The 140,329-nt window shown below is 50.3% G+C and overlaps 3 protein-coding genes across 17 annotated transcripts; 1 reads left to right on the forward strand and 2 right to left on the reverse strand.

Moving 5' to 3' along the window:
* Positions 1-5,907: 5,907 nt before the first annotated feature.
* On the reverse strand, positions 5,908-20,517 carry TBATA (thymus, brain and testes associated). Of its 9 annotated transcripts, none has more exons than XM_032313735.1 (14): positions 20,407-20,496; positions 19,829-19,872; positions 17,782-17,935; positions 17,271-17,450; positions 16,254-16,480; positions 14,207-14,362; positions 13,235-13,314; positions 11,529-11,702; positions 10,367-10,427; positions 9,721-10,134; positions 9,291-9,372; positions 8,360-8,504; positions 7,204-7,256; positions 5,908-6,242 (listed from the first exon to the last, which is right to left on the reverse strand). In XM_032313735.1, exons 3-14 carry the CDS (start codon positions 17,829-17,831, stop codon positions 6,026-6,028), a joined length of 1,839 nt encoding a protein of 612 aa, XP_032169626.1. In that variant the 5' UTR covers positions 17,832-17,935; positions 19,829-19,872; positions 20,407-20,496; the 3' UTR covers positions 5,908-6,025. The 9 variants fall into 9 exon arrangements, with proteins under 9 accessions (XP_032169626.1, XP_032169625.1, XP_032169627.1 ...); XM_032313734.1 differs by having other exon boundaries at positions 19,829-19,876; positions 20,407-20,495; XM_032313736.1 differs by lacking the exon at positions 19,829-19,872 and having other exon boundaries at positions 20,407-20,497.
* A 67-nt stretch (positions 20,518-20,584) lies between these two features.
* SGPL1 (sphingosine-1-phosphate lyase 1) lies at positions 20,585-88,523 on the forward strand. Of its 6 annotated transcripts, XM_032312047.1 has the most exons (16): positions 35,723-35,818; positions 36,142-36,280; positions 36,594-36,655; positions 56,990-57,155; positions 63,128-63,195; positions 66,286-66,433; positions 68,942-69,018; positions 70,445-70,573; positions 77,995-78,083; positions 79,457-79,562; positions 80,970-81,068; positions 81,614-81,763; positions 82,985-83,223; positions 84,327-84,473; positions 85,414-85,534; positions 86,039-88,523. In XM_032312047.1, exons 3-16 carry the CDS (start codon positions 36,629-36,631, stop codon positions 86,177-86,179), a joined length of 1,707 nt encoding a protein of 568 aa, XP_032167938.1. In that variant the 5' UTR covers positions 35,723-35,818; positions 36,142-36,280; positions 36,594-36,628; the 3' UTR covers positions 86,180-88,523. The 6 variants fall into 6 exon arrangements, with proteins under 6 accessions (XP_032167933.1, XP_032167934.1, XP_032167936.1 ...); XM_032312042.1 differs by lacking the exons at positions 35,723-35,818; positions 36,142-36,280; positions 36,594-36,655 and adding exons at positions 20,585-20,760; positions 26,690-26,797; XM_032312043.1 differs by lacking the exons at positions 35,723-35,818; positions 36,142-36,280 and adding an exon at positions 34,133-34,154.
* Positions 88,524-90,674: 2,151 nt separating this feature from the next.
* PCBD1 (pterin-4 alpha-carbinolamine dehydratase 1) lies at positions 90,675-95,036 on the reverse strand. Of its 2 annotated transcripts, none has more exons than XM_032312048.1 (4): positions 94,751-95,036; positions 92,059-92,190; positions 91,763-91,843; positions 90,675-91,215 (listed from the first exon to the last, which is right to left on the reverse strand). In XM_032312048.1, the coding sequence occupies exons 1-4, from the start codon at positions 94,751-94,753 to the stop codon at positions 91,117-91,119; spliced, it is 315 nt and encodes a 104-aa protein (XP_032167939.1). In that variant the 5' UTR covers positions 94,754-95,036; the 3' UTR covers positions 90,675-91,116. The 2 variants fall into 2 exon arrangements, with proteins under 2 accessions (XP_032167939.1, XP_032167940.1); XM_032312049.1 differs by lacking the exon at positions 94,751-95,036 and adding an exon at positions 94,332-94,412.
* Positions 95,037-140,329: the final 45,293 nt, after the last annotated feature.

Below are 140,329 nucleotides of genomic sequence, written 5' to 3' on the forward strand. Positions count from 1 at the left end.
GGGTGATGCAAGAGGAGGGGCTTAGCTCCGGAGAGGTGGCCCTTCAACAGGTTCAGCCTCTGTCACTTTGCTGTGCCCGCCTGCAGCAGGGACACGGCCTGGCTCACCAGAGCCCACTTCTCTGCAGTCCCTCCCGAGGGCCCAGGACAGCTGCAGACAGGAATGACTCTAGCAGGGTGCCCTGATCCGGGGCTGTGGATGTCCAGGGGCTCTGGGGGTGGCCCAGGGAGGCCTCTGACTGAGCAGAGGTGGCTGTGCCCACCCAGAAGGGGCAGGGGAGGGGGAGCAGGGGAGGCCTGGGACGAGGTCACACTGTGGGGCGAGAGAACGTGGAAGGGGGTACAGGTCAGTAACAGAGGCTCTCAGCTCTGTAAGGATTCTGATGGGCCACACTTTGGGGGTATCGAGATCCCGGCCCAGCAGCAAATCCTAGGGAAAAGGAACCGGGGGGATTGCTCTGTCTGTCTCTGAGAATAAGACAGAGGGAGGGGCCTCTTAGGGACAGGTCTTGGTAATGCCACTTAGGGAATCATGGATGCAAGGCCAGTGTCCCCCAGTACTAAAATTGCCAAAGGCTGGGAGCTTCTGTTCCGGAGCAAGGATAGTCTCTAAGGTCTCCTACAGAGCTGATGGAGAGATGGCCATGGGGAGACCATGGTAGGAATGCCACCATAAGAATGTAAAACGCAGAGATCCCCTGTGCACATCACGATTGGACTCCTCATTGCAATTTATGTAGGAGCCAAATTCTGCATCTGGGTTAACACGAGGGATAGCGCAGGGGGTCCAAGATTCAGTCTGCAGGAGCTCCAGAAATCTGTAGACTATGGGAGTTGGGACAGTTCAAGGATGTCTGCCCTGGAATGCCATGCCAGCAGGACAGAGGGCCACAGAGCCACATGGAACTGAATGCAGGGTAGGGCCCTGGATCAGGGGTCTGGGATGCTGCTTTCTACCTCATGTATTAATACTGTCCATGGGTCTGACGCTGGCAGTTTGCCAGTTTGCAAAGTGCTTTCATGAAATAATTTCATTGTATGTTTGCCCACTTTCTGTGTGTGGACACTGGTGGACTGAGAAGTAAAGGGACCTGCCCCCAGGAAGGCATTCAGAGCTGGGACAGGAACCCAGGCATGGGTCTGGTCCCAGAGTGTCTGGATCTTGTCCCTTGCAGGCCAGGGGGTGAAAGGACTTGGCTAAGCCCCTGGACCGGAGACACGCAGGTGGTGGGCATTCTGCAGTATCTGATCGAGACTCCCAAGGGATGTTCTGAGAAGTATCTGCTCCCTCCCTCACTTCAGGTGCCAGAGGGCTTGGGGAAAGGCAGAGGTGTGCCCGGGTTTGAGGGTATGGGGAAGAGAAGGGGGAGGCAGGGACCCAGCTCCTACTGTCTACTGGAAATCCCAGGGCCTACACCTCAAGTCTTTTTCTTTAAAAAAATTTACACAAGAAATTACAAGCTTGTTATTGAAAACGAATCTAAAAACCCCATGAGAAAAGAAAATCTATTTTTCTACTTAGCAGTAGCCTCTGTTAACCATTTAGTTATCCTTCTAGACATATGCAGATCTGTGCTCGGATGTACACACTTGCACACACACACACCTGTGCGTTACCATGCATGCCACCGGAAACTTGTTTCCTTCCCCCTCTGGCCCTGCAACAAAAGAATAAGGTCATCTTGGGGCCCCTGGTGGCTCAGGTGGTTAAGTGTCTGCCTTCAACTTAGGTCGTGATCTCAGGGTCTTCGGATCGAGTCCCGCATCGGGCTCCCCGCTCAGCGGAGAGTCTGCTTCTCCCTGGCTTGTCTCTCTGTCTCTCAAATAAATAAATAGAATCTTTAAAAAGAAGAAAGAAGGAGAAGGAGAAGAAGGAGGAGGAGGAGGAGGAGGAGGAGGAGGAGATCTTTCCAACCTGAAATATGTCGAGGTGTGTCTTCATTCTCAATGATACCTCCTACCCCATCATATGGCTAGATAATCACTTATTTAACCATATCCTCTAGTACTGTAAATTGACATTGTTTCTAAATTTTGGTATCATAAAAAATGATGGAAGGTAAATCTCTTTTGGCTTACCTGGTTTTTCTTAGGAAACTCCTGGTTTCCAGAAGTGCATCTGAATGAAAAAAGTACCGAAACCACATTCTGAGGGCCCTTGACGTACATTTCCCAATTAAGCCAACTGGGATAAGTTGCTCCAGAAAGGTTGTTCAGGTTTTAGTCTTTTCCATGGTGTAATAGGATGATAGCCCAAATATTCTAAATTTTGGTTTATACCATTTACTCTCAAAACGTTTCAAAAAGTCTTAAGCATCCAAATGGACAACCCTACCAGAAATTTTTGACTTTGCTGTCTACTTGGCAAGAATCTGGCATTCCTAATGATGCTCCCAAGGGGCCTAGCACATTCGAGGGATCTTCTGGCATCATCTCAGCTGATTGTCTTGCTAAATGGCCAGGAAGATGTAGGGGACAGAACATTGGTTTGGGAGGTAGAAGACACAGATTCTAGCCCAACTCTGCCATCTTCGTGTCTGACGTGAGCGTTCTGTGGGTGGATGTGGTGAAGTTTGCACAGTGTGCATGTATGAGCAGGGAACTGGACTCTTGACAATGGGTAAGATGCTAAGTGTTATGTTAAAAATGCATACAAATCAACTGTAAGAAGTAATTTTAGGGACACATATAATAGGGAGGCATGGGGGACAGTCAGGGGCTGCAGGTGTGACTGATGCTTTGTCCCCTTGGAATGATGATGACCAATGATGGCATCTTGTAAAGGCCAATATTCCTCTCCCTCCACCTCAAGACCAAGGATTGGCCAAGTCCAAGGATCGGCCAGGTCCGAGTCTGTGATTGGCTCAGCTTGGGTCACATGTTTATCCTACCCCAGAACCAGTCACTGTGCCCAGGGATGGGGTGCTGTGATTCGGATGGAGCTAGGTTCAGGCCCACCCTGGACGGAGGATGGGGGACATCTGGACAACCCCAAACAATGGCTACCACAGTGCCTAAGAAGACTGGATCCCAAGAAGGACCCAGAGCCATCTGGGAGAAGATTGGAAAGGAATAATCTGTCCTCATGCTTCAGGCAAACAGGCAGAAGGTAGGGAGAAATTTCAAGGTCTGGAGCCAGGAGAAACTTAAGAGTGACCTAGAGGTGGCCATGATGGCCAAATGGGTGTTCAGCCACTGCCACCAGGGGGCGCTGCCAAGCAAAGCATAGAGACTGCACGGCCTTTAGGGGCCACAGCCCGGGAACCAGTCTGGTCTCCAACCCACGTAGGATCTGAGGGCACAGGTGGCCTGGGGCAGGTGACGAGGAAGGCAGGCTGGACGCCACTCACATTTCGCCACTCACATTTCCGAGAAGGCCAATGACAACTTTGACCCGTGTACAGGTCTGGAACCTTCAAGTGCCCCCAGCTGGCTATCTCCCTGGGATTTAGCAATAATTCCCTTAAAACCTAGGAAGAGGATGGGGGCCTGATGAGGGGTTTTTAAGAGAGTCAGAGAGTGAGTGAGAGGAAACCCTGACAAGCTCTCTGATCTGAGAGATAGGGGAAGAGGAAGCAGGAGGCGGGGAGGGGGGTGAGTGGCTGGAAATGAGAGACAAGCAGACTAGGGGTGGGGAGAGTGGCTGGTAAGGTGGCAAGGGAGCACTGACTGAGAAGCCCAACAGCCCTGGATTCGATCCACTGTTTACTGGCCATGTGAACTTCAACATGTTACTTTTCCTCTAAGCCTCGGATTTCCCACCTGTAAGATGTGGGTGAGGACACCTGCCTTACAGGTTATCGCGAGTGCTGAACGAGGTCAGGTCATCTGTGCAGGCCCAGCTCGACCGTCCACATGTCTGCACAATGGCACTGTCCCATGGGTGTGTATCACAGGGCTCTTTGCCATACTGTCCTTATGTGTGCAAGCTTCAGCTGAGTCCCTTTGCCTTTCTTCCTCCCGATAGACCACAGGGCTGTGAAGAAAGATCTGTGTGCCATCTCCCCTCAAAATATATGAGTAAGAAGCCAGGCCCAGAATACCCTGTCTTTAAGTGCACTGACAATGGGTACAAAGGCCGGGAAGTGACACAAGGAGTTTGCAGGGAGTTGCAAAAGTGAAATCAATCAATCTGCAGGACTGGCTCCGCAGCCTTTGGAATAAGAAACTGACAAGAACCCGTTGCTGTAAATGTTAATGGGTCAGCCATACTTCCTGAGCAATTAAAGGGGACTTGGAAAGATGACCAGAAGAGCCAAGTTTTTTTGTTTGTGCCAACAAGTATGGTTTATTCTAGAAGCAGATATCTTCCAGGACTTTTTAGTGTGTGGATTCTTAAAAATCATTCCTTATGGAGGAGGGAGAGACTGTTCTAGCCACCACTGCAGCGGGTAGGGGTGGGGTGGGGGGCAGAGCTCAAGGACCATTCCATGAACAGACTTCTAGGTCAGCCCCTTGATGGGGCTGGATAGGCCAACGTGGAGCTGGAGACTCTAGGAATGGGCCTTGAGGGGCTGGTGGGTCTGAAAAAAAATATTAAATGTGAGAGGAAATTCCTACAACATGGATGAGACTTGAGGACATCCTACTCCATGAACAGAGCCAGTCTCAAAAGGACAAATATTTTGTGGCTCCACTGATATGGGGTGCCTGGAGCAGTCCTGTTCATAGGGACAGGGAGTAGAAAGGTGTTGATGGGGGCTGTGCGGTGGAGGAGGGGGAATGCTGTTCGCATTTAATGGGCACGAAGTTGAAGTTTTGCAAGATGCAGAGAGTTCTGTGGACAGATGGTGGCGATGTTTGCACAACAATGTATGAACTGTATGCTTGAAGCATGGTCAAAATAGTAAATTTTATGTTACGTGGATTTTACCACAATAAAAAAAATGAGAAAGAAGAACACAATGTACGTGGGCTTTCGTGGGGCAAACTGGGGGCTAACTGGGGGCAGTACAGGGGAGTGCGTACAGGGGAGGACAGCCAGCAAGATGACAAGGCATGTGGCTGTTAGATGCTGCATCCTCAGTGGGAGGGGGAACTTGAAAAATACACGGCGGTTTAATATTGACAAGATCCTGTTGGCTGGATTCATAGTGAATCCCCATCCAGCCCCTGATCTGGGCTGAAGCTGGTTGTGCACACAGATTTTGTGCAAATGGGGTCTTTGAGAAAACCCGGAGGGACCAAATCCATCTGAGCTGCTATGAGCTGGACCTGTGTTGCCAGCACAGGAGGGAGCCACAGTCCACGGACCTGATTCAGTGGAAGTAGGAACTCAGAGCCACAGGTGACCAGGACACTGTGGAACCCCAATGCTTCTTCCCATGTCTCCCCATCCCGGCTTTCCACAGAATCTGCAGCCATCTCTGGACTTCCCAGAGCATCAAAGGCCACCTTCTCTAGATGGTAAAGGATAGCAAAACCCCAGCTGGGTCCCATTTATGGAAGGTCTCTTTCCTCCTTGATCTTGCCAACCACCATTATGCAGCCACCTTTGGCACGGTAGCTGTTTGGAAGGCAGGAGAGCACGGTGGGGGAGAGAGGGGGTTCCCCAGCCAGACATGCTGGATTTCGGGCCTGGCTCTGCCAGTTACTGTGTGGCTTTGGACAAGTTATTCACTGTTTGAGCCTCAATGTATTCATCTGTAAAATGGGAGTGATGCTACTCATAGTCTGCTGCACAGAACTTTTGGGAGAATCGAATATGGTACTGCAAGGAACTAAAGTGTTGGTATGGATGGTTACTTTCCAGAGGACCGTGGGTTCCTGACCTCTGCTCTAGCCTCCCTGGAACCCTGTGTGTCTTGGCGTGGAAGGGACAGAACTTCTTCCTTAGGCTGCCCTTCAACTCTTAGGAACATAGAACGCGTTAGGAACACAGAACACCACTTACACACTAAGTGCTGTATTCTACCGCTTAGACTTTCTCCAAAGGAATGGGACCGTTCCACAGCTCATCCCAGCTCCTGGAATCACCCAGCCCCCAAGCACAGACCCACTACAGAGAGGAGAGTGGAATTGTCCTCCTAAAGGGAAGGCAGCCTTTTAATGGGCTCCGTGTGATAGGCAAGTCGGTATTGCTGTTGAGACGGTGGGGCTGAGAACAGCCTCAAACCAGGGGGCAGCTCCTGAGCAAGGCGGGCAAAGGGACCCGGACTCAGCATTCTGCCTTTGGCTGTGAGGCTTTCTCTTCTGCGATCTGGCTTGAATGCATCCGAAGAACTTGTGCTCTTCCGATATACTCTGGGAGAAGGGAAGACATCCGTCAGGAGAGGACAGGGAGGGGCCTGGCCCCTAGCTGGGAGCTGCTCGGGAGACCTGGGTGGACCTGCTCTCCCCACAAGACCCCAGGAAGATGTGGGTCAAGGCTAGCTTCTGCTCTGGACTCTGCTGGTGACCTGGAAGGAGCCAACCTCCTTCTCAGAGCTTTACCTCCCCCTCCCTTTCTCCATCCAGACAAAAAATACCTAGAGGGCCAGAGAGCCAGCCCCCTTAGGATCCCTTACAGTTTAGTGGGGGAGAATACTATACATGGTGGGTAGCTGTCCTCTTCTCTGCCCTTGCCAAAGGCACCAGGATGATGCTGCAGCCTCTTCCCTGGTCTCTCCCCCCGCCCCCGACAGTCCATTCTTTACTGGACCGCCACGGGTCCCCCCAGGCCCTGCTCATAAGGCTCCAGGGCACCCCCACGCCCTCTGCATGGGACCACCGGTTCCACCCACCTACCCTATCTCATTTCTTACTTCTGTCCTGACCCACAAGGCCCCAGGCACCCTGGCCTGTGTGTAATTTCACCCATACACCAGGCACGTGAGAGCCCTACTTCTGGGCTCTCCCTAGACCCACATCGGGCTGGATCCTACCTTTTGTTTGGCTTAAGGAGCCCTCTCCCCACCCTGCCAGTCCTCCCTACTGTCCCTCACTTTATCTTTTTTTTCCCTTTTGGCACCTGGCCCCCTCAGATGTTTATGTTGGCTGCCCTCCTCCTCATAAGCCCCATGGCCACAGAAGCCCATCTGGACTCTTCCCCAGAGCCTAGCTCATAGCTGCTAAGAAGTCTCTTGAATGAGTAGAGAGATGAATGGACAGAACGGGCAGCTTCCTGGGACAGGGCCTTATCTCCAGGGTCCTTGAATCCCCCTGGGCATACAGCCAGGGTGGGCTTCGGGGAGTCCCCAGGATGACCTGCTGCCTGGGATCTTACCTGGTTTGTCGCCTTTGGGTAGGGGCGGTGTCTTTGTCTTCTTCGGGGATTGGCTATAAAGGACACAAAGCCAAGGCTGGAAAGGTGAGGCCAGAGCCCACTGGGGCACAGTGGCAGGGCGGGTGGGGCGGGGAGGGAAGTGCTCCAGGGAGACACCTGAGAGCCCAGTGCAGGGTCAGAGCGAGAACCCAGGCCCTCAAACCTAAATGAGCACAAGCCCCAGCCCCCAAGCTGCAACCACCCTCAATCTCAGCATTCCCTAGAGTGAGCCCATTCCTGCCTTCCCTTTCTGACAGTTCCCACCCTCTCTCATCGGCTCCTCCCAGTTCTACCAATCCCAGCAGCGTTCCCCGAGCTCTACTGGAAAAACTCCGGGAGACTGTCAAAATGACACAGCCCCTGGTTCATCCCCAACGTGCTGTGTTAGAATGTTCCAGAATCTGCATTTTCCACAAGGTCTCCTGCAAATCTGTGTGCTGCTGGGCTGGGAAGTGAGACTAGTCCCAGGCTGAATCCCAGCTCCAGGGTGGACCCCTCGGGTGACTTTGGGCCTCCATGTAGCGGTGGCTTAGCCCGAGTTTTCCAATTTGTAAAATGGGGGTGTACCGCTGCCTCCACAGATGGTTGTGTGGGCTGCAGATACGTGAGACATCTGCCAGGGTCAGGCAGCGTAGTGGGCATGTATTACTGCCAGATCTGTCACTGGCACCTGGCCCTACACACCTGCTTTCTGAGGACTTCCCTACTCACCCCTTTCCCTGTGTCCTCCGGCCATGGGAAGCATGTAACATCCCTGGTAAAGGACTTCTACTTGCCTGTTAGCTTTCCATCTCTACTTGTCTTCCCAAAGACTGAGAGCAGGAGGGCTCCATGTGGCTCCTCTGGCCCTTGTCTTGCTACAGCTGACACAGGGCGCCCCTAGGGCATCCCCCAGAGCCAGCCACGGAAGCCTGGGCTATAGCAGGGGCTGACCTGGGGATCTCCAGGGAAGGGGCTGGGCCTTCTCCTCCTCCAGCACAGGCTCAGTGAGCCCAGGCTGTGGCCAGCGCCCGGATTCCTTTTTCAGACCACCCCAGCCTCCCCTGGGAGGACAGGTGGATGAATGTGAGGGAGCAGCTCTGGGAGCAGAGGGGCAGGTGAGGGGAGTGGAGCCCACCTGTAGGGTGGTTGTTGCCTCTCTTGAGAAGGTTCTTGGACTTCGTGGAGCTGATGGAGAAGTTTTTCCACCGGGAGAGAGTCTAGGGGCTGTGGAAGGAGCTGAGCTACCGCTGTCTGCAGGAGCCCCAGGGCCAGGTCTTTCTCTGCAAGCATAGCCGGGGGGCACGGTCTTCAGTGGCAAGACCCACGCTGTCCTGTCCCCATAAGGGACAGGCTGGAAGCAGGGCCTCCAGCTCTTCTGCCCAACCCTGATCCAGGACAGCTCTCTCTAACCATCTGACATTCTGCGTCCAGGTCCCCTTTTGGCGGGGTGGGGGTGGGGGGGGCCTTCTCTGTCTTGGCCCATGTGTGTGCAGAACACCCAACCGTTCCCCACCTTTTTCTCACCACAAGATCACATGCCTGTACCTTGTCCTTGGCTCTCTCTGGCCCAGCCGCCATGCCTCCGGGCTCTCTCTGGAAAGCCCCCTGGGGACCTGACTCCTTCCCTCCCCCGCCCCCCTCCCCCACTCCCTCCAGCTCCCATCAGCACTCCTCAACCCCCCACTTGATTACACCTTCCATCCACCATCCCAGTGTGTGCATGTGCGTCCGCTCTTGTGTCCCTGTGCATATGCTGTGCCTGTGTGTGCATGTTTCCCACAGCAGTGGGTGTCTGCTGAAGACAGCTCTGGACTTCTCCCTGCAAGTTGTCCAAGGTGGTGGTCAGCCTGAAGCCCCCTCTGAGAAGCAGGGGTGTGGAAATCCTGCTGAGGGAGCAGGAGCAGGGAGCAGGGGCACCATCCTGTTGGAAAAGGCTAGTTTGGGGCTCCAAAACGGAGCAGCAGCCCAGGGGGATGGCTCTGGGTGGGAGCCGAGTGATATCCAGAGAACAAGGCCCTCAACAACCTCCAGTCCGAGAAAGCCCCAGGCACCGGCCCTGTCCTCACCCTTCGGAGGAGCGTACAGAAGCCAGAACTGGATAGCGCTCAAGGAGTCTGTCTGCAGGATCTGACAAAGGAGCTCCAGGATCTGCGGGCAGGAGGATAGGCCCCAGGTCAGCGGGTCTGGTAGGCACGTCCCAGCCAGCAGCACAGGCCCCGCCCCTACAACGTGGGCTCCCAGAACCACATGCTTGGCTCCACTGGTCCCCACCAAGGTCCCTGCCCCGTGACTTCGCACTTTACAGAGCACTTTCTGTCCCACCAGTCCCGGAGGAAGAGTCTTGAGGACCCAGCCGGGAGAGTGCGGCAGAACCACGCTTCTGAACCCCATGTGTGGACGCCTCCTCCCTGAACCCCATGTGGGCTGATGGTACCCCAGAGTCCCTCACTGGGAAGGCAGAGTGTGAGCGGGCCACGCGGCTGCTCAGAGACGCACCGAGTCTCGGATCCCTGGGTCCTGGGCTTGGGGATTTAAGGAACCCCACAGGCCTCCCCTCCCTGGAGCTCCCAGGGTCTGGAGACGCTAGCATAGAGGTGGGGTGATCGGAGTGGGCGGGCTGCGGCTCAGGGCTGGCTGGTTCCGCAGACTGCCGGGCCTGGGATTCCGTCTCCCCCAGTGGCGTGCGCACTTCACACCCAGCTGCTTCCTCAGCTGCTTCCTCAGCCTCGGGCGTCACTGCCACTTTCCGACCCTCTTCCCCCTGTGATCTCCAGGCAAGTGTCATCCGGGGGAGAGTCAGCTCTGTGTCGAACGGGCTACGGGGGCTCCCTAGGCCGAGCTGCTGATGGCGGCTGTGGCTACGGCCGGCTGGAGTTGGGGCTCGCGGTAGCAGGTGGAACCCTTGGAGTCCTAGGAAAGTGGGGTCCCCTCAGTGCTTGGCAGTTGGTCTTCCCAGGACCTGGAAGGGCCTGTCGGTCCCCAGCAAGTCTGCCTCATCCTCAGCAGAGTGGGAACCGGGCTGAGAATCTTCCCAGGCCTCTGCCACCTAGGGCACCCCCTCGTCCCAGATACCCACCTGTTGCAGTGACTCCCACCCTGGGTCTGCCCCTGGGCCCTTCTCCGTTCTCCGCGTCCAACTTACCTGCCCTGGGCCCCCTCCCCACAGGACCCGAGAACCTAATTCCAGGCAAGGTGAGGCCGCCCTATGGTGGAGAAAGTGCTGTTCTAGTCTGGGTTACGCCACTCCCTCTCTGGGGGCCTGGGTCACAGAATGTCACCAGGCAGGGTCTTAGACTCGCCGTCTGTGGAATGGGGATTCTGGGCCCTGCCTGCGCTATCCATTTCAGCAGACCCGTGCAGTTCTCCAAAGGACTGCAGGCTTGGAAGCACTGGTCACGGGGAGGGTGTTGAGAGACTGGCTCTGTGTGTAACCTTTTCTGGAGAACATGGATGCTTTTGGAAAGGGACTGAGAGATAGCTTTAAGCCACCGGCAAGGGGCAAGGACTCATCGCAGGCCTTGACTGGGAAACTTGTGCAGGCGGCGGGCAGCGGTGGGGGGTGAGTCTGTGCATCACTGTATCAGAGACCAAACCCCTCCAAGTGTGGGAAGACCGTGCTGGGACTGGCCTGGCTGGCTGCAGCCCGAGGCATAGCAGGGCATGCTTTGGGAACAACACTAGGCAGGACCTTTCTCTCCAGCCGTTCAGCCACAGCAGATCCCTTCCTGAACTCCTCCAGCGCCACAGCCGGAACAGCCCTTCTTGACAAGCCGTTCATGCTCCTGGCTTGGGTGGATCATGGAACTAAATCCCTGAGCCGGGAAGGCCTTCAAAGAGAGGGAGAGCCTCCCACAGAAACCTGGATTCAACAGGGGGTTGGATCCGGGGGCTGGACTCCCAGGTCCGGAGTTCCTGAGGCTGACGGTCTCAGGTACATGTGTCCCCAGGAGAGGCCACGCTGCCTTTTTTCTTTTTTCTTTTTTAAGGAGGGAGAGGTGGGGGAAGGGGCAGAGGGAGAGGAAAAGAGAGAATTCCAAGCAGGCTCCACCCCATTATGGAGCCCAAAGTGGGGGTCCATGCCACGACCCTGGGATCATGACCTGAGCCAAAATCAAGAGCTGGACGCTTAACTGACGGAGCCACCCAGGCGCCCCGAGAGGCCACACTTTAAAGCACACTTTGAAGTTTTTAAGCTCCTAGTTGGGATTGCTGGGAGCCTGGGAACAGCAACCCCCCGTGTTCTCAGCCCTCAGACCAGACCTCCATCGGGCCGTAGCTCCCAGCGTTCGTTCCCAGGGCCTCACCAGCAGCTCCTGATCCCGCAGGACAATGGTCTGAACTCCTCCATCTTTGCCAGAAGGATAAATCCGGGGGCTCTGGCGGGAGTGGCGGCGACCAACGGCTCGGGTGGAAGTGGGGATGAGCCTCCCAGTTTCGGCCGAGTACTTTGCCCCCTGCTCCCGCTGAGGTTCCTCCTTCTGCTGGGGGCAAAGTGGCCAGAGACTCCAGGCAGTGAGAGAGAGATCGAGAGAGATCAAGAGAGATAGAGATAGAGAGAGAGAGAGAGAGAGAGCGAGCAGGGCGGGGGTGGGGGGCGTGGCTCAAGGAAGAAGGCAGAAGGGGCCCAGTCATACCTCTAGGGCATTCCCTCCCCTCCTGAAATCCCAGCATCACCACATTGCAGGAAACTAGGAGGATGACCAGGCCAGCCCACCCTGTTCTAGACTCCTCTCCCCAGCCAGGGGCCCCTCTACAGCCCAAGTTCTTCCTCCTGGAACTTGAATGCTGGAGCCCCTGGCGATCCTCTGAAGTCCTCGTACTTCCTCCTAGGGAGACCCTCCTCCCCTCCCCTCCCCCAAGCCCATCACAGATTTGACAGCAGTATCCTGGGCCATGGTCCCCATCGCCTACCTTAACTCCCAGGTCAACTGCTCCCAAGTTTGTCCCCCAGAGCTTGGCATCTTTTCTTTGCCCTGGGAAACCCTCCTGAGCCAGGCCTGTGGGTACGAGGCCTGAGACCTCCTACCCTTGCAACCCAGTAGACTGGGGCATACATCCTATTTTATTTGTTTATTTACTTGTTTATTTATTTTAGAGAGATCAAGAGAGCTCCTGTGTGTGAGCAGGGGAGGGGCAGAGGAAGAGGGAGAGAAGCAGACTCCGTGCTGAGCACAGAACTCCAGTGTGGTGCTCGATCCCAGGACTCTGAGATCAAGAGTTGGATGTTCAGCTGACTGAGCCACCCGGGCACCCCTATACTTTTCCCCATTCTCAAGATAAGAACAGTGAGACCCGGATTGCTTAACTGAGTTGCTGTGAGTATTGCACTGAGTTAGCCGCAAAGCAATTGTGAGAGCTCTGTTGCCCCAGACAAGGGCGGAGCCAGAGTCCGTCTCAAGGGCCACACCTGCCCTCAGTCCCTTTCCAGCTACCTCCAAGCTGCCTCCAATTGTCTTTACTGAATTACCAGCAAATGGCACCCATGAGGTCACCCCATCCTATTTGAAATCCTTCAGTGAATCTCCCCTCCTTAATGAGATCTGACACTACAGTAAGTTCAGAAATTAAGAACAAGCTCCTCTTTTTGTCCACATTCAAAGTCGGCCCCTTCTCACACTTCCCCCCTTCCCCCTGCCATGGCTGCCCACGTATCCCTGCATGTCAGCCCGGTCTCTAAGGATGTCCTGCCTTTCCCAGCTTCTGTGGTCTTGTGCTGCAGGCCTCCCCTAGGGACGCCTCCCCTGTCCACTTCTTCACATCCCCCTTCTGTTACGAACCCTTCCTGGATTTCTCCACGCAGCCACCTTCTCTTCTCCTCCGAGCCCTTGCCATGACCCTCCCTGTTCAGGCCGGTGTTCTGTAGCCCCCTCCTCCCTGGGCCAACAGCCCCCCACCTCTTGTGGACACGGGCTTTACTGTCCATGAGGTGGGAACCCCCTTGGGAGGGATTTTGTTACAAAGAGATGGACCCTTGGATCTCTTCCCGGCAGCGCCTTTGATCCACACCCACCTCTTTGCTCTTCAGCTCATTCTCCTTAGTGAAGACGGCCACCCGGGAAGCCAGGTCCTTCAACTCCTTCTTCCAGGTCTCTGGGAAGACACTGCCAGCTGATATGTGGGGTCCTCCTCCCCGCCCTCCCTGTGGTACCCAGCACTCGGGGGGAAGCGCCTGGCCACCTCCCCAGCCTTCCCAGCCTCATGTCTTACAGGGAAAGGGGGAGGCAGTGACCTGGGGGGAGGCAGTGACCTTGAGGGAGGGAGGAGGAATCCCCCCCCCCCCGCAACCTTGGTGCAGTCACTACTTGGCGGGCGGCTGATGTTGATACCCTAGCCTGTGGCTTCACTGGGGGATGCTGGAGATGCTTGGCTCCCTGTGCTAGGAAGTGTGCGGGTTAATCCAGCTTTGCCTCCTTTGGACACTGAGGCCAGGCTGGAGACCCAGTGGCTGTGCTGTACCAGTCACTCAGACATCCACCTGTTCCTGGCGAAGCTGGTCTGGGAGCAGGCTGGCGACAGAGAGCCTCGGAACCCTCTCTGCTCTGCACCGCTGTCCTGGTTCCTCCCTGGGGCCTCTCCCCACACCCACCAGTGAGCTTCCCCTTGGCCCCGCAGGGAAGGGCAAGGGCCTGGGCAGGGCCATGGCCGCCTGAGAGCTGCCCCTCCATCTCTGGCTGTCTGCTCCGACGGCCCGGTGACGGAGCATACAAGCCACTCAACATTTCCAGTATCATCCCTGTCTCTGGCTGTCAGTCACGTGACTGTGGCCCACCTCTGCCTCTCCTCTGATGGTTATTACTCCTCAAATACCTCAAATCTGAGTAGGGGCCACATTTCTGAGGACCTGGGGAGGGGGTGGGGAAGAATGCAGATGCTGCTGCCTGAGGAAATGTGGAAAAATCTAGGGTACCCCACGGGACCCCAGCAACCTAAGAGCTCTTTCCTTCCCAGGCACCTGGAGAGGGGTTGCTGCCCACGTACACACCCGAGGAAAGCTGAGGCTCCCGATTGGACTGTGGGTCTCCAACGGGGACAGAGATGCCGGGCATCCCCATCAGGCAGCGGGATAAAAGTGTGACTTGAGGCACGGGGGCTAGAGAGAACTCGTCTCTGACGACACAGACAGGCTTCCCGGTGAGATCTGTGAAGGGTGAGAGGCCGTGAGAAGGAGAGCCTGGGTGGACCCTAGGAAGCCCTGGAGACTGGGAGGCGGTGGGCAGGGAGAGCACTGAACCCGCTTCTTCCAGTAACCACAAAAGCCCATAGATCGCTGGAACCGGGAGATCCCGCAGCCATGGAGGCCCTACCCACAGGGACATTAGAATAGACAGTGACAGGCTGTGCTCAGGCTCACCTAGCGAGTCAGGTGGAGGTGAGCTAGGAACCCAGGCTTTCTGGAACCCTAGTACTGGGGTCCTTCTGATGTTCTAGGACAGAGCAAGGCACTGCAGGTGTGAACACACAGAGGCAGACAGCTTAAAGAGGAAGGCACGGGGAGGGTGGCGCGCTAAGCCACAGTCTGTGACCAGAGGGGCCTGGGCTCAAATCACAGGGAGTGGTAAGAGTTAGCCAGACCCCTCTGGAGAAAACTCCTTGCCATCTGTCAGCCTGTGCTGGGCAGCCTGGGGGATATGGCGAGCCGCTTACGAGGACCCTGCTGTCTTACAGTCTGGCCATGTATTATCGCCCACCGCAAAGCTTCAAGGACCAGCCTGGTAGGACCGAGCATGGTGGCTCACTCTGTCCTTCCAGAAACACTCTACTTTTTGTCCAGGGGTCCCCTCATTCTGCTGGTCCCTCCTAACTCGCAGGCCACTCCTCACCTCCTCTGCTCCTTCCTTCTCACCAATGGCGTCCCTCCTAGAATGGCCACATCGGGGTCTCTCGCCTGAACTCTGGGCCCAGCCGCCTACTCTGCCCTTCCACCCCCAAGCCTGAAAGTCCTGTGCAGTCTTGCACCTCCCAGGTCCTCACCAAATTCCCAACCCCCCTTCCACCCAGCTTGGGCCCTCGCTTCGGACTCTTTTTGCCTCAGTCCACGTGACTCTGGTTTTCTAGCCATCAGGCCCAGCACCAGGGAGTCATCCTGGACTGCTCTTTGCCTTTCCCACTCATTTCAAACCAGTCCGCAAATCCTGTTCGCTTCACCTCTGTAGGTCTCTAGAGCAGGGCCGCTCAGTCTTCCACTGCTACCTCCTTGGTCCATGCCACCTTCCAGATAGTGGCCAACATGTCACTCCTGTCACTTCTTTGCCTTCGCCCCTTCCCATGGCTCCCATTGCCTCAGCGAGATGGCTCAATGGTAAGTGGGTGACCTCCAAGGCCCACGTGCTCTGGACCCCCATCACCTCTCTGGCCCATCTCCTTTTTACCCTTCCTTATTCTGCTTCAGCCACACCAGATTCCTTACTGACCCTCCAACTGAGCCAGGATGTGTGCCTCAGGGCCTTTGCACTCGGTGTTCCCACTGCCTGGGACATTTTTTCCCCCAATATCCACAATATCCCTTTAGTTCTTTGCCCAAAGGCCATGCTATTGATGAGGTTTCCTCCCCTCATGAGCCTTGGCGCTTTCTATATGCTGACACCTTATCTGTTTCCTATCCTTTCTCACCAGAGTCAGCTCTGTGGGGTCAGGGACTGTCTTATTCACTGTCATATCCCCAGCACCTAAAATGTACCTGACCTGTAGTTCACACTCAATAGATGGCTAAGTGGATTAATTGGCTTGAATTCCAGAACAGAGTACGGTTCTGGGGCAGAACATTTATCCCTTTCCCTGAATCCTAAAATGGGAGGAGGATTGGTAATGAGGGACATGTTCTAGGGCTAGACACTTGGCCTTGGAGCCTGTCCCCAGGGTCAAGTCTTTGCTTGACCAAGTGCTTGCAAGTGGCCAAGGACCTCTCTGACCCTGACCAAATCCCCACCCTTTCCGGGTCTCAGCTTGGAAATGGGGGCTGACACCTCCCTTTCCCATTTTTAAGACGACCCCACCACCTCCAGCCGGGCCCCTACCCACCCCAGGTCTACCTTGGATGTGGGTCACACGTTGTGGGTGCGGATGGTGTCGGGAGAAGAAGGAGTGGTGGCTGAGGCGGCCAAAGCGGTAGGTCCCAGGGGTTTGGGGCCTGGGGGTCCTCAGTGCCGTTTGGATCAGCTGGAAATCCACAATCCCTGGGATCATCAGTTCTTTCTGCGGCCCGCCGTCCCCATGGCTCCTCGGCCTGTGTCCTGACTTTTTAGGCTCAGCCCTTGGACTGAAGGAGAACATCAAGGAGAAGCTAATGGAGCCTCCGGGCAGCAGTGCCCACCCAGCTTGGAGCTCGGGTCTTATCTGGAGTCTATTACTGAGACACGCTGAAGCGGGTTTCCAGGATCTCTCTCCCACCCCCCTGGCACCCAAAGCTGGGCCTCTCCCGGGGTCCACTCCCAACTGGTACAATCCAGTCCCAGGGAGCTTCCTGTCTTCCTAAGATGCCTTCACAGGGAGCTTGAATCTATTTGAGAGAATTCAGATGGAATCTCTCAAGACCTCAGTTTTCTCCCACAAACCCTCTCTCAAGCCACAGGGAAGAAGCCTCAGACCCACCTACTCAACCAAATACCTGGGTAGAAGCAAAGGGACCTTATATACACAGACACAGCAAGGGCCTGTCCCCACGCTGACTGTTGGCAGTCCAGGAGAAGCCAGCTACAGGCAGCCCACCCCCACCCCGTGCCCCCCAGACAATCTTGGCCCAGGCATCCAGAGGCCAAAGCTGGAGCGCCGAGGTCAGATGGCGCCAGCATCTCCTTTTCCCGGGGGGCCCCTCCCAGGAGACGCAGAGCTGATGCGGTAGCCTTCAGAGTCGCAACGCTGCAGGGAAGCGTCAAGCTCTTGCTCTGCTTTGCTGGAGACAAGCTTCTCAGGTTGTCTGACCTCCGCCCTGCGCCCCTGCCCTCCGCTGAGGATGCCAGGCCCTGCCTCTGGAGGAGGAGCTCGAGGTCAGTCCAACAAGGATCCAAAGGTGGGGTGCTCTCCGCCTGGGGCCTGGGGGGGCCACCTGCCTGCGCGCTGTCTGCACTCCCTTCTCCCGCTGGCCCCGGCTGAAGGGAGGCCCTCTGGAGAAGAGACGGACTCTGGATATGCTAAGCAAGGTGCTCTGCCCCGGGGCCCTCTGAGAATTTCGCTGACCAGGCCCCTGAGTTTTCTGTGCCGTCCTCGATTGGCCTCTAAGGGATCTGGGACTTAAAGAAATAAAGCAAACCTTCTCTGAAATTTGCAGTTACCTGGTGGTCCCCTACCCCAAGTGATGGAGGAAGTCATCCCTCAGAAACCCCAGGAATTCTAGTACTAGGTGCTTCGGCCCCCAGTCACCATGTCCTCTCCCTCCAGGGAGGGACCCGGTGTGTGACCTGCGCTAAACTCAGGCTCAGGAACCCACGGGGACCTGGCTGAGGGCAGCGGAAGGTGAGGCCCCTCAGTCTGCTGGGTTCCCCCTGGCCACCTTTGTCTCCCACCCCACCCTGCCTCCACCACCCCCTTGGTCAGCAGCAGGGGGCACATGCGGGGTCTTACGCCATCAGTGGATGTTCAGCCAACTGGGTCTTCACTTCGGTAGCCATCATAGCCTTTCTGACAGAATAAAGGCCAGTGCACCTAATACTAGTGCTGGAGATGGATGGCAGGAACTCTCATACACTGGTGGTGGGAGTGTAAACCGGAACAGACACTTGGGGGAGAAAAATTGGCAATATCTTGTAAAATTGAACATTGGCATGTTGAACTGGCATAGAGCACTCAACCGTTCCTCTCCCTGACATATACCCAGGGAGGCCCTTGCGGTGGTACCACGGGGGCTGTATGTAAAAATATTCAGACTAACATCGTGCAAGTTAGCCAACACCTGGCGACATCCCAAATGTCCGATGGTGGCAGGAACGAGAAAATGAGCTGTGCTGCATGTGGGCAATTGAGCATCATATTGCAATGACAATGAACCACAGCTACGCAGAACAACATGGGTGAATCTTACAAATACAATGTGAGGTCAAGGAAAGCGAGTCCCAGAAGCCCCAGAGCCTGAGATTCCTTCTTAGAGGTAGAGTTCAAAGGCAAGCAAAAGTATCATAAATGTGATAAGATAAGGTGGGGGGGGCAAGAAAACAGTACACACAAAATTCAGCTAGTGGCTATTTCTGAGGAAAGTAAGGGGGGGGATGGGGTGGGGGGGCGGGTTAGATTGTTCGTGATGGTGTTCTAGTTCTTGGTTTGAGAGGCGCCTTTGCCGGTGCTCATTATAAAATGAAATAAACTAATTTGGTGACATGGATGTAAGATGATAGGTGTTGAAGTCAAGAATTATGACTGGGGGCACCTGGGTGGCTCAGTGGGTGAAGCATCTGCCTTTGGCTCAGGTCATGATCTCAGGGTCCTGGGATGGAGGCCTGCATCGGGCTCTCTGCTCAGCGGGGAGCCTGCTCTCCCTCTCCCACTCCCCCTGCTTGTGTTTCCTCTTTCGCTGTGCCTCTCTCTGCTAAATAAATAGATAAAATGTTAAAAAAAAAAGAATTGTGATTGGTCTAAATCTATGGACCTGAATATAGCTATATATATGCATATATGCATAATATATACACACACATACATATACACAGACACGTACATATACACATATAGTACACACACAGATATACATGTACACATATAAATACACATGAACACTCACACATATACATGTACAAAAGCGCACACACGTACACGTTTATATAGTATGTGCACATGTACATACATGTATACATACACATGCACACGTGATTACATATACACACAAACATACACACATACATCTACACATACAATATACCACACACATACACGTACATATACATGTGCATACACATACATATACATATGCACACATACAGGTACATGTACACACAACACATATATACAGGTCACATACAAATACACATGAACACACATGCACATGCATATATGTGTGCACATGCACACACAATACAGTATATGCATATATACATGCATGTACACATACACGCATATACACATACAAACATACATAGACACATGCACATATACATATACACACAGCACACACACATGTTCACACATATATACTTGTATATATGTATACTTATATACACATACCTATACACATGTACACACACATGTACATATACACATATATATACACAATATACAGGCACATATATAGCACACATATACAGGTACACATAAAAATACACGTGAGTACACATGCACATACACATGTGCATTTACACATACAGGTACACACACATACAGTATGTAGATCTCTAGATCTATCTGTCTATATCTCTCCAAAGTGCAGGGTAGTGATGGGGTTGGGACAGGAAGCCAGTGCATTCTGAAAATGAACTCTCAGTCACAAAATCTGCAAAGGACCCCAGAGATCCTCAGGGCCAGCCTCTCAAGCACTTCTTGAGTTCGGGGAAGGGGAGACTTTCAGGCGTCCTGCCTTTAAGTCTCTTGGTCTCTTCTCTAAAGAGCAAAACAGTCGGCAGAACTTCCTTGGAAGGAAGCTTTGGACATCCTTGGTGACGGGGGCTGGGTCTAGAGCACTCACATGCTGCAGGCTTGAGGACAGGCCATTTGGAAGCCCAAACCCATCTGCCTACAGGAAAAAGTACTCGTTAGAACAAAGACTTTCAAATGCTTTTGACTGTGATCATACTAAGAAACTCCTTCCTAGATCCTGATTCACACACACACGTGCACACACATCTGTGTATGTGAAACTGAAGCAAGAACATTCTAGAGCAATCCTTACCCTTGCCACATAGCATGCACAGCACTATTTTCATCCTACTTCTTGTTTTCATTTTGCAAATGTTAGCTGTGACCAATTACATTGATTTTATAAGCCACAAATGGGTCATGACCCACAGCTGCGGTAGCGGTCAACAGGGACTCAGGCAGGCCTGTCTTTTCCAGAGTGAGACAGGCCGGGCCCTGCTGTGTCTGCTCCCGTCCTCACTCCCCTCTCTGCCTGGCCCCCAACCAGCTGGACACAAGGAGTCCAAACACTCACACCCATCCTAGACCTTCCCTTTCTGCATCTCGGCCTCTGGAGGCCCTCCCCTGGCCCCTCTGTCTGGCTCTAGTGTCCATTTCCTCCCCGGGAGACATCCGTGGTGGACTCACCGAGGCGAGTGCCTGCTACGGTCTGTGTATGAGAAGTCCCCGCTGCCTGAGCAGAAAGGAGCGAGAAGACACATCAATAGGCAGGCAGGCTCGCTGGTTCTGTGGGCAAGCCTGTCGGCTTTGTGACCACGTAAGGCACTGGTTGCTAGGCTACCCCTGCCCCACAACTCCAGAACCACTCCCCAGCACCCCTCTCCTTGCCACCACCCCCCCAGCTCCTCTGAACCCTCCAGGTTCCCTCCAAGTTCCCTCTCCACCTGGGACTCGGCATTTTCAGTGGGGGCCGAGGAAGACAATGAGAGTCAGGGGCTGGTTTCAGCCAGCAAGCGGCAGACAGAAAAACTGGCAAAGAAGGTTGGTGGAGGTTGGTCCCAGCTTTGTCAGCCCAGCCAGGCCTGATGTCACTCTAGATAGCTCTGCTTCCCACACATCCTGTTTCTGGGGGTTCATTGGCAAGACAGCTGCCTCTTAGCTGGAGAGAAGGAGGCTGCCCGAGTGACCTAGAGCCTCCCTCTAGCCCTCCTCTGGGCAGGATAATGGGGTGGGAAGACTCTGGTTTTTAGCTGGGCAGGGGTTTCAATCTGATTCGAACACTTCCTAGATGTGGCACCTTGGGTTTCGAAATCACCCGTGTTGCCAGAAACATGGAACAGTGGTAAGAAGGCTTGGTTGAACACCAGTTCTGCTACTTGTGAGCTGTGTGACCTCGGACAGATTACCTGATGTCTCTGAACTTCAGTTATCACATCTCAGAAATGAACATGCTCATGGGATTTTTGGGAAGACAGAATGACTTCATGCACATTGAAGTGTTCAGAACAATGCCAAACACTCAGTATGATCTCCTACCGTTATTGCCTTCTCTGAGCCTGTCTGACGGGGCAGTCTCCTCTACCCCTGGTGTCCTTCTGAAGGACGAATGAGCTCAGGGAATTCAGCTACCTAGTCTTTTACCTGGTGCACAGGAGATGCTCAAAAATGGTAATAACAATGCTTATTAGTATTGGTGTCAGGATGGAGGTAGGATTTTTTACTATACATACGTATGTAGGTGGGATGAGTCCTTAGTCCGAGAACTCCCTTGGGTAATTCACTTGATTGCTTGGAGGCTCAACTTGGGACACCTTTTGTCCGCAGGGTACGATAAGATCAGGCACTGTGAGGGGTGCATGCTGGTTCTATGAACTAAGGGAACGTGCTTGATGCTGTATCCTCGGCTAGGAAGGAAGGAAAGGAAGAAGGAAAGCTAGAGACAAACCCAACTCCTTCAGGAGTTCTGCTAGTCCCAGCAGAGGGTGGGGATTCCAACAATGGTTATGACCCACTGTGGGCGGTGCCTGATCTTGGCCTGGCCCCCAGTGCTCCTCCATCCATACAGGTCAGCATGGTCTTCAAGTAAGTGTAGCTTTTCCCGGGCCTGTCTCTGGGGGAATAAGGAGACCCCTTTGAACCCATTCTGCAAGATCCTTCTTCCACGTTTCTGGGGTTGTAGCTACTATTACAATAAACAGTACTGTGTTTGAAAGAAGAGAAAGCTTCTTTCCTGCCCAGTCCCTCCCTGTTGCTTCCAACCCACTTTGGGGGGTTTCCCACCAGATGACCTGAGGCAGCTGAAACTAAAGCCCACCTTCCCTTTCTGATTGTACCTCTTACACTTTCATTGTATTCTTCAGAACCCTACAGCAGGGTCTGCATGTAGATTGAGCTGTGGGGGTGAAGGGAGTACCTTAGGGAATGCCTTCAACACTGGTTTGTAAGGTTGATAACATAATTGCTAAGCAAACCCTCCTGTCATGATCTTTATGGAGCATCCAAGGCAGGAGGGTCTGTCTGCCTGGAAATGCTCTGAAGCTTGGTCCTCCTGCTCGGACATCTCAGTTATGAGAGGAGAAACATTACATTTTATGGAGCACTTTCTATGTGCCCAGGCACTGTGCTAATCCTTTTAGACCTGTTATCTCATAATCCTAGAGTTGAGGAGATTAATGATCAGAGAAATCCTGAGTTACAGGTATTACAATTATTTCTAAAATTTCCATTTGGTTCATTATAGCTTCTATTACTTTGCCAAAACTTTCTTTTTTTTTTTTTTAAGATTTTATTTATTTATTTGACAGAGAGAGATCACAAGTAGGCAGAGAGAGAGAGGAGGAAGCAGGCTCCCCGCTGAGCAGAGAGCCGGACGCGGGGCTCGATGCGGGGCTCGATCCCAGGACCCTGAGATCATGACCTGAGCCGAAGGCAGCGGCTTAACCCACTGAGCCACCCAGGCGCCCCTTGCCAAAACTTTCTATTTTCTTTTCCATTACTTACCTCCAGTGTGTTTCTCATTGCTCATTAGAACTTTTTTTTTTTTTTTTATCATGGCTTCTGTAAAATCTTCCTCAGAAAATTTTAACATCACTGCCTTTTGGTATTGGCATCATTGGGTATTTTGAGGAATTTCTCCAGAACATCAACATTTTCAATTGTATCGCAGAGGTCATATCTTTGTATTGTTTCCAGGAACTATAGTGATACCCGTTGTTTCATTCCAGACACTGGACTGGATTTGATCTCTCTCTCTCTCTCTCTCAACTCCTTGATAAATCCTGCCAAAGATTCTTCTTCTTCTTCTTCTTTTTTTTTTAAATCAGTTTTTTCCCCTCAAAGAACCAATGTTTAGGTTTTCGGTCCTCTTTATTTAATTTCTTCTACTTTCTTGGGGGTCTACTTTGTGTTCTTTTTATAATTTCTTGATAGGGATACTTAGCTCATTGACTTTCTGCTTCCTTCTTTTCAAATATAGTCTACGTTTGAGGCCATCATAGCTGCATCCCACGTGGCTTTCCAGTTTTTAGGGGATCAATGCCAGTTTAATTTGCATTTCTTCAGTCAGATTGAGCATCTTTTTTCCTATGCTTAAGAGCTACCTGTGTATATTTCTTGCTATTTCCGTTCATATCTCTTACCCACTTTTTCTATTTGTTTGTTGTCCTTCTTACATGAATATATGTATATTAGAGTCGTTATCCCTTTGTAACACGAGTCAGAAGACATTTTTTCTTGTTCATTATTTTTCTTTGACTTTGCATATGCTATGAACTCAGTTTGAGATCCCCTCTCCTGCTCAATGGCCAGTCTGCTGAGGGCTTACTCACCTACTTTTGGAGTTCACACAGGAGAGCCCATTTTGACCCATTCTGCTTTGGTGGGCTTTCATTGATCCCCACAAAAGGTCAACAGAATGAAGGCCAAAAGCACAGGCTCTGGAGACCCTTGGGCCTGCCATTCCCTACGTACTTGATCTCAGATAAGTTTTGACAATTTCTGGGCCTCTGTTTCCTCTTCTGTAAAGCAAGGATAATAATTCTGCCCCTATGGGGCTGTTTGATGCTTAAGGAAGATAATGCGTATATAATCACCCCAGAACAGTGCCTGGCCCATAGCAAAGGCTTTGAGGCATGGCATTTTTCTTTTATTATTACTATTGTTTACCCAAATCATGCAAACATTTCATGAATAGCTGCGTGTTATCCTAGTGCTGTCCCCCATCAGGGCAGGAGAAAGTCCTGTGATCACATGCCTCTTGGCTCACCTGCTATTTCTTTTCTGCTTTGGACACGGAGTTCTGGATTGTGGCCAGTACCACTGGTGCTTTGATGGCTGTTCTGAAAGTGGAGAGTGTGCCAGGCTCTGGGGGTTCACCCACCATGGGATTGCTGGTGCCTCTATTGTCCCAAACTCGGTGTGACTAGCCTTCTGGTGGTCTTTTAGAGACAAGGGAAGGAAAGAAAAGGCATGACTAAAGACCACACGTGGCTCCCCTGGAATGATCAGAGTTACTGGGTTACCTGTCAGCTGAGCAGAACTCACAGCTCTGGAACTGACATGACAGGCAGAGACTGGTCTAAGCCAGCCTTCAGAAAGGTCACCCAACTGGAAGAGCAGGCATCACAGAAGAGAGAAGAATCCTGAGTTCTCTAGAAAGATCTAAGGTCATGGAACCCCACAAGCTTCCTACATTCATCCTTGTTCAAGTTTAATATCTCTCTGGCTCCCACCCCTAGTCGTCGCCTCATACAATTGTTTGTATCTCTTCTGCAAACCTAGAAGCTCCAACAGGTCAGAGGCCAAATCTGCCTCATGCATCAGCCAGCATACGCACTTGCTTTGCATGGTGGTTACATGGGTGTGTCCGTGCTGTGCTAATTCATTGAGCTCCTGGTGCAATGCTGGGTGCTCAGTAAATATTCACTGAATGAATGAATGGATGAATCACGAAATATAAGGTAGTGTATCCAGGCCATTCACCCACTACATGCCCTAATCCTTCCCTCAAAATTCCTACTATAGACTAGTATTTGTCAACAAAACAGCCCTAGTGGCAGGGAGCTCTCTATTGTTCAAAGTTGCCTACTGATTTTGTATAGTCCTGTTGGCTAGAAAGTTCTTCTTAATACTGAGCTGAAATATATCTCCTTGAGGCTTCCCGTTAGTATTCTTGTTCTTCCCTGGTGGTCTCATAAGTCAAGTCTAGGTCCTCTTTGTGATCACAACCCTTTAGACGATGGAAGCTAGTGGACACAGCTACCTGTTCTACTCTTCAGGCTTCTTCAAACTACCTTCAAACTACCTTCCTCAAACTCACAGGCTAATTACAAAATCATTGATTAGAGATGTGTTGAGTACCTACAACATGGAATAGACTAGAGAACACAATGATGAAAAGATACAATACTTGTCCTCAAGAAGTTACAGGTCTTGTGGGGAGCCAGGGAAATGGAGACAGAATGTGGTATATGCTGGGGACAGTGAAGACACAGGGGAAGGAGAGCCCAAGCCCACCTATGAGTCTTGAGGAAGGCTCCACAGAAGAGTGGATTATAGAATGTGCTCCAAGTAAAACAGAAAAGGAGAGCAAAATTCTGGGGATTCAAGAGCCCATGACATATTATGGGAGCTCTAAGTAGCTCCACATGGCTATGGAGACCAGAAGTCCCAGATTGGGTAAAACAGTCCTGGTTATACCTTTTGTCCTGGGAAACTGAATAGGTCTGTATCAAAAGCATCTCATATTGGATGATAAACTATATGGTCGCTCTATGCCTGGGAAATAAAGCCTCGGTGTGAGATAGACATGTGGGAGGTAAAGGCAGAAAAAGGCAGAGGCTAATCAGAAGGGGCCTGTGGGCCAAGTTCAAGAAGAGCCTTCTGTTAACTGAACTTTGTATGGCGTCTTCCCTTGGAGGTCATCTTCTCCAGAAGTAATCTAATTCACAGATAGGTCAGCATATCTACTGTAAGATGATTATTGCTGTGGGTTGCCATTTATGGATGAGTTAACCAGGTAAGTGCTTTCTGCATAGTCTGAGGTATGGCCGAGGCTACCTCTGCTGACCCTTGTTCATGCATATTCTATAACTGATTCTCTGCCAGTAGACCTCAGTGTTGACTTGTTTTTATGGTTGTGAGGTTGTGTCCTGAGACAACATTGGGCAATCCCCTCAGGGCCTTCTGTTCCCAACTAGAAACTTTATAAGGCTTCCCTGGAGGGGGCTAGCTCCGGTGGGGAGTAGGCCTATTAGCTATAAACAACTTGCTCTAAAGGAGGGGAGTGATTTGTGTATTGGAGAGGCTTATAAGAATCTTCAAACGAAATGAGTTTAATTGGGTCTACGATGATGCAATAACCAGGGAGCCTTGAGTTAGATGTTTGAATGGGAAGCCAATGTAAAGAGTTTACGTATTTGCAATTCTTGAAATACATGAAAAATGAATGGTAAGGGAGGGCATTTGAACTATGTCTGGGTGAGTGGTTTCTTTGGCAGTGGTTCCTGCAGCATTCCAAGGTGCCAGGTCCAAAACTAAATGTAGTGGTCACCTCAAGGATTAGCTTCAGGATTAGCCCTGGTCCCCAGGGTACTGGGGGCTCTTGCACTTCAGTCATTGCTCAGACACCTGGCTCAAGGGGACACAAGGCTCCTCAAAATGGACAGTTCACCCTGTCTCTCCCATTCTTCCTGCGTCAACTTAATGAAGGTTGGAATGAGTTTGAGAATCTCAACATATGGATTTACCAGAGCTATTGTCAAAAAGGGCCATAAACTGGGTGGCTTCAACAACAGTAATGTATTATCTCACAGTTCTGGAGACTAGAAACCTGAGATCAAGCTGTCAGTGGGACTGATTCCTTCTGAGTGCCGTGAGGGAGAACCTGTCCCACGCCTGTCCCCTAGAGGCCATCTTTGGTGTTCTTTGGCTTGGAAAAGCAACGTCTCAGCTTCTGTCTTTATCTTCTCAGGGCACTCTCCCTGTGTGCACGTCCATGTGCAAATCTCCCCTTTCTGAAGGACCTCGGTTATACTGGATGAGGGGCCCACACTACTCCAGAATGACCTCATCTGTCCAGGTATGAGTCTTCCCCGCTGATGCCACTGTTCTTTCCTAGAACCAGCACCCTCCACTCTTCACCTGGAGGAGTGTGAATGCCTTGTAGCTAGTCTGCATCTAGCCATTCTCCTTAGTAGCAGGGGGAGTGTATGAAGACCCAAATATGGTACAATTAAAATGACTTCAATGGCTGCTGGCTGATATTTGGATTAAGATAAAAATATTATATCCGGGGCACCTGGGTGGCTCAGTGGGTTAAAGCCTCTGCCTTCTGCTCAGGTCATGATCCCAGGGTCCTGGGATCGAGCCCCACATTGGGCTCTCTGCTCAGTGGGGAGCCTACTTCCCCCTCACTCTCTGTCTGCCTCTCTGCCTACTTGTGATCTGTCTGTCAAATAAATAAATTTAAAAAAAATCTTAAAAAAAATATTATATCCTACAGGGCCCTGTGGTCTCAGACAGGAAGCTTAACATTTGCAGCAAGTCTCAGTTGATTTAATTAAAAAAAAATTGAATTGGCAATCCTTCCTTCTCCCATTCTTTTCTTCCCCTTCCTTCCTTTCTCTCACTCTCTATCTCTCTTTTTCCTTCTTTCCTTCCTTCCTCCTTTCAAAAGATTTTATTTTTAAGTAATCTGCACACCCAGCTTGGGGCTCAAACTCACAACCCTGAGATCAAGAGTCACATACTCCACCAGCTGAGCTGGCCCAGCACTCAGAAATGCTCTGTGTTTTGATATGGGTGATGAACACTGATGTTCACTCCCTGAAGATTCATCAAACCTTAGTCTTTGATTTGTGGACTTACCTGTACATAGAGTACACTTCAATTAAGAGACAGAACTTCAAAACAATTGAGTAAGTTACCCAAAGCTCTGGGATTTCCTTGGTCACATTCCCCTTTATGACCTTTTCGATCTCTTGACAATCACCATATAACTATAGATTTTTCTCTCTCTCTCTCTCTCTCTCTCTCCGGGGTAAGGGGAGGAGATGGAAGGAACAAACAGGGGCAATTCGGTAAGTTACATCATGGTCACAAGATGAATTATGGAAATTGTGACAAGAAAACAACATAGTCCTACAACATTTTTGAGCTCTTTTTGTCCAGAATTCGTGCTGGCTTGCTGTTTCCTGTTGCTAAGAATAAAGAGTGATCTGTATGTTCCATCTGTCTCCCAGCGCCCAGAGAAGATCAGGAGTGTGTCTGCCTGTCAGTATAGAACATGGTTTGCCTCCGGAGGGACCGTCTGCCCAACAGAGCTGGGGCAAGAGGCTGGCTGTGGGCAGCTCCTCTATGTCTGCCCTGAGAAAAAGGGAGTTTAGAATAGCTTGGGCATCTGAAAAAAAGGAAAAGCTTTCCACACATGGCTGAAAGCATCACTGCTGGTCTCTGGATGTCACTGCTTTGGGGCAGTGACAAGCCCTTTGAGTGGGCTCTGTCTCTTGGGGTGTTGAACCCGTTGGCATTGTTTGACACAGAGCACTAAAGCAGTCCTAGCCAAAAAAAGAGCACAATCGCTGATGTCAGCAGGTTTCTAGGACATGGCAATGTTAACATTGAGAGATTTTACCAAAAAGTCTGGATTTATAACTTTCCTTGTGAAATTGAAATGTTGGGCCTACTCTACCATTCTGTTTGCAATTACAGCACCTAGGACACCCCGCCCTGAGCCCCACACTTTCTATTTCCCATACTCAGTTTTCTTTTTTTTCATAGTCCTTGGCACTTTCTGGACTGCCATATAGTTTACTTATTGTGTTTATTTGTCTGACTCTTTCCACTAGAGTACAAGTAGTACTGGGGAAGGGTTTTTGTTTTGGTCAATGATCCACCCCTTGCCTGGGATACTGCCACTTAGCATTTAATGAATGAATGAATGAATGAATGAGCCCGAGGCAGTCACGTCACCTGCTTGGGCTCCTGAAGACATGTGCCCTGCACAACTATCCCTACTGATCTACACTGATTTCTGTACCTGCCACTGGGCCTTGGCACATATGACACCCTCAGCCAGAACATTCTGCCTGCCCCTCTCTGTCTGCTTAACTCCTGTTCATCCTCTGCACTCAGCTCAAGCTGTCCTTGATCCCTCTGCCAGGTCAACTCCCCCGACCATGGAGAATGACTGTCCTTAGTTTTTATAAAACCTACTAGAGAAAATTACTTTAACTCCATTTTTAAAGACCAAGGTTTTCAGTTGCTTGTGCAGATGGATGCTCTCTCCTCCTCCCCTGACCCCTGAGCTCAGGATACATCTAAAGCTCCCCTGAGTGAATCAGCCTGGGAACTGGTTCTGCAGGACAAGGCAAGGAGTAACCACAGGACAAGGTTCATAATTACCCCTTGGTCCTCTGTTTACACAGGACTTATATTACCCAGGCTTCTTCATTGCATCCCATCTGTGTCCACACTGGTGGGGGAGGAGAAGGGGACCCTGGCTTCCCTGGGCATTTGGGCCATGGCACTCACCCTCAGAACAGGACCGGGACAAACACTTTTCCCAATCAAGTAACTTTGTGATCTAGGGCCTTTCCCGGGAACCTGGGGACAGAGAAGTGGAGTTTCCAAACAGAGGCTCTGGGGAAGTGTTAACCCAAGTGAGGTATCGAGAACTCTAGACTGACAGAGTTGGAGAGCTGCTTCCTCTCCCTATCCAATTTTGAGGTGAAGAAATTGAGACCCAGAGAGGGTCAATGGTTCACCCAAGGCCACACAGTACGTGAATCCCAAAGCCGGCATAAGAACCTACAGTTTTCACTACGGTTCCTGAGTCTGGGCTTCTGGAGCTGGAATGTCAAGAATTCTTGGTTTTGTCTCCACTAGCTGTGGGACCAAGGCATAGAAACTGATGAGAATGGATAGAGTTTAGTAGCTCTTACCTGGGTGTGCCCAAAATACAGGTGTCTGGGGCCCACCCCTCATCCACTGGGTCTGCAGGAAAGCCCTGACATGCGGATTCTGAAAGGGTTCTTGGAGATTCTGACATGCCATGATACCTGGGAAGTCTGGGCCTGGCCGATGCTCAAGTCCCTTCCAGCTTGACGGATACTCAGCTGCAGATACTAAAGTGAGGCTCATGCTCAAGTACATTTCTGTTATCAATCCACAGTGACAGGTCTCAGTGGGACGTCTCCGAGCCCAAGGAGGCAACCTGAAAATTTAAAAATTGCGGTTGTCACGTGATGAGGTTGGTTCCCTGGCATTCGGTGATCTTGCCCTGCAGACTGTGAGGACAGCTCCTCACAGTGAGGAATTGCCCCCGAGTCCTGCACACCTTTTTTTTTTTTTTTTTAAATTAGTTAATTAATTTATTTGACAAAGAGAGAGAGAGATCACAAGTAGGCAGGGAGGCAGGCAGAGAGAGGGGGAAGCAGGCTCCCTGCTCAGCAGAGAGCCCAATGCGGGGGGCTCGATCCCAGGACCCTGGGATCATGACCTGAGCCGAAGGCAGAGGCTTAACCCACTGAGCTACCCAGGCACCCCCTGCACATCTTTTTAATAACATCTTACCAGAATACTCATATAGGTAAAAAACCAGATCGTAGTCACATGAGCCAAAAATTTGACTTTCTTTAAAAAAAAAAAAAAGACTTATTTATTTTAGAGGGGGGAAGGGGGAGCAGAGAGAGGGGAGGGGTGGGGCAGAGGGAGAGACAGTCTGAGGCAGACTCCACAGTGAGCATGGAGCTTGCTGTGCAGGGCTGGATCTCACGACGCTGAGATCCCGACCTGAGCCGAAGCCAAGAGTTGCATGCTTAACCAACCATGCCACCCGGGCGTCCCCCGATTTGACTTTCATGCAAAAAGTGCATTTCTTTAAAAACATGGTTTTACTATACGCACTGTCTAAAGGGTAATTACCATGTGGAGAGTTGCATGTAAGTTGCCTCATCTAGCTTGAAACTTGGCAACTCTTAATCCAACAACCTTTCCGAAAAATCACATCACCTAGGACGACGCGGCTTATACAGCCAATGAGTCACCGGATGATACCTCCATACTGGTCTGCAGCTGTAGCTTTCAGTTCATAACGATTGTACATCATTATAGCAAGATCCAAATTTAGCCTCTTTTTCAAATGTCAATTATAAAGGACAAAGAGACAACCACATTCAAATAATTATTGCTTTCTCTTAAAAACATAGTCCACCCAGGGGTGCCTGGGTGGCTCAGTGGGTTAAAGCCTCTGCCTTCAGCTCAGGTCATGATCCAGGGTCCTGGGATCTAGCCCTGCATCGGGCTCTCTGCTGAGCAGGGAGCCTGCTTCCCCCCCCCTCTCTGCCTGCCTCTCTGTTTATAACAGATTTTGTAACTCACATAAACGGGGTGTTGGGTCTGGTTGGTCTGAAATGTACTGATCAATAAACAAAACCTGTAGGAAGACCATAGAGAGATCTGAGGCTCTTGGAGAAGCCTTGAAAAGGCCTTGGGTTCCCTCGGCGGCCGAAGTCAGGTTAGAAAGACTGACCGACTGTCAGGATCAGGTTCTGATGGGGAATGAAGCCAGACCTGGAGGTCTGGTCAAGGTCAGGGGGCGGGGCTTGGTTTAGCCGGTCCCAGAGTGCAGCCTGGAATCCTACCTGAACTCCTAGACACGCGTGGAGTGGATCTGACTAATGCTCTGGAGGGTTCCTGGCTCATGGCTGGGTACACGCGTCTGTCTCCTGAGGTGCCGCCACCGCCCTCGGATAGAGGCTATTAACTTTTGTTCTACAACTGGGGAAGCCCAGGCTCAGACCATGAGACCCACTTGTTCGAGGCCAATGCAGCGATCGGGGAGAGGCTAATGTGCCTGCCTTCAAAGCAGTTCTGTCACCACAGGCCCTAGCTGGTTTCCTTCTGCCCAAGGAAGGGTGTATTTATTTGGCTTCTGATAAGCAGTCACTCGGGGTGTGAGGCTTTGCTAAAAGTGATCCCGTAGCCCAGACAGCAATGGGTGGCTTCCTCAGGAAAAGCCGGCTTCCTTGGGAAATGATTTGTTTCTTGGGGGTTTTGGCCATTCTGACTTTTGGCTGAACTGGTACCTGGGACATGGACCTCAGTGACCCAGTGGAACCTTCCTGTCTATCCCAGGATGGCACACTCTGGGCACCTGCTCCCCATGTCAGTTGCCCCCACTGTGTCTGGCCGGCCCTTAGCTTACCTTCTCCAGGCCGGTCTTGTGTCATCCAACCTGCTGCTGGTGGCTGGTTTCCTGCCTCTCCATGGGGAGGGCATTTCAGGCTCCATGATCAGAGGCCCTGCATGGGGGCTTTCCTGCAGGCCATTCCTTTCCAGGAGGGGTTCAGAAGCTGCAAGAACATCTGCCCATAGCCCTATCTTGAGGTGAGCTTCCACAGAAGGCCTCCAGTTGGGTGGGGAGGTGTCAGGGACAAGAATGGAGGTGTGGGTAGTATGTTCCTGCTTTTTAGAGTGGGGCGTGTGTTCTCCTGGATGGGGGAAGGGGTGTCACTAACTTGGCCATGGAGAGCTGCCATTTTAAGCAGAGCCCGATTTGCTGGCATGAATTGTTTTAAAAGAAGCCGTGTAGGCGGGGCCGGGGCACCTGGGCGGCTCAGTGGGTTAAGCCTCTGCCTTCGGCTCAGGTCATGGTCCCAGGGTCCTGGGATGGAGCCATGCATCTGGCTGTCTGCTCAGCAGGGACCCTGCTTCCTCCTCTCTTTCTCTGCCTCTCTTCCTGCTTGTGGTCTCTGTCTGTTAAATAAAAATAAAATCTTTTTAAAAAATTAAAAAAAAAATAAAAAAGACGATGCCGCCATGTAGGGTAAAAAAAAAAAAAAAAAAAAAAAAAATCCCAGACTATATTTCTTCTCATTGTGGCCCCTGCCACCCCAAACCCTCCGTCATCAACACAAATTCCAGTCCCTTGCTGGTTCTTCATGGGTATTTCCAATCGCTCCCATTATTTTTGTTATCCGGGAAGGCACCATGATGTCACTGAAGGCCAACTTGGGAGCATTAGTTCCCCTTGCCCCCCAAATATTCATCAATCTCCCTACACCATCCCAAACAAACACTGTACTTTCTCTGCAAGCAGGATGTCCAGGAAGTGCCTGTCAGAATTTAGGGTGCATATCTATTACCTGGGGGGCTTGTTGAAATGTAGATTCAGATTCATCATCTGGAGTGGGGCTCCAAGAACCTGCATTTCTAGCAAGTGTCCCAGTGATGCCAGTGATACTCCTGGGGAAACCATACTCTGGGTTCGGAAGCTCCAGGGAACCCTACCTCTGCCTCCCACCAGCCAGCCCAACCCGTCCTTCTGAAGCCCCCACTGTGAGAGAGTCTGGTGGGGGGAGAGGGGAAGGAGATCTGCTTGTGTCCTCTCCTTAGCCACTGCTTCTTGCTTTTTCATATCCCTTTTCCCTCTGCACTGCATTATAATTCTCTCTTTTTTATCTCCTTTGTTCTCCTCTCTCTAGCTTTCTCCCAAGGGCCCACCGATATAGCTAGGACACATAAGACCAAGAGGCTGTGGGGATTTTGTTCTGTTTTAGTATAATGTGATTCCCCCGTGAAGGCTGAAATTATCTCCCTTAATCCCCATGCTGCTTTTATCCCTGGCCACTGTCTACTTGTTGCTTCTAGTGTAATCCCTGATGTTATCCTGTGGTTAGGGGGAGAGGGAGCGTGGGGCAGAGGAGCCGGGGGCCTTGAGTGTCTCTCTGTCTCTGTCTCTGAATCTCTCTGTCTCTGTCTCTGTCTCTCTCTCTCTCTCACACACACACACACACAACCTCTGGGCTCTGCCAGCAACAGCCAAGAGTCATGTTCCTTTCTAGGCCTTGGTTTCCTCACGCATACGCAATGGGGTTGAGCTGGCCAAGAGTGGAAGTCTCCTCCACCTCAAATATTTGAATTTAATAAATCAACCAGCATATTTTAGGCTCTCCCTCCAAAATTTAAAGCCTTAACTTTCTATCCAAAAACTCTATCCCCTTCTTCTGTGTGTCTTCGGAGTGATCATTCACCTTCTCTGGGCCTTGGTGTCCTGATCTGCAAATTGGGAGGTAATGAGAGTCAGCTGATCTGGGCAAGTTAGGACCTAAAGAGAGTCCTGGTTGTAAAGGTACCTAGTTTAGTTCTTGGCAAATTTAGTTTCTTAGTCAGCTCGGGCTGTCACAATAAAATATAAGATAAAGGTGTTGCCAGGTTTGGGTTTTGGTGAGGCTCCTCTTTCTTTCTTGCAAAGGGCCACCTCATTACGCATGCTCACATGACTTCCTTTTTGTGCCTGACTGGAGAGAGAGAGCCAGAGAGGGCTGCGGCCTCTTCCTTTTCTCATACAGACACTAATCCTATTATGGGAGCTCTGCCCTCAGGATCTCATCAAACCCAATGACTTTCCAGAGACCCCACCACCACAATGGGGGGTAAGGCTTCAACAGACGAATTCTGGGCGGGGCGGAAGGGGCGGAGACAAACTTTTAGTCCACCACAATAAGGATTAGTCAATAACGTTGAATTGGTTGGTTCATCCGGGAAGAATGACAGGATGACCTGCTGCATTTTAAGGAACTGCAAAATTGTACTGCAGAAGTGTAGGGAGGGACCAGAGATGGACCCTGGTCCTTCAGTCAGCTGGCATAGAGATTTTAGATGAAAGGATGGGAGGTAGCAGCTAAGGAGGAGGTGAGGGAGAACAGATCCTAGGATGGAAGAAGAAATAAAGAAGGGGGGTGGAAGTGGGGAGTGGGGGGTGGGGAGATCACGCCTGGAATCTCAAAGTGACTCTTGATGATTTGACATTGGCTGAAGGGCTCAGAACATTTCCTGGCCCTTCCACACTGAGAATGGATGTCTGCTGGGAGATAGCAGCAAGGGGGTAAGGGTTTGGGAGCATCAGTGACTGATTCAGGAGCTTTGAATGGCAGAGGTGTCTGGGATTTCCGATGGGGTGGCGCTGACGGTGAGGAAGCTGAGACCTGCTTGACCCTTTCAGAGTTTTCACCACTCTGGCGGCCAGGCTGGGAAGTGACAGCCCCTCAGGGTGTGCAGAGGAGGGCAGCCATTCTAACAAGGGATTCCATCCCGAGAGCCCTGGTTGAGGGGTACCAGGGGCAGCGATGACACTCTAGGTTAGTGTCCTGACAACATTTGCAAGGGGTTGGAATTGGGTACCCTCATTCGTGTCATTTTTGTTAAGATTTCAAGATTCCAACTAGGTGTCATTTTTAAATCTGTTGAAAAAAATACCGCATGCTGATCACTGGTCAGTTACCTGAGACTACCCTATCTTTGCTCCTGCTGAGTTAGTGTCCTAGGCAAGTCATGAAAAACATATTTGAGATTGAGCTATTTCATCGGGAAATGAAGGCTGACGTTTGTGGTCCCGGTGGGCACTTTCACTTCAGTGTTAGACGCTTCCCGACATTGTTCATGAAAATAAAGTAATATTGGTAACGTTTTTTGCCCAGTACCTGGTCTCTGTTCTTCATGTTTGTAGGGGGAGGGGAGAAGGGGGAGGATAATTTCCCATCCCTTTTAGGAGTTTTCATGTAGTTTTTCTTCAGGCATTATTGACCTCAAGGAAATCTGGAAAGAAAAGGTGCAAACCTCTGAGACATCTATTAAAATCCCAAAGGTCTTTCTAGGGACCCATTTTGAGTGGTTGCTTTGGGTTAGTTGGTGCAGTGCTCGGCATGCGGACTCTCTCAAGGGCTCCAAGTGACCAAATGTGGCCAGTGAGTTGGTTTTTACAAAAGGCGGCCTGAAGGAGAAGGGGGTGATGGTCTGTCGCCAGGTTCCACCATCCCTCAGGGCCCGCTAAGATGCCGGTCCCTGCCTGGCCAGCAGGCGGCGCGCACGCGCCGTCAGGCTGGGAGGAGAGGCGGGCCTCGCCCCCCCCCCCCCCCCCCCCCGGTCTCCAGGCCGGAACGTGCGCGCCCTCGATGCCAGGGTCGCGCACGCCGGGACTGGGGAGCCATTTCCGGGCGGGGAGGGGCGGGTCCGCCGGCGGTCGGCCCTCCAATCTCGGCGGCGGCGGCGGCGGCTGCAGGGGGAGCCCGCGCTCCGCTGCCGGCGAGTCGGTCGCGTGGTGAGGAGGAGCAGGGCCGGCGACAGGGAGAGGCTGAGGGAAGGAGCGGGACGGCGGACTCGGGGCAGGGGAGTGCAGGGGGCCGCTGCGGCTCCGGAAAAGGGAGGGTCGGGCTGGCGCGGACGGCTCCTGGGTGGGCGGGGCAGGGGCGTGAAGAGGAGGAAGGAGGGCCCCGCGGACCGAGGGGTGCGGGCTGAGTGTGGGCGTGCCGAGCCCCTAGTTCTGAGGGAGCTGGGAGTGGGGGTGGGCCCGAGAGGGAGCCCCCGTCCCGCGGAGGTGGGAGCGGACCGGGGCCGCCGCGATCTGCTGATCCTTCCTTACAGAGGAAGGGCTCCGGGCTGGGAGCGATGGAGTCGGCGGCGAGGCCAGCGGGGCTCGGGAGGCTGGACGCTGGGCTGGGCTGAGCTGAACTGAGCTGAGCTGAGCTGCCGGCGGCGTCCGACCCTCCTCCCTGCTGCGCTGGTGGGCTGGGCTCCCGGGCCCCGGGGCCGGGTCGGGGGCGGGCTGGGCGTTTCCCCGGGTGTCTACCTGGGGGGCGCGCTGGGTGGGAGGCTGGGTCTGGATTCGTTCGGTCAGCTGTGGGAGGAAGCACAGTGCCAGCAGGGTTGTGATTCGCTGGCTTGGGTGCTGAGGGGGTGGAGTGTCCTAGCTGCGAGTGAAATCGGAGCTCTCAAAGGAGGGAGAGAACCATTTCTTGACTGCTCCTGCGACTCTCGGCGGGCCGAGGCCACAGTTTAAAGCTCGAGAAGTAAACAAACCTGGTTCCCTTTTGCAGAGGGGAGGCGCCGAGAGGAGGGCTGGGGGAGGAAGATGCCGAGTACGGACCTTCTGATGTTGGTGAGTCTTTCCCAAACATCCTCCTGGTTATAAGGCACTTTGTCCCTTAAGTTTTATTTTTAGTCGAAAGGATCTGAGTGTGTGGATCTCGCTCCTGGTGCTTGCTTTTGGTAGCTGAGCGTTTCTGCTCCCCTTTTAGTTCGGGTGTGCTGGTTGGGATGGATAAATGCTGATTTACATATACGAATATGTTTGTATTTAATGAATGCGAAGAATCTTTTACAGAATTCTTGTGGTTGATTTTAATCTCTCCCTTTCCATACTCCTAGAACGGTTTTAAAACTTGTATTCAGTTTTGCCTGCGTCTGCCCTGTACTCGTTGATAAGCGTTTGTCTCTCAGACTAGACTTAAGATTCCTCAGAAAACAGATAATCATGTCTTACATGTTTAAAGATGAATAAACAGCTGTCATAGTGCTCTGTCTATAGTAAGTGCTAAACACATGCTTGTCGAGTTAAACTAATTTGAATTTAAGTTTTTCTGTTGGGCTGAGGAATATTCCCTGCTTTGGTAGAGTCTGTTTTTTCCTCTAGAGATTTCTGTGCCTATTTCTCCCCACCCCCTCCACCCCTCCCCAGCAGGGAGAATAGCATTGCAAAATGAGTGTTTCCCAAAATGAGCTTTTATTCTTGGGACATTTATGATTCCATAGATGGACTTTTTTGGGGGTATTGTGGGGAGCCCGTGGCTTTCTAATAGCTATCTTGAAAAACAGCATTTTGTTTTTAATAAGCTACTTCTCCGGGTCTGATGTGTCTTTGTGCAAAAACACTGATTTCAGAACAATTCATCTCCCTCTCTTTATCTCACTCTCCCAGAGAGCTGGTAGCTGTCACTGGGAAATGGGCAAAAAAAACTGGCAGTGAGGTTTTTTTGTTTTTGTTTTTTTTAAATACCCAGTGCTGACTTTCTGTAGTGGCAAAACCTGTAAGGTCTGTGGGAGGGATAAAGAAGGAAATCAAGTGCTGATTAGTGCTGGTTTGAGGCAGAGACCAAGGATGGTTTTAGAGACCGAGGTAAATACTTGGCTTATTCAAAGATCCTGATAAAGAGTTCACTTAAAGTAGCTTTTTGCTTCAAATTTCATGGATTGCCAGTACATAATCCTTATTTATAATGCAATTTTAAATTCTTATTGCAGGAGCCGTGTTATTAAAAAAATTGGAAGCTATACATAAGCAAAAGGAAGCAACCCCCCAATGATTACACTATTCAGAAATAAACACCTTAGAGGGTTAATGTAGAATGATTTGTAACGATTGGCAGTTTTTCCCCTTACATACAGATCAATATGTTGATGGAAATTAAGATTTCCTTGTGTAAGTAGGCTACACCTTCATGGCCAGAGATGAGCTTGTGACTTCTTGGGTCCGTGTGCTCTCTTGAAAGGTGTGGCCAGTCAGGGTTTTTTTATTCAGGATGTTAACTTGGGCATCCGTTTTGTTTTGAAGCATTTCTCTGGCCACCACCATTAGTTTTCATTTCCTCATTTGATAAGCTAGAGTATTAAGGGTGTTCATTTGCTTGTTGGTATAAGGAATACATTGACATGGACAGTGACTGGCTCTCGAGAATCCTAACTCTCTGAGGATACTGTACATGTTCCTTGAGGTGCTTTCTCTGGGAAAGCTGTTATTCTTTGCCTGTGCCGCGTTTTTGAGGCCAAATGGTAAAGCACCAGTGGCCAGGGCCGGGTTCTTGATGAAGGCAGTAAACGGTCATTATCTGCATTCTTTAGCTACTTTGTGTGAAGTGGAAGATGTTCTGGGCCCTCTAACGGGGAAGAAGGGACCTCAGGTAATTTTAAAAAAAAAAAAAAAAAAAAAAATAGCCTCCATGCCAGGCAGCGGGTTGTAGAGCCGCAGAAGTAGAAGCAATCTTGGAGGCCGTGTGATGCAACTTCTCACTTAGATTGTATGTGAATCCTTTTTAGAGCATATCTGATGAATGGATAGCCCGTCATCCATCCTTTCTGCTGGGGGAATAAGATGGGCATAAGCTGGTTCACAATCCAGGGTGGACCCAGGAATAATAACATACAGCTGGTAGCTAACATTTATTGAACATGTCTTACATATTAGGTGCGGAAACAGATACTCTCCATGTTCATTGAATTTTCACAAAAACCCTTTGAAAAATATGCCAGCATCCTCCTCTTGTAGGTGAAAAACCAGGCTCAGAGAGGGTACTGCTGCCGTGAGCTGGTGGAGCCTCATTTGAACTCCAGCTAGTCTGACGTCAGATCCTTCCTTCTGCCTTTTTTTTTTTTTTAAAGATTTTATTTATTTATTTGATAGAAGACACAGCAAGAGAGGGAACACAAGCAGGGGGAGCGGGAGAGGGAGAAGCTCTCTTCCCGCTGAGCAGGGAGCTCAATGTGGGACTCAATCCCAGGACCCTGGGATCATGACCTGAGCCAAAGGCAGACACCTAACCACTGAGCCACCCAGGCGCCCCCTTTTCTGCTTTGTGATGCTGCCTTGGACCACATTGCGCACAGTGACAGAGTTTGCTGAGCATTTTGAGTGACGGGACAGGGGTTCGTGTGGGGCAGGGGGGCACTTTGGAAACCCATGTGGGGGTGCTTTTGTTTTCTAGTATGGTCCTGTCTGAAAATACATGCTACGTGAGACAGATCTTCTGATTTATTTTCTCCTACCTTGGCAGTTAGGGCATTATGCCGAGATTTTTAAAAGTTATGTTCACACAGGTAGTCTTTGAATTCCGTTTCAGAACCATAAAAGGGGCATACGAAATATTTGTTCTAATAAGAGGGCGGCAAATTTGATAGTGTTGGAAACTGCTTATGTGGACAGTATCCTGTGGCACGAAAGCATGAAGATGAACCAGAGTCCGGAGTTGATAAGCCTTATCCTACTCCATACTGTAGGGCTGCGGCCGCTGTCTGCCGTGCCTTCCTGCCCTACACTTTGCCCTCGTTTGATAAGGATGGTTTGCCTGAGTTTTTCCATTTGCTCACTTGTGTCATGAACTGTAGTACTTTCCACCTGTGTCTCGAAGAGAATGAAAGGGGTGAGGGTATTCATCTGAGACCCATGATGCTTTCAGAAGGATTTCAAATCCAGAGTTTTTTTTTTTTTAGCAGTTTCTCTCCACTTTGCCCACATTCTTTTCACCCATGTTCTCCTCCTCCCTGGTGCTAGGGTATGGTGTTACTTTGTAAGTTGTCAAATACTTAGAGCTTTTAAGAAAAGAGTAAGTCTGCTCCTTTGGGTGTCTTTTCTCTTTTCTCATCCGGTGACTCATTCACGCCATGGCAGTGCTGGGTGGAGGTGGAGTGCTCGTTTATCTGGGGCCAAGGTTCTCGGCTGTGATTTTGCTCCCCAGGAACATTCGGCAATGTCTGGAGGCACTTTTGGTTGTCCTACTGAGTGCTAGAGGTCAGGAATGCAACTACAGGCCCTATTGTGCATATAGCACTCCACCACCAAGAACTATGTGGCCTAAAATGTCGGTAACGCTTAGGTTGAGAAACCCTGGTCCAAGGTTCCTTAACACAGGTAATAGCATCTGTGTAGCCCTGGCATTCATGTGGGTGAGAGATGGGGCCTTTTCTTAGAGTTCGGTGGGTCTGTTCCGGTGCTCCTTTGGGTTATTTTGTCCATGGACCAAGTCCTGCTTTGGAATGTCTGTATTGGACTGTATACAGCACAGTCTTCTGTAATACAGTAAAATCTTGAGAAATGCTTTCCTTCACAACATCTCTGAAGCACTCTTGATTTGGAAACAGTAAGCCTGTCTTGGTTTTGTTTTTTGGGTTCAAAATGGAATCTTTCCAGATCTCAAGAGCTTTTATCTTTTGAGCCTTGAATCTCTCTTAGGCATGCTTTCTTTCTGAATGTCAGGTCGGATTTGAGCCATAAGCCAAAAGATCGACTTTGAATCTGGTATCTTGTTTGTAGGATTGTCTAGGGAAAAAAGGGAAAATTCATTAGGGCTGGTAGGACCTTTAAAATTTTGGTGACCATTTGAACGGCCCTTGTAAGATGGCACCATGTTTGGCATTGTCCAGTCTTACTGGTAAAGCAAAACTACAATAACAAGTTCGATAATTCCTCCAGCCATGGGTCTAAAGGAAGGAGGGGTGATAAATAATAGATAAATGCCAAATCCCAGTATTTGGCTTGGCTTTGCAGTCTGTGTGTCAGGAGTTTTTAGTGCTGTTTGCTTTCTTAATTAGGCTCTTCCCAAACATACAGTTTGTACACATTGGTGGCAAACCTGGGAATCATTTTGGGATTAAGAATTTTCCATAGGGAATTGATTTAGAGTGACTCAGTCCGTATGTGGAAATATATAGAGCACAACTACTGAGAGGAAAACCATGCGGGGGTAAGAAGAAACAGGCATCTGGGAAGATGGAATGGTGCAGGCTGAAGAGAGGGTTGGATATATCTGCAATCTCCTGGCACCCTCCCGTAGTGTGATTGAGGAGAAGAAAGGACTGTTTACAAAGCTGGGTAGAGTTAAGGAGACCCATAGGGGTTGGTGAAACGCCTCAGGGTTAAGAGTCATCATCATTCTTAGGCCTGAGTGGGCAAAGAGAGAGTAGCTTCTGGAATGTTGAAAGTTTAGCTGGAGGAGAGGGTAACCTGTAGGAATGCTGCCACTGCCAACTGGTACCGTAGCAGGAAGGGAATCGGGGAATACATACCTCACACCCTTCCTTTTCCCACCCTCTGATCTTACGATGGAGCCTTTCCTCAGCCAAACCCAGCTGGAAACGAGAGGATAAGGAAAGGAGCCTGGGAGGTTTAATTCATAGAGGGCGGTCCTGTGAGGCACAGAGGGGTGGAGAAGGTTGGATAGAGGATCTGGAGGAGCCAGGGGAGGCTAGCCAGCATGCTCAAGTTGAGGTCAAGTTCATTCTGAGAGGCACAAGCGAGAAGATAGCTTGTTAGCAGAGTCTCGAAGAAGGGATAGAACACAGAATGTTACAGAAAAGGAATATTCTCACTGATAAGAGAAGGATAGATTCAGAGGCAAAATGTTGCCACAGCTTTGGCAAGGCGGGAGCTGCTTTTTTCCAGGAGTAGCCTTAGAATCTTAATTGCCTGAAGGGCATTGAGAGATCCTGCAGTCCAGCTTCCCTTGCTGTGTGGAAATCCTTTCCATGGTGCCCTGCCAGGGGTGCGTGCAGAGTGCTTTCTCATGGAGTTCTTTCCATTGTTGGTCAGCTTTAATTGTAGAAAGGGTTCCTTTTGTCCAGATCACTGACATATCCGGGAGGGTTAGGTTTGGCTATCTATAAAAGAAAAACTAAAGTAATAGAGATTTTTAAAGGTAGAAATGAATTTCTCTAAAGTAAGAGAAAGCCAGAGTAGACACTTCTTGGCTGCTTTGGCTGTTCCTAGGGCTTTGAGGAGGTTCTACCAAACGCGGTGTGTCCCCTTCTGGTCCAGCATAGCTGCCCTGAGCTTGAGCTGTTACATTCATGTTGTATTTGGTAGGAACAGCAAAGGCAAGGAGAAGGACTTGCCCTCCTTTTTAATTAAAAATGTTTTCATATGAAATTTGTTACACATATAGAGAGCTATATAAAGCACTTGTCTGTATTTTAAAGGATAAAGGTAAAACAGTCATACACTCTCCCCAGGTTAAGAAATAAGAGTATTTACTCCCAGTCCCATGTGCCTCACCCTGATTATATCTCCTTTCTTCCCCTCTAGGGATAACTGTCCTGATTTTTGGAATAATTAATCTCTTGCTGTGTTACCAAAAAAAAAAGTTACCACTTACATATATGTCCCTAACTTTAGTTTTGTTCATTTTTTAACTTGCTGTAAATCTGTGTATATGTATCTTTTGGTGATTTCCTTATGTTGCTCAGTATTTGTGAGACTCATCTATGTTGTTACATGTAGTTATTGGAGTTTCTCGTTCATTCATTTTCATTGTTGCCCAGCGCCTCACTGTATGACTACCACAGTTTATCCAGTGCATGATGGTGGGTACTTAGGTGGTTTCCAGTTTGGGGCTCTTTTGAACATTACCGTAGTGAACTTCCTTGTATATGACAAAGTTTTTCTGGGATTTCCTCCTGGGAGTAGAATGGCTGCATTGTACCTTCACTTGATAATGCCAAACTTTGTAGAAGTGGATGCAGTTTATACTCCTAGCAACAGTGTATGAGAGTTTTTGTTTCTGTGCAGTTTGACAAACTTGGTACTTAAAAGCTTTTTATACTTTTTGCCATTCTGGGAGGGTAAAATCTAATTGATTCCCATATGCATTTCCCTGATTACTCCTGAGGGTAAGTGTCCTTCTCTTTGTATATGGAGTGTTTTGTGGGGTGCCTCTTCCCATCTTAAACACTTTCTCAATTATTTATTTCTCCTTGTAGTTGTAGTAGATTTTGTTGTATTTTGAGATTTTGTTACTAGGTGCATGTGGATTTAAAATGATCACATCTTACCTAGTAAGTTGCGCTTTTAACCTAATAGTGCGTTTTGACTTGATATAATACAGCTGCATGTGCTTCTTGTCCTGAAATGGGGAAACCGTAAATGCTTGATGAAATCGAATGAGTGTCTTGCCGGTTGTATAGGCAGGAACTGCAGAACAGTCTTTATCCTGGTTCGTTTTTCTGGTATACTGCTGTTTATATGGCCTGTTATCACTGACAGTGGATAAATCACTTTTGAATTTAAGAAAAAAAAAGGTAGTTTTCTTTTTTGAGGAGGAACTTGCATACAGTAGAGGCAGGAATCTTAATTATACAGCTCAGTAACATTTGCATGTGGTTACACTGTGCTCACTGCCTAGATACTAAGAATGTCCAGCCTCCCAGCAAGTTCTTCCTTCCCTCCCATTTGGACCCACCAGGGTTATCCTTCTCACTTCGGCTTTGTTTTGCTGATTTTTGAACCTCATAAATGGAGACATACAGTATGTTTTATTTCGAGTGTCCTTTTTGCCGAATCTGCGAGATGCAGCCGTGCTCTTATGTAGCAATAGTTTTAAAAATCATAGCTGTGTGGTTTTACATGTATAAAATGCCGCAGTTTAAAAAAAATACTGCAGTTTATTCCTTCTATAGTTGGTGAACATTTGTGTTTCTAGTTGTTGGCTGTTTTCAGTGACACTGCTACATTCTTGAATATGTCTTTGGGTAAACATAGCATTGCCAGGTCATGAGGCCTGCTGCCAGATGGGTTTCCCAAGTGGTTGTACCAATTTGTACTCCCACAGGATTTTCTTAATGTGTAACTTGTGCTTTTAGCTTTTGGGCAGCGAATCTTAGATTTCTGTTACCTGCACATTAGATGTAGGAAGACAGCATTGAGAACTCTGTCCTGAAGTAGGGTAGGCACTTTTAAAGTGTGAAATGTCCTTCCTTTTCTGTAATTTCCCCAGAGAGTAAAAGCCTACTGTGTTCTTATTTATCTGGTCTCTAACTATTAATAAACATTTGATGGAAAGAGAGCAACCTGGGTTCTCTGTTGAGAAGCAGCTGTTGTAGTATATTTACACTTTGTGCTCCGTCCTGGGGAGACCTTTCTTTTTTTTTCCTGGAGGCTTTTCTGAAAGCATTTAAATGTATTCCTTTGAAATGCATTTTGGCAGAGAGGACTGATGTATTCTCTTTTAAAACCACCGTGAGTTCTAGTCTTACTGGTGCTGAAACAATTGAGGCAAATAGAAAATTCTGTTTTCATACTCTAGTAGGAAGGACTCTAGAGACCAAAAACAAGAATGCCTCCAGGGACCTGCTCCCTGTCTAGCTGCATTGCAGCCAGGGTGGACAAAGGCCTAGGAATAAGCTACCCAGCCCTTTTTGATAAACTTGTGATTTCAAGTGCTTTCCCAAGAGTCATAACAGTAGTAATCAAACAGCAATCTATCCCCATGCCTGAAATCAGGCTTGTGATCTGTAAACAGGAGTAGGTAACCAATATAATCCTGTTTTGTAGGTGAGAGGGCGCTTGCAACCTTCTGATTGAGTTAGATAGTTGGAGGCTGAGAGTTGACTTACCTCTGTCTTATTAAATATCGGCATCTGTAAGATAGTACTTAAGCTAGTACAACGTAGGCAGGGGAAGCAAACCACTTAGAGCCTCTCCCAGCTCTGCCTGTGGGACTTCGCTGGGAACATGGCAGAGCTCAGTTTGCCTTGCTGCTCACTGAGCAGGAAAGGAAAGCGTTTATCATCAGAGATTCAGGTTCATCAAATATTTAGTAAGTGTTCATTATCTGCAGTCAGTCTCTTACCCCCTTACTGCGCTGAACAGTCACAGCCACCCTGTGAGTAGCTACTTGAGGTGTCTGTTTGTCTTGTGAACTTTTTGTTGAATGACAACAATGGCATCTGTTTTTGCAGATCAGCAAAATCCAGCTGCATAGAGGCTCAGTCATATGCCAGAGGTCGCCCAGAGCTCACATTAGTAGAGTAGAAGCCTCTGCCCACCAGTGCAGACTTTCCAGGGCACCGCAGCTCTCTGTAGGACACGTCAGTGAGTCTCCAGGAGTGGTGATGAGTGTCGGCTCAGAACAGCACCCAGAACCGGCTGTCCTTTCTTCGTATCCTTGGTAGTGGCTGGAGCACTGGTTTATGAGCTGCCAGGGGAGAAAGTGTTTTTTGTTTGTTTGTTTGTTTGTTTTTTTATTTCATTCTTTTAGCAGTTTGTAGTTCTGTTTATGGACTCTTAAAAAATACATACCTTTAGGCAATAATGACCTGCTTTGTCTAGTTTATACATAATTGCTCTACAGATTTCTGAGTTATCTTCAGATACTCAGGATTGCTTTCATTTGGAGTCCAAAGCTTTGCTCTCTGTTTCTGGAACTGCAGAGTTTCTGCTGTTTTTGGCCCATACCACAACTTTTTTTCAGAAAGGCCTTTAGGCATTTTTTTTTTTTTTGCTTTGTTTTGTTTTTTAAAGAAAGCCTGTGAATCTTAGGTGGTTGGTCTTAGCTGAGAGAACAGTGGTGAGAGTAAATGGAACTGCTGGGTCATAATGCCTTTTTTTGTTTCTTTTTTTAAAGCACCCAGTTCATTGCTTTTCACTGTGTTCACAAAGTTGTGCAACTATTACCACAATTTCAGAACATTTTCAGAGGAGACCCCTTATCTCTGCAGTCACTTCCTTATGTCCTCCCAGTCCCCCAGCCCTAGGTGACCCCCAAACTGCTTTTTGTCTGTAGATTTTCTTACTCAGAACACTTTATATAAATGGAATCCTGTAGTGTCTGGTCTTTTGTGATTAAATAGTTTTGTTCACTTAGCATGATGTTTTGAAGGTTTATCCATATTGTGTAGCTTGGATCAGAATTTCATTCCATTTTGTTATAATCATAAGGCTTTTCCCAATTTTCAGTAATGGATAATAGTTCTTACCTCCAGGCAACATAGGGGAGTTGGGTTTACTCTACATATAATAGGATACTTTGTCATATTAAAGCTATTGCTGTGATTCATTTTGAAGAGGGGTTTATTAACCTGGGGAATATAGACCCCAATGACTGGCCTTCAGGATGTTCCGAACCCTTTGTAATTATTTACAGGTTTCATGTTCCCAGATATTTTTTCGGTGGGGGGTGTTTGGGGACCTATGGGTTTTAGCCTTTGTTGAAAGATAATTTTCAAAAAAAGGTAAAATCATGACACTGATACAAATATAAAACAAACACACATTAAAATTTTTATTTTGCTTATAATGAGGAAACCTGGAAGATGTTATAATTGTTTCAAGGAAAGGTCTAAAGAACAAACACATTTATAGGTCACGCATATTAAAATGAATATGTAAAGAGCACCCAAACTGGTTTCTTCCCTAGTGAAGAGGGAAGTCACGTGAACCATTACCAGACCTGGCAGATTTTACATGTTTATAGATAAAGAATAGTTTAAATTGCTGTAATTACATACAACTTAAAGGGTTGTACAATAACTTCCTTACAGTCAAAATCAGGTAACCTAAGGGAGGTCCTAGATAATGTATAATTTTCCATTGGAAGCACACATCTTCTTCTGCACTTTCAACAGGTTATCAAAAAAGTCAGAAACTTTTCCCAGTGTTACTATTAAACTTGGACCTTTCTTCACTTTTTAAAAAGTAGCTTCTTTGTGACTAGGTTTTGAAAGCAGATTTTCCAATGGGTGTTTATATTCCCTGATGGCTGGTTAGAGACCCAGGGACAGGTCTTTGATTTGTGCTTTTGAATAAGGTTACACGTTAGGAATCTCCAGAGAAGGAGCCTTTGTGGCTTAACTTAGGTTAAGCTTCCCAGCACAGATTCAATGTTTCTTGTCTCTCATAGCAGCATGATGGTGGAAATGGAGATTTCTGAACTATAATATGGAAAAGGTAAGCATCTGAGCTCAGTGACAAAGGTAGAAATCCTATCAGTAAATAAGGATGGTAAGGGAGAGGCCATGTGACTCCTTCCCCAGCTGGGATATTTGCAGGGAAGTCAAGACTTCCCCTTAATGTGTGAAGAATACGGGATTATTTCTGCTGCTCCTTATTTGTAATCCAAGGAGTTCCCATTAATTGACCAGAGGATAGTGAACTCCTTTTGTACTTTGAAAGGTAGCTTATATGTACGTGCAGTCATTTAGCTACTACTGTAAAAGGCTCTGGAAGTTCGTAGCTGTCAAGTTTGAACAGACCTCCCCCCACTACCACCATCTTCCCTCCTTGCGTTTGGGTGAGAATGTTTTCAGCAAGGCTCTTACCTCAGCATCCCTCAGCCTGTGCCCCGGCTTACTGAACTTGGTTTCCTGCATGTTAGCTTTCTCCTGGTTGAAGCTTGCATGGGTGCCTTTCTGATGCATCACAGAAGAGAAGGGCTCCAAGTCTTCAGTGACAGAATTTGCATCAGTCTTCACTCAGTGTCTTTACCCCCAACACAAGTAAATAAATGCAGAATTTACACACCCGTTTGGCAGTGTTTAGGGCTGTCATCACCGTTTATGAGCTCAGAAGCTTTGGTCTTCCATGAGTACACTTCTAGCGCTGCACGTCTGTCCCCTTTCTGAGGCCAGGATTATGTCTCAGTGATGGTCAGGGGCTTGTCTGAATTCTCCAGTGCTTCTCCAGTGCTAAGTGCAGAGCAGTTAGACGTGTTAAGTGGTATGGAGCAGTACAGCTGTACCTCTGGCTCTTGAGGCGTGGCTGGCAGGGCAAACATGGACCGTTAAGCTCGTTGCGATGACCTCCACACATGTGGTGGAATTTTGGAAGAAGTATATGGTTTGTTCTTTACCACCTAAGAAATGATGATTCAGTCCCTTCAAAAAGTTCTGTAATGCAGTCAGATGACTGTTTGGTTTTGTTGCTCAGTTCTTACTTCTTTAATGACCCAAGGGAGTTTTTCCTTTGGGCTTGTGATCTGGTTTTGCTGATAAACTTTAATGCCTTTTAAGGTTCCAAAAACAATAGTGTTTTCTTACCTGTTTACTTTGCACTTTGAAGTTCTGTGGAATATGATATGAAAGGGAACCAGATTTAATTTGCTTTGTTTTCTGTGTTTTTAGGGCAGAAGTGTATAAGAATGACTACATTAACTCTTTGGTGTCTTCTGTGTCTTAGCTCTACTCCTTGACCTGAGTCCCAGGCTTTAAATACCCTCTGATCTTGAGACATTAAGGCAGAGAGGGTGAACTCGGTAAGACAGGTCTTCTTTTCCTCAGCAGCCCATTCCTGCTTTAAAGTTCGGATTTCTGGCTCTTGGGGAAAAACTATAGAGTGGTGAGGTGTGTAGTTGTATCGGGTATAAAGAAAGTGGAGGGAAAAAGAAAACCAGTGCTTTTTGTCTGCAGCGTTGCAGGGTGGGAGATTTTGATTCCCATTAGTATTTGGCTTAAGGATAAAAGCAGGGAGCAGTGTGTGGTCTTGTGCACGATGTGGCCGGGCCCTCACTGAAACTTCCAGGAACACTTGGCGATGTTAAACAGTCATCTGAAAGATGGATAGCCACAAAGTGTGGCGACTGAGTCTCAGTCATTTTTCTTTTACCACAGCAGGGGATGGGGAAGTCATGTGAGCTTCGGCCTCAGTGTGTTCATCTCTGAGGGGTGGAGAACGGCCCTGTGCTAGTCTTGAAACTCCCTGCTGCCTCCGGCGGCCAATGACGTGAGGTGCGTTGTGAGTTCATCTGAATGGTGCTGGTGTGTGCCGGCTGGTTACAGATACGTGCCCTTGTCCTCCTCGGGTTTGAGCCTCTGCCACCAGGAGAGGTGTGGGAGAGGCGAGACAGGATCTTCCCTAGGACCGTACAGAGCAGTCCTAGTGGATGCAGTATTAGAATTATTTCACTTTAGTTGAACCAATAGATCTCGTGTTTCCGCCGTGTTGAAGGTGTTATAGGAGATATAAAAATTATGCCTTCTCTGTTGTTTGTATTCTTATCAGCACTTGGTGCCGTAGAGAGGTCAGGTCTGGAAACAGTTACTTGGTCGTTCTCCCCCACCAGGGCTGACAGCTCTGCCTCTGGGACGCGTTAACTCACAGTGCAATTGGCTCATGCTGCTTGGTGCTGATTGACTCTTGAGAAATAACCCGAGCTGAGGCACACGGAAATGCAGAGCAGTCACCGTGCTGGGATAGGGAGGTGAAGCTTTTGTAGCAAAGCAACTTTCCCAGAATCCCAGTTTCAGAGTGACCCTGCAGTGATATTGATAGGAATCACTGTTCTGAATTTTCCCTCCTGCAAGTGACAGACTTAAACTTGAACCCGGGTCTTCGTCGTGGCCGGCAGCCCTCATTTGGATGAGCAAGCATTTGGAGGGGCCCAAGCTGTGATGGGAACCGAAGAAAACTAGGGAAACTAGTTCGTGGGCACTTTAGCTTTGACCCAAAAAACCTTCGCAGACTTTGTGCTGGGTAATAATCAACTGAGCAAAATTGCTACATTTTCTTTGGCGAGAAATCCATGTCTCTGTCAGAAATTATTAGTAGAGTCAATCATTCTGACAGTGGGAATGTTTTTCTCTGATGTTTAGCCTGATTTTCTTTGATGTGGGAGGGTCAGGAAGCAGAACATATGTTGGAATAACTTGCTGGTTCCTCTGCTTAGCCTCACAGCATTTTGGTTTCCTTGAGTTCTCTTCTTTCAGGTCTGATTCCTCCAGTTAATGTTTAGTTACATATGGTGTCGTGGAGCCCTAACTCCGTGTTTTAGTTCTCACTTTGCTCCTTATTACTTGCTATAGAGCAAACTTACCCTATCTTGATTTCACTTTTTGCCACCTATGAAGTGAAACCGTTTATTCTTTTTTTTCTCAAATCATTTATTCTTTTTTATTTATTTATTAGAGAGTGAGAGATTGCAAGAGCGCACAAGTTGAGGGGGGGCTGAGGGAGAAGCAGACTTCCAGCTGAGCAGGGAGCCTAATGGGGGGCTCGATCACAGGACCCCGGGATCATGACCCATGCCGAAGGCAGATGTCTAACTGACTGAGCCACCCTGGCGCCTGTGAAACATTCATTTTTTTTTTTTTTTTAAAGACTTTATTTCTTTATTTGAGAGAGAGAGAGGGAGAAAGAGAGTATGAGAAGGGAGAGGGTCAGAGGGAAAAGCAGACTTCCTGCCAAGCAGGGAGTCCGATGTAGGACTTGATCCTGGGACTCCAGGATCACGACCTGAGCCAAAGGCAGTCGCTTAACCAACTGAGCCACCCGGGTGCCCTGAAATATTCATTCTTAATCTGAGAACCTCATGAGGCTATAAAGTACACATAAAGTAATGTGAAACCTGGTTAAAAATTTAAGTTATATAAATATCACTGGGTATTCTTTACAAATGAGTTAATGCTTTTAAGTGCTTCACCTTTTCCTGTGCGTGTTTATCATGGCCCCTGGGGCCTTCCCCATCTTCAATCTAGTCCCTCTGTGATCAGGGGTTCATCTAGTCTCGGAGATTTGAAGGGAAGAGAAAGTTACAAGTGAAAACAAACTGGTGATCTCTGATCCCTATAAGATAACGCTGTGGGGATAGTAGGTGCTCAGACACTAATTGTCCTGTGGCGGAAAAAGTGGAGAGCAGTAGACATGTGTGTAGTGCAGGCAGCGTAGCCCTGAGATCTTCTCGTAAAGTGTGGGAGGCAGCGCAGGGAGCCGCCCGAGCTGAGATGCCCAAGCTGTTGAACAAAGCCGGTACAGATGGTTCGCCCTGCAAGATGATGGAGAGAGGATTGTTGTTATTTGTAGTAGCTCCGAGGAAGGAAGCGCTGTCTGCCAGATGGATTTTCTCTTTCAGTCCTATCCATTCTTAGAGTGTTTCTTCTAGTATGCATTGGTCAAAATCACTGGGCAAGAAATATCACTGCCTAATTGGCTGTTGGCCAAGTGCAGTTCTAGTTCTCAAAGAGGGTTTTTTGGGGGAAGGGTGTGGGTAGTGCCGCTGAGGGAAGTTTGCCTGTGGAGTCTTCTCTCCTGGAGGGATGTGGGAACTGAAAGAGTGAGCGGTCGCTGGGAGTAGCTGTGGGCTGGGACCAGTAGGGGAGGAACCTGTGATGGAAGGATTCAGCATCTCTTCAACTGACCATTAGCTCATGACGTCATAATGCCGGACTCACAAACGTGAAGAGAATAAATCTTAAGAGCAAAAACCACTGAGAATGTGGAGAGTGTAACATACCTCCAGTTAACTCCCACTTCTGTGTTACACAAGTGTATTCTCTATTCGGAGAAGCCAGGAGAAGACTCACAGTAAGGCCCTGCTTTTAAACCTGAAGGCTGTGATCCATTCAGAGGGATGCAGAATCAAGTTAGTGGTTTGAACATTTAAAAAAGAGAACGAAGAAAGAAGAGAAAAAAATGTACGTGCAGCACAAGTAACAGATGTTAGATTTTATTTTGGAAACCTTTGTTTTGGTTTCCTACCATTCTGTTGCTGTGTGCTAGGTGGTTGTAAAATACACTTTGCAGGTCTGGAATGGAAAAGTGTGGATCTGGTGGTGCCTGGGCAGCTCAGTCAGCTAAGCCTCAGCCTTTAGCTCAGGATGGAGCCCCGCATCAGGTTCCCTGCTCAGCAGGGAGTCTGCTCTCCCTCTCCCTTTGCCCTTCCCCCTGCTCGTGCACCCCCCCAAATAAATAAATAAAATCTTAAAAAAAAAAAAAAAGGAAAAGTATGAAGTCCTGTGGTCTAAAAATTAACATGCAGGGGCACCTGGGTGGCTCAGTCGATTAAGCATCTTGACTCTTGATTTTGGCTCAAGTCATGATCTCAGGATTATGGGATTGAGGCCCATGTTGGGCTCCAAGCTTGGCATGGAGCCTGCTCGAGAGTCTCTCTCTCTCTCTGTCTCCCTCTGCCCCTTCCCATCTCCTCCTTTCTCTCTCAAAAAAATAAAAATAAAAAAAATAAAAAGGCACATGTCCCAAATTTACAGAATTTGTAGACTTTCACTATTGTGTTACTTTTATATGAAAGTGTCTTGCTCCTTTGAAGTGATTTGGGGGTTGGAAGAGTACAGTATGATTGGGACTAAGAGGGCCACTAAGTTCCCATAAATCCTAGCTGCCGCCTTTTGTCTGATAATGATTAGGATTATAGAGTACTATTTTGGTGGTTTGTAGGCATCAGCTAAAACTTAATCATTAGATGGGAAATTGGAAAGAATTAAGAAGAGAAGAGCCAGTTAGTTTATTCATCTTTGACAGTAGCTCCTTAAAGTAGTTACCCTTTTGAATCTTTATATTTTATCTTTCTATTTTAATAAGATTTACGGTATTCTTTGTCATCATTTTAAATATGCTAGTGAGCAAAGTGTTTTATTTTGGTTTTCTCCAGGGGAATACATTCCCAATCTGATAACAAACTGCAGAGGAAGGAATGCTTTCCTTGTAGAAATTTTACCAAAATTGCTCTGTTCAGGGTTGGAGGTACATGCCCACATGTACCCCCCCCCACACACACAGATGCACATCTACACAGACACAATTTCTTTCTTGTGTGACTGTTATCCTATGTCCCTTCCTCTAGGTGAAGGGCAGAGGCACATATTGGTGAAGAACTTACCTGGAGGGCACGACAAGCCAGTGGCCTTCACAGATGTCCACTTGTGGTTCTTTTGTTTCCAGAGACAAATGTGTGGATTAGGTTGAAATAAAAGCCCAAATATTGACTATTAACACATATGCAGGTGTATATTGACCCCCAAAAATGTACTTCTGTAAACAGGAAGACATGGTGGGAAGTAGTAATTGTAATGATATTATGTTCTTGTGCTGTTTCTAAGTGTGTTTATATCTGTAGTCATGACCTACTTCTACCATTTTAGTTTGCTCTGAACTGTACATATATCCAGGGTAGGTTCTGCCAAAAACACAACTTGTGAGAAGGAAGTTCGTGGGATGGCACTGGATGGTAACGTGTTAAGTGACCATCTGCTTATGGACACTTAGAATGAAGAACAGGAAAGAACCCTGATCCCTGAGCTGGCGGCCCGGGCTTGGACACAGCCTCTGTGGCTAGGCTTAGCATGGCTGTCTCACCGCGGGGCCTCTGTTTGTGCACTTGCAAATGTGGCCTTGATCTCTAGGGTTCCCTTCAGCATTGGGATTGTATGCTTCTCTAGGGCTGCCGTGTTGCATCAGGCCCCGGCCTGAGGCTTGTGCCACATGCAAGGCCCCAAGGAGCTGCCTCATCCTTTTTTCCAAGGAGATGGTGTGCATTAGCCCCAGAGCCCTATAAAGCCATGAGCTCTTAGTGCCAGGAGGTGTTTATTCACTGGGGATGGAACCTAGGTTGTTTGTGGTAACCAGCAGGACCTTGGGCTGAGGCTAGGACTTGATTTCTGTGACCATCTAGTTGTCTACCAGACAGCTTACTAGGACCTTTCCAAGGCCAGCAGCATTCTGTCTTTGGAGAAGGAGAATATAGAAACAGATCTCTTTCTAAGGAGATATATTTAAGGACTTGGAATTTAAGGACTCCCATTATCCTCTTAGAGCAATTACCAAGAAAATACGTTCTCACTGAAATGTAATTTTATAAATGTTAGAAAGGAATGCGTTCATATCTTAATAGGCTTTGTAAAACTTAACACAGATTACATTTGCTGATTCTTTGCTCTCTCCCTGATACTAGTTATATTACTTTTTGTTATGTGCTGTGAAAAATTGATATCTACAGGCACCTTTTGACCTAGGTAAGCTCTATTTTCTGGGTAAATTAGGAACTAGGATCACAGGAGAAGATGATTTGCATGATTATTTCTTCTGTCATTCCATTTGTATACATTATTCATTTCATGTATTTATTATTATTTAAAGTAGTCTCCATGCCCAGTGTCGGGTTTGAACTCATGACCCTGAGATCAGAGTCGCATGCTCTGCTGACTGAGCCAAACAGATACCCCATATATACTATTTAACCATTTGGTTTCGTCCTAGCCTTAACACTAGAAGATTTCTTCATAATGATGGAAATAAGGACACACCTCTGCTGATGGGTAGGCTCTTCTGGTCTTCCCCAGGTCCTGACCGACACTGTCACTGCTGGGCAGGATTGAGGCTGTTGATAGCAACAGTGGACTCTGGGGAGTGGCCAAGAACTATGAGGGGGGTTGCAGATCAGCTGGGTTTCCATGGCTGGCCCTCTAGGGAACCTAGCACTTGCCCGATGTTAATGACCTTACACTGCAGCCTAATTGCTAAGGATAGAAATGTTTTCAATAAACATTTGTTGAGTGCCTGTCCTCCTCGGCTTTCATGCTCCTACTAGAACACTGCAGGTAGATATCCAACAGGAACATAACTCAAACCAGTATCATTATCTTTATCGCAAAATCTCCTTTACCTTCTTCAGTTTCCCTTTCTCTTCTAGTCTGCTGGGCTTAGTGCTGACACCACTCACCTGCTCTCTCAGACTTAAACTTGAACATTTGGAATTACGTGTACTCTTCCCACTCCATACTTCCTGTATCTGAAGTTAGCAAACCCTGTTTGTGCCACCTCCAAAAGGGGTTTTTAATCTGTGCTGCTTTTCAGCCCCAGTGTCATACTGCTTAAGGTCAAACCTAGTTTGTTTCTCCCCTGAACTGTTTCAGCAGTCCTCTTAACTGGGATTTGTGTTTCTGAACTCTGTCCTCTCCTTCATCTCCCATCAAGTTATCTTTAAAAAAAAAAAAAAGTACTCTCCTGATTAACAACCTTTTGTTTGCTCTTGTGTTTCTGCATTTTTTTTTTTTTTACACTCAACATTATGTTCTAGAAATTTTTCTAAGTAGTTCATTTAGATTTTTCTTTCAGATGCTGCATAGTATGAATACATTAGGTATGTATTATAGATTGTTTCGCATGGACATTTGTGGTATTTATATTTCACTGTTACAGAGAAGCCTGAAATGACTATCCTTGAACCTGTCTCTGTGCACAATGAAAAGCAAGTAGATACCAAAAAGTGGAATATATGGGTCAAAATGAATGTACATTGAAAACATCAATAGATACTAACAAATTGCTTTATAAAAAGTTCCTATCAAATTATATTTCCACTCTCCATGTTTTTTTTTTAAGACCATTTTTAATCTGGACCTAGTTTACTTCTGCGAGCCTCTCTTCTGCGACTGACGTGTTGACACGCGTGCTGGGTCGCCGCCGGCTACCCTCCAAGTGTTTGTGGAGCACTTGCTGTGTGCTGGGGGCCTAGTGCTGATGACACACGTAGCTCCCTGTCCTCAACGCTGCTCGCACTATGCAGAACTTTTTTGCTGTTCCTAGACTTTCTTTATGCATTTGCAGTTCCTCTTCTCTTCCTGGTTATGACTTTTTTTTTCTTTTAACTTTTCTGCCAAGAGAATTTTCCTTGGTAGTTCTTTTACCCTTCTAATATCATCTTCCCTGTCTCCTGTTAGGTAGAGTTGGACAGGCCTTTTTTCTTAGTGGTCTCTTTTAGCACTTTACTTCAGTACTTTAAAAAAATATTTCTTTTCTTTAGGGGAGAGAGAGAGAGAGAGCGCGCCTGCGAGCATGGGGTGGGGGCGGGGCAGGCAGAGGGAGAGGGAGAAACATGGTCTCCCCTGAGCAAGGGACCTGGATGTGGGGCTTGATCCCAGGACCCTGGGATCATGACCTGAGCTGAAGGCAGATGCTTAACTGACTAAGCCACCCAGGCGCCCCCTTAAATACTTTTTATCCTGAAGAGTTTACATGTATATGTCTGCCAGTGTATGTTTTCATGTGTATGCCTGTGTAGGCACACACACGCACACACACGCGTACACACACACCCCCCTTTCCCATTAGACTGTAAGCTCAGTGAGGGCAAAAACTTGTGGTGTTTATCTTAAGGCTCCAGCACTGGGGATGCTTAGTAAACATGGAATAAGCCAGTGAGGAACAAACTTGTCAGATGAACCAGTTTTGGGGCTTGGGGAGATGACACATATATCTGATGGGCGTTGAAGGACTCAGGCCTCAAGCACAGTGAGGAAGATAAAAACAGAGGAGTAGGCCAAGTGCAGGCCACCTGGAGCTAGGCTCTGTGGGGCGGCACAAGGGGAGACTTGAGGAGATTTGAGCGGGAGAGATTCATTCTCGTGAGGGTCTGGTAACTGATCAGGGCAGAGGACTTTATTCCTGCTCATGCTGGCTGTTGCGAGGGACACACGTAGCCGTAAGCTTCTGTCTCTGCTCTAAGAGTGTGTTAGCTAAGCTGGATGTGAGAATGGAGATTGGAAGCATCTGCTGCCTCTTTCTGTACAGCCCAAGAGCTAAGCATGATATTTTACATTGTGAAAATGGTTTTTATAAAAAGAGTATTTGGTGATACGGGCAATTCTGTGGAATGCAGATTTGAGCATCTGTAATGAACTTGTTGGAACACGGCCATGGTCATTGGCTTCCCGTTGTCTGGGGTGCTATCAGGGGCTGCTGCCACAGCAGCAGAGCCGAGTCCTTGTGACAGAGACCAGCCAGCCTGGGATGCCTGAGACTTTTCCTCTCTGGCCTCTTCAGAAGTAATCTGCTGACCTCTGGGTTAGAGGATGGGAAAGATCCAAATAAAGCAGAGCAGGAGGGGAAGATGGGCTCCGGGGAGCTAGGAGAGTGGGACGATGGATACTGTAGTCACAGTGAAGCTTCAAGACGGAGATGATGATCCCGCAGAACCTTCTGTTTTATAGACCAGGCTGAGAATCAAATACCTTGTCAAAGTCCACCTGACTCGTGAGGGCAGTGTACCCTGGAGCGCCTGGAGCAGAAGCCTGGAGGACGGTGGAGGAAGATAAGATTATTACTGGGGTGGGGCCAGATCCTGAATGGCCTTGCCCTTGAAAAATGAGAGCTGAGGAACAGATGAAGAACAGACTTTCTCTTTCTGAATGTCATGTTTCTTTTTTTTTCTTCTTATTGTATTTCTAGAAGGCTTTTGAGCCCTACTTTGAGATTTTGGAAGTGTATTGCACAAAGGCCAAGAATTATGTAAACGGACATTGCACCAAGTATGAGCCCTGGCAGCTCATTGCCTGGAGTGTCCTGTGCACCCTGCTCGTAGTCTGGGCCTACGATTTTGTCTTCCAGCCAGAAAGTAAGTACACCTCCCCCTCTCCTGGAAAGGTACAGTGGAGTCTCACCGGCCTTAGAACTCATGGCTGATGGATTGGATGAATTTCTTGCCTTCTGATTTGGTTCTGGTTTTTTAAATCTATTTAAACGGGAGTGGGACATTATCTTCTGACCATGAAGCTATAGTAGGAGTCCATACGTAAAGTTATAATAGCTACTCTCATGTGTCTGTTACTGCTCTTGTTGATCCTTCTGGATTTGAAGTTTGCCAAAAACTCCCAAGAAAGTAGTTACTGTAAGGATCCGCAGGTATCTCAGAGCATGGCTTAAATTAACTTTCTCATTTTTAGTTTCTTGCCTAGAACATAATTGCATACCCTGGAGTTCCCCAAGCAGGAATTTATTGCGTTCATTTTAGGCCATCTTTTCAGTATAGATTATGGGAAATTGAAACAGCACTCCTGCAGTGACCCTACGAGTATGCGCTGTGTGCCAGGCACTGTACTGAGCTCTGGGGTTGTCTGCACAAGTCATACAGGGTCCCTGTCCTCTTGGAGTTAAACACGGATGTCAGGGGACAGTGTACTTCGAACTTCCAGGCAGCAGGGTAGTGCACTACTACTCAGGGAGCCAAACTGACATGGGGAAGAGGAGGCCACTTCTCAGGGAGTGCAGAGGAAGATGAGAAGTCTATTAGTTATGGGTTTGTAAGTCCTCCATCCTTCCCAGCCTGGTTGCCTGTTCCCTCCTTGTGAATTGTTTCCTCCTGCAGGTTGTGCTTAACAAGTAAAATAGGAGTGGCGCTGGGTGTTTTAGACCTCTCCTCTGCACCCCTTCCCCATCCTTAGTAGAGTGCCTGAGTTAATTTCCTTGGGATGAAAAAACAACACCACTGAAGAGAATTGCGTGTCATATCTCATTTGTTTAAAATGTCCATGACTGTTTGCTTTTCTAATAACATCTGTTTGAAGGGGCTCTTAAACTATACTTTTCCTGCTTTTCTTCTCTCCCCCAGGAAAGTTAACTTAAAAGCCAGTTTCTTTTTTACCTGTTTACCCTGCAGATAGCCACTGAGCCATTCTAGTAACAGTTACTGTTAAGGTGCAGTAAACATTGTGCTTAATGAAGGTGGAAATGAGACCTGCTTGCCCTGTCTACATTTTAGTCCATTCTGGCTGTAAAAACCCTGTCCTCAGTTTCTGCTCCATCTTGTCCTTCCAGGTGAAGTAACTTATTCCAGAGGACTCTAAGGAGTAGCAATAAATAGACTTTTCTTCCTTTTTTTTTTATTGTGATAAAGTATTTGTACATAACATTTATTCTTTTATCCATTTTTAAGTACATTCTCATTTTTGCACAGCCATCCCTACTGTCCATCTCTAGAACTTTCTCAGCATCCCACACTGACACCCTGTACCCACTATATGATAACTCCCTGTGACCCTCTCCCCCCAGCTCCTGCTGGCCATCAGTCTGTGTACCTTTCCTTTTAAGGTGGTGCATTTATTAAAACCAACGTAAGGTTACAGATCTTGAGTTTATATTTCTTCACTATGATTAGTGTTTGCTTTAGATATTGACTTCTGTTTTTAGTTCTGCAGGCCACGGTGCCTGTGTGCATTTTGCCCACAGCCACCTTAGACCCTGGTACTTACATACCTGCCTTGTTCCAAACAGAATATACTGGCCTCCATGCATTCCGTGAGAAAATTACCCGTAGCAGTGTATTGATGGTATGTGCCATGGAAATCTTCGTAAGCCCAACTCCGAGCTATTTAAGTCCTTTTAAATACATTTTTTTCTTATTATAAAAGTAGTACAGGTTCATCGCAGAAAATTAGGCAATGCTAATAATCCATAAGAACTAAATGAAAATCTTGCTACCTAGAGCCAACCACTGTGTACACACAGGTATCTTTTCTCTGTATCTGAATCCAGTTGAACCAGACATAAAAAATGTTGTTTCAATAGGTCAGCATTTTTTTTTTTTATGTTATTTATTTATTTGACAGAGAGAGTTCACAAGCAGACAGAGAGGCGGGCAGAGAGAGAGAGAGGAAGGGAAGCAGGCTCCCTGCCAAGCAGAGAGTCCGATGCGGGGCTCGATCCCAGGACCCTGGGATCATGACCCGAGCCAAAGGCAGAGGCTTAACCCACTGAGCTACCCAGGCACCCCAGGTCAGCATTTTTGAATATCAGCAATTTCCTATAGTTTAACACATATACACACCCTACACTTTTTATTTTGTAACTTCTAACTTGAATTTTAGACACTGATCAAAATGCCTTCCCTCTAGAGATTGGGGATAACCTTGGCGGCATTGCCATTTTTTCAGTACCTTGCTCGTGGAGAGGCATTGTCCTTATCACTGAACGATTGAGTTATTTTCAGCCCATTGCCCCAGAAGAGTCTTAAAGTCTAGACTAGTGATAAATTTTGCTGATTTTCAAACTCTGAATACACGTCTAAGAGGAGAGGATAATTCTGGAACATAGGATGGACACTGGGGCAGATAAGAACTAGAAGTGTCAAGAGGATGGGAGTGAGAGCGTTGGTAGGGGTCAGCTGCTCTCAGGCGTGTTATCTCGTCCCTAATTCTGCTCTGCGATATCAGCGCATATCATTATTCTTTGACGTTGATTTAACTGTGGGATTGTCCATAGTTCATGAACAGAAATCAGAGTTATGTGGCAGGAGGAGGTGATACACTCTGCCCGTTTCTGACTGTGGCGCCTTGAGCAATGCCCTTAAGCTCTCTTAGCCTGTTTCCTCATAGTAAAATGGGCCCAAGTGTCACCCGCCTTACTTACTCATAGGGTAATGTCAGTATTGAGGAGGCCTTGTTTGTGTGAAAGGAATTTGTCACCTGTAAAGAGCCATGCTTTGGTGTCCTTACACTGCATTTCCTATTTTATTACCTTAAAACACTACAATAAACACTATAATTACTTTTCTTTATGTACTTCTGGGGACTTCTGAGATCATCTTTTTATGTTATGATCACATGATCTCTTTATTTCTAATTTCTCTGTCTCTGATCTTGTATTCTCTTCTTTTTACCTGTCCTGTTTAATCTCACAGCTGGCACACACTCCCGTCTATTCTCGCCTCCTTCACCTAGCCACATGACTACTACTGGACAAGTGACTCCCATTTACTGAGTTTTTGACCTCTTTCTTCCTCATTAGTTAATTACCTCATCTACTAAATAAGGAAGTTGTTACGAATCTTTACAACTTCAACATTGTTAGAAATGGTCAGATAATAAGCATCTTAGATATCCAATGCTAAGTCATACTCATTTGATGGCCTATTATGGTAATATTTTAAAAACTCTGTTTAGGAAGAATCTTTAATGTAGAAAAGGCTGTGACAAGAGGACACGGGGTTGTACATACCGTAAGATCGCAGCTGTATGTAGAACATAGGCCCGAGAGGAAATACTCCAAAATTTAAACAAAAAAGTAACCTACAAACAAGTGATTTCAGTCCCTTTGTCTTCTTATTCATTCTCTGTCTCAGTTCCCTGATTTTGTCCCAGATGTTATGGAGTGTTGACACTGGTGGTAGGCACTGTGGGCAAGGGGGAAAGGCAGGGTTATAGCGCACATAAAAACAAGCAGTAAAGATGCAGGGCGTCGTGTAATCAGTACCCAGGAGGCACAGACAGTCCATGCTTGTTGGAGAGTGCTCCACTGGCTAGGGAAGTTGGAGTGTCTCCATCTCCTAGAAATGTAGTAAAAGGTCACATTCATTTCCTGCCTGCACAGAAGCTAGGTCTAGATTCCTCATGGACTCATTCGGGATAACTGAGAATTTCTGTTCTGTGTTTGAAGCAGCATAGAGTCCTGGGGTTCTAGGGCTAGGAAAATTAATACTTCAGTTAAATGCCTGCTGTGTCACTGTTGTGACCTGTGGCCTTAAGCAAATTATTAATGCTTGATCCTTAGGTGCCTCCTATATTGAGTGTGAATTTATTAAAAGTTACGATGGCCTCTTTGGATGCCATGTATTTATAATTCTTGCAGTGGATAGAATCAGAATTCCGTATTTGTCCTGTGTACTGCCTGACAGAAGGGAGTCTGATTGGTGTCCGTGATACTGAAGGCCTGTTTAAGTCTGTAAGTGTTGAAAAGTTGTCAGGGGGTGTGTTGAAGAGAGACTAGAGCATAGATCCTGAAGAAAAGCAAGGCTTGGTCATTTGTGTTCATGGAGGAAAGAGAGGTGTTGGGCATCTGGAACTTTGGGAAGGTCAGCAGCTCTGCAATACGTATGTCATTTGACCTAGTGTTCTGTTCCTGGGAATTCATGCTGTAGGCACGCTGTCAGGTGTGCGGTACCTGCTGCAAGGTTATTATTCCACTGTTGTTGATAATAGGAAGTACTAGAAATAACCCAAGTGTCCTCAGGAAGGGGCTGGTTAAATTAGTTATGATACATACATATTGTGTTGGGCATCTGGAACTTCGGGAAGGTCAGCAGCTCTGCAATACGTATGTCATTTGACCTAGTGTTCTGTTAGGAACAGAACTGGGAATTCATGCTGTAGGCACACTGTCAGGTGTGTGGTACCTGCTGCAGGGTTATTGTTCCACTGTTGTTGATAATAGGAAGTACTAGAAATAACCCAAGTGTCCTCAGGAAGGGGCTGGTTAAATTAGTTATGATACATCCATATCATGGATTACTTTAGAGCTAAAAAGGTGAATGCTAGGGTGCCTGGGTGGCTCAGTCGGTTAAATGTCTGCCTTCTGGTCAGGTCATGACCACAGGGTCCTGGAATCGAGTCCCATGTCTGGCTTCCTGCTCAACGGCAAGTCTGTTTCTCTCTCTCCCCCTCTGTCCTTCCCCCTCTTGTGCTCTCTCTGTCTCTCAAATAAATAAAATCTTTTTTTTTTTTAAGATTTTATTTTTTTGACAGAGATCACAAGTAGGTGGAGAGGCAGGCAGAGAGAGAGAGGAGGAAGCAGGCTCCCTCCTCAGCAGAGATCCTGATACAGGGCTCGATCCCAGGACCCTGGGATCATGACCTGAGCCAAAGGCAGAGGCTTTAACCCACTGAGCCCCCCAGGCGCCCCTCAAATACATAAAATCTTAAAAAAAAAAAATACAGATGAATGAGGAAGCACTGAGCTTTAAGAGAATATGCCTAAATAGAGTATCAAGGTCTAGTATAGTGCTATCGTATGCTACCTTTTGTTTAAAAGGTGGGGCAAATAAGATTTTATCTTTATTATTGCTTGTATAAGCATAAAGAAATTCTAGATGGCTATTCTAGAAGTGAAGAGTAGTAGTGTTTACCTGAGGGTAGGATGAAAATCTGGGGAATCAATGAGAGAAAAACTTTTTTTTTTTTTAAAGATTGTATTTATTTATTTGATAGAGACACAGCAAGAGAGGGAACACAACAGGGGGAGTGGGAGAGACACAGGCTTTCTGTGGAGCAGAGAGCTCGATGTGGGGCTCAATCCCAGGACCCTGGGATCATGACCTGAGCCGAAGGCAGCTGTTAAATGATTGAGCCAGCCAAGTGCCCAAGAGAGAAACTTTTAACTCTGTGTGTATTTATTTAAAAAAAAATTTTTAAAGACTTTATTTATTACATATTTGAGAGAGAAAAAACAGAAGGAGACTGCACATGTACACATGAGCAGGGGGAGAAGCAGAGGAGGAGGGGGAGAGAATCTGAAGCAGACGCTGTGCTCAGTGTGGAGTCCAACTCCGGACTTGATCCCAGCAGCTTAAGATGGTGACTGGAGCCGAAACCAGGTGTCAGATGCTTAATTTGACTGGGCCACCCAGGTACCCCAGTTTTTAAAAAATTTGAACCGTGTAAATACATTACTTTTGGCAGTTTAAATTTAACGGTTTTTTAAAACAGAGAGAATACCTTTACGATCAGTAGGTGGGTGAGGTTGCAGGAGGCCCATTGAGGAGTTCATACCTTATCCTTGGGAATTTATTCGGGTAACGGAACCCTCTGTTTCTTTTAGGTTTGTGGTCAAGGTTCAAAAAGAGATGTTTTAAGCTTGTCAGGAAGATGCCTATTATCGGTCGCAAGGTAAGTGGAATCTGTGTAGGTCTCTCTGCCCTCCCACCACCCCCATGATCATGACGTCTTCTTTCTGTTTACTGAACCTAGTGTGAATTCCCCAGGGCGAGGGATGATTTTTGTTCCCCTACCCACCGGGGAACATCTGACAATGTTTGAGGATGCCTTTGGTTGTCACAACTGGAGTGGGATGCTGTTGGCTCTCAGTGGAACACAGCCAGGGGTGCTGCTAAAATCCTGTGGGGCCCAGCAGACAATTACCTGGCTCAGAATGTCTGAAGTGCCAAGATTAAGAAACCCAGCTGAACCCTCTCTCCAACCTATTTGACCAAAGGAGACAGGTGACACCTGTTGAGACAGAATTTACAATTAGGAAAGCTGACCAAAGTGGCATGATGCTTTTGAGCAGTGTTTGGCTGTGCTAACCTGAGATGTGTGTCTGGGTCAGGTACTTCCATGGTTAGGGCAGGGTTGACAGACTTTCTCCATGAAGGACCAGATAGGAAACATTCTAGGCTTTGCAGGCCATACCATATCTGTCAGAACTGTTCACATCTGCCCCTGGAGCAGGAAAGCAGCACAGGGCCATGGGTAGGTAAAGGGATGAACCTGGCTGTGTTTCCCTGAATAGCCAGGGGCTAGATCCCAGCTGTGGTCTGTGGGTCCCAGGTCTTGAACTTAGAGAGCTCTGTTCTCTTGTTCTTTGTACCTGTCTGTAGCACAGTATGTTCTCTTCTCTGTGTCCTCTGTCCCCTCACCCATGCTGAGAATGAGACTGTTACCTCTGTACCCTTCCCACCGGCTCTTTATCATAGAAGATAAATAGGGCAGGCCCCATGTGAGCCCTAAGGAAGGCGCACGGCCTCTGATGTCTTCGTCTCCCTATGTGCCCTGCCTGTCCCTCTTTCACTTTTGGCTTTCAGTTCCCTTTCCCTTTTCCCCTTTCCTGGCCAAATCAGAAGAGATGTCAGTCACCTTTAGCCTTTCTACCAAAATCCATTCAGACCCCTGCGCTAACTAACTCTCCAGTAACCATGTATTTATTTTCAGGTTCACTTCCTGACAGGGAAGCGGAAATAGTCATTGGGGTAGAAAAGGGGAATGGGAATAGATGGGCTTTTATTTGACCCTAAATCATCTTAAGCCCTAAAATGAAATTTTCTTGAGTCGTTCTAGACTTAAAGGATAGAGAGAGGGCGACCGTAGAGAGTGGACTGGATTTCAAAGGATACTAGCATTTCCCCTTTCCATTCCCTGTATTTTTTTGCTTTTTCTTCATACATTTCTCCTTCAGTTTCAGATTTTGGGACAAATAAATGCTAGGGTTCCAAAACCCGTTCTTAAATTTATAAAATAACAGAATTGGAAGGCACTTAGAAACTAAGCAGACACCTTTCATTTTTTAGAAGCAGATTTTGAGGCTCAGAGATAGTTCTTTGTTTTGAGCGAGTGTGCATGATGTGTCCCTGTCTCCTTCATTTCGCTACATTCACTTAACTCAGCTGATGGTTTGCAGGCCCGTGCTCAGCATCAGGTTCTGCTCTGGGTGCTGGGGACTAAGTCCCCAATCTGTGCGATTTTCCTGGGAAAAGCAGAAAATAGATACATGAACAAATACACAAGAATTTCATTTTGAAATAAATGCAGTGAGGAAATTAGAATATGATTGAGGCTCTGAGGCAGGCACTGGGGGAAAGGTATATGCTGTGCTTTCTAATATGATCATCATCGTTTCGTGTCTCTTCTGTTTTATTACAGCAGCAGTCTAGGCCTGTTTTATTACAGCAGCAGACTAGTCTACCTAGTCCCATGGCTTGGTCCTGCTGCGTGCTTGCCATTTAGGCAGTACAGTCCATGTACAACTTTAAAAATGCTTTCATGCCCATCACATGTCTCCCCGCTACCCTGGGCGTGGCCTCCGCTGCCTGCTGCTGCCTGCCTGCTAGCCTGGTGGGCTTGGTTCCCAGGCTCGGCTTTCCCTGCGGTTTCGCTGGGGGCCGCATCTAGGAGGCACCTCTCCTATTCTAATCCTCTACAGCTAGAGATGGGAAAGTTGCAACATTTGGGGTCAGATCTTGGGCCTCGGACATTCACAAACAGGTCGCTGAAATGGTCTTGCTGTAATGCTCACAGATCGTGGCCTGCAGCCGCTCTTTCAGGCCTGACCCTCAGTGGTCCCTTAGTACAGATATCAGCCCCTGCTGGCTTGGTGTGTTTTTAAAACTCTGCTCTGTCCTCCCCCAGCACTTTCCACCACCTGACTTTCACTCTCTGTGTCTGCTGCTACAGGGAAGTGCCGTGAGAACAGAAGTTGTTCTCACTTGTACTGCCTAGTTAGTGTGTTCTGGTCGCTGTGTCTCCTGGGCCCACAGGGGTTGTTGGGCAACGGGGAAGGGAAAGCACGGGCTTTTGCGGTGAGGATGAGGGCCAAGGAGAAACAGCCGTAGCTGATGAGCCACACGGAAAGGACCGCCACTCCCCTAGCACCGAAACCTCAGGGAGTACAGGCAGCAGACAGCCCGAGGAGATGGGAGTGCGCTCTCCCCTTGCCCCCAGCGGTCTTGTGCACACGTGTGGGGAGTTGCACAGGGCCTCCGTGTTCTGGGTGTGCTCCGTGTGTGTCTGGTGATGGAGCCCATCACTGGCACAGGCACCAGCATCCCTTCTGCACGTGGCCTATTTTCTGGCTGCCGTTCGTGGCTCCACCTTTGTTTCTTCACACACTGGCTGCTGCCAGGACCGGATATGGTCCAGATACCATGCTCACAGGTGCCGGCACTGGCTCGAGCAAACCCAGTAAAGCAGGGCTCATGTCGGGCATCCCAGAGGAAGGGGGTGGGGGAGGGAAACTGAATGCATTTTTGACTTTCAGAAAGAAAGTTGACTTTTCAGACTCCTAAGAGCCTATCTCACATGCCAGCAAAGAGCTGAGCAGCCAGCACCTCCCCGTATCTATTGAAAAAAAATACCATCCCTGTTCTGTCGCACCCGTGTGGCGCCCAGCCCAGAGTGGTTGACTCGGAGTCATAACTGGTTCTTCTGCTCCCTGGCCTGTATTTTTCTATATCCTTTTAAACTTTGCCTTTCTTCCCTTTGGAGATCCAAGAGAAGGTGAACAAGACCAAGGATGATATAAGCAAGAACATGTCATTCCTGAAAGTGGACAAAGAGTATGTAAGAGCTCTGCCCTCGCAAGGTCTGAGCGCGGCTGCAGTCCTGGAGAAGCTCAAGGAGTACAGCTCTATGGGTATGATTCTGGTCAAACGCACGCTGCTTGCTTTCCCAGTGTGGCCGGTTTGGTCCTCGTTTAATGTCGTAGGTGAAGAATGCTTTATCCCTGGAACTTACATGTTCATTGTGTCTCAGAGGCTGAATTTCTTATTATAAAAATTATGCTTAAATTCATCCTTCATCCATAAAGCAGACAAATCTTAGAGACAGTCGAACTGGAACTTGGTCCCATTTCCTTTTGTGAGCCTGAATAAAACATAGTTTGTTTCGAAAGAGAGAATATATAAGTAATAAAAATAAAATGCAGATTCATTACAGAAATTGTGAAATCTGCACAAAGGCACAAAAGAAAATTCCATCATCACAAGATAAACACAGATGAGATATACACACACACACACACACCCCTCCACACGTGTGTGTGTATATATATACATGTATGTGTATATATATATGAATTTTAATAGTGTTTTTGTGTAATAAACATACACACACAGATAGATACATATATACGCATGCATGTAAGGGAAGGATAAATATACCAAGTAGCTTAATGTTCTTAATGTTTAAGAGTGTAGCCCTGGCTGGCTGAGTTGGGGGAGCATGTGACTCTTGATCTCAGGGTTGTGAATTCAAACCCCACCTTGGATATGGAGATTACTTTAAAAAAATGCAAAGGTCTTTTAAAACAAGAGTGTCGCCCGTGGAATCAGCCTGGATTCACATCATGGTTGGGCCATTTAAGGTGTGACTTCGGGTGAATTACTTAACCTATGTCATGGTCTCTGTCTTTCTACGATGGGGATTACTTGAAAAGATGATTACAAAGATTAAATAAAGTCATACATATAAATGTATAATACCTGGCATGTAGTAAGTGCTCAATAAATGTTGACTCTTTTTTTAAAAAAAATTTTATTTGAGAGAGAGAGAGAGATAAAGCGCTAGCAGCTGGGAGAGGAAGAAGCAGACTCCCCACTGAGCAGGGAGCCAGATGCAGAGCATAATCCCAGGACCCTGAGATCATGATCTGAGCCAAAGACAGATTCTTAACTGGCTGAGCCACCCACGTGCCCCCAAATGTTGACTATTAACACAAATGCAGGTTTGTTACAGAGTAAGATTGTATTGTAAGTACTTTTAGAAAACAGGCTTTTTAGTTTGTCATAATTTTAGATTTGCAGAGAATTTGCAAATTCATACGTACAGAGGTTTCTCATACACCTGGCTTCTCCTGAAGTTAACATCTAAAGTGACCGTGATTCATTTGTCAAAATAGTAGTTGACTAAACTGCAAATTCTGTTCCTATTTTGCCAGTTTTTCCACCAATGTCCTTTTTAATGTTCTAGGCTCCAATCTAGGATACCACAGCAAATACACTGAAAAATTTCTAATTGCCATGTGTTGAGATTTTGACATTGGATAGTATAAGATTAGCTGCAGTCCAGGATTTATAGGCGATATAAAGCGGGGATCAGCCAGCTGAGACCTGGATATTAAAGATTTCATTGATCTTCAGGGCACATTCCTGTCACCATATTGCCTTGCCTTTCCTTTTCTGAGTTATTGACAGTAGCATTGGTAAAATAACAGGAAACAAAACCACATATTCTATTTTTGAAGGGCTGGTGGCCTCTGGTCTGAAGACATGCATGGGACAGTCCAGTGTCCTCTAAGGAAAGAGGGAACGTCCTATGGAATCAAGCCAGAGCTGGCTGAAAATGAGGGGTCTGTCTGGATGTTCGCTACTCATTCTTTTGCTCTCTTGCTGGAGCTGAAGAGTGTGGCTTTGTGGGGCCTGTGGCGACAGTTTTCAGTTAGCGTGTCTCTGGTAGCTTTGTCACTGCCCACTCTCAGTAGGGCACAACTGTATTGGATCAGAGGTACCTGCTACCCACATCAGCAGAATCACTGATAGAACGTAGACTGTCTTTGGAGAAGCACCTTAGACTGGAGGTGGAATTGTGGGTGGGTTTGGGGCTTGTGCGAGGCCAGGGCCACTGAGACCAGGGTGCTGATGGTGTGTTCATCATCTTGGTTTGTCTGGTCAGGGATTCAGTTCCCTGGTTCCACCTTTGATGAGAGTGTACTGAAATTTCGCACTTCGCCCTGCATTTTCCTGCCAACTCTGCTCATCGTAGTTCTCACACTTCCTTTGACTAGATAGGAAGGGGAGAAAAAAGTCAAGTTAGCCATACAGAGACCAGAAAATGAGTATAGATAAAGGAACAATTTGGTACTAGTAGAAGGCCGCTGGGGTGATCACAGCATCATTATTGGACTGTATTATTCCTGGATGCTCCTACTGTCTTTTTCACACTATTATTGGTAGTTTCATACTTTCATCTTTATTTTGCTATGATAATAAGTCTTTATTGGAATTCTTTTTCTTGATTTAACATAAGAACACCTTTGGGTTTCTACGCAAAGTTTTTTTTTTTCTTCTTTCGTACCCAGAGGTGTTTCTTTGTATTTTGGGGAGGTTCCTGCTTATTGACCCAGTGGTCTTACCTTTCTCTACAGACATCTTCTGGCAGGAAGGGAAAGCCTCCGGAGCGGTGTACAGTGGGGCTGAGGAGCTCACCGAACTCCTGGTGAAGGTGAATGCTGGCACCCCAAGGGAGCGTGTGTGGTCTGTGGCCTTCATACTACCTCAGTTTTTCTCCTTCCTTTTGTAATAAGAAAAAAAAAATACTTAAGGATAGTTGAAAAGTTTCTCTTTACCCATACATAGGTGAATATGGGTAATATTGCCAGAGACATCTTCAGTCCATAAAAAAGGACAATGTTACTTAAGTTTCCATGCTTTATCGGTGCCCCATGTAGAAGGCAGATTATTGGGGAAGGGTGTCTTGTTTCCCCATCACTTGAGGTTATTAATGACAAGACATACTTTGATGAGAAGAGAGGAGGAACAGACACTTGTCCCTCATTCCCTGTACCACCTGAGTCTCAGATCAATTGATTTTGAGAATAAGCAATAGGCTCACTCATAATTGAAATAATTCTCATATTTTTGGTTGACTTTAGGGTTGCCTGTAGCTTCTTCCTCTCCTAATCCAGTTTATTTCCTAAACTCCACTTTGGCATTGGCATTGGACTCAACAGTGTTTAAGGTCTTTGTTTGATTATGGTAACTATGAAACCGCTCCTACCTTACTAAATACTATAAGTTTGGCTCGGCTATACCTTGACATAATGCTCTGAGTTTACTTCTTAGCTTAAAAATCTTTCCACTGAAAGATGTCCACTGAAAGATAGCTTCCCGCTATCTATGGGATAAAACCCAAGCTGCTTACATAGCAGAAAATGCAAGCCTAGCCTCAGCCGGCTCCCACCTGTGTTTTTCAACTACCTCTGTTACTTTCCCATGTAAATATGAACTTCCGCCTTTCCTCTTCACTGAGTGTACCTTGCTCTTACCATGTTTTCCTCCCCTCCTTCATTCCACCTGTTCAAAATGATGAATTCCTATTGATCTGTCAAGGTTCTGCCTGTACAGACACCTCGGACCCCTCAGGCTGTTTGTTATTCCCTCCTTAGGGCTCCTTTCATCACTTGCATACTTCTGCTATCACACACCTGGCTGCTTTTTGCCAGATGCTCTCCTAAGGGCTTTGCATACCTAATGTTATTTACTTAGCTAGAACCCTATCGAGTAGGGACCATGATTGTCTCCTTGAGCACATGAGGGCACTGAACCTCAGAGAGGTGTTTTGACCTCACATGACACAGCAAGAAATAATAGGCAAAGCTAAGATTGCAAACTGGGTCTGTTTGGTGTTTCAGTGTGTGCTTTGAGCCACTTTCACATCTCCTCTCTAACAACATTGTAAAATAACTTATTTGCAAGTCTGTCTCCTCCACTGTATTTTGAGCTTCTTTGGAGGGCAGCACATATCTTCCCGTTTTTCCAGTTTCTAGGGTTGTGCCTGGCATCTAGAAACCTTTGTCTAGTGCTTGATTTCCTGTCCCATACCGTGTATTTATCCCTCCTGCTTCATATCTGCGTGCATCGGTTTGCAGGCTTACGGAGATTTTGCATGGAGTAATCCACTGCATCCAGACATCTTCCCGGGACTGCGCAAGATCGAGGCCGAGATTGTGAGGATAGCTTGTTCCCTGTTCAATGGGGGGCCGGATTCCTGTGGATGTGTGAGTATATGCAGGTGGCCTCCAATAACCTTATGTTTTTATCCTAAAGTAGAAGAGTTTGTTGGAAACATTTTGTTACACAAGTAATGTGATTATTGATAGGAAGATCAGATTAACAACAATGTAAAAATGCTAACTTTTGGAATTTTTAGAGCATCAGCATTTTATTGTATATTTTTTAAGATCTCTTTTCCCCCTTCAGTTTTATATTTTGAAAAATTTTAAACCTGAAGTTACTAGAAAGACAGCACTGTGGATTCCATTACTGTAAATATTTTGCACATCTGCTGTGTCTGCTCCTTTCTTTCTCCCCCTCCCTCTTCGACCCATCCAGTATACTCCCAGCAGGTAGGCCTTCTCCTGTGCCATCGACTCTCTGAACTCTGAGGAGACCATCAGTTAAGCAAGCCCGAAACAGTTTGGCCTCATCTGAAGAAGTGGAAGAAACATGTATCTCACGACCCTGAAATTTCACTACTTAGGGTACATACCTCCGGAAAACTGGCACGTGTATGTCAGGATAGATGGATATTCCTAGCAGCATTGTCCGTGATATTGGAAACTGGAAGTAATTCAAGTGTCACTCAGCAGTGGGGGAAATTACAGACTGCTCCCTGTGTTTCCATCGGAGCTGCTGCTCTGAGTGATGCTCAGATTAGCCCATTTTGACCAGTGGGAGCCTCTTATTTTTGGCCTCTGGGTCCTTTTGTATGATTCAGGTGGTCTTTGAAAGCTTCTTTCCTTCTTTTTTTGACAAAATACTTTTATTTGCTGAAATGTTCCAGGGTCGCTTTATGCATTTCCAGACACCAAGCCAGCCATTTGTCCGAAGAGCCCTGTTTCATTCAGAATGGTGTAAAATACTTACATGGCTCCTAACCCAATTTATAGAATAAGAATTATACAAAATTAGCTGGAAAAACATCCAGAGGGACAAACAGCACAAAGGAGTTTGGAGAGACATGAGGGCTGGAGCAAGAAGGGCTGCCACGCACCTGGTTGGGGTGTAATTAGTGTGGAAAGAGCAGGTGTTCTCAGCCGCAGCGGCGGGGGCGTTTGCAAGTGGAGGAAAGACAGGCTGTGAGGTGCTGCTTGTCAGAGCCTGGAGATGAGTACAGGGGTTTCATGGATTCCCTCTTCAGCCATGTCTCCTCTGCATTTGAGTTCTCCTACTGAGTTTTTTTTTTTTTTTTAAGATTTTATTTATTTATTTGACAGGCAGAGATCACTAGTAGGCAGAGAGACAGGCAGAGAGAGAAGAGGAGGAAGCAGGCTCCCTGCTGAGCAGAGAGCCCGATGTGGGGCTCGATCCCAGGACCCTGAGATCATGACCTGAGCCGAAGGCAGAGGCCTAAACCACTGAGCCACGCAAGCGCCCTTGTTTATTTTTTTTAAACCTCATTTACTGTGTTCCTCATTTTTGAGAATTTTGTCTTAATCTACCTGGGGATTCTTTTGTTTTTAGACTAGGTTTTTGCTCATTTTATTTATTTATTTATTTATTTCTGTATTATTTGAGTGTTATGCCTTATGTGGGGCTCAAACTCAGAACACTGAGATCAAGTGTTGCAACTTCTGCTGACTGAGCCAGCCAGGTGTCCCTGCATGGTGGTTCTTTATCGTTTCTTTCCTTGGCTTTTGTTTTGTTCATTTAAATATGTTGCGTGTAAGTATTTTATATTTTGCGTCTGATAGAATTATCAGGATTGTTACTCATGAGTCTTAACTCTCCGTTTCTGCTGGTTTCACTCATAATCCTCTTGTATCCTTATATTTGTGACTTTTTTTTTTTTTTAACATCTTTCTGGGAACTTCAGTCTCCAGATTGAAGTGAAGTTCTCGCAGGGAACATGTGTAGTTACTTCTGGCAGTTGCCTGGGACTTGCTGGGAGGTGCTGTCACATGGGAACCCATTTGAGTCTGATGCTCAGGGTGCAGTCTCATCCTCCAGAGGGCGCGTGAGTTCACGCTGCAGACCCACGTGAGAGCTGTCTCGTGAGTCATTCTTGAGAGAGAGCCTTATTTTTCTTTATCAGAGCATCAGTGCTTCTTTACCAGAGCATCAATGCTTCTTTACCAGAGCATTTTATTTTTCTTGACCAGAGCATCGGGTCAGGGAGAAAGCAGTTTTTCGAGCTGTCGTCTTCTGCACCAGTGGAGCTTTAATTTCTTGTTCCCTCGAGATGTGGGTGTAAGTCCCAGGTTCTCCAGCTATCTCCTGTTAGACTCTCCACCTTGGACAGGCCCGCAGTTTACCTCCTGTTCGTTTGTCACGGTGGGGGTCGGGGGTCTCAGAGGGTGGTAGCAGCCCTCAGAGTTGAAACCAGCTTTGGCACTCACTTTTCTGCTAGGATTCTTGATTTTGCTCTGCTCGAGTTCAGTATATTCCTTTATGTTATAAACTCAGTGGTGGATGTAAAATAAATTCTAATGTTTTATGAGGCTTTTTAGTTGTTTCCCTTGGGGCTGCCCAAGATGGCTGATCTATAGTGCTGGAAATAGGATTTCCATGATTGTTTTTTCCCTCCGTGTGATATTTGTACACTTTACAGCCTTCTCCTTCTGGATCTGCTCTTCTCCACTTTCTTCCTAGGCTACTCAGCTATTCTTAGAGAATACAGTTTGACAGATTGGCGACCATGCCTGTGTTTCTTCTCCAAACACCTTTTGGTTATGTGTGTCCAGCCAGAGGGATATAAGTGTGGAGAGGCAGTGATCTTTCAGTCTCTGTCTTTTTTTTTTATATGGGTTCACTAAACTTGCCTTAAACCTTTCCTCCAAGCTCTGATCTTTATTCTCGGCAGTGTTTATTCTATTCCTCGTGTCCTTACTACTCCTGTATCGGGGTCGTTTGGTACTCTGTGTTTTAGGTCTGCGGTCTCATTCTCTTGGTTGGGTGTCCAGTCTTTCAACTCTTTCTTTCTTGAATTTGTCGTCTTGTCATGTTGTCCTATAGTGAGAAACAGTGGTGAGGAATTACCTTCTCCTCCTCAGACTGTTATCTTTTGAGTTAGTTACCATGCCATTTTCTTTCACTGTGGCTCATGCTGATCAGAATATTCTGTTTTGTTCTGACACATGCTGGCTGATTTCTCATCGGAGAGCATTAGGTTGAGGGCCTCTTGTATTAGAATATCAGGCCACACCTGTGTTAGAATAACTGGGTCTCTTCTGAGATTTTGTTAAAAGTTACCTGTTAGAGTTCACTCTGCCTAGTTGGAAGAAAGTAATACCCTTTGGGTTTTGATTATTTCTTTAACCCATTCTATATCCCTGAAGCCATGACTTTGAGGGGTTGGTCCCAGTGTTCTCTTAACCCATTTTGCCCGTTTCTCCCTAGCTGCCTTGTCTACCACTCACAGAGCAGAAGATAAGGAACCCCCATCCATTTGCTTCTCTGAAGATTTGGAGGGGTATTAATGAGAATCCTCAGGATTTTGCTGGCTCGCTGGACAATTTGAAGGGCTTGGAAGAGGGATTAGGAACTGTGTTTTGCTCTCTGCTGTGCTTTAGTAACTTGTTTCTCTTTTTCATTGCCAATATTTGAAGTTTATTGCATTGTATTCTCTCTCTTTTCTTTGGTGGTTGCGATTATAGCTTTCTGCAGCTTTTTTTCCCCTACTTTCAGGTACCAGGGGAGAGGAAGTAGCTGTGAGGTGGGTTCAGTGTTTCATCTTAATGCCCAAGTCCAACCCCAGGGGCATTTTTGCATTGCTGTGGTATCGGGGGCTCTGGAGAAGGATGGAGTCTGAGATCCCTTAGTCGTTTCTGACACTTAGACTTTTATAAGAGAACTAATTACCTCTGGGGTACTTTGAGTTTCTCTGTTTCTTTCACTCTTCTCAGTATCTGTCTCTATCTCTTTGTCTCTCTCTTGAGTTGCTTTCAGTGAAAAAAGTTTGGAGGTGGGAACCAAGACAGAGCCGCATGGCCAAGCTCTGAGGCTCTTAAGCTCTTTTCAGGTTCTTTGTTTTTCAGTGTAAACCATCTTTCCTATTACTAACTTCATTTGGCTTTGTTAATAATGGATGAGAAGTGATTTCATATACCGAAAGAACTTCTGTTGCCCTGGGGAACAGTCTTGGCTTGTGCAAAGGCCTCTGGGTCCAAACAGCATCTGAAAGAAAATTCTCTCAACAGGCCATGTTCTCCTCTTATTCTCTGACATACTTCTCTTATATTAGCAAGAGTTTTTCTAAATGTCGGAAGAAGCTGACTAACATTAGTAGTTATTGAAGCTTTCATCTTCTGTTTACACAATTTCCAATTTTCTTTGGGCACAGAGGGTCGAAGGCAATGGGAGGTTAATAGCATGTTTAGACACAGAATTTGGGGATTAGAAAAAAATTAGAAGTAGAATTTAGGTATTCCTGCTTTTACAGTCAGAAGTACACTGCTATTTGCCCAACAAATAATGATGTTGATCTGATTAGTTATTGGACTAAAAATAGGGCGTGTGTGCTGGGTGACTAGGGGTTTAGAAATCCTTTTGCGTAGGTCATTACTGAACCTTAGTAAGGGGCTGACACACTGGAGACTTGGACATTGCCGGTCCTTTCCTGACTTGCTTCACAGCTCATTTGGGTCCTCATGTGACAGTCTGAGGTTTTGTGCTAGGCCACAGGGCGAGCTGCTGATTTGCAGAGCTGACCTCTGCTATAAGCATTTTCATCTCCTCTGGCAGAAAAGTGCAGAGGCTACAAACAGGCGGGCGTCCTGTGCCCAAGTTCAGTGGCATTACTTAGTGGGTGATGGGCATGTGTTTGGTGAAAACTTCCTGAATCACAGTATGACTAACTTCTCTCAGCTAATCTTCCATGTAACTCCTGACCGCTGGGATTTTGTAGCCAATGGTGTTTTTGTCCTCTGGGGGGGTATTATATGAAATTCCAGAGATCCCCTTCTCTTATTCTCCCCCCCATGTTAAGCTTCACCAAATGAACAAATGTAGAAAGTTTCTTTTTTTAAAAAAAATTTTGAATTCAATTATTTAACATAAAATGTATTATTTGTTTCAGGGATACAGGTCTGTGATTCATCAGTCTTAACACAATTCACAGCACTCCCCATAGCACATACCCTCCCCAGTGTCTGTCACCCAACCATCCCATCCCACCCTCCCCACCAACTCCAGCAGCCCTCAGTTTGTTTCCTGAGATTAAGAGTCTCATACGGTTTGTTTCCCTCTCTGGTTTTATCTTGTTTCATTTTCCCCTCCCTCCTTCTATGATCCTCGGTCTTGTTTCTCAGTTCCTCATATCAGAGAGATGGTATGATAATTGCCTTTGTCTGATTGACTTATTTTGCTTAGCATAATACCCTCTAGTTCCATCCATGTCTTTGCAAATGACAAGATTTGAGAGTTTTGATGACTACATAGTATTCCAATGTATACGTGTGTGTGTGTGTGTGTGTGTGTGTGTGTGTGTGTGTGTGTGTCTGTGTCTATCTCACATCTTCTTTACCCATTCATCTATTGATGGACATCTGGGCTCTTTCCATAGTTTGGTTATTGTGGACATTGCTGCTATAAACATTGGGGTGCATGTGCCCCTTTGGATCACTACATTTGTATCTTTAGGGTAAATGCCCAGTAGTGCAGTTGCTGGGTTATAGGGTAGCTCTATTTTCAACTTTCTGAGGAACCTTCATGCTGTTTCTCCAAAGTGGTTGCACCAGCTTGCATTCCCACCAACAGTGTAGGAGGGTTCCCCTTTCTCTGCATCCTCACCAGCATCTGTCATTTCCTGACTTGTTAATTTTAGCCATTCTCACTGGTGTGAGGTGGTAGGTATCTCACTGTGGTTTTGATTTGTACTTCCCTGATGCCGAGTAATGTGGAGCTTTTTCATGTGTCTCTTGGCCATCTGGGTCTTCTTTGCAGAAATGTCTGTTCATGTCCTCTGCCCATTTCTTGATTGAATTATTTGTTCTTCGGGTGTTGATAAGTTCTTTATAGATTTTGGATACTAGCCCTTTATTTAATATGTCATTGGCAAATATATTCTCCCATTCTGTGAGTTGTCTTTCAGTTTTATTGACTGTTTCCTTTGGTGTGCAAAGTTTTTTTATCTTGATGAGGTCCCAATAGTTCATTTTTGCCCTTGGTTCCCTTGCCTTTAAGACATGTTTAGCAAGAAGGTGCTGCAGCAAAGTTTTACTTTTTATCAACTGATGCTAATAGATGGCATTGGGTGGATTATTTTAATCTTCTTAGGGCTCAGTTTTCTCACCCATACAATGAAAAAGTTATCTGACCTTGTATGAATTTTTGGAGATGAGAAATCTAAGAAAATAGCCACCTAGCTCAGTGCTGTGGCTTTTTTTGTTTTGGGGTTTTTTTTTTTTTTTAAGTGATTCTTTTTTTTTTTTTTTTTAAAGATTTAGTTATTCATTTGAGAGAGAAAGAAGAGGTCGGGGAGAGGGGCAGAGGGCGAGAGAGGGAGACCTCCAACTGAGCGCAGAGCCTGATGTGGGGCTTGATCTCACAACCTTGAGATCCTGATCTGAGCTGAAATCAAGAGTTGGATGCTTAATCAACTGAGCCACCCTGACTTCCCTGAAATGATTCATTCTTAGATGTCATGAAAAGCTAACCTGACGGGTATGATGTGCCTTATTGGTCATGGTTTACTGAGTGTCAGATCAGGCTTTGAGAAAGTTAGGTGAGGTTCTGTTAGGTGTCAGCCTTTAGGCTAGGTGCTTGGAATATTGTCACGAGCGGAACGGTCTCCACCTTCATGAGTTTATGGTCTCGTGAGGGAAATTGGACACACGACATGACCTTTGAATATTTACGTTTCAACTCTGATAAAGCAATTCGCCAATAACAGGGCTAGGCCTAGCTTGAGGAAAACATTTTACTTTGTTTAAAAACACTAGGATTTTTGTTTTGATTTCAGGTAAGTGAGATAACCAACTTCTAAGTAGAGGCTTCTGCTTTTCTTTTTCAAAGAGAAACCACAGTTCACTTCAGAATATCTAAACTTTTCTTCTCGGTCTGCTGAGATATTACGTAGTTTAGTGGACTTTGTGACTGCAGTGGGCACTGGGAATATAGATCAAAGTCTGTAATCCTGACACTTTTGAGTGGTGTAAAACGCGCTGTCCTTACCGCAGCCGGATGAGTAGTAGAAGTGTAAATAGCCCATGTGCTACCGACATCTGGGGAGCTGGTGCATTTTTCCATACAGTGCAGAGATTCTTATTTCATAGTTTTTTACTCTTCTGAACCAAGATTGGGCTTAGCTGATAAAGCCACATTTCCTTCCGGAAGACACAGCAATATCCGCTCTGCAGAGTGCATGCCAGACCTGACCTGACCTGCTCCTGCATGAGACACCACCAAGATAGGGTGGGACATGCATGCCAATAGCTGTCCTTCTCTGCTCTCCGAGGATGACATCTCTTCTTAATTATAGGTGACCTCTGGGGGGACAGAAAGCATACTGATGGCCTGCAAAGCTTACAGGGACCTGGCCTTTGAGAACGGGATCAAAACTCCAGAAATGTATGTATGCGTGGCTTTGGGATTTATCTGTTTGGAGTACTGTGGTTGGAAACAACCTGACCATCTGTTTTCTCCTTCTCTTCCTTCTTCCTCTGGTAGTTCCAGTCCTCTTTCATCCTGTCCTGCACCCTCGACCCTTATCCTCTCACATTCCACAGAATCCTACATGGATCAGCCAGTTAATTTTAAAGGTCATTCATTTCCCAACCCCCAAGTTTATACATGGTAAATACTGAAAGCAAGAATGAAATTCTTAAAAAAAAAAAAAAGAATGAAATCCTTTTTCTAAAAGTGATCGAGTAACAGGACTACATCTTTGAATTCTGTGATATTTATTATAAATAATCTGAAGCCCAAGGAAAAACTCTAATTCCCTTAAGTTCAGTGCTAGTTACTTAAATATGATAGGCTGTCTCAGGGTGCTTCCTAAGAAAATCAGCCTGCAGGCTATTTTCTGGGAGGAGAACTTTTTAAAAATCTTTTTGAGATGTAGCCATAACGCCACCCCATGGGCATAACTTTGATATTTGGCTGCATTTTTTTCTCTAGACACTCTCTTTGCCCAGAGTGTTTATGCTACATCCTCTGGGTTTCTGTTTCCCCACAAGTATCAGTGACCCAAGGGTTGCACGTGGTCTCATGCTGTGCTTCGTCCTCGGCCTGAGAGAATCCATCAGGCTGCCATCAGTCTCTGTATATAAATCTTGGTGCTTGGTACTCAGTAATAGAGTCTTTCCTTCTGTAAAGGGAACGATTGATTTTGAGAGTGCAGTAATTGAGAGAAGTTTGAAAGCAAATACTTAACCATGACTCAGTCCCCTTTTCAGTGCGATTTGTCCACACTCTGTGCCCAGTGTGGGCCTTGTACTCAGGACCCCAAGATCAAGAGTCGCAGGCTCTACTGATCGAGCCGACAGGCACCCCCATTTCAGTACTGTGGAAGTGCTGCTTCCAAGTGTGTAGGAACAACAGGAATTATAGTTTCTCACAGGCTCGTGGGCTCTCAGAGCTGGAAGGAACCACTGACCTCATAGAAGCAGTCTTGGGTTCTTCCTTGGCTGTGACCCCGCCACCCTTCACGGCTTCCTGGCTTTGGATGACTGACGCAAGAAGGCTTTGCCGGATGCCGATCTGCTCTAAATTCCCAGGCCCTCATCTTCTCCCTGTCAGCGCTAATTTATGCTTTGGATTTCCTAAACCATAGGGAGAAGATATCTGTAGAAAATCAGTTGACCTCTTTTTCTTTGTGCTTGAAAGGATAAAACAGTATAAACACTTGTAAAAATGTGAGGAAGAATAACCAGCTGCTAACTTGGCTCTCTCTTGAGCCCTGTTTCTATCTGAATTTCATTAATCTTTCCCCTCTCATTCAGTGTGGCCCCCCAAAGTGCCCATGCCGCATTTGACAAAGCAGCCAATTATTTTGGGATGAAGATTATAAGGGTTCCACTGAACAAAATGATGGAGGTGGATGTTCGGGTGAGTTCCCCTGAAGGGCCCGTGTTGTGCCATGGGCTGTGAGGAGCAGGGACACAACCGACTGACAGACGTTCTCCAGTGTTGTGCGCAGAGAGGCTCCCAGTGGCCTCTGACTGTGGGCAACGGGGCTGCCAAGCTGCCGCCGGCTGTGGGGATGGAGTGAGGCTCGGTGTTTGCATAAAGTCTTGAGCTCTGAGGAAGCAGGATGGTCCAGTCCCTGGGTTGAGACTTGGCAGACCTGGGCTTCACTTCTGCAACTTCACTTTCTCCTCTCTCTAAGATGAGCACGGACTGACTTGGCCCAGGACTCTCCCTGTGGTTTTCAGGAGCCTGAATCCATATCCTTGCCAATAAAATAGGAACTGTATCTTTTCAGAACTAAACTGCCCAGTTCCATAGCACTAGCATTATTTCTGCCTTCCATCTTTATTGATATGTTGACTGAATAATTAATTGACAGATAAAAATTGTGCATATCTAAGGTGCTGGCTGGATGTTCCGCTGACGCGTGTCCACACAGCCAGCTCCTCACTACAGCCACACTGTGGAGCGTATCCCATCTCACATAATTACCATCATCCTTCTTCTCCCTTGTTTCTGGGTTAGAATACACGGGGCTGCTCTCTGGACCGCTAGCTGGTTTCAGGCACACAGTGCAGTATTGTGCAGCCTGGCCACATGGCCATCCGCAAGCAGTCCAGAACGTCCGGACAGGCAACACTGAAACTTGGTGCCCCTCATCCTCCAGCCCCTGGCAGCCGCCATCCTGCTTTCTGCTTCCGAGTTTGCCTGTCACGGGCACCATGTATGTGAGGTCACACAGCCTTTGTCTCTCTGTCCCTGGCTTACTTCACTCAGCAGAGTGTCCTCCAGGTTCATCCATGTCATCACAGGTGGCAGACTTGCTTTTTTAAAGACCCTGTAGTAGTCCTTTAGTCACTGTTCCTATGTCGTGCCGTGTGGAGAACTCTCTAGTGCCTGGGTGCTGTAAGAATTGCATCTCAGTCTTGTGACAGCCCTGGTGGGGGGCAGGGGGGTGGCTGTAGAAACTGTCTGTCCTTGCACAGCGCACAGGTGAGGAAACGGTTTGTATGGAGTTAAGTCGTTTGCCCCAGGGTTCCACACTAGTGAGCAGGACTGGGACTCACACAGGCTTCTCTGCCTCTTGGCCCAATGCCCTTTTCCTGCCAAGTTGTGGCCTCAGACTTGTCCCCAGATGGAGCCCTCTGGCCGCGTTTGCGTGCTGCCTCTGTGGCGGGGGGCTGTCCTCTCCCGGGTTGGAGAGGCAGATTAGGCGGGCTAGACGAGTGCAGACCCTGAGCTGGTGGCCTGGAGTGCTCTTGGCAGCAGCACAGAAGAGGGGTTCTGACGTGGCTTCTCATTTTCCTTTCAACTTTAAACCCCTAGGCAATGAAGAGAGCCATCTCCAGGAACACGGCCATGCTTGTCTGTTCTACACCCCAGTTTCCTCATGGTATCATTGATCCTGTCCCTGAAGTGGCCAAGGTACGTGGGAGAAATGGGCCGCCAGGCACTCAGGCTGAGATTTGAGAGTAGAATGTAATGGTGTAATACTCAGCAGGGAGAAGCAAGTCTCAACTTGGACACGTGCACACATTTCCTGAGCCCTGTAGGAACCCCTGCTGCTCTGTTTGGAGCCTCAGAAAGTTACTAGCTTCTGCTGTGGGAAGAAGACTGTTGAAACTGGATATTCTGGGAGAGTACTGGCATTTCGATTCAGCCGGGAAAATGAACTGCATTTGGAGTCTGCTGCCCGAGGGTGGCGTCCAGCAGCGGCCCCGCCTGTCGCCCTTCCTCCCCACCTGGCAGTTACTACAGCAGGACCTTGTGCCCAGCATCAGAGGGCTGCTCCTGTCCTGCTTGATTATAGAGTGAGGTTGAGGCCCTGTGTATTAAAATATTTTTTAAAGCCTGAAAGACACGGTATATAGTGGCCTGTGGTCACAGCACACCTTACCACCTGCGTCTTGCAAGTTTTTGTTATATGGCTATAATGAAATTCTCTTGTGGTCTTTGTCTTTTGGGAATAGCTGGCTGTCAGATACAAAATACCTCTTCATGTAGACGCTTGTCTGGGGGGCTTCCTCATTGTCTTCATGGAGAAGGCAGGATACCCGCTGGAGCAGCCTTTTGATTTTCGGGTGAAAGGTGTGACCAGCATTTCAGCGGATACCCACAAGGTGAGATGGGAAGCGACCAAATGCTAATCAAAGTAGGCGGTTGATTATCTCCACTACTGCCAACAAAATAAATTGGTTAAAGCATTAACTTCCACTCAAAATGTAAAATTTAACCTGGCTCTTCGATCTACCCCGCGTAGCTGGTTCAGGTGACAAAGTATGGTGCTAGTGGTGACCGGTAATCGTGAAAAGGGACCTGTTGTCTTTGTGGCATATGGCTAAGAGAAGTTCTGCATCCACTGGCCGTATGTAGCTGGGACATGACAGGACAGGGGCCCATAGAACAATGTTCCTGACGTGCTGAGATTCCGTGGGGTGGAGGCTAGTGATGAAGCTGATAGTGGAATTCCTGAGAGGATGGACGTTGGTGCTGTAGCTCCCACGCAGCCGGGGCTACTGCCCGGAGTGACACGAGCCTGCTAAGGGAAGCCCTTTGGCAAAAAGGAAGAACTGCGTGCTCGAGAAGGTTTGGACGCCGCCCCCGGTGGCCTAGAACAACGCCTAAGTTGGTCAGGAATGCTCTGAAGCTACACGCAGTTGTGGGGGAGTCGGAGCAGCCTCAGGAATGTGTGCTCACTCATGGAGCTTGTTTTCATCCCAAGTACAGAGGAGACCTGTGTTTCAAACCCTGCGTGATGCACGTGGATCTCCTGTCGGGACCTGATTTGGGGTGGCCTCGGGGCTGAGGCCACCCCTTGTGCCCTTGTCCTCACCAGTCTCTTGCTGTGTGGGTCAGGGAGCCAAGCCGCGTCCGTGCTTGCTGCGGCAGGAGTTCACTAGGAGGGCAGGTTGCTGTAAGGAAACTAAGGAGTAGGTTGTTTTTTTAAAGGGGATTCAGTAGCTTCAAGATTCTAAACACCCTGGTGTTCCTAAAAATGAAGTATAACACTGAGCAAGAGGGATGGAAAGGAGTCAGCCGGGATTTTAGTTGCTTCATGTGAATTCCACCCTTTGCCCCAGTTTCCAGTGGGAGCTTATCTTTGCTTCCATCCTGACGCCCTGCCCTGGGGTCCTGTTTACAGAAGAGAAGCCATGTGATGGGTTGGGGGTGGTGGGCTCGGCCTCTTAGCAGCACAGGCCCTGTGTGCCCTCCACCCTTCACATCTGAGTGCGAATTCTCCGAATTCCCTGTGCAGGTGGGCCCTTGAGAAGGGGCGCAGGAGGAGAAGTGCGGGAGGAGCTCATTGTGTGGGCACTCACCTGTGTGCTTCTCCCCCTCAGTATGGCTACGCCCCCAAAGGCTCTTCTGTGCTGCTCTACAGTGACAAGAAGTACAGGAGCCATCAGTTCTTCGTGGCAACAGACTGGCAGGGCGGCATCTACGCGTCCCCGACCATCGCAGGCTCCCGGCCCGGAGGCATTAGCGCGGCCTGTTGGGCTGCCTTGATGCACTTCGGTGAGAGCGGCTATGTTGAGGCCACCAAACAGATCATCAAAACTACTCGCTTCCTCAAGTCAGAGTATGTGTGTTAGATTGGGCTTCTGCCTCGTCTCTTGCTTTGTCTGCTCCTAGGCTCGAGGCATGTGCTGGGCCCAGCACCTGTGCCCCCAGCCCAGTCAGCATCCTTTAGTGGCCAGGGGTTTAGGACAGCAGCTTAGGGGTGTGGTGCTGGCCTGGGAGGAGGAGAATTCCCTGGCACTGCTGGGACTTGGAGGGTCTGATCGAAGCTTCATGTGTAGGCCCTTGTGTCTCAGAGGACGTCTTAATGACTGGCCGCTCTTACCCACTGCCCAGACGCTGTGCGCCGTGAATGCTGCAGACCGCGGCTCTCACACGTGACCGTGTGTCATCATCATCGGGAGGGCCAGTCACGACACACGTTGCTGGGCCCCCCCAGGCTTCTCATCCCGTCCATTTGGAATGGGAGTCTGCGGACGGGCATTTCTGGGATGCGGAACCTGCGGGACTAGAGTTGCTGGTAGATGAGGCAGAGGGAGTGGGGGAAGGGCGGGCCGGGAAACCCAGGGCGGGGATGAAGCTAGAACGACGAAGCACATTTTCTGACACACCTGTTCATGTATATCTGTACACCGCCCCCCCACCCATCTCTGTGGCTCACCCGCCCTGGGGAGGCTTTTTCAGAATCTGGAGGGTGAGTGAAAGCAGCCAGGAGGCATGTCTCATTTGAACAAAGCCTACATATACGCAGCCAATACACCCATCTGTTTGCGAACTGCTCTGCCATTTCTTGCTTTAGGGATTACATACATGACTTTTTAAATTGCAGACACGGAGGGGTTCTTTTCCAGGATTATTTTTTTAAGTGTGTCTTTTATGCCTCATACGCCCCTGGGCACATCATAATTTGGGAGTTGGGCAGACAGGGTAGGAGCCAGTGACTCTGACTCATCCGAGCTCAGTGGAGTTTGGGTCTTCAGATGTTTGTAATGTTTGGGAACCACTGATCTCCGTCTTGCCACCTGATTTTAGAAGGTGAGCAAGCTGAAGCCCTAAAAGAGGAGACTGTGTTATAGGGGAGATGTTGCATGATGAAAGAATTGATGACCCAAGCAGTATATGTGGCTGAAATTTTCTTTCTGTTCCTTTTTTTGTTTGTTTAAGACTGGAAAATGTCAAAGGCATCTTTGTTTTTGGGAATCCCCAGTTGTCAGTCATTGCTCTGGGCTCCCGAGATTTTGACATCTACCGGCTGTTCAACCTGATGACTGCTAAGGGCTGGAACCTGAACCAGCTGCAGTTCCCGCCCAGGTAAGCACCAGAGAGCTTCCTGCCCTCGATGTGCTCTGTGACTTCCCAGCAGCTTGAGTAGTGGGGTCACCCGAAGCCTAGAGACTGACGGTGAGGCCAGCGCCCGGGGGCCGATGGACTATCTGTGTGATTTCATCTCTCCACCTGGCATTACTCAAACTCTGGGGACCATTGGTCGGTCAGGAACCCCTTTACAGCAGACCCTGTCCTCTTCTGGGCTGTGTACTCTGCGCCCCATCTCGTAACCACCTTCAGATTGTCCTTGGACGCACTCATGACCTGAGTCATACTTAGCTTAGAACCTTCCACAGGCTTCTCATCATTCAGGCCCACTGCCCTGATCTATAATATGCTTCTGTCATCTCATCCCCCGTGATGCCTGTAAATAAACATGGCTCCCCGAGGGCAGAACCCCCCACCTCCACCCCCAGGTGTCCTCGGGGCACCCTGATCCTTTCACCTGGTGGTGCCCTTGCCAGTCCCACCTGGACTCAGCTTCTTCCTCTTCATGATCCCTCTGGGCCTCAGTCTCCCTCCAGGGGGTGTGAGCATTTCTTCTGTGCTTTGAAGTCCTTCAGGACCCCCATGGCCCTGAGCTTGTGGGGGGTTATCATCTGCGAGGAGAGCATCCCCTTGGTGGCCCCGTGGCTCAAGGCATAGCGGTTGGCAGTTTCTGAGGGGAGAGGTGGGACAGAACAGGCAGCCTGTACTCCCTTTTGTTGGGATGTTGCTGCTCACGTGGAAGTGTGACCCCCTCGTGCAGGGCCAGGCTTGACAGCCCGTGTATTTGAGAGCCCCAGGAGTTCCAGGACTGGGAACACTTCTCACAAGTAACATGAAGAAGTGAGTGATAAATTCCAGTCTGTGGGGCTCCTTTATTTTAGAACTTGGTTTTCTTTCCCCAAGGTTCATCTCCGCCTGTCTCTCTGTTCTCCCACAGTATTCATTTCTGCGTCACGCTAGTACACACCCGGAAGCGCGTAGCCGTACAGTTCCTAAAGGACATCCGGGAGTCTGTCACTCAAATCATGAAGAATCCTAAAGCAAAGACCACAGGAATGGTAGGGACGCTGGGGACTTTCATCTTCCTATGGAAGTTTAGGTGTCGTGGGGCGTTTGGAAGAACCAGGTGACCTCAAGTCTCTTCCTGCCTCTATTCTATCTCTGCAAACCTTATTCCTTGGAGCTCATGACCTCTGCCTCACCCGTTTCCAGGCTCTTTGGTCTCAAGTGAGGCATGCTGTAGATAACGTACCTTATATATTTGAACATGTGCTACAGAGGCAGGTGGTGGTCGTGTCCCTTTGAATGGAAAATTTTGACACAGGAAAGACAATAAGCGTGTTTTCTCTGGAATTTTCTTTGGCAAATCCCATGGGTCAGTTCCTTTGGGCAGAAAGGCAGACTAGCAAGTACCTGTGAAGTGCTGCCTGGGTGGGTGTAGAGCCAGGGTGTGGAGAGGACGTGGAAAGCGGGGATTGCTGGGGGGTGGGGGAGAATCAAAGTCGCAGCTTCGTCTCCACCCCCATACGCTGTCGCCACTAACACTCTGACTGGATTTGTAGGGTGCGATCTACGGCATGGCCCAGACGACCGTTGACAGGAACCTGGTCGCAGAATTGTCCTCAGTCTTCTTGGACAGCCTCTTCAGCACTGACACTGTAACTCAGAGCAGCCAGATGAATGGTTCTCCGAAGCCGCGCTGAGCCTGGACCCTCTGGCCCCGAAGGGCTCCTGGCCTCCAGACGGTGCTCGGGGTGCAGAATGGGCCGTGTGCAGGCTCAGCATCTGGTCTTGCTCCATGGAGCACGACAAGACAGACCGTGAGACAGCTTGATCCTCGGGATTCTTGTTCCTCCTCTCGTCGTCCTCCTATGGTCTTTATGTGGAGACCTGAAGGAGCCTATTACATAATTATTTTGCCCTTGTTCTCAGATATTGCCCTAGGAATTGTTTTAGTCATTTCTCTCTCTAACCTTCTAGCTTTCAACTTCACTTAATCATTGTGCAGCAGCTCTGACCTGAGTCCTTACAGAGGCTGGGGGGGTTTACGTGATAAAGAAGCTTCTCTGTTCTCTCAGGCAGACTGGCGAGGCAGATTGGAAGATGTTTTCCCGGGTGGGAGTTAGGTGCCCTCTAAGCGTGAGGCTTTCTCCGCCTCCTCTCTGGGTAGTGAGTTGTCTGTCTTGGAGAGTCACTGGTAGTGCGGCTCAGTTTCTTTTCCCATTTGATACTTGGTGGCCCCATCTGTGGAGATATGTGCTTGAAATTGGGCTCCCATTGGTTTGTTGTTGCTGCCCTGGATTAGGAAGAGATTGCAGTTTCCAGAGAGCCCAGGCCTTTCTGGCCCTGTCACTGCCTGTCTGCACAGGCAGTGTTCAGAGCACACCTGGACCCTCTCCTGGGCTGCTAAGGATCAGAAACCAGAGCCTTTTCTCAGGTTCTCTGTCACATTCAAATACATGTCCCAGAGTTGGTGGTGGCCGTCCCCTCCCCCGCTGCTATAAGCCCTCTCATCTGCGAGTATGTTTGCTTGAAGGAACAGCTCAGAGCACCTTCACAAGTTGCCTTGACCTACCCTAGATGGGTGCAAGGGGGCATGAGAGAGCCTCCAAGGCAAGGAAACTTCTCAGCATTCGTGTATCCCTCCTTCCTCTTTCTGTCTCTTTGGCTCCCCAGGTACTCCGGCAGTTTAGCCTCAGGTACTGGACACTTCTCAGCCCTGGCTAACTCTGGGCTAGGGAAGCATGATGGCAACTGTCAGTTGGGGCCTGGGGCCTGGGATTCCTTCCTAAGACTAGTTTCTCAGGGTGGTGCAGGGACAGAACCAAACCCTGCGCCCACTCCCTGCCCTCTTCACCCCTACACAGGGCCCTGACCTAGGTGGAGCCACAGTCTTCCTCTGAAGACGACCTACCGTGTGCCTTTTTCCTCAGCACTGAGTGGCGAGGGGCTACTCCTGACCCAGGCTGTAGGGGAAATGGGTCAGTCTTCAAGCTTTTATTTGGGTGGGGGAGGACTTTAGGATAAAGTCATGAGAAAATGTCCTCTGTTCATTCCCCTTCTCAGGGACCTCTGAACCATTCAGCCTCTGCAGGCTGCTGTCCTCCTGCATGCCCTCACTGGGAATGCTGGCGGGGAGAGTCAGGATGACCAGGCCTTCCCTGAGGCTTCATAGCACATGTGTCTGAAGTGGCCTTTGGCATTGTGCTTCCGCCACAATAACTGTGACTAGCTGGCTGTGTCATTGCCGGGCTGGAGTGTGTGTTCCTCCTGTGCCTTGTGGGTTCCAGGAGTGGGGGTGGGTGGGGTGTGCGTGTGCGTGTGTGTGTGTGTGTGTGTGTGTCCGGGCATGCTCATTAGAGGGAGATGCTAAGATCTTTTGGACATGGTAGCCAAGTTCCTTCCAGTCGCTGAACTGGGGGGCACCTCCCGAGAGTTGCTGTGGCCGGAGCTGTGCACCAGTGCTTCTGGGTCTCTGGTGCGATCATGGTGTCGGAGGAGTACCCGGGACCCAGAACCACCCTGGCACCACTCTGGTTTGTTGGCAGCGAAAATGGAGAAGCCTGTGCCGGATAGAGCGATGGGCATGCTGTTGCTTCCGGTGTCTGCGGGCCCTTCCTCTGCTGTGACGGCACTGCTGCCCCGGAGGCAGTGGTGTTTTTTCAAAGGGACCTACAGTAGCCACTTTATATCACGAGCCTTAGTTTGACTGACACTTGCGGGCTTTCCATTCTATGCATACCTGCGCCCTAGAACACCTAGTCTGGCAGAGGCAGGCAGGATGTCTTCAGATGTTGTGTTGCTAGCAGATGTCACATTGGCCTCTGCAGAAACGGTAGTGTCTGGGTTCTATATGGAGGGAGTAGCCGCCAGACTATATACTGCCATGTCACTTTTAATATTACTGGTTTTATACTTGCAAAATGGTACTTGCCTCTTTTAAATCTTTTCTGTTTAACCTCCTTCTTCCCAGCTCAGTGCTCCCTTCCTGATTGCAGCAATAATATCTTAAAGAGCAATTCAGTAATTAAATGACCGAAATCGTCACCAATGTGGTTGCATTCATTTGCTTCTGGAGGGGCAGGCGGGAGATCCCTGGAGGGGTGGTGGCCACGGGAGACCTGGCTGCTGGTGGGAGCTCGCCCCCTTGTGGTGAAATGGTTGTGTGTGGCCACACAGACTCAGGGTGGTAGCTTCAACAGAAGGTCTGGAACTCAGGCCTTTAGTTCCCCAGGGCCCGGGTCTGCCTTGTGTTTTCTGTCCTCTTCGCCACCATCTTCTGCCTGTACCTTAATGATGATGGAGCCCCCAAGGGGGGTTCCAGCCAGCTGGGCGCTGGCTTCAAGCCCTGCATTTGGTTTGGGAGCCGATGGAACCCCTCAGAATATCTCTCTGCACATGTAACCGCTGGGCATCTTGTTCCATTACAAGTAGGAAGTGAGAATTCCTTCCACAGGTCCTGGGGCCTGTCACTCGGGAACCAGCATTTCAGCCCATTTGGACTTTGTTAGAGTCAAGTCAAGGAATGCCTGTCTTTGCTAGTTTTCTGCTAAATGACTTGGTTTCTTGAGCACCTGCTTGCTTTGGGGTTAATCCTAGAGGATGAGGCCTGCCCTCCCCCCCCACCAATCCAAGAATTGGTGTTTGGATGCTTATACCTGCTACTTAGTGCTGTGAACCCCTTTGCCTTCTCTGAGGGTTTTTGGTAGCAGCGAGCCACTTGTAGCCAGACCCAGTAGTAGAGATGTCATTACGTCTCCTCAGAGGCCTGACTTGACAGCTGCCAACTACAGCCTGGGTCCAAGCCTTTTCTCAAGTTGGGAGTCTTAATTGGCATTCTTTTTCTTGGGCTTTTTTTTTTTTCATAATCTCTCCTTAACATCTTCCCCTGTAACTTCAGTTATTTGGACGAATTGTAGAATAAACATTTGTTTTTGAAAAAGTATCATTAATGTCTTTGTCCTATAGCAAAGTCTGTCACAGAACTGTAGTTTCTTCTAGGTTGGCATCTTTCAGCTCCTGATCCCTCGGTGAGCAGAGGCAGGGAGGTGACATAACACGTGCTCCATACCTCTGTGTCTGGTGGCTTCTGTCCCCTAAGCCACAGTCATCAGATCGAAGCACACTTAGGAAAAGGGAAGTTAGAAGTGGAGCAGATGGGGGCCACCATCAGAATAAGTTTTCTGAGAACCTCCCGTTGACGTAGGTGTTGTCAGTCCTCAGATTCTGCCGGTACCTCTCACAACAACATGCTTCTTTCTCAGACACCAACCTCTGCCTCTCTTCTGGCCCCGGTTATGTGACCAGCTCATCCTAGGTTGTGATATTGCTGAATGTCTGCTCCAAGGAACCCTGGCATTTGCAAGTCAGCTTAGAATGCAGAAGCTGCCTGCATCTAACTAGGGGATCTCAGATGAGAAGCCATCAGGAGAAGGGCCTCCCGCAGTCCTGCGTCATGGCACACGTGGACTGCTATGTGCATCGCGTGCACTGGGGGGAGAGGAGACTGAGCTCTGTGCCTCACCCCCTCTCCCAGTCACAGCGCATTAGTGGGAACAGTATCCTGGAGTCACTAGGTTGGAGGACTTATCTGTAGGAATCCAGTCCCTAACTGCTTGGATGGAAAGTAGCCCAGCACCTCCTAAGCTAGAATTTCTGCCCTCTCCCTCACACAGTAAAAGCGTACAAGCCTCAAAGCGCACAAGCCTCGAGACGGGCTAAGTCTCTAAGAAACTGCAAGACCCTACCGGGATGAGCAGTCTCCCCGCCCTAGGACGCTGTAGGCCAGGATGCAACAACAGCTGCAGACTGCCTTCCTCATCCCAGATGCCACCACGCACAAGTACATGGTACTTGCATACCTTTACCTGTTAGTCATGGTACCCCTTTGGCCACCCCTGCGTCAAGAATCCCTTTCAGGTTTTCAAGGCACAAGTCAGTGAAGCCTTCAGACTCCCCCTTGTCGATCACTTCATGTTCCCTTAACTCATTTCTTGACCCTTGCCTCTAGTGTTGACTTCATCCATCCTGCCCCGTGGTAGTGAACTGCTTCCTGCTTAATTCCGCTACATGAAGACAGAATGGTCTGGTCCTCTGACCCCGGGGCCTTGAACAGAACTTCCCACAGAGTGCTTATTTAAATGCCTGTTGACTCCAATTTGGATTGACCTGTGGAAAGGAAGTTTCTAGAGCCTGAGACCGAGTGAAACACTAGTTTTATTTAAGACATAAAAGCACAGGTGTTTTGTGTTACATATGGTAAGGTTGACTTTAGGGTCCTGGTTTCTGAGATTAAGACTTGGTACCTCTTTGTCACAGCTTCCTGGGAAATGAATTAGAAAGGGAGCAGGATGCAGCCTGGCAAAAAGACCAATACTGTTGCCGGGAAGTCTTCCAGAGAGAGATCAGACTCAATTAGTGTACATATAACAGAGCGCCAAGGATGAAGAGGGGTTTGGGGAAAGGTCGGCGTTGATGCCGGCATCTCGTTCCACAGCAAGGACTCTCCCCTAGCTGGTGGCAGCACAGTCCACTTGGCCCTTCTAGCTGCAGCAACATCTTGGCTCCCTGGATTCCCCTCCCCAGATTCCTGATTCAGTCACTCCCTTCCCCTGAAGAATTCGCAGAGGAAGGGCAGGGCCTAGGTCATGGACACTGCTACTTGTTCGATGAAGCTGGCCAGGTTTATGTCCCGTTCCGAAAGGCCGGCACACTCATGGGTGCTCAAGGTGATATGGACCTGGAACAAAAGCAGAGGTTCGGGCCCAGAGCGGGAGAGGGTCAGGGCTGTGCGGGTCGGCGACACGGAGCGCTCCAGGCCAGGGTGGTAGCTGGTCACCACGCTCTTGCCCGGGGACAGCCTTCCTGACTGTCTCCAGCAACACTGCCAACCCTCCCGCCGTGGCCTGTGGCAGGGGTCGCGTGACCGCCCTCCGACAGCCTGCGGTCCGACCTGTCTGCTGTGCGTGTGTGTTCTCAGCTCCGGTGACTACTTTTTCATCCCTCCACACCACACCTTCAGGAGGATTTGGGCCACAGAGCTATGAGCCGTGAATACGGCCAGTGCCTGCGGCCTAGCCTCTGTGGTTCAGCTTTCCTAATGCCGACTGTGCACCTTAACCGCATGTTCGCTCACGAGTGTTTTAATTTGCACTTTTCTAGTCTGTAGCGAGCCTGACTACCATAGGGGTGACGGTGCTGATTCTAGGTGGGGAGGCCCCTAGGGAAGGCCAGGGAAGGGCCTTCAGAGCTCGGCCGGCCCGGCACAGCAGGCACGCCTCGCTCACCTTGTTGTACACGTTAAACCATTCGGGGTGGTGGTCCAGTTTCTCGGCCTGCAGGGCCACTCTCGTCATGAAGCCAAAAGCCTGCGAAGTGAAGTGAGACCCTGGTGAGCGCTGTGAGAGAGGGCTGCTCGAAGAGTTCCAGGTGTGGAGACCCCCAAGACCCATGCCCCCCACTCCCGTCCCCAAGGACACTCCAGCCCGACAAGGATAGTGGCCGAGGGGCTTAGGTGGCAAGACCTTCAAGGGAAAGAACAAGTTCTGGAGTGTCAGAAACTCTGTCCCACCCGGCGACATACCCGATTGAAATCTTTGAAATGGAACTGCTTGAAGATGGCGTCTCGGCCTTCCAGCTCATTCCACCCCACAGCCCTCAGGTTTGGCAGCAGCTGGTCCCGCTCCTCGGCACTCAGCCTGTGCGCTTTGCCGGCCTAAGACAGGAAATTAGCAGAGGCCCACGGGCATCCAGGACCCAGGAGAGGGCCCCAGTCATGAGGGGACGTTGGCTGACCTCCATGGGGTCTCTGGTGGCGTGGTCTAAAGCAATGGACAGGGAGCCGTTCAGGCGGACACCCTGCTCTGGGGGTGGGGCCCTGGCTCACGCACTGATAGGTTCTTAGATTCTGACACTTTGCTCAGAGAACAGAAAATACTGAGCCTGTGACGCAAGTCACTGGGACTGAGCAACACTCCCCCACCCACCCCTGTCCCCAAAGCCTGACAGAGCACCCCCACCATAGGTCTCATATTAATGAGGGAGTAAAAGCAAAATCAAACCCAGATGCGAATGTGTTACTACACAACTTTTCAGAAAAAGACTACCCATGACTGTCCAACCTTCCTTTTTCTGTTACAGACTGTATCTAGTTCACCCCCAGGTCCGCACAAAGAAACTGAGGCCTAGAAAGAGAACATGACCATGGTTCTCCTCCCCCCACGTCCCCCTCCATCCTCAGAGCACAGACATTGTTCTCACAGGGGTCTGAATCTGCATCCTGGGCCCAGAGAAAAGGAGCAAGTGCTTACAACACCTTCCAGGCGATTCTACCAGAACTGATCCCCACTGGTACTACCTCCCACTGGGTATTCATCCCGCCACCACGCAGCCCCTGAGTACCAGCTGCTAGGCCTGGGGGTTCCGGATTCCCACCTTCTCGTCTACTCCATCAGCCTGGGAAGCCTGAGACAGAGAGCTCATGCCAAATGGAAGTAACTTGGCCAAGGCCGACTGGCAAACCTAGCCCCTTGGCCTATTTGCCTATTGTGCAAAGTGCCCTCCAGGCAGCCAGAGCTGGCACAGTTCAGGGGCTGAGTGGAACCTTCAGAGACAGACGGAAGCAAAGGCCAGTTCCATTCTCTGGGGGGATGGATCCAGGCCTAGGCACGGAAGGGATCCCAGAACTGTGATTCCTCCAGCAGAAACTGTAAGAGTGTTGAAGGAAAAATGAACCCGTAAGGTCTGGGGAGAGAATGTGAGGGAGGCTAATTCAGCTTCACGAGGCAGCCCGCAGCCTGGCAGTCATGGGGGCGTTGGCAGGGCTGGGTCAAGCCCCAGTTCTGGCGTTGGCCAGCAGGATGGTTACCTCCCTTGGCTTGAAAGGTAGAAGGGGCCCAGAACTTCCATTTCAGATCAATGAGAGGAGCCTATGGGACCTATGAGTAAGTCCATCCTTATTAAGGGCCTGCCATCTCGTTTTGTAAAGGGCTTGTTAGGTCCTGCAGGTGTGGGGTCGGCTGTGGGGGTCGCACTAGAAAAGCAGTACAGTCTCCTCTAAGTCAATCTTTCCCTCCCTTCTGAAAACACTTGTTTTCTCTGGACTGATCTGGCTTGGTCTGGTTCCTCAGCTCTGAGAGCTCTGCATCCTGCCCCCAAACCCTGCTCCATTCCAGAGCCGGCCCTTTCTCGGGGGCTGATAAGCCTGGTCATGTATCCAGGCAACTGGATGAATGATGTCAGCCCAGGGATCAGAACCCACTGCTTCGCTCTCTGGCCCAGAAAGAAGTAGGGGGATATAGGGAGCTCCTAGGAGGCACCCCGTGCCCCTTAGTGTCTTCTGGGATTTCATAGCCTGGGGCTGAGAGGACAGGCCCCCCTGAGAGCTGGGGTCAGACTGGGGAAGGGGCACTGTTTGCTTAGTAAATCACAGGCCAGGCCTGGCCAAGCCTTCTGGGGGAGTGTGCGCTCCGGTTACTGATTACCAGCCCTGCCCCGAACGGCAGTCTCTACTGCTCCTCAGGCTTTGGGATCTGAAAGGGGCTGTTTAGTAATGCTCCCAGGTCTACACCCTTCTCCCCAGCCAGGGCTCCACTTCACTGCTAGAGAGAGGGTGGAGGTGATGAAGCAGGACTGACCACAGGGCCCAGGCCCTCCTGGGGGAACACCCTCCCTGGAGGAGGGCTGATCCTGAGCAGTCGGTCCCCACTGCTGGGCGCAGCCTCAAGCGAGGCACCAGGGCCTGGCTACGAGGCCAAGGGGGCAGCGCCGGGTGCGCAGAGGGCCTGGCCAGACCCTGCCGGAAGTGCAAGCCAGAAGGGCGGCGGTAAACAGACTCCTAGCCTCCCTCCTACTCACGTTCTGACACACGGACGCCCCCCACCCCCATGTGGACGAGAACCCGCCACTGAGAGGGGGCAGATATCTACAGGCTCACCAGCTGCCTCCCCCACCCCTGCCCTGGGCCAACCGCCCACGCCCCGCTTGCGAGGCGGCCCGCGGACAAGGGCCTGGGGGCAGGGACAGGCCTCGGCCGCGCCACCGCCCCTCTCCCGCCTCAGCTCGCCTCGCGCGCCACAGGGGGTGCGGGTGGCAGCAGGGCGGAGACCCCGGCTCTCCAAGCCTAGCCCTGGCTCTCCAAGCCTAGCAAGCGGCCGGCGGGCGGGTGTCTCGTAAGGACCGTCCCCCACCCTCGCCGCCGCCGCGATCGGCCCCTTCCTCTCCTCCGCCCTCCCGCGCGCCCGGGCCCCGAGAGCGGCGGCGAGCGAACCCCTCACCATGGCGGGCGCTGCGCAGGTGCGGGAGCGGCGCAGGTGCTGACGGGGCGCAGGTGCGGACTCGGGCGCAGGTGCGGATGCGAGCGAGCAGCAGGTGGCGGCGGCGCGGGCGGACGGCGCGGGGCATTCGGGGACGCGGGCGGGGAGGGGCCGAGAGGACCCGCCCACCGGTAATCGTTAACTCGGCCGCGACCCGCGCACTCGGCCTCTGCCCCCTTCCAGCCCCTTCTTCCGGTCTGCTGTTACCCGGAGCTCAGGGGCTGGGAAGGACTGGCTCCAGGTGCAGCCTTCTGCGTTTGAATCGCTCTCTGCCGCTTACCAGCCGTGTCACCCTGGACGCGAGATTACGCTTTTCTTTTTTAAAGGCAACAGATGGAGGTATTGGCCTAGAAGAAACCGCACAGAACTAAAATGTACTGTATGATGCCTTTTGACGTCTGTTAGCTCTCCTGCGAGCATCACTACAGTCACGCTCATAAACATATCATAGCCAGCGTCCCTACAAGTGTCCTTCTTTCTCCGACAACCACTCATCCGCTTCCGGGCACAATATGTTAGGTTGTATTTCCTAGAATTTTATGTAAATGCAGAGCATGCAGTGTACACTCTTGTGCCTGGCTTCTTAGGACTCAGCGTTGTCACTTTGCGGTTTGCCCCTGTGGCTGCGTGTGTCAATAGTGTCTTCCTTTCTATGGCTAAGTAAAATTTATTTCATAGTTCTACATTGTATGGCTATACCACAATTTGTTGATCTGTTCACTTGTTGATAGGCATTTAGATTGTTTGCAATTCTTCACTATTACAAATAAAGATCCTGTGCGCTTTCCCATCAAGTCAACTTAGATATCTGTTTTCATTTCTCTTGGGTAAAGGTCTAGGAGTGGGATGGCTACCTCATACGGCACATGTGTGTTTATAACTTGTTAGGAAACTGCCAGACGTTCCCAAAGTGGTTGTACTATTTTAGGTGCCTGCCAGCAATGTGTGAGAGTTCCAGTTTCCCTACATCCTCAAAGATGCACCAATTTTTGCTACGGTCAATCTTTTTCATTTCAGTCATTCTCACTGGTGTGTAGCCGTATCTCATTGTGGCTTTCCTTCGAGTTTCCTTAATGGCTAATGATATTGAACACTTTCAGGTGTTTATTTTCACTGGTAAATCTGATAATCGTCTTCGAATTTCCTGCCCTCCATCTCCCCGCCGCTTTTGAGTTGGGTTCTTACTGGCTTTTGAGTTCTTTATTCTGGATATGGGCACTTTACCAGAGACATGGTTTGCCAGTTACTGCTGTGTTTCGCACTGTCTTCCAAAGAGCAGACACCCTTAATTTTGATGAAATCCAATTTATCCGATGTTACTTTTATGGATTAGTGTTTTGGTGTTGCAACTAAAACAATCTTTCCCTACCCTACCGTCATAAAGATTTTTCTGTTATGTTTCCTTTTTGTGACGTTTTTTTCCCTGTGTTTTATAGTTATTGGTTTTCCGTTTAGGTCTATGACCCATTTTGAGTTAATTTTTCCTATGCATTGCATTATGGATCCAAATTCACTTTTTTGCATATGAATATCCAGTTCTTCCTTTCTCCCCTGAAATGCTTTTACACCTTTGTAAAAACTCAGTTGAATGTATATGTGTGGTTTCCTTATAATTGGACATATATGTGTGGACTCTAGCCTGCTCATTGACCTGTTTGTCCCTCTTGATGCTAATGCTGTACATCTTGATTCCTGGAGCCATGTAAGTCTTGGAGTCAGGTAATACAAGTCCTCTAACAGTCAAAAACGTTTTTCCTTCCCATTAACCTTCATCCCTATAGTCCACTTTTACTCCTCTCCTCCCAGTGCGTTATTCTGCAAAATCTAACGTGTTGGTATGTAGTTTTGTTTGTATCTGTTTGGCAACAGGTGCTGTTGTTTCATCTCTGTGCCATTTATTTTTTGTAAATAGATCCATGTGCTGTGTCTCATTCTGTTTCTTTCACCTTTTTTTGCCATTTTTGTATATACACTTCGTGTGTAGCTTCTAACTGCTGCTCCGTGGGGAGCACCCAGCATAAGTTCTCATTCCTCCAGTGGTGGATGCTCGGCTCGCTTCCGACAACCTGCCTCCACCACCACCACCCCCCAGCCTGTGAGTGTGCAACACACGCAGAATATAAATCCAGCAATTCCCTCATGGGTGTGTATCCAAAAATAGTTTCAGACGCTGTGGGCAGGGGCTGCTCTGGTCCTCACATCATGTGCATCATGTAGGGGAGGGTTTCTATTCCCCTGTATTGCTCGCACATACTACTCATCCTTGGCATTATCTTGCTTTTTAATTTTTAACACGTTAATAGGTATAAAATGATAGTGCACTGTTTTTACTTTGTTTTTTCTGATGACTAATGGTTCTGAGCACCTCTTCATCTGCTTGTTAGCATCTGAGGCTTATTGCTTGTAAATTGCCTTTTAATAGTCTTCCCATTTTTTTTTTTAAGTATACAGTGTTCTGTTTTTTTTAAGTTGATTTGCAAGAGTTTATATCTAGACATTAATTGCTTGTCCATTTTCAGTATTGCAAATATCTCCTCCCATTGGTCATCAGTATATTAACTTCTTCCATAGTGTCCTTTGTTGGTAGAAATTTTATATGTTGGTATATGGGACTTATCTCCTTTTTTTTCTTGGCCTTATAACATTGTGCTTTTCAGGATTTATCTGATGACTTTTCTGCCACAATAATAATCTTCCTTTTCTCCTGTTAACTTTATGGTTAGATAAACATAAGACTTAAATGTGAAAGGTCCCCTTTTATATGTAGCGTTCTTAGTGTTCTCCAGTGGACCTTGACTGTCCATCTTCTTGCCTGTGGCTTCCGCTAATCATGCTCCAGCGTGGGGCGGGGGCTCCTTGGCTGTCCAGACTGTCAGATGACTTCAGCCCCAACAGTCCCATGTGAGACCTCAGCAGAGACCAGTCAACCCACGGAACCATGAGAACTAGTAGCACGTTTTAATAATAAGCCACCAGATTTGGGGGGTGGCTTGTCACACAGCAATGGAGAACAGGATTCCCGAACAAAACTCGGTAGCTAGGGACGCCTGGGTGGCTCAGTTGGTTGGACGACTGCCTTCGGCCCAGGTCATGATCCCAGAGTCCCGGGATCGAGTCCCGCATCAGGCTCCCAGCTCCATGGGGAGTCTGCTTTGCTCTCTGACCTTCTCCTTGCTCATGCTCTCTCTCACTGTCTCTCTCTCAAATAAATAAAATCTTTAAAAAAAAAAAAAAAAAAACTCAGTAGCTGGAAGTGAACTGCTGAAAACAAGTTGCCTGGAAGCAGTGGTGGGAAGAAGGTGGAAGGAAGGCTGCAAAGACGGGAAGTTTTGCTTCCACCCCAGATGTAGAAAGCTGCAGAGTGTTGCTCCCACACTAACATGGGGAAGCCTGGATCTACTACAAAATCAGCACTTTTCTTCTGTTCGCCAGGAAGCTGAGCTCACAGGGCAACCAAGGAGCCTGAATTCCAAGGGAGGAACACAGACAGACTCATCTATGTTGGCCCTTGGGGAGGGAGAGGGACACACACAGCCTCCATATACGTGGAGAGGAAGAAATCAGTGAAATCTTTTTTTTTTTTTTTAAGATTTTATTTATTTATTTGAGAGAGAGAAAGAGAGCACAAGAGCAGGGATGAGGGAGGGACAGAGGGAGAGGGCAAAGCAGACTCCCCACTAAGCAGACATCCTGACCCTGGCTCGATCCCAAGACCCCGAGATCATGACCTGAGCTGAAGGCAGGCACCTAACTGACTGAGCCACCCAGGGGTCCCAGAAATCAGCTCAAGTCTTATCAAATAGTTGGGAGCCAGGTGTGTGCTGGCATGCCAGCCTGTGGAGCTGGGGCTGCATAGAGGAACTCTGGCAGGAGCCGGGTGGAGGATGGGAGGAAGATCCAACCAGGAGCAGGGTGGAGGGGATTGGCAGCTGCTGTGGGGAAAGGGCCAACCCCTCCCTCCTCTTACAGACCCTTGTTGCAAAGGAGCAAAAGCCTAAGTCACTAGGAGAGGGGCCACATATCAAGCACGCCCAGGACCCTCGTAAAGACCCACTGTGGCTTCATTTCCAGCAGGAGGAACAACCCTGGTTGCCACACTTCACAGGACACTGTTGGAAATGCAAAATAAGTCAGCCACTTGGGAAAATGCTTTGGCAGTTCTTTATGAAGTTAAACACCCCTTACCTTATAAATCACCAATCCTACTCCAAGAGAAGTGAAAACGTGTCCATGCAAAGACCTCCATACAAATGTGTGCAGCAGCTGTATTTGGAAATAATCCAAGTGTCCATCAGCAGGTGAATGAATAAACACAGGTGGTCCATCCAGACAATGGAATAGTACTCAGCAGGGGAAAGCAGTGGACTGTGGACCCGGTCAGTGTAGTGGGTGAGTCCCAAACACATTATGCTAAGGGACAGCATTTCGGATGTCTACATACCATATTATATGACATATTACATCATTCCATGTATATAACATTCTGAAATCCACACTACTATCGGCAAACATTCCTGATTGACTGCAAGGGGCTGGTGGGGGGACCTGACTACCGAGGGGCACAAGGGAATTTTGGGGGGGGTAATTATAAGATTTTATTATATTATGATCGTGGTGTCCCATGACTAGTTGTTTCTGCCAAGAAGTATGAATATATAAATTATATCTCAATAAACTTGAATTAGAAAAATGAGCCTGGAGTGTGAAATCTCAGGACAATCATTTCCCAGTGATAGTTAATATTGGAGAGATTGTGAGTGGGCTTCTGGTAATGTTTTGTTCCTGAATCCTTGTGTGGGATATGTGGGTATGTCAGTTAGTGAAAATTCTTTAAACTGTACCTCTATGAGTTATGAACTGTTTTATATGTATATGTCAATAAATTTTTTTTAAAGGCACAGTGAATAAATTTTTGGAAAAAAGAGGACTCAGGAACAATTACAAAGACTATCTCTTTAAGTTACCTGGAAGGGAGAGGGGTTATCTAATAAACTTGTGCTGAGCTTTCTAGCTGCCTGTGATAACACCAAGAAAAGTGGGAATGGTGAGCAGATTGGTGGTTTTTGTTTTTGTTTTTTTTTAAGTAATCTCTATATCCACTGTGGGCCTTGAAATCACAACCTTGAGATCAAGAGTTGCATGCTCTATAGACTCAGCCAGCCAGGAACCCTGACCCGTTTTTTGTTTGTTTGTTTGTTTGTTTGTTTTTAAGCAGAATTTATAGGAAACAGAGAGGTCCCAGGACAATCTTTCCGGGTTGCAGAAGATTCTCAAAGTAAGAAATGACTTCACAGTAAAGGTCAATTCAGGGGTGCAGTTGTAAGACTCTTTGTTATGACCTTAGAGAGATTTAAGGCTGTGTGTCATACTTTCAGGTAGACAACATGTCTTCTAGAAGAATCTTTAGGATGTGATTCTTAGACCAATTTTGTCAGACAGGAGGGCTGTTAAAAATCCCAAGGACAGGATCCTGCCCTGCCCTGACTCACAGCCCAAGGCAGAGAGGGGCCTCTCTTGAGATTTGTGGCTGGAATTTTTGTCTAATAGAATAAACCTCCATAAGGTTCATAGGAGCCTCACCAAATTTTTAAGAGAATTGTATTGGTAATAGCACTAACAACTTGGATTGAAAAAGCCAGAGACAATTGAAAAGGCAAAGAGTCAAGTGTACTTCCTGCCTTCTAGGAGTAGAATTCAGACAGAATTCAGACTGTACTTCAAACAGGAGAATTTCTTATCAAGAAGAAAAAGTAAGCCCCATTTCAGAGGCAAGAACTCAGTGCTCTAAGCCAAGAGCTATGAAGATTCACTCCCAGGGGCAGGACTGGGCTATGACCCAGGATCTTACGAGGAGCATGCCCTGCTGGATTTCAGACTTGCTAAGGCCCACTGACTGCCATGTACCTCTTTCTCCTTCCCCTTTTTGAGCAGGAGTGTTTATCCAGCCACCCTATCCCTGCTATTGCATGTTTGGGGAAAGTTTGAAGTAGGGCTATGTTCTGGTGAAAATGCCTTGTCATCTTCCTGTAGGAAGGGTCATGTCCCTTCTAGCCCCTTCTGCCCCAGTGGGGTATGTGTTGATTCATGAGCCATGTTCTCGGGGGATGAAATGTGAACGGATGAATAAACAAGCAGTCTGGGGCCTCATGCTGGTCTGAGCAGCCTCGCTTCTTCATTTCATGCCTCTGTCAGGATGGGGTGGGTTATGTTGCAGTAACAAATAGCCCCCTCCCCAACTCCTTGTGGCTTAATAGAGCCAAAGCTTCCTCCTCTCACAACGTGCCCAGTGCAGGGTGACAGGTGGATTCTACCCATTGTAGTCACATGGAGACCTAGGCCAATGGAGATCTCTTGTGTTCCTTATTTCCACAATCACTAATCACTACAAGGGTGGGATGGGGATAGGATGGGTTAGCTCTGACCCCTCAGTTTCAGCTCACATGGCTGTGCCTAGCTTCGGAGGGAGTGGGGAAATGCAATTCTACTGTATGCCTGGGAAGTGATGCTGGAAGTATCTGATGACTTACATGAAGGACCAGAGTCTACTATCCCCATGATGGAGCACCTAGAGAGGGTGGATGCTGTTCTAGGTGGAAAGGGAGGCTGTCCTTTAGGCTCCATAGCATGGGACCGTGGGTCAGGCATGTTTGAGGCTCCAGGGGCATGGTCTGGCCCCGGGAAACTTCTGAGGCTCCCTAGTTGAGGCCAGAGGTTCATAATGTCTGGATTTGTTTGGGCCATCTTCTGATCTTCCCATTCTACGCAGCCCCAGAATTTCATCCCTCCATGAAAATGACTTAATAGGGGCACTGAGGAGGCTTAGTTGATTAAGCATCTACCTTTGGCTCAGGTCACAGTCCCAGAGTCCTGGGACTGGTCCAGTATTGGGCTTCCTGCTCAGTGGAGAGTCTGCTTCTTCCTCTGCCCCTCCCTCTGTTAGTGCTCTCTCAATCTCTCAAATAAATAAGTAAAAATTTAAAGAGAAATAAAATGACTTATTAATGACCTCTTCCAAGAAGTAGAGGCAGATCCAGAATTTTTGTATAACTTTAATGTGTATGCAATTGGGGAGGCCTTCTTTAAGCAAAATAACACAAATTACAGAAAAAAAAAATCTCTCCACACAAATTTAGGCTCAAATGTGAATATTTATTTAGAAGGAGAAAGGCAGTCACAACAAATTGCAAATTTAAAAGAACTGCCATAAACATCACAGAGTTCATAGAGATAATAGAATATTTTAATTAGGTGGCTGACATGCACCTATAATAGTTTTTATTTCCTACAATTTCTTCTACATTTTGATTGCTTCATATGATGATAGTTCCGTTAGCATTTTTAGAGAGAGAATAGGAAGATAAATTTTGATCATTATGCTAGAAGAAAGACTAATTATTTTGTTCATAATTTAGATGCACAAACTGACCTCACACATATGCAGACTTGCTAGTTGGATCTGACCAACAGTGAAATTCTGATACATTCTATCTGTGCAATACACAAAGAAAAAAAATAACTATTTATAATTGAATATGTTACATTATTGAGAATTTTGCTAACAAGGGAGAAGATGTCTTTTTTTTAAAAAGATTTATTTATTTATTAGAAAGAGAGGAGGGGCAGAGGGAGAGAGAGACTATCAAGCAGACTCCATGCCTAGTGTGGGGCTCGATCTCAGGACCTGGAGATCATGACCTGAGCCAAAATCAAGAGTCAGATGCTTAACCGACTGAGCCACCCAGGTGCCCTGAGATGTCTTTTTTTTTTTTTAACCAGGTGTTGACCAAAATGAAGATTCCTACTTATAAATATTACCCAACTGACAACTGGAAGAATGTTCTAGAGGTTAGATGCTGGCTCTGTACACAAAGAGACTTTTCTCTCCTGCATTACCCATGTGCCCTTTGCTAGGGCCCAAGGGATGCATTCATGTCACTTACAGTGTCTTGCCCTACACCTTCTTGTCACTTACCTGAGGATTCAGCATAGCAGGAGGCGGGAATATTTCTGGAAGACATTCCTACAACCAGAATGGCCAGCAGTAGCTCATCTAGACATGGAAATGACTGAGAATCACATCCATGTACCCTTCCTTCTGAAGCCAAATTAAGCATATCCCCAACTCAGCTTGCCCTTAGCCAGATCCCCAAACCCAACCAGCATCTGGCCGAACACAACCCAGCCTGAGGTGAGCAATCTCAGGACGGTGTTGGAGAGACAGAAGACAAGGGGCTCATCCCATTGTATTTAAAATATCAAAATATCTTTCTTTTGCCAATTTCACAAAAGGATATGAGCAGGCTGCTTCCTGGCTGGGTCCCATTCAGGTGCAGGGCTCTGAGGCTCAGAATCTGTTTGCTCCAGTAAAGCCACCCCTGCCCCGGGCCTTTCCCATGGGCCCCTCCCACTTCCTGACCATGCTTTATTGCATCTGTGTCCTCAGTACATTTCCTTTCCTCCCCTTGCTCTGCAGGATGCAGTATGGCATCTCTGAATTCCCCACGGTGTCTGGCACTCTGCCATCTGCTTAAGATGCTTTCAACAAATGCTTCCCAAATCCACATTCATGTCTGTTTGCTGGTTGGAATGGCTACCGAGCGACATACCAACCGTATTCAAGAAGTAGGATCTACAAGGGACATGGCTCAGACTCACATTTCCCTACCTTTAATTTTTTTTTTTTTTTTTTGCCAGATCCTAGGCTAAGGATCTAAAAAGTTAAAGCAAAAAACACAAAACAAAAAATACACAACCTTGAGGAAAAAATGTTTTAATTCTGTTGTATAAAGAAGTATAACTGACATCCAATGATAACTTAGTTTCAGGTTTACACATTGTGATCAGATAAGTCACACAAACTTTTTTTTTTAATTATGGAAGGAACACATGCTTATAGTAAAAAAAAAAAAACAACAACACACACACACAACAAAAATTAACAAGAAGAGTGTTGACGATATGGCTGGGCATAATAAGGAGAAAGGTAAAAATCACCTTTCCATGCCGCCTTGTGCCCAGTGAGGGTCACCATGTGGAGGCCACCGCAGGAACTGGAGTGACATTTGCTCTGAGATCACACTCCTCCACTGGCCTAAGGGTGGGATCTTAGACAAGTTACTGAACTTTTTGGAGCCTCAGTTTATTGAACTGTACAATGGGAGTAATAATAATAATGATGATGATAATAGCTGCCTTGTAGGGTTTTTTGCAATGACTAAATGAGATAGTCTGTGGCAAGTGCCCAGCACCATGCCTGTGCCCTCGCAACCCCAGGTGAAGGTCACATGCATGGTCAGTCTGCCCGCTGCTCTCTGCTTCCCTCCACCTGAGGGCATTCTCCACCCCTAGAACAAGCTGTCTAGACATTTAGACTGGGAGGGTAATGCCCCACTCTCCACCAGTGAGTACCAGGGCTTTGTGGGTCAAATCCTCTCCCTTGCTCCTTGGGGGAGCAATCCTCATGTGTTCTACATGGTCCCTCAGGGGTCCCTAGCAGGTTCAGCCCATTGCCTGCTCTTCAAAGCCCATGCCCTGGATTTCCTCCGCACCCCCCGCCCACCAACCCACCGGCCTGCAGTCTTTGTTTTTCATATTTCCAGATGGTCCTTTTCTTGTTGATTTATAGGATAATAGTCCCTTATTTATTACAGATGTTGTAAATATTTCTCCGAATCTCGTTTGCTTTTTAGCTTAGTGACACAGCAAAATGTTAAATTTTGCGGGGAGGTGTTAAGGAGGGGGCGAGGGGAGGAGCAGAATCTTCAGCAGACTCCATTCCCAGCACAGACCTTGACGCAGGGCTCAATCTCACAATCCCGAGACCATGACCTGAGGGGAAGTCAAGGGTCAGATGCTTCACAGACTGAGCCATCCAGGCACCCTGAAATGTTAAATTTTTAGACAGTTTTTCCTTTGTGACTTCTGGATTTCAGGTCTAGCTTAGAAAGGACTTCCTCATACTGAGAATGAACAAATACTGGACAGCTGGTAAAAAGTGCTCAGATTATCAATCTCTCTGGAATTTTCTTTTGGGCATGATGTCAGATATACTAATACAACAACAACAACAAAAAAAACTGGAGAACAATACTTACTGTTCTGTTTCCAAGTGGATAAGGGAAAATCCCACACTATTTGTCCATATCTCAACTGGCCCATCTTGCTCCCTTCCAATCTGAATTCTGCTCTTACATTTTGCCCAGTTCCCATGATCCCCATAGTGCGGCTTCTGAGTCTTCGTTCTGTTCCTTTGATGCATCAACTCCTCTCTGTTGTAATTACTCTGGCTTTACAACGTGTTTTCGTATCTGGAAGGTCAACTCTCATCTCATTTTTCTTCTTTTTTCAAAAGGTTCTTGGTGATGCTTACTTGTTTACTCTCTCAGATGAGCTTAAAAACGAGCCTGTGAAGTTCTTATAAAAATCCCTTTCAGGTTCTGATTGGAAATGCATTGAATTTATAGATTTAATTTGGAAAGAATTGACATCTTCATATTGTCGAGTCTTCCCATCTGGAGCATATGATATATCTCTCCATTTATTCAGCCTTCTTTATGTCTTCAGTAAAGTTTTATTGTGTTCCCTGTGTAGGACTTGGACATTTCTCATTAAGTTTACTCTTAGATATTTTATAGTCTCGGTTGGCCATTGTGCATGGGATATTTTTCCCATTACATTTCTAATTGGCTATTGTTGGGTGGGCAGGTGGGGTGTGAATTTTTGATGGTACCTTGTCTGCAGTCCCACCGCTGCTCTATGGAGTTCTAATGTTTTCCTGTGGGTTAGCCGAACTCTAAACCAGCCGTGCCTGTCCCACAGGGGACAAGGGCTTCCTCCCTCAAGAGCAGAGGGCTCTGTTGTACCTGGCTGGCAGCAGCTAAATGCTGACCCGGTTAGGGCTGCTGTAAGGGACAGCTGCATGGGACAGAGCTCTCCACCTCCCACCCTAGATCCCTTCCAGTTGTGAGCTTCCCTGAGTTCGTGATTCTGGTCATCGTGTCTCTTTTCAGCCATCTTCCTGAGCACAGGATCATCAAGGACGAGGTACCTTCCCTCCTGTCTTCCTTTCCTTCTTCTTCTGTTATTATTGGATTTCTACATGCTGAGCTCTGCAACAAGGGGCGGGAGGGAGGGGAAAGGGATATTGAGATGATAGTTGAAGATATAAATGCTTCCCACCCTTGGGATGCAATATTTTATCCCTTAAAATATTCTTCAATTAGTGCATGGTAGAGACCCACACCCCCAAATGGCTCAAAGTGCAAAGTATATTCCGGGGGCTCCTCCTCCACCGCATGCCCCTAGGCATGTCCCTAGCCCCAAGCGCGAACCCCAGGAAAGCTTCCTCCCAAAGGAAAGCTTCTATTCCCGGGGAGCAGTCTTGCTTTTCCAAGTTGCTTGCCTCTACGTTTGCCACAGAGGGCGCTGCTGTCCAGCCCTGGGCCCCTGCTCTGCTGCTGATCCATGCTTCTGTTCCAGCAACCAGCCTTCTCCGAGGCAAAAGTGTGGGTGTCCTTGCCCCCAGCAGCCTAGGCTGCTCCTCAGGGACCCTCTCAGCAGTTCCTAAAGGGCGCACAGCCTTAGAACGGGGCGGGGGCAAGGACTGCAGGCTCTGCCTGGCGGATATCCTGAAACCGGCCGCCTTTGTCCTCCTTCCTGGGCCCACAGAGACTCCAGCAGGGGGGCTGCTCCCTCCCCCACCCCTAACACAGATGACTCTTTCCCATCCATCTCTCATAGGGACCATGCTTACCTACCAGAAGGGTCTGGGACAATGGTTCTCTATCAGGGTGGTGGCAATGGTGATGATTTTGTCCCCCAGAGATCATGTGGCCCCTCCCCATCATATTGCTGGTGCTCAGCTTAGCGAATGGCTCAGACAAACCCTCACTAAATGTTGTTGGGTGAAATGAGATCTGAAAGACAGCTTTGGAGCAGCCCAAGAGTCCTGAGCACCCTTGGAGGTGGCCACTAGTTTTTAGAATGAGGCGTCCCCAGGGTGCCCTGAATGCCCCCAGTTTGGGGGCACTCACTCCCTTAATGATACTCTCCGTTCTAGGGTGGCTCCCGCCATCTGGGCAGAAGTACTTGCTGATGAGGAAAGGTAGGTCAGCTACCTTCGGAGAGCCACAGGTAACTGGGGGCTATCATACGGGACAGGACTGTTCTAGACATTAGAAATAGAAAGTCTTCATTTCTTCCCCGGGAGACAAAAACTGCCACCTGCTCCTGTCTCATGACTCAGGCTTCCTTCTCAAGGACAGTGGGGAGCTCTGGCAGGAGTGGTAGAAACCAGACCCAAGAGTTTGGCTCTTAGTGGGTCTCTGCCATGCTGAGACCAAGTGGTCTCTTTCAAGGACCCTCTGGTCTGGGCAAGGAGTCAGGTCCCCCAGTAATACAGGCAACAAGTGCTATCCTCGAGGGCTGTGGTGTGGCTGTCATAGAGGGACACAGAGTAACTCTACATGTGGGGGGCAATAAAGTGCCCACCTGCAGGGATGTTCGGTGTATGCCATGAAGATGCACCAGGAGCGGGCCAGGCAGAGACAAGGTATGTATGTGTTGGGGAGCTCCTGGCCAGAATCAGGTGGCAAGGGAGGGTATGGCTTATCCCTAAGGACAGTCTTTAGTGGGCCGACATGGGAGCCCCGAGGGGTGGGAGGGGGCTGATGGAGATGGACTCTGCATGCCTCTGTGGCCTGCTTTCCCCTTCTCCCCTGAACCACAGCTATGGGCTCTGAGGGTGCTAGGAACCCCGTGTTGTGTCCACCCATCCCTGCAAAGCTGCTTTCCACCAACAGGGGGCAGGGCGACCTCAGGAAATGATCCTGGTTCTCTGGGATTTGGGCAGCCAGAGGATGTCCAGTGTTTCATGAGGCCTCAAGATACTCAGGGGACAATGACTGAGCTTCAGGCTTGGTGCTAGGCTCTGGACGCATGAAGACAAAGACACACCCTGCCCCTTGCAGCCCGTGTCCCTGGCCACAGGAGTCATAGGGGCTGCAAGGAAGCAGCAATCACTTCCACCAGGGTGGAGGCCAGAGGAAGCATCAGATCTGCTCCCTAGAGAAGGCCATTTGGGGGCTCAACCGAGACCTTTTGGCAGATGGGGTTTGGAGATGTGCACCAAAGGGACAGGGCAAGGTGCGTGGGGGCAGACACAGACAGGAATGTCTGGAGGCTGAGCGTGGTCCTGGATTCCAGCACATGAGGTGTAGGCAAGTGCGGGGGGCGGGGGTGGGGGGTGGGCAGGAGGCTGGGACAGTGACAAGGGGGCTGGGGTTATGAGTGCAGCTCTTGGAGGACCTGTGCTCCATCCTGGGGCAGCAAGGAGGTGCAGACAGACTTGCCTTTAGCAACACAACCTCAGAACAAATTTTCATCGTGAAAACGTACAAATACACACCAAAGTATGTAGTATAACGACTTCCCTGTGCCTGCCAATGATGATCACATTCTCCCACATTCTCATCCATTGTCCCTCCACGTCTGAAAAACGTATTATAGGGAATTTCAAACACGCACCAAAGCAGGGAGCTGGTATAATGAACCTCACAGACCGACTGCCTGCCCAGCTCAGCGATGAACAGCTTGCCGGGCTCGTTTCCGCTGTACCCAACCCTCAGATTAGTTTGAGGCAAATCACATATCATTTCATATATAAATTATTTTTGGATCTCTAAAACTTAGGGGCTCTTTAAAAGCAAAACACAACCGCACTACCATGAGCACACCTGAACAAAGTTAACAGGCATTCTTCAACTTCATCCCATAGCCAGGACTGACAGATTTTTAAGCCCAGAAATGGCGGGAGTTGGGTTAGCATTTCCAGAAGCTCGCCGAGGCTGGATATGTACGGGAGATGGGTGGGGGGTGGGGTGGGCAAGGGGCTGGTGTCCGGGCATCAGCCAGGAGACCCTTCTGAGAGGCTGAGGTGAGGCAGTGAGGACATGAACTTGGCTAAGGGACCGCCGTGAAGGGAGGGGTGGTGGAGAGCCATCCAGGTGCCAGACACTGCACGTGTTGTCTTAATCTCACAAAGCCCACGAGGGAGGTCTTGTTACGTCTCATTCAAGGTCAGGAGACCACAGCTTGGAGGCACTGAACTGCACCATTCCCCAAGCCCTGCCTCGCTGCAGCTCTCCCTGTAGCTGAGTGCCGGGGGCGGGGGTGGTGGGGGCGGGTTGAGCTCAGGTGCAGGGGTATAGGGGGAGCCTCTGGCATGTGAGTTATGGGGGAGGGAGCTATCCCTTTCCCAATTTCCTAAGTCAAGCTCATGCCCATCCTGGGAGATGTGATAAGAGTCTCCAGCCCTTTCTGGGCTTCAGTTTCTCCGGCTATGAAATGAGGTGGGAGGACTTGCCTCCAGGCCACTCCAGGGAGATTGTCCCGGCAAATCCTGACCAATGGAAGCGCCGTGCCTGGTTGATGAGGGGGTCATGACTAACTTTGTTCCCGCATTGCTTCTGGACCTGTGGGCTGAGATCAAACCTGCTGTTGCTTCCCTCCCCAGAGTCAGAAGGGCACAGGGGATGGGGCTGCACCTACCCTGAGAGCTTAGAAAGCAGGAAACCCTTGAGCCCCTGGGGCAGTTTCTCGGGGACTCTCCCCCTCCTCATCTTAGCTCATTAGGAATCACTTCTCCCCTCTAGCCCCTGCCCATCTGACCGCTCCCCCAGCCCCAGCCCTGCTGAATTCCTTCCTTCCCTGCAGCCCAGAGGAGCCCATCTGTCTTCAGTAACCAGGGACTTGGGCCCCTAGTGCTATTCAGAATTGGCCACCCTGGGCCAAAGCTCTGGGGACTGTGGCTTTGAAGGAAGATGAGCAGGGCCTCCTTGGTGTCTCTCTGTAGCCTTTGGTGGCTGTGGGGAAGCTGTGTGACCGGTGTTTATCCATGTCTGAATTAGACTTCTGCATCCCAAAACCAGCCAACTGTGCCTGCTCCCCCTAGGAGTCTCAGAGGCCAGAAGGGACCTCGTGGTAGTTCCTTACTGGGTAGATGAGGAGACAGATGCCCGGAGGGTCAGGGACCTGCTCAAGGTCACTGTCAGCTGTGATACAAGGCCAGGCCTCCTGCCTTACTGGCTGGGTTCTCACCTCTGCTGTAGGCCCTCCAGACAGGTTGGGGCCGCAGGCCTTTCCCCACCTCCACCTCGACAGGCTAGAGGGGCTCTGGTGGGCTGGACTTGGGGTTCAGACCTTGGGCTCTCTGAGACCTCAGTGGCCTCCAAACCAGAAGGAACAGAAGGGTTTACCTTGCCCGGCCCCTTCCTCATATGGCAGCTATGGAAATGGAGGCACACACAGGGGAGCTCGCCACTTCAGTCAGCCACTCGGGGTCTCCTCTCCGTCTGCGCTACCTTCCTTCCTCTCATTTACCTCCCTCAGGACCAACTGTGAGCCAAGGAAGGGAGATGGCCAAGGGCTGCGCCGGCTCGGCCCCCTCCCCCGCGCCCTGCGGGAAAGACTAACAGGGCAAGGTCTTCCTCCCCTGTCATTGTTGTAGATCGCACTTCCCTGCTCCCCTGAGCTCAGCTGCTGGCTGGAGCACTGCAGGGGGAGTCCAGAGACCTGCCCATTGCCGTGGGATCTTTAGTAAGTCACTTCACTTCTCTGAGCCTCACCGGCGCAATGGTAACAATGATTCCACTAGCCCTGCCTTGATCACCGGGGATCGCTTCTGATAGAAAACCCCAGACAAGTATGGGGGTGGGCTTGTCCTGACACAACTAGAGAGAGACCGAGAGAATCCATGAGTCTACAGAAGAGGTTCTTCCCAGGCTCCAGTAGACCATGACCACCAACTCCAGCTCTGTCACGGATTTGCCGTGTGGCTTTGGGCAAGAGGCCTAACCTCTCTGTGCCTTTTATGAGGCAATCTGGGCTTCTCCGTGCTGTGGTATTGACCTGCTGGCAACATGGGAAGCTAAATGTGGAAGAGCTCTAAGATCCTTGGAAGAAAGGCTGTTTATAAACCTAAGAGATTATTAACAACATCCAATAATCACACTGTCTGCTAACAAAAGTAATGACGCCCTAAAGTTGGGCAGAGAAACTAGCCCCGTCAGCACGGCAGCTCCTAGCCGGCCTCCCTCTCAGGCTCCAAGGGCTAATAACTCTCTGTGTTCATGTGGGGCTTTGCCTCTGCAAACTAACCACTAATTAGCTCCTCCACAGGCGTGCCCAGGAGGTAGGCAGGAAGGGCATGGGGTTATGAGGGAGCTCAAGCTCCCGGAAGGGGGGGTCTAACCCGGCCACCCAGCTGCTTAGGGGCAGGGCCAGGCTGGGAACAGAAAGCTCTCCTGGTTCTCAGCGCCTACTTCTGCCACCGTGGTGATCACCAGGGCAAACGGCTCACCCTCTCTAGGCCTCTGTTCTCCCCCAGAGATGCCAACACAGAAAGGCAGTGGGGCATCATGGCACGGGTGGCCAGATCTCCTGGGACTTCGCCCCTCAAACTTTTCTCTCTGTCATCCTTGATGCTTGGTGCTAGCCCAGAGAGAGCACTTGGAGGTGGGTGGGGGATGGTGGCGGGCTGCATCTTTAATTCTGAGCCCAGGGAATCCCATAAGGTGTCCGTCCTCTCTGCGGCCCAATCCTTGTGGTGGTACCCAGGAGTCAGGCCTGTCATGTGGCTTTCTGAACCTCAGTGTCTCCATCTGTACAGTGGGGTTGTAATGGCTACCCTGCCTGGTCTGGGTGCCTAGAGCCTGGCTCTGAGCCCACCGAACGCTGCACGGGTAGGTTATTTCTGGGTGGAAGGATGTCTTCAGCCTCCGGCTGGGGCCGGGGCCGGGGAGGGAGACACAGCCGCTGGCTTGTCCCCGCGGGAGCCTGCAGGGACACTCCTCCTCATCCGGCCCTGTACCTCTTGCTTCAGATGCCTGCTCTCATTCTGTCTCTTTCACCACACAACCTATTTTTAACTTTCGGCGTGGGGGAGGGGAGGAAAGGCTCTGTGGCAGCGGTTTTTCCGTCTCCTTCCCTTTGTCTTTTCCTCCTGGGTCCTCCCTGCTCTGCCCTCCCCACCCCTCACCCCCCTGCTCCCCCTTCCCACCATCTTTCCTCCCCTGCTGCGTTCGTCCCCTCCCTGCCTCCTGCTCTTCCCCCCCAGGGTCCCTCATCTCCCACTCCCTGCTGCCTCTTCCCGCCCCACCCCTGTCCTGGATGGTGCCCCCAGGTGACGCCCAATCTTGCCCCCATCTCGTGTGACTGCTGGTGGCCAATCTAGTGGACACTTTGTGGCCCCTGCGGCCGTGGTGACCACGCCCTCCCTCTCCTCCTTCTGGGAACCTGATCTTTTCTTGGTGTCTGAGACACTGACCTTTCCTGGTCTCCTCACCTTGCTGGACAAGCCTGTGGGCACCACTCACTCCCTGCCTTTGGCTGCTGGCGTCGGCTGGGAAATCTGGCAGCTGCGGGGAGGACTTCCCAGTGCCCTGCGCCTTTTTGGCTTCCAACGTGGGGATGCCCCTTCCTCCTCCTTACCCACCTGCCTCATCCCTGTCCCTGTTCTGCTTGTGGGCCCCATCTGGCTTCAGACCATGCATGTGACCAGGCCTGGCCCGTGGATGCCCATCCTAGGTCTTTGCTGGATTGGGAAGGAGGATCTTTCCCCTTGATGGGATGTCAACGTGGAGCTTCGGGGACATGTGACCCACTGCACGGAACACCTGCCTGAGGGAGAGGTTCGCAGGGAGGAGAACAGAACCCTAGAATAGAAGGAGAGCGATTTCCAAGCCCTCGGGACCTGGATCCAACTAGGAGTGTTCTCAGTGCCTGTCCCCACACCCCACAGCTGGCTGCTCCCCAGGTGGGAGGCCGTCTCAGATGTACCACAAGGGACCACACCTGCGGGAGGTGAGGGATGGCCAGAGACCACAGCCCACCTTGTGGTATGCTGTGATGAGGGTCTGGGACTCCGGTAGGTTGGGGGCTCCTGCTAGGGCCCGTGGAAACACCCGACTGAAGCATGCGGCAGGCCTAGGAAGGTGGGGTCCTGCTCTGGGGCAGTTGGGGAGGACAGTGCAATAGCCCCAGACTCTTCTATATGACACCACTGGGCACACCCCGCCCACCCAGCCCAGCCCCTGCCGGCTCTGCCTGGCTCTCCTGGGCTCCCCTCCAGCCTTTCCTCACCACATTCCTCCTGCCTGCAGAGCTCCAGCCCCCCACCACCTGGCTGTGGCTCAGCCACCCCTGCGAAGGCTGCCCTGCCTCCTGACCTCCCCGAGGACTCAGCCTCGACTTCCTGTTTGGGGCCTGGGACAGCGTGGCCCCGAGCAGCAGGCCCCGAGGTACCTGACCTCTCCGTGAGCATCTCTGGGCTCAGAGCTAGTCCCTGTGTGCCTGGAGGGCTGGAGGTTCAAATCCTGGCTGTCCCATGAGCCCAGCTGTCTGGGCTCCTGGATATGGATATAAGAAAGCCCCTGGGCTTTAGAGTCGGGCAGATCTGGGTTTGAACTGCAGCTTGGCTGGGTGGTCTCCTTATGTCTCTGTGTTTCTGTGTCCTTTGACATAAAACCCACTTTGGATATTTGAGGGAAGTGCCTGGGCCAGCATATGGCTGCCTCTCCTCTCCCCTGCCTGCCTTCTGGCCTGGCACAGGGTTGGGCACCCAGGAGGTGGTGTGGGGAGGGCAAGGAGGAGGGCACAGGGGCAGGGGGCGGGCTGTGCTGGGGAGAAGGGAGAGTTACCCTTAGCTGGCAGGGGCTCAGAAACACTGGTCAGCAGTGGCTTCAGCATGCAGCCCTGCAGGGCTGGGGCCGGCACAGAGAGCGGGAGGGCGGGAGGCTTGGGGTGGGAGGGGGAATGAGGGGCAGAAGGCACAGAGACAAAGAGGGATAGAGATGGAGAGGCAGTGGGACACACAGAAGAGCCCGAGGGGAGGGAAAGGCTGGCAGAGTGGAGAGCCATGCGCAGTGGAGGGCAGTAGAGGGAGGAGAGCTGAAGGCCGCGTCTCCCCCAATGCCCGCCCTGCCTGGGTGAGTCCCCACAGGCACATGGGAGATTGCCTGTGACCCAGGGCCTATGGGGGCTGTCGTTTCCCATGGCTCCTCGTGCTCCCATGAGTGCCGACGAGCAGTCCTGCAGACCAGGGCCAGCAACTAAGGAGTGGGCTACGGCCTGGTTGGTGGGGGCTCTGGGGGCCCTGGAGCTCCATGACAAGGGGGCTACCAGCTCCTGTGAAGGGTCACCCCGGCACTGGCCACTCAGAGAACTCCCTCGAATGCCAGGGCTCTGGTAGCACGGCAGAGGAAGGGCAGGGAGGACGTTCGTGGACTTGCATGCAGACTGGCAGAACTGGGAGGCTCATGCAGGAGGAGGGGAAGCGGGGAGTGGCCAAGTGTCTGAGTCTCTCTGGGATGAAAGAGTCCCCTTGTCATTCCACTGCCTCGGCTTGGATGCCTCCAGGGTCGGGCAGCTCCCCACCCCTGAGAAAGCCTGCTCTGACACTGAGAAGGTCTTTGCTTGGCTGATGCTTTCACTCTGGCCTTGGCCGTGGGATGTGTGCTCCTGTGTGTGTGTGTGTGTGTGTGTGTGTGTGTGTGTGTGTGGTGTGTGCGGGTGCGTGTGCTGGGACAAGCTATAAACCAGTGTATGAGACCATAGGGGCTGCCCATGGGCAGAGAATTCTAGGCACTTCTGTCTGTTCCCCAGAGGAAGCAGGGGTCTTTCTCTTTGGATCCTTTATTTGATCCCGGGTCCCTGTTGCCCCAGGGAAGGACTTCTGACAAATTCATTTATACTGTGATGCTAGGACATGACTTTGTTAACTTCCTCTATAAAGAGGGCAGTGTTTAACCCAAAGCGACAGTTTACTTACGGAGGAATGACAGGCAGTGGGGAGATGATGGGGGAGGGCACAGCACACTCTCTGGCTCCTGTTCCCCGCTAGAATCTCTTCCTCTTGTCTTGATTGTGGACTCTTGGCAGGTGGGGGCGACCCCCCCTTGTCCCAGGGGACTCCATATGAGTGGCAGTGATGAGACAATTATCACAGCTTCTGTGCCCATGAGTCACATCACCAAGATCTCAGCTTATGTACAAGTCGTGGCTGTGGGTGGTTTGCTGTGCAGCCTCGGGCAAGTCATTGCCCTCTCTGGACCTCCATGGCCCATCTGGGAAAGGCAGAGCTTGGACCATAGGGTCTTTGAAGGCCTCTCCAGCTGTGGCAGTCCAAGGTCCTGGGCTTTTGAACCTCTTAGGTTGCTGGTCAACGCCCAGGCTAGGCTCTGGGGGGAGCAGGACAAGGTGTCTGGACTCCAGATGATCCTGTAGCCCTGGGCCAGCCTGGCAACTGGCCTCCTCCGGACAGAAACGATGCTCTGGGGAGCTATTGCTGGAGGCCTGGGGGCTCTCTTGTCTGACTCCCTTGGTGACAGATGGAGAAACTGAGTCCCAGGTAGAGATGGCTTGCCCGAATCCCTTAGCACGTTAGGATTGGGTTGGACCTATAAACAGGTTTCCTGCCATTCTGTGCAGTTGGGTAGGTCTTGCAGCTAAATCTTGGTGGGCTCCCTATAAGAGGTGAAAAGCAAGAGAGGTTCTAAAGAAAAGTGTGGGTGGAGAATTGTCTTCTAAGGAGGGGTTGCATTGTATACCTGTCCTTGGCCAGTGTGCCCCTTTCTTGCATCCTTGAGCCCTAGAAGCTCTGGTGTCTGAGTTGGCCGTTCTGCATTTGGCCCCTGGTGTGCAGTGATGGAGGACACCTCTCCCTGGGGTGTGCGCTGTCCCCAGACCAGTGACCAGACTGGGCAGTTGTGACTGTAAATCTGCCATGGAGCGGAGCTGGAGGAGAAGGTTTATGCATCTCAGGCGCCTACCTTGCAACTCCGAATGGGCGGTGACATGTCACTCTAATGAGGTTGTAAATTCCCTTGTCACCCAGCACCACCTTCTCACCACAGGCCCCTCCAGGGCCTCTCTCCAGGCTAGGGAGTGTGTACAGAAGGCGATGGGCCTTCAGGTTCAATCAACCAGACTGGAGAGGGCTGGGATTGGCCGGACTTTGCGCACCCCAGCCCACTCCCACTTTGTCTCCCTCTGCTTTCCTGGGCATCTCTCCCCTCTGGCCCCCGATCTCACTGTCCTTGAATCTGCCCTGCAGATTTTTCCCTCCGGATCTCCACTGACACTGCTACACACCCTAGAACATCTCTCTGTTCCCATCAACTGTCCAGATTCTTTCAAGGCTAAGGTGAAGACTCTTCCCCCCAGGAAGTCTCCTCTAGCCGGCTCAGCTATAATCCTAGACCTCTGGGGACAGGGGAGCCCCATTTTGCCAGCTGACTCCAGTGATCAGGCCGGGGGCTGCCTGGGAGCACCCTAACAGAAAGACCAGGGAGGCTGGATCTGGGCCCAGCTGGAAAGAGCTGTGGGGATTAGAAGACCACAGGGCCTCGGGCTTGCTTTCTGCGTTGAGGCATCTGGGCCACATGGCTATATTCTAACATTTCACACATAGTGACATTCAGCCTCTCTCATTGCTTTACCCTCTGTCTACCCAGGGGAGACATAGCCTCCTAGGGCTGGCACTTTCCCATGTATCCCCCATGTCCTTCGTAGTGGTAGATGTGTGAAGACTTGGCAAACCCCAGCCAGAGAGGGGGGCATGAGGAAAATGCAGCCACTTTCCCTAGAGCTGGGAACCTGGGTCAGAGGGCTTCAGAACCACCTATAGAGGAGGGTCTATAGGGGACATGACATGTGGAAGCTTTTCCTCAAGGTCCCAGAGGAAGTGAATGCCGGGAAAATCTTTCTAGTAGGCTGGAGGTTTCTGAATTGCTGGTGCTTCTTGGACCAGTGAGGCAGGGCCCAGGGTCCTGGCCTCAGGAGCCCCTAGGTCCCCATGCAGACTCCTTTTTTCCTCTTCTGAGGCTCTGAAAGCATTCATTAGTGCATATCTTCCCACATGTGGATCCTATTTTATAGATGGAGAGATGAAGGGTGCTTGGGATTCGTGTTTGAACCCCACGGCCCATCTAGCAGTCTGGTAGTGGCTAGAATGGCTCTGGCTCTGAACATAAGTTCTCTGTTCAGGCCAGACCCCACTCTTGTCGAAGAAGTTGTCCCTTTAGGGACTCTGATGAAGAGTGTCTGAGCTACAGTCTCTTACAGATGGTTAATTCTGAGTCCCTTGTGATCAGACAGAGAAAATGAGGCCCAGAAAGGACCAGGGCCGGCCCCAGGCCACACAGCCTCTCCTAATGGACAGGCTTCCTGACAGCCAGGCCCCCTGAGAATCCAGAATAGAGGGTGAGCAGGCTGCTTGCCTGGGCCTTTGCCAGGGTCCCACACTGCCCAGACCCAAAGACACTGAAGAAAGGGTCCTTGTGGGACTCCTGCTGTGGTAGCCGGCCTTGGCCAGCACTGGTCTATGCCTTTACTTTCCACCAAGTTAGACACTGACTCTCCACCCAAGCAAGACCTTGATGTGGGATGGTTGTGCAGTACGAAGCCTAGTATTCTGAAGTTTTCAGATTGATAACTTTCAGATTGATCAGTCCCCACTGATGCCTGGGGACATTTAGCCCTCTTAGCTATAGCAGCCTCATCCCCCCAGTGATGTGGGATCAGGGCATCCCTGCAGTCTTGGCCAGCTTCAAATTCCTACTATAGTGTCAATGACTGATAGAGGACTTTTCTTGAAGCCATGTTGGCAGGAAGTGGGAGGAAGAGGCTGAAGGTGAGAATGGGACCCCAGGGGATGCTGATGCTGCAGATATGGGTCATGATGTGGTCCAGAGAGGAGATCTGGGGGCCAGGACCTTCAGCCTGCTTCTGAGCTCCCTCCCTGGCTGGCCTTTCTCTTCCTTCTTGTCTTTTTCTGTGTCCCTTCCTTTCTTCTTGTTCTCCTGCTGCAGTGGTTCATGGAGTCCTCCCCTCAGCACGGAGCGCTGGCCCTTGGCCCGATTTGCATTGGTGGTTTATTGATTAAATTAATAAGGGGCTGTAGAGTGTCCCCCATCTCCATGTGAGGTTGGGCAGGGGCTGGGCTGAGCATTCGCAGGGCAGCTGACTGCCATTAAAGACCCAAGGAGGCCACTCACATCAAGTTCAGCCCGTTTCAGGGATCTGTGGTTCCTGTCCCCTTTGTCCCCTTTGGACTCTATTTGAAGTGACACTGCAAGCAATAGTCCCCGGTTCATCAAGCCTGGAGCTTCTGCCAGGGAAAGGGAGAGCCCAGCGGATAGTAGGCAGACGGAGCGCGGCCCCAGTAGCCTGGATCCCACCCTGGCCACGCCTGTTCGGGCAGGTGCCCCACTCAGGGCCCGGGGAGTGAGGTTCTCTCACCCTCAACAACAGAGCGGTGCTCCAGAGGCCGGCGGTGTGCTTCCCCGTGCCCAAGCTCGCCCGGCATCCCCAGATGCCATCATGGGGCAGACATTTGTTATGTCAGCAGAAGAGGCAGGAATGACTTCAGGTGACCAGGGAGCACTGGCCTGGAAGCCAGAAACTTGGGCTCCGTGCCATCTGAGCCGTAAGGGCTGTGTGGCATGCTTTCCAGATGCCCTCTGTGGGTGCACGGGAGGCCTGGGGTCAGCGAAGTTGGAAGTCCTCCTTAGCTCCAGGGTTGTCTTTTCTCTCATGCCTGAGAACTGTCCTTACAGCACGGATTGCGGGGCACTGGATGGGTGTCCCCCACCACTGCGGGGTTGGCCAGTTCTCATTCCAGGTCTGCCAAGTGGTTGAGCTCATCAGCACCTTATCGATGTGCAACTCAGAGAGGTTGAGTTACCTGCCTCAGGTTACACAGCTGTTAGGTGGCAAAGCTTGGTTTGAGCCCAAGCAATTCTGGGGGTTGGGTGGTGGTGGCAATGGGGTTGACGGAGTCCCCCTGGCCTCCTCCCCACCCTACTGTCACATTGGCCCCTTGGGTCAGCTCTAAGGCCCTTCCCGCCCTGCACAGCATGCTGCAAGGGCCTTCCTGGGGGGCATGGGGAGGACAGAGATGCTCTAGGCAGTCTTTGGCCTCAACTTTTGTATTTTGTTTTTGCGTTTTTTAAACATGCAACATTCAAGACTTTGCATGTCATCCCTGCGGCAGGGGCCACGCTCCTCTCCCCCGCCCCATTTCAGTGTTGGGGTATGTGTGGCCGAAGCGAGCACACCCCATCCTTCAAAGAGGAGGCTGGAGTGACCGAGCCGAGTGGGCTACACTTGCTGCAGGGAGCCAGGAGCCTGGGTGAGGGGACTGAGGATTGTCAGGTGTCCTCTTGGCAGGAGTGTGGCTCTGAGCCTCACAGTGCCGGCAGGGTCTTTGAGGCCCATTGCCCAGATGGGAACACTGAGGCCCGGGACACACAGTCTGGGTTGGGGGCTCCCTGGGAGAGTCTGGCCTGGCCTTCTGCTGATCCTCCCCAAACTTGCACCCTTCACCGCCTGGACCAGGGTGGTGGCTGTGCGGGTGCAGGGGACAGGCAGGAGTGGAGACCGACACCACAAGCTGGTGTCAGCAGCATCTGTCTTGTGAGTTCACAGCTGCTGGGAACATCTGCTCCGTCTCCCACCTCAGTACCAGCTGCTTCCCTGCCCCGCCCGCCCTGTCTGCGGCTTTTCTCAGTTCTTGGGGGTCTCTGTTCTTCCTCCCTCCTCTCATTCTCTGGGTATCTCAGAATTGGTCATCTCTGCCCCATCCACTGGGCAGTGTCAGCCCCCAGGGGGAGGTGTGACAAGCTAGCATGGCAGGCTGGGCAGGGGGACCGCACGGCGGGAGGGTTCCTGGGCTAACTGCTCTAGGCTTCCAACTCCTCATCTGTAAGGTGGGGTGTAACAGCACACACCTCAGAGGGCCACCATGAAGGCAGATGTCCAAGGACAGTGCCTGGTGACTTCTCAGCCCCCTCTGCTCCTTGCTCAGGCTCAGAATTACTGTCATTGTCACGCATCCCCATCCATTCCCAGACCTGGTCATGCCCAGGACTCCTGGGCAGTCCGAGGAGCTGCAGATCCCAGGCCTTTTCCCCTACCTTGCTCCTGCCCGGCTGCCCCACTGATGCGGCAACCCTGCCAGGCCCTCCCTGCCAGAGGGCCATCCACCTCTGGTGTGTTGCCATCATTACCAAGGAGGGCTAACTGATGCGGGTTCTGGTGCCTCTGCTCAGTGCTCTGAGCCTCAGTGTGCCCATCTGTGAAATAGGAAGGATAAGGCCTCCTGGGCTCCTGGGCTTGATGAGAACATTCCCATGAAGCTCTCACCGCAGGGCCCCACCGACGTCAGAAGGGCCCAGCACGTGGAGCTGACTATACCTGTTGAGCCTGCCAATGTTGGGGGGCTCACCCCTCCAACTTGGGTAGCAGGGGTGCCTGTTCTAAATAACGCCTGGGCGTGTTGACCAGGAGTCCTTGCCTCTGCCTGCTGGTCGAGTCCCTCTTTCTCCTTCCAGAAGCCTCCCCTAGCTGCCCACACTGCTGACATCTTCCTCAAGCCTCCTGCAGCATGACCGGCTGAGCCCACGCCTGGCACCTGTTTCCTGCTGGCTCGCTCATTCTCTCACACCTGGGGTGTTGCAAAAGCCTCCCCAGCGCTCGTCCTACCCCCCCTCACCCTCTCCACCTGACTCTTGAACTTTTATCTAAGGGACTTAGAAAAACCACTTTATTGGGGATATTTCTTGGTATAAAACTCTCAAATCTTGAGAGTGCATTGTTCAATGGATTTCTACATGTGTAGACTCAGTGTAAATGCCTCATTGATCAAGATACAGCAAGTGCCAACAGCCCAGGAGTGTTCCCCCAGGCCACTTTCCAGTCTGTAATCTCCCAGAGGTAACTGCTCTTCAGACCTTAAGCCCCCAAGTTGTTGCCTCTACCCCCAGGGTTATTCAGATGGACCCACAGAGCGCCTGGGCCCTTCTGTCTGCCTTCTTCCATTCCGCGTCACAGCTGTGAGGGCCAACCTACACCGACCTGCCTCGCAATTAGCTTTTTCATTGCCGTGTAGTATTCCACGGACTGGCTGGACCCTTGCTCTGTATCCGCCCCACAGTCTGTAGGCCGGAGAGTGGTTTTCATTCTTGGCTCTCGCAGCGGAAAGCCGCGATGGCTGTTTTTGTTCACATCCTTGGGCGCTCATCTACTTTCATTTCTCTTGGGCAAATACTTGCAAGGGGCATTGCCAGATCGTAACCGAGGCATGTGTTTCGTTTCCGTAAATCCTGCCAGGCCGTTGCCCAAGCGGTTAATTAACACTCCCACCAGCGGCATGTGAGAATTCTGGGAGGCCCACGTTCCTGCCGACTCAGGGAGCTAGCATTCCTTTTTAATTTTAGCCACTGAGGTGGGAGTATAATGGGATCCCATTGTAGCTTTAATCTGCATTTCCCCCGCGAGTGATGGCATTGGGGAGTTTTCACGTGCTCCCTGGACAGCTGGACACGTGCTCAAAGAGCTGCGCCCGTTCCAGGACTTGGCCAGTGCTGTTTTTAATTGGGCTGGGTTCTTTTCTTAATTTGGAGTTTTTTCTTTTTTCTTCTTCCTTCCTTTTTTTTTTTTTGTTTTACATATTCTGGATTTGATTCGTCTATGGATGTGGCTAGGCGCTGTGCTTCTCTGTCTTCACCCATCACTTTCCCTTCCTCTCACACACCTCACTCTGCCTCCCTGGGCGGTGCAGGTTCCCGCCACTGAGCACTGGAATGTGGAAGGCCCTCTGCCAGGTGAGATCACCCTCCTCTCCGCCTCGCCGGGCTTGCTGTCCAAGGCCTAAATCAAATCGCTTCCTCTAGAATGTCAGTCCATTCCTGTCGGATGCCAGCCGGCTGAGGACAGGTGTTTGGGGGTGGAGGGGCAGTGACCCAGTGCCTGGGGCTCTGTCGGGGCGGGGTGCTAAGGGGGCAGAGACAGGAAGTGACAAAGGCAAGCTCACCTGACTTCCAGAGGCCAGAATGGGGCCCCACGGCCCTCATTTGTACAGATGGGGAGCCTGAGATGCAGAGGCCAGAGGGGATTTGGTCAAAGTCATGTGGGCAGTTCTTGGGGCCAGGTTATCCCCACTGACTTCACGTTCCCCTTGCTCCACACTTGCCAGGGATCGGGATACATTTTTCTGGCTTCCTTTCAGGCTCTGAAAGCCTGAAACTGCCTTGTAACCCTCAGATTTGGGCCAACCTCTGTGTCTCGGACCTGGGCTCCTCAGCATCGAGAGCTGCCGAGTCCCGGGGTATCCGCAGAGGAGCCCGCCGGGCACCTTGAAAGATTACTCTTTTGGACCAACTTATTTGTCATCTCTCCTGGGTAAGCCAAGAACACCTATGTGTCAGGGACTAACCTGGCCTGACTTGTGTGCTCTGAACTGACCTCTGAGTCCCGGGCTATCCCAGGAGAACAGGTGCTCCAAACCAACCCAAGTGTTCTAGGATATCACGTGTCTCTGGATTCATGTATGGGACTGGGCTGACCTAGGAGCTAGTTCTAGGCTAGCCTGGGGCTAAGCTACATGTTCAGAGATAAGTTATAGACTCTGGCTACCCTCGGTACCTGTTCCAAGCTAATCTTCGAGACCTGGGATGGGGGAAGGGGGGGTTCTCCCTCTTCCTCTCCTGGAGACAAGAACCAGGAACAGAGTTTCAGTCCGAGTGCCTTCTTAAATCGTCAGTGATGGGAAAGCTGTCCTCAGTTTTCCTTCTCCTGAGCCCAACCAGTGCCCAAGAGCTTGGAGTTCCTTCAGCAGTGGGCCCCTAGGACGGCCTTAGGAGTCCAAAGCCAGGTTCCTCCTGAGCTTGTGGGGGCAGAGGAAGACACAACCCGCTCTTGCCCAGGTGAGGCAGGGCTGGGCTGGGCAGGTGAGGGACAGTGGGGTCATTGTGCATTCTGGGGAGGAGGCCAGACCGTAGGAGGGCTCCCTGTCTTTCCTGATTCTTTCTGTTGAAGAAAGGCAGGCACATCAAGGAATTCTTGGCTTCACCCCGGCCTCCTCAAGACCCCCCCCCCCCCCCAAGAAAGCCTGGCATGCATGTATACCTCTGCATCTGCCAGTGTCACCCCCTACCCACCATGGCTTGGTGGAAGGAGGATCAACTATCTGGGTGGCGGGTGGGGCCACTGAGGGTCACAGGATCTCCTGTGCCCAGCTCTGATGCCAGTGCGTTGTTCCCGTCCACCTCCCCGCCCTCCCTTCTCTTCATCCACGAAACACAGACCCATCTCTGAGAACACAGATTTAATGCTCGGGAAAACCTTTTCTGTGCCTCAGTCCACATGGGTTCTGCCTGCTCTTTGCCTTGTGACCCACCCCCCCCCACTTCTGCTTTGTAGCAGTGATCTTGATCGCAATGAAGTAATAGCTGTATCTCATTGGCTTTTTACTCTGCCTCCTGAACCACCTTCTTATCCCCTGCTCATACCCTCTGGAAGCTTCATGATGGTGGGGGCCTTGCCCATCCTTGAGTGAATGAATGAATAGGAGCTGAGACTGCAGGCAACAGTGGGTGAGGAAGTGAGGAGGCCAGCCAGGGGGCCTCTGTGGTGGTCCAGGTGGGCCCAGGAGGCTGCCCTTGGCCGTGTGCCCCTGCATGGTGTGTGAGCATGGCTGGCCTTCTTGGGTGGAGGTGGGTGAGAAGTGTCAGATTTCAGACTGTATTGGAAGCAGCACCAACAGGCGTGGTGGACAGAGTGGACGCGGGGTGTATGCAAAAGAAATCTGGCCTAGTTGGAGAGGAGGAGGCACCACTGGGATGGGAAAGGCTAAGGGTGAGTGGGTTTCAGAGGGAGGCCTGGGATTGTGACAGTTTCAGTGGGAGTAGCCTGCTGGGTTCCTAGGGGAGGTCTCCTAGGAGGTAGACGGTGCACACTGTGAGTCTGGAGTTCAAGGGGAGAGACATTTTGGAGTTGTCGGTGGATGGAACTTGAAGGTGTGGAATTAGATGGGCTTATTAAGGGCATGAGGGGCCCATGGCTTTAGGAGGCGAGGGCCATGTGGAGATGGGGAACAGCCTCAGGGTGGACGAAGGGGAGGGGGCACAGCAGCCTCACAGGTGAGGGGCCAAGAGAGAAGGGAAGGGAGGGCTGGGGAAGTTTCTAAGTGGCAAAACACAGGAGGATTTAGAAGGCAGAGGAAAAGTCAGGGATAGGAGATTTGGACGGGTTGAAGAGGCTCTGAACATCGGCAAGGAGAGGCCTTGCTTTATTGTGTCAAAAACAGGGAGCTACTGATGAAGGCTGGTGAGCAGGAGGTGCCAGTGATGGGGGTGGCCCTGGGGACCCACTCAGTGGCTGTGATTAGAAGGGGTGATCTGGAGACCAGTCTACATCCATGCTAGAGTCTGTATATGAGTTTACATTTTGGGTGACCTTAGACTTGAGTATCATTCTCTGTCAAGTGCATAATAATCTTAACCTTGCATAAGGAGGCTGTTTTGTGGGGGCGGTTAGCCTCCCATCTTCCCTGGGGCAATGCAGCCTGCTGTTCTGATACTGGCCGCTAGGTGGCAGTCAGTCCCCAGCAGCCCCACCTGTAGCCAAGATAGGCCCGAAGTACTTTCCCGGGGAGTGCCAGGCTTGGCACCGCCACCCCTCAGCCTGCAGTTTCTCGGTGGAATCTTCTCTACTTACTCACTCATCAGCCAGAGGCTTCTGGGGCCTGGGGGGCCAGGGGGAGGTCATGGCTGAGAAATTCATCATGCACACCCCCCATGGGGGCCTCTCTGGGACACCCTTTGCCAGGCATGGGGCCCAGGGGACACTGTGTAGGGTTGTCCTGTGGAGCAACTAGACACAGTATTTGGGACAAAATCTTGCTAAAAATTATTCTTAATTCATCTAAAATCTACATTTATCTGACAACCCTGATCCCATGGCATTGGCTATTATGCATGACAGGGCCCAGGGCCACCCATGCATCTACACCTATCACAGAGCACTGGCCCCGGCTGCCAGGGCTTTGAGCTTCAGAGAGGGAGTTGGCACCAGGGGACCAAACCCAGCTTCAGCTGTCAGTCCCCTCCGCTGCATGCTTTTCATCTGTGTGTCCATCTGTCTGTCCAGCCATTCGCTCCTCCGTCCACCTACCTGTCTCTCCACCCATCCATCCATCCGTGCGCGCACCCAGCCACCCAGCCAGCAGCCGTTTTCACTCCCTGTGGACGGACTGGTCTCGAAGGATGGACAGACCACTGGCCGCTGTCGTCACGTTCTCCTGGGCTCTATTTCTGTCCTTCCAGGTCCAGCCCACTCGGCTTCTCCCCGGAGCCTTGGCAGAGCCTGGTGGTGGAGTGGGAAAGAGTGCACGGGCTCCTGCCTGCTCGGAAAGCCGTGCTTTCCATGGTGCCTTTGGGCTGGACACATACAGCCACTCGCCCCCTCCCTGAACCAGAAGTGTATCCCCAAGAGGGCTGGCAATTGTACTTTTGCCAGGTAGTTGTGTGTGTGAGTGGGGCCCAGAAGGGCAGGGAAGGGGGAGCAGGGGCTGAGGGAGGCTGGCACTGGGGGCAGGATCCTGAGAGAAAGGCTTTCCCAGTGGGACACCACCCATTTCTCCTCACCTCTAAGGGTCGGGGGTCGGGTGAGGGGACACATGGTGGGATTTAGGACCCTGAAGGCCAGCTCGGGGATGCCTCTCAAAGACCAGCTGGGCCCATCTCTTCCTCCCTGGATGTTAGATTAGAAACTGAGTCCCAGAGAGGGCCAGCGAGTGACCTAAAGACACACAGTGACCCCACTCCCTGTCTGAGTGGATTATCCTGCCTCCTCCAGGCTCTGATCTACTTCAGCTCCTGGGCTCTGTAAGCTTCCTTCTATCCCCGGGGGTCTCCGCCCTGGTCCCCATAACATGGCTCCTTCATCTGTCCCCTCCATCGGGAAGAAAATTCACGAGGCAGGTGAGTTAGTTTAAAGTAACCTGCGGTCTTTTTATCACCTTGATGGCTACAATGGATTTTGTTTCAGGGAGTATCCATAAGACTTTAATTAAATCAGGAACTCAGGCCCCGCCAGCTTCCCTGCTGCTTATCAGCTTCTTAAGGCCTTGATTCATTACCCAGGATTATTTTTTTTTCATCCCTGAAATAATCTTTAAAGGCCTTCTATCAGGGAGATTAAAGCCATAAGTCATACATGCCCACGTGGCCGCTTTGTTTGCTCTGCACATGGGTGGTGTCAAGTCACCCAGAGGCCTGGCCCCGGCCGGGCGGAGGGTGGCTGGGCCTGTGGGTGCTGGGGTTGCTGGGTGGCTCGGGAGGGATGGGCCGGGAGCTCGGCGTTGGGCTTCCCTTTCACTATGGACACCTGATGTCCTGAGTAGAAGGGCCGGGCCTGTTGCACTGTCAGCCTCTGCCCTTAGCAAAAATGTACAAACGTAACAGGATAGAGGCACCCAACAACTCTCTCAGCCTGCTACTGCTCCTTGCCTTTTCCTCTCAGTCTGCTCTCTTTGCTTTCTGATCTTTCTCCTTCCTTCATTTAACAAACATTCATAGCCCCCTGCTCTGGGTCTCTCTGTGCCGGGTGCCGGGCTGTGCAAGACAGACGGATGCCCGTTAAGGGATACAGAGTATAAGTAGCGAGCAACGATGCCACGTTTATCTCTCTCCCTGCTTCCGTGTCTCTTTATCTCTTTGTCCCCACTGCCACCCCACCCCCTGTCTTTCTCTGGCTCTGTCTCTCAAACAGAGAAGCAAGAGGCTGGACCGCTCCCCGGAGGTAATGGCCTTCGGGCTCATTTTGGATTGTTCAGCGTGAATCTCCCCTGGGCCAGTTTCCTAGGGAGCAGTGTGGGGCTCCCTCAGTCCAGGCCCCCAGACCCTTGAGGATTAGTGAAGTTCATGGCTCAGCCTTTCATGGGGACAAAGGCGACCAGGGACGTGGAGGGAGGAGGTCAGCCTGTCTGGAGGAGGCGGTGATGGAGACTCTGGTCGGGCTGCAGAGAGCGTGGGCCTGGAGCTGCTCTGGTTTCAGAAGGAGCTGGGGTGGATCGGAAGTCACAGGCCTCCAGGACCTTCCTCGTCTCTTTGCTGGGGTGAAATAGGAGGTACCAACGTTCAGCGCCTGATGCCTTCCCCCAACCTAGTCCTTGTCTACGGCCAAGTTCGGTAAGTTGCTAGTGAGCCAAGTGTCCGTGGCTTTGGAGATGTCAGTGTGTTCGTGCCGTGTTGCTTTGAGTCCTAGGTGCTGGCTCCTGACTGCGGCTGCTCTGTGTCCTGGAGACAGGCAGCGGCGGTAGCCAGGACGATCTCCAGGTAAGTCTACACAGGGACTGCAAGTCCCAGCGCACCTACTGGATGGTGAGGCCAAGAGCAGCAGCAGGCACCAGTAACTTGATTTGCATACATTGATCAGCAAGGGGATGCATCTGGGGTTGTGGGTGGTCAGAGATGGGCTAGGGGATCTGGGAGCTGGAAACCTAGATTGGGATTCAGCCCCTGCCCCCAGCCCGGGGCCTGCAGCCGGCTCTGCATCCCAGCACATGACTTCCTTTCCTTTTCTTGAATGTGTCTTATTCTCTTCCATGTCCTGGCCACTCCCTGCCTCCGTCTACCTCCCTGTCACCTGGACTCCTCTGTCTCAGCTATGCCACGCCGCCCGATGAGGCCAGGTCCCTGTTCGATGCCCTTCTAGTACCAGGAGTCCATAGGGGTGGTGATGCATCCCCACAGGGCAGGACGGCCAGCATGGCTGGGCCCCCTCTCTCTGGCACAGAGCAGGTGGTGAGCCACACCGAAGGGACTCTGAGGACATGGAGCTCCCACAAGGAGTATGGCCCAGACCTGGAGAGAGAAATGCATCCTCAAGCCCACGTCTTCCCAGAACACAGAGGGTCTCCATGAGGCGGCAGGCCACTGGGGATCCCAGGAAGGGATCAGACTGGTCCTCCCCCACCCCAGCTCCTTTCTCATGAGGCCACAGAAGGCGACTGGGCCAGAGCGTATGGGAGAGCCCCTCCCCTTCCCCTGCGTCCCAGATCTTCCTGGGGTGGGACAGTGGCTGACACCACCGTCACCTCCTTCACACCGTGGGCTGCCCAGCTCAGCGGACACCGATGCTTGTATCGATCTGTGTCACACACAATGACTTCATCTTCTGAGACAAAACTCAGAAATACACGCTGAGCCTTTCAAATCCAGGCCACCTTGATTTTCTATAACATCTGCTCCCGATGTGCGTGGGTCTGGGGAGCTTGGGGTGGGGGGAGGCACGTGGTGGCTACACCGAAGCCTGAAGCCCTGGGCTTCAGCCGAGGTGATTGAGTTTCAGGGGCTCTGGGCCGACCTGTGGTTCCTCCGGGAGGAGGGTGGTGAAGGCCGACGAGGGGAAGGCCATTAGCTTGTGATCATTGAGAGGGTCAAGGTCTTTCCTTAAAATAACAGCTTCTGTTTATGGAGTGCTCAGCGTGGCCTCTGTGGGAAGTGCTTGGAGGGGGCTCGCGAGCCTTCCAACAGCCTTCGCGGGGGCGATGGTACCGTCTCATCTTCCCGATGAGGGAGCAGAGGGCCAGGTGCTGCGTTCCTTCCCTCGGTCATTCATTCACTGGGTCCCAGGCTTATCCGCGCCCAGTGCTTGCTCAGCATCAAGGACGATGAAAGGATGCTGCTGCTTACCTGTGTCAGGCTCGCGTTCCTACCCGCGGCCTGATTTCACTCAATGACCCCAGAAGGGACATGTTTGAGCCTCACCCCCTTCTGGCTGCTGACGGTCTCTGCCCCACTAGTTCCTGGACCAGGATGGGGCCCCGGCAGACGCTTCCTTGGCTGGAGACGGGCAGCAGGACGGTGGAAGACAACAGGCTTGTAGCCGAGAGAGCACAGTGTTTCTTCTTTTGGATGCGTGGACCGTGGCAGCCACGGCATGCCATCCTCCTGTGGGGCCCTGCTGGCTTCTCTGCCCGCCCAATGCCAGACGGGCTTCGGAGTCGCCATGTTGGCCTTGACACCGCAACTGCTCTGAGCCTCTGTCTCCTCATCTGCGCGATGGGGCTGATGAGAGCTCCCTCTGCAGGTGGACTTTGTGAAAATTAGAGATGGTGCGTGTCAAGCCCGCGACACAGGGCCTTCACGGGTAAGAGGGACGGGGAGGGGGAGGAAGAATAGGAGGACGGAAGCCCTTCCTCCAGAAGATAAGCTAAGCAGCGCGGGAACACACCCCTGATGCTGTGGCCCCACAAGTTAGGGGTGTACGTCACATCGCCTCCCTGAGCCTCACTTCCTCCTCGATGAGACACGACAGGCCGAGTCCCGCTCTCCATGTTGCAGGGTCTCTCCGCAGCTCCAGCAACATCACGGATGTGGAAGCTCCCCACTGAGTTCCCGACGTCGCTCCAGCTGGAGGATGATCGGCTTTTCCAGCACTCCTACTAATTTACTCTGTTTTACCGCTCAAGTGATAAATAAGAAAGTCTGGTCAGGGGAAGCTTCCCGCCTGCCATGATCCACGATTCATCCCCTCTCTGGGAGCTCCCTGCGGCCTCCGGCGGCGCCATTCCATCCGTACACCGCGCATCTGGCCCCCTCTGCTCCGAGGACTGGGTCTTTGGCTGTCCTGTGTTCTTTGAGACCCCAGAATCCAGTGCGAGGGCTCCCAGCAGGCACGACTCTGCCCTCTGGCTGAGTGACTTCTCTAACCTCAGAGCTCTGTCAAATGGTCGGGGTTGTTGGAGGATCCGATGGGACAGGGTCTGGACGTGGGCCGGCAGGTAGCACGCAGTGGCACTTTGGGAATATCATGCCTCTTCTTCATTCCGCAGGCCCTTCTTGAATATCCGGTGCCTCATCTGCAGGACAAGGGCATCGGAACTTGAAAGAATGGCAAAGCATGGGACTGTACCCGGAGCCCAATCATGCTGTCCAAGGCCAATGGCATACATCACTCACCAGCAGGAAGCAGCCTCAGAATCCTTCTTAACTCAGGGATCCTTAACCAATCAAGCTCACAGATGGCTTGAACTTCTAAGATGAACTTCTAAGGGCTAGAATAATCTTGATGTGGGGAGGCTTTAAGAGTCCATATGGGGAGAAGATCTAAGGTTTGATCTAAGGTTCTTCTATGAGAAGAAGAGGAAGAGGAGGAGGAGAATTTCTCTACATGTGTAAGCCTGGTGGTTTCTAGCACACCCTCACCCAGAGAGGGCCCTGTGATGCAGGAGGGCCCGCCTGGCAAAGAGATGCCAGTCAGGGGCTAGCCACCCCAGAGCTTGGGTTCTGCCCCCATTGCCTTTCCCCAACCCTTGGCCTCAGGCAGGCTTCAATACACACCATCACCCCTGTCCTTTAGGGGGCTTTCTCTGTGCCAGCCCCCAAACCGGGCACATGCATCTATGATTTCACTGAGTCTCACAGCCACCTACATCCTCATCCTAGAGACAAGGAGCCAGAGGCTGAGACACCATGACTCCGTGGCCAGGGTTGGATGGCCAGACAAGAGCCGAGCTGGGAGGGGCCCCGTCGGCTTCTGCTGGATTTACCCAGGCCATTAGCCAGGTCCCTGACATCAAATGAATTCTATAATTTGTAAACACAGCCAAGTGCCTTCTTACAGAGGAATGTCAGGAAGTGATAGAAACTAGCTTTGATAGATTTACGGAGCAGCTGAATGCCAGCCTCTGCCCCCTCCTGCTTTCTCCAGGAGCCACACACGGCCAGAGAGAAGGCCCGAGAAGGCTTTTGTGGCTGACGGCCAGGTCTTTCATCGGCTTTTACAAGACAAGTTTACGGTGTGGAGGAGATGGGCATGCAGGGCAGGAGGGAGAGGGATGACTCCGTCTAGATCTCAGGCAGGAGTGTGACAGACTAGCAGGTGAAGCTAGGGGAGGACAGCCCTGTCCCCTCCCCTAGGGGCGGCATGGGGGCCTATGAAGGCAGAGCTGGATGGGTGAGAGCACCAGTTCCTGTATCCTTCCTCTATCCTTGCCTCCCAATATTGTCTGTTTTCCATACGGTAGCCAGAATGAGCATTTTCCCAGAAACCAGGTCCCACTGCTCACAAAGGCTCCCGTTGCCCTTAGGGTGCCCTCCCCACCCAACCTTGCTCTCTAAGCTATGAATCTCCCTCTTTCTTTGGAGCCCTCTTTCCTCCCTTCACCTGGTTCAGGACGACATGGAACCCTGACACAGCTCAGTGGCCCATCCTGGGGGGGCCCGTCTCAGCCCCCCAGACCTGCCCTTATATCCTAAACCTCAGTTCGTAGGGTTGTATTCTGTGTGCAGGAGACTGGCAGCCCTGGTGAGGTCAGAAATGGTATTTGTCCCATTCGGGGCCTATCCCTGGCACCCTGGACAGGGTTGGCATGCAGTAGGTGCTCAATTAATGTGTGAGATTACAGGAGGGAGCAGTTGGAGCCCAGTGGGATATGCTGATAGAAGAGAGGCCCCAGGAAGGCATGAAGCTGGGGCAGATCATGAGGACAGCATGGTGGGAGTCGGGTGAGGGGGTGGACCCCAGTGGCTGCTGTCTGTTCATCTTCAACACATCAAGGCTGGATGAAGCAAGGGGGCCTGGAACTCACTCACTGGAGAAGACGTGCCCGAGATACCCCAGGGGGTGTGATCACAGCTTTTGAGTGTCTGAAGGGCGAGGACCTAGAAGAAGACATGTGTCTTCTGGATGTTCTCAGGAGCGGGAGGAAGGCAGGGGAAGGGGAGGGGGAGAAGCCACGGGAAGGCAGCTGTCAGCCTGCTGGAAGAAGAACTTTCTGGCATTTGGAGAGGTTCCATAACAAATGAAGGTGCCTACCGTGGTGGTGAGCCCCTGGGATCTGGGGGCATTCAAGCAGAGGTGGGTAAGGATGGGCTGAGAGGCAGGCTGGTGAAGCTGATGGCTTCTATGACTCTCCCCCACCGTCTGTGACTCCAGTCTGGCCCCACAATATAAGGACGCACTGAGAGATGTCCCCTATTGGTTAGATAGAATAGGGGGACCAACTGTCCCAGTTTGCCTGGGACTATGGAGTTTCCAGGGATGTGGAATTTGCAGTGCTAAAACCTGGGAAATCCTGGGCACTCTGGGACGGGAGTGTCTTGGGGGATTCCCCCCCTCCCAAGCTAGCATGGCTCTGGTCCTCTCGATGAACACCGAGGCTGGCAGAAATGGTCTGGACCACCTCCTTCCCTGACGTAAGCCCGACTAGTTAGGAAGGGCAGACAGGGAACCCTCTCGACCAGGAATTCTCCATGATGATCCGCCAGGCCAGCTAGAGGCCCTGCCAGCTTGTTTCCCTCCTCTGGGCTTCTCTTTCTCTTTCTGTAAAATGGGGAGGGGTGTGGATGGGCGGCTGAAGACATCACAGCCCTTGTTCTCCACTGTCCCCTGACATTCAAACATCAGCCTCTCCTTCTCCTTCTGGCCAGACTTTCAGCCGCCTTCTTGCTGCACATGGGGACAGTAGGGTTGGGGGTGACACAGAGAGAGGGCTCCATTCCTCGGGCCCTGGCTTCATGCCTTGGAAGGAGGAAGTGGAGAGGCCTGGTGAGTGGGGAGGCCCAGGTCACAGCCTCTGTCTGGGCAAATCCGCTCTGCACAGTGAGAGGCAGCCTAAGCGTGAAGCCCCGGGCGGCCCTTCCAGGCATCAGTCCTCAGTGGGGCAGGGCCGGGGCCCCAGGGCTCACTGTAGCTGGGCCCAGGGTGCTGCATGCCGCTCAGCAGGGCTGGGGGACGGGGAACAGATGGTCTGAGGAAGGGGCCCCGCCAACCTGGGAGCCAGGCAGCTCAGGCCCCGTGGTGACCTCAACGCGGACCTCGGGCCAACCACTGCCGCTCTCAGAGCCTTGGCGTCCTCCCCGGCGCTCTTCCTTCCTGCCTTCTGCTGTGAGGCTCGGACACCTGGGATGGACGCGGTGGTCCATTTTTCAGGAGCTGAATCCCCGGTTTGCTCTTTGTGGGGTGCGGCCTGACAACAGACACATTCCCTCGTGGTTTCCACACAAAAGTGAGCACACCAGCACCCGTTCTCACCATCATGCACACACACTTACAGCTTCGCCCCCGGACTAGGATGGAGCAACAGAGACGATGGGCCCAGACGAACGGTTGCTGGAGAGCCCCAGGGGGGGCCCGAGACCCTGGGAAGCAGGGGGCCAGGGAGGCCTCCGCCGGGCACACATGCCCTGTAGGTGAGGAGGCTGAGCGGACTCCTCCGGCCCAGGCCCCTGGCGCCATCTTGTCCGAGGGCCCTGCAGGGGTGCAGGGGGTGTTGGCTCTGGAAGGTCATGGGGCCTAGTCTCCCGAGTACAGCCTGGCTCCAGGCAGCAGCTAGGCACTCCAACTCCACATCCTGACACGGAGCTTCAGGCCTCTTTAAGATGCAGGAGGAAACCGGGTTGGGGGGAGTGGAGGTGACTGGCCCAAGGTCGTGCAGAAACCAGGACGGAAACCAGATCTCCCCAGAGAGGCTGCGAGATGTGCTCAAAACATCCAGCCTCTCTTGGGAGCCAGAGTGTGTGCCTGCCCTGCCTGGCCTTCTCCATCCCTGGCCTTAACCACTCTCCCTGGGCCTTAGTTCCCTCCTTAATCCACCATGGAGGCCGGTCAGGACATGCTTCTCAGTCATTTTCCTGCCTCGACACCCCCAAGACAGCCTCAGCCTCACCCCAGCTGTGATGGGCACCCCGTCGCTAGGACTCCTATATGGTACTTGGTGTGGGGTGGGAGGAGCTCCTGGGGACAGGGAGCCTGAATTCAGTGCCACAGCGGGTAATCCTGATGGGTCCTCCAAGAGGGCACGTGACCTGATAACTCCTTGTGGTCCCTTCTGTGCCCCTGTCTGGTGTTTTCAGGTTGTCTGTCTCCTTGGCTCTCTTTCCCCACAAAGGGGCCCTGGGGCTGCTCAGACGGCCCTCTGTGAGTGGAAGGAATCAGCCTTCTGGCAGCTCAGGAGCTCTGAGCCTCCCTGTATTAAGGTCCCTGACACAAAAAGGTTGCCCAGGAGCCTGCAGGGCAAAGGGCTTCCATCTGCCAGGGCAGCAGAACATTGTCATGAAGGCCAGAAGTTCATCCAAGGGGTTCCCTGGCCAGAAAGTGAGGGGGACCCGGGGCCCAGAAGCTCTGGGGTGCTTCTCTCAGTGGTCTCTCTGCCCTCCTCCCCTCCCTTATTTCCTGGGACCGCCTCTCCCTCTGCTTGCCTGCTCATCCTCCTTGTTCTGGACCCTTGCTCCAGTTTGCCAGATCCTCAGCCTAAACCCCAAGGAGCCCTGTGAGATGGTCTCCACCCCACTGAGCTGAGGCCCGTGCACCAGGTCATACAATTTGCTCCAGGCTGCCCGCAAGGGCCATGTTTTCACCCTGTCCAATCAGTGCCATCTGGAAGTGGGCAGGATCCTGCTTTTTGGAAGCAGGCAGGATCCTCTGGGCACGATCACTGTAGCTAGAAGGGGACATGGGTATGGCAGGGACCCCGAGTAACATGGGGATATCGCACAATGCTTTCTGGAAGACACGAGTCAGGGCTTGATCTTGAAGGAGAAGTAGGGCTTCAGAAAGCGGAGTAAGCCCTGTTCACAGCTCCGTGGGTGCCACGAGGTAGACTGGGGACAGCCCGCCCGGAGGGTCTTTGCAAGCAGGAAGGAGTCAGAGCCAGTGCAGGGTAAGGAGGGGTGGGCTGAGGGTGCAAATCCACTGACGGTCTGCACTGCAGGGGTGGAGTGGGAGGCTGAGCACCTGACTGGGACAAGAGTCCCTCAAGAGCTGGAGGACTGGAACAGGGCTGGGCATCATAAAAGCAAAGAGAGGTGGCCGGCAGCATCAGCCACTGTACAGGGCCCAGGGTAAGAGTCGGGAGGCTGAAGATCTGCGTAGAGCAGGTGTATGTGGGCAAGGCCTGATAGCAGGGATGAGGAGGGAGAGAAAAGTCAGGTACGGAGATGCCAGGCATAGACCTCTTGGGGGTTCATGGGTGAGAAGGGGCCCTGTCCCTGCATGCTTTGTCCACCTGAGACGCAGAGTGGGTGAAGTTGTTCTGAGCCTGGCTCTCCTGGGGAGCCAGCAGCCTGAGCCAGTTGGGAGAGGCTGCAGGGCAAGCTCCTGCAGCTGTGACAGGTGACATCTGCCAGCTCTGCTCAGACCACGGCCAGAGGGACCACACCCACGGACCGGGACAGTGGTAAACTGCGGAGGAGCATAGGTGCCTGGGCCACACGACCCAGGCCAGAGGTAGGATGACTGAAGGAATTCTGGCATTGAACTTGGGAAGGAGGTGATGGTTGTTCTTAAACACCAGAAGGTCTGCCCCACCGAAGAGGCATTCTGCTTGCTCTGGGGGACTCCTGAAGGCAGAGTTAGTTCCAGAAATGGGGTGGAGCAAGAGGCGATTTTCAGCTGAAATGGGGAAGACGTTTCTAGGTTAGCACTGACCCCAGTGGCTGCTGGAGGCACAGGGACAGGAGCGAGGGCCCCATCCCTGGCAGGACTGCAAGCAAAGGACATGTCCTGCATATCCAAGGTACCCAAAGAATGTGTGGTCCGAGGGACGTCCAAGACATGCATGCCATGAGCCCTGCTCTTGGAGGCTGATGGGAGCATGTGGGGAACTTGATGCAGACAGAACACACAGAGGAAACCAGGGCAAGGAGTCACCCCCAGGTGGGTTCCACCTTTCTGGAAGCAACCGGGCCCGGGGAAGGCTGTCCTGCAGTGGTGAGGCTGTCTTGTGGACAGTACGCAGCCCGTCCTTGGAGGAATGTAGCTGGGACAGGATAACCTTGGGCAGGGATGCTGGAAAAGGGATTCCAGTTTCGGGCATGGGGAGGGGGTTGGAGGTGAACAGATGACCTCTGCGGTCCCTTCGAGTCCAGAGCTCTTTGGCAGGGAAAAACAGCCGCAGAACTCTGAACGGCACACAAGGTTACTGAGGACGGAACAGAGATCCCAATATAGCTGGCGGGAGGAAGGCGGCAGCGGGCGAGGGGAAAGTAGGTCCCCCGAACAAATGAGGTGGGGCACGAAATTAACGAGGCTGGAAAGGGCTGAGCTCAGGGACTCATTTTTAAAAACTGTCTCTTAGCAAGAAAAATGAGGGAAAGAAATGTGGGCAATGGAGATGTAATGGGGGTTGTGACTGCTTCTGTCGACTGCCAGCCAACTGGCCCGAGAGGGGGGCCTCCTGGACAGCAGAAGAGATGCACATCAGAGGGTCTGGGGTCACCCTGCATGTGTGCAGGCCAGAGAGGAGTTGGTGATGGAATGTGGGTGATAACAAAGGGGGTGACCCCATCCTACGCACTCTCTGCCAGTCTCCCTGCACGCCAGCTCTTTAGCTGGGCCATTCTGCCCCCCGTTCTGTCCTTAGGCACTGTACTCCGACTTACTTATCGAACTCCTCCTCACCTCCACTCACACAATTGGCTCGGCATAATGCTTTTCTCCTGTCCGATGGGGACGGGAGATGGCTGATTGTTCTTCTTCTCAGCTACTCTATAACCCCTTGAGTGGTGGGTATTAGGGATGCCTGAGTCACTCCCTGGTGACTGGTTGGCTTTATCCTTGTCTCTTTGGGAAGAATAGTTTGCTGGGTACCTGGGTGCCTTGGGGTCTTGCCCACCCAGCTTTGCCCCAAGGCAGTTGGCCTGGAGTTTCCTGGATACAGAGGTTTTTGGATTCCTTTTTGGTCTGCCTGGCCCCTGGTCTGACACTAGAGGCAGAGGGCATGCTGGATGGGTGGATGGGTGGATGTGTGTGTGTGTGTAGATGGATGGATGGATGCATGGATGGATGGATGGATGAGTGGGTAGGTGGATGGATAGATGGATAGGTGGATGGGTGGATGGATGGATGGATGGATGTTGGATGCATTGATGGGAGAGTAGATGGATGGGTAGATGGATGGATGTGTAAAATGCAGGTAGGTGAGTAGATGGATCTCTTCTCTCTGGCCACCTGTGTGCCATCTGACAAAGGCCATACTTAGCTACGTTAGAATGATTCTATCTTTTCACTGGGTGGGAAGGGAGGACAGAGAGGATGAGGAGGAGACAGGGAAGATATAAGGGACAAGAGAGGAGGAATGAGATACTTTTGGCCCACACCTGAGCTACTAGGTCCTTAAAGAAGAAGAAGACACCCTTCCCGAGTCCTCCCAGAGCAAGAACCCCTCTTGGCTCTCACCATTGGCCTCTGCCAGGAGGTGACTGAGCTCTGGAAGCAGGGGTCAGGAGGCAGAATCAGCAGGGGAGGCTCTCAGCCAGAACTTCCTCAGATCATGTGTGGGGGCGTGGTTCGGGGAGTCCATCTGGGGTCAGGAGAGGCAGTGGGGGCCTGTGATTGGATTTCTGGGCTCTTGGGCTCCTGCTTAAGGGTGGGGACTGCTGCCACCAGACCTGAGGAGAGGCCCGTGAAGTTCTTGGGAAATAGGATATTCTCAAGGCCCAACTACCCGGCTCTGGAGACTCCAGCAGCCTCCAAATTCACAAAGCTCCATTGCCGCTCACTGTGGTGGCCCTGGATGCTGGTACACAGCAGCCCAGGGTCGAGCTGAGCCCTTCCAGAGACTAGCCTGGAACCCAGGCTCAGGAGGGAGGGGAGAGAGCTGGCATCCAGGATCTGGGGTGCAAGAACTCAAATGAATCCTGACCTACGGGGACCCAGCTGCAACCAGCCTACTTGTTCTGGGGGTCTCTGGGGGTGCTGAGTTTGGTAAGGCCCCCTGCTTGCTGCCCACTGTGGAAAACCCTAGGGTCGTGGTCCAAGCCCTGAGAGCCCACCTCTCCCCGACAGATCCTCTGGTCCCACCCTCCTGGGATAAGTGGGGCCTGGAGGCTCAGAGAGGGGAGGGGAATCATCCAAGTTCACACAGCACAGGAGAGGGGCAGAAAGGGACAACTGAGCCCCCAATATCCTGAGCTTTTCCAAGGCAGTGCTGTGGATCTCCCAGGACAGCCCCTACTTCTCTGAAACCCCATCCCTCCCCCATTTTAGGCAATCTTGACAAGCCACTCTCTTCTCCAGGTGTGGGAGGGCTGGAGTGGGGGTTGGTTAGGGGGATGCTGAGCCAAATTGTTTCAACTGTTAGCAGCCCCCAGTCTTGGTCAGGTGGGCAGGTAGAGAATGTAGGACAGACATCTCTCTGCTCCCCCTGCACTGGCCTTCTGGAAATTCAGTCCCCGGAAACCCCTGCTCTGCTCTGCTCTCCTCCCTACCTAGGATGTGGACGTGGAGGTGCTGGGGCTGGAAAGGGTCCCTAGCGGCTGCCTGGATCTGGCCAGGGTGATCCCGGGAGCCCAGGCTGCCCCAACCTCTGTGTTGTGGGGCCTGGCGTGGGGGGGGGGCTCCCCCTCCTCCCAGCCCACCCTATGGCCCTGCACAGGTGACATCGTCCTGAAAGAAGTCCAGCCAGCGGGACTCCTCAGCAGCTGTCACCAAGAGGCAGGGAGCAGAGGCACCAGCAGGAGCAGCAGAGCCCCTCCTTCAGAAAAGCAGAGGAACCTGGGGGGGGGGGCGGGGGATGGGGAGAGCCCGGAATCCAGCAGCCATTTCACACCTGGCCTATTAATTGCCAGATTGATTTCAGATCCCAGTCTCCAAGAGGCCCCAAAATCAATGCCCTCCTGTCCTCACTTCTGTGGGCTCAGAAGTTATTCTTAAAGCCGCAGCTGTCCCAGCTGCTTTGGCTGAGCCCTCCTGCTGAAGGGTAGGCTTCAGGCTCCAAAGCATGCCCAGGCTCTGTGTAGGAAAAATCTTACCTGGAAGGGAAGTATGGCAGCCCATTGGGTTACCAGCCAATGACTGGAGGGGCACTAAGGAGGCTCTCATCAGGGTGCCTGGGTGGCTCAGTTGGTTAAGCATCTCACTCTTGGTTTCAGCTCAGGTCATGATCTCAGGGTCGTGAGATCAAGGCCCGCATCAGGCTCCCGGCTCGCTGTGGAGTCTGCTGGAGATGCTCTCCTCCCTCTGACGCTGCCCCCACTCACGCTGTCTCTCTAAAACAAAACAAACAAATAAAATCTTTTTAAAAAAGGAGAAGAAGAAGAAGGCTCTCATCTGCAAATCTCCCTCCTACCAACATGCCCTGATATCCATAATTCCACCATTAGGACGTCATTCCTTTGGGTGAATGAGGTCAACAGTCCCAGCTTCCAAAATGGAATCACAGGAGAAGGAACACTTGTTAATGCAGTAATGCCCCAGTTGCATGTGACTGGAGGCACTGGAGACCCTGTGGCATTGGGAGAGCTCAGTGTGATGACTGGGGACCAGGGGGAATGATATCAGGGTGAAGGGAAGGGGAGTGACGTCCTCGGGTTGACTTTCTCCAAGGAGCACTGATGGAAAGACCAGAGAAGCTGAACTCAGGCATGGACTCTGGTGATGGCCCAAGTGCAGGGCTCAACGGGAGTGGGGCAGGTACAGGCTACTGGGGACCTGTGGGTGTTCCAAGGGGTCACATTCCAACTTAGTAGGAGAACCCTCCCTCTCGTTGAGCTCCCTCCCAATGTCTGCCCTGCCGTGAGTGCTGCGTCCCTTGGGGCATACAAGCTGGCGCCAAGAGCCACCTGAAGGGAGGCTGTGGAAGGACTTTGGGCAAAGGGACATCGGGCACCCTGAGGGCCCTTCCCTCTTTGGGGTTGGTCCCTGGGGCTCTGGGGCTGGAAGGCCAGCTTTGCGGCAGGCAAAGGGTGGAAAGATGGGGTGACTCCCAATGGCTAGGCACTCACTGTGTTCGCAGCCCTGAGTCAAGAGCAGTGGCCCCTCTAATGCCACAGCCTTGCAAGGAGAGCACTAGTAGCCCCGTTTCTTAGATGGGGGACACCAAAGTACATGAACACTGACACTGATGTCACACAGCTGGTCACATGCAGCCGGGACTCCTGCTGGGCTCTGCTCCTTCCCAGACAGAGATCACTTCAGGCTCATGGAGGCTCCTGGGAAGTCAGAGGAACTGGAGTCAGGGGAACTCTCCATGAAGCCAAGAAGCCCAGGCAGTCCGATTCTGCCATCCACAAGGCAGACCTGTCCAGCCCTGGGCTCTGGCCTCGGCCTCTCTGATTCTGCCTGGCTCAAAACGCCACGCATGGGAGAGTCCAGTGGCTGTTCTTCTGCTGTCCTGGCCCAGCTTCTGCTCCTGGCTTCTCCTCCTCTGCACCAGGTCACTGAGTGTCAGCCCTGGGCCTGGAGACGTGATGACATCGTTGCTCGTTACCTCCCCACCTGGGGTCAATTACTAACACAGCACTCTGTGTCCCCACAGCCACCAACGAGGGCCTCTGTCCCGGTGCATCAGTGATGGGCAGAGATCCTGCCATCTCCCTCTGACCCTTGTGCCCAGTGCGGTGGCTGGAGGCCTTCCTGAGGTCAGCTTCCCCCTCACGCTTCTCTGAAGGTGTGTCCTCACTTCCTCCACCTAGGGGTGTGTGTGTGTGAATGTGTGTGTGTGTGTTGGAAGCAAGTGAAATAGCAATTGTGAAACAGTTGGTTTGGTTTCCTGGGAACAGGTCTTATCTTTGCCCTGCCGGTGAGCTGCGGGAAAGCAGGTGCTTGCCTGGACCACCCCACCCCCTGCCCTGTGTGCCTAGCCAGTAGAGGAAACTCGGTAAACGTTTGAATGAATGAATGAATGAATGAATGGATTGGAATTCCTGTTCTCCAGGCTCAGGGAAGTGAGGATCGTGAACTCTGCCTCCTTCTCAG

This window comes from Mustela erminea, chromosome 14 (assembly GCF_009829155.1).
Source record: "Mustela erminea isolate mMusErm1 chromosome 14, mMusErm1.Pri, whole genome shotgun sequence".
Lineage (NCBI taxonomy): Eukaryota > Metazoa > Chordata > Mammalia > Carnivora > Mustelidae > Mustela > Mustela erminea.

What these genes read in the sequence shown, in the direction of transcription:
- PCBD1 (XM_032312048.1), bottom strand. An exon ending in ATTTCAAAGATTTCAATCGG is followed by an intron (nt 91,844 to 92,058) that starts GTATGTCGCCGG and finishes TTCACTTCGCAG; the next exon opens with GCTTTTGGCTTCATGACGAG. An exon ending in GGTTTAACGTGTACAACAAG is followed by an intron (nt 91,216 to 91,762) that starts GTGAGCGAGGCG and finishes CTTTTGTTCCAG; the next exon opens with GTCCATATCACCTTGAGCAC.
- SGPL1 (XM_032312042.1), top strand. Translation starts at nt 26,714, where the DNA reads ATGTGCAAATCTCCCCTTTCTGAAGGACCTCGGTTATACTGGATGAGG. An exon ending in TTTTGTCTTCCAGCCAGAAA is followed by an intron (nt 57,156 to 63,127) that starts GTAAGTACACCT and finishes TGTTTCTTTTAG; the next exon opens with GTTTGTGGTCAAGGTTCAAA. An exon ending in TGATGGAGGTGGATGTTCGG is followed by an intron (nt 79,563 to 80,969) that starts GTGAGTTCCCCT and finishes TTAAACCCCTAG; the next exon opens with GCAATGAAGAGAGCCATCTC.
- TBATA (XM_032313736.1), bottom strand. Translation starts at nt 17,831, where the DNA reads ATGATGGCTACCGAAGTGAAGACCCAGTTGGCTGAACATCCACTGATG. An exon ending in GCTGAACATCCACTGATGGC is followed by an intron (nt 17,451 to 17,781) that starts GTAAGACCCCGC and finishes TATTTCTTTAAG; the next exon opens with TCCCAGATCCCTTAGAGGCC. An exon ending in TGCGGGATCAGGAGCTGCTG is followed by an intron (nt 10,428 to 11,528) that starts GTGAGGCCCTGG and finishes TCTCCACCATAG; the next exon opens with GGCGGCCTCACCTTGCCTGG.